We start from the raw sequence: 129,811 nt of genomic DNA, 5'->3' as shown, positions 1-129,811 counted from the left end.
GGAAAGGAAGTGTTTTTTTTTCTTTCCCTTCCCCAGCTGGCTGGAGATGGCCCCGAAGAAGGTAGGATGAGATGAGTGGGTGTGCCAATTCAATGTTCTATACTCATAAAATGTTCTGTTGTGTAATTTTTTTCCCTGAGTTTTGTCTAACTTACAGTTTTGCTGAGGAAGAGCTTAATTTCTGTGTGCTACTGAATCACGTGGTGTTGCATCTTGGGCCTGAATTAATAAAATGGCCTAATTTGTACTTTCCGTGCGTAAGAAAGAGAAAAATAAATTAGGAAATCTAGATGCAAAAATCTCAAGTGAGGTTATCTGTCCAGAGACTTATGTGTAACCAGGAAATTAAAAAGCATCTGAGAACTCTTCTGGACCTTGATTATTATTATTTTTTTTTTTTAATAGTTGCCGGCATGGTTATGGTCCTGACTAATCATATCACAAACCAAGTCTGGGCATAGTTCAGGAATTGTTGCAGGCCTGGGACCATTCCTAGTACATCACTTGAATGTGGCCATTCTCTTTTTGAGGATATTATAGATTCTTAATATTGACTGATATCTCCTACTAGTTCTTTCAGTGAGTCATATTTTGTTAGAACATTACACTTCAGTTCTTGGAAAGAAATTTAAATTATATTTTAATATCAGAAGTGGTGAAACATTCCCCACTTTCTGGACAATTTATTCCTCTAAATCATTTGGGCTTACAGTCTGTTTCGAAGTACATGACTCCAATTTCCAGTCACTGATTGTCATTTTAATTTTCTTTTCAGTACTTCTTCCTTCAGAAGACACTTAAACACTGTAATCAAACATGATTTTTCTAACAGATTGTGTTTTTCAGGTCTTTGTCCATAAGGCATTTTCTACAGCTCTGCAATAAATACTGCTGCTCTCCTCCATATGAATAGCCATTTTCAACATCCTTTTAAATAGTGATGGCTAATGAGGCTTTCATAGGATCAATGGTTTGGGTTGGAAGAGATTTTAAAAACCTCTGCCACAGGCACGGACACCTTCCACTAGCCCAGGTTGCTCAGAACTCCATCCAACATGGCCTTGAACACTTCTAGGGATGGGGCATCCACAGCTACCCTGGGCAACCTGTGCCAGCGCCTCACCACCCTCACAGTACAGAATTTCTATCTAATATCTGCTCTAACCCATGTAAAAAGTCCCTCCCCTCATGTAGGCCCCTTCATTGTACTGGAAGGCTGCCATAAGCTCTGCAGTTATGCAGATTTCTGGTGCTCTTCATTCTCGACTCTCTCTCCTTCCTACCATTTCTCTCTGCTTATTTTCCAAGCCTTGCTGAACCTCAGCATTGCACTCATTGGAGGCTTTGTTCAGCTACAGTTTCCTGCAGTTCCTCCCAGAGTCACCTCTGTCCAGTCTACAGCCTCCTGTGCTGCAGGCAGAGCCTCTGTTCCTTGTGAAACTGCACGTTCAGCTGCAGGTTGTTCGGATAGGTCCAGCTTATTCCAGAATGACTCAGACCACGCTGTATGAGTGCCTGTCCCTTCAAATAATTGTAACCAGGCAAAACTTTGTTGTCCACAGATCTTGTGAGAAGTGGTACTTACAGCCTTGAAACCATTTTTCTTTCTTCACTTAATAGTACCCACAAATACAATAAAAAAGTCAGACTAACAAGGCCTTGAAAAAAAATCTTTCTGTCACAGCAATTAATTGACCTTTCTTTACATTTTTAAACATTTATTTCATTTTTATTCTATGTTGGGTTGCTGTATCTTCATCCCTTTTCCATTTATTAAACATTTATTTGAATGCTGCCCATTCTTTTGTTAATACGGTTTGTTTCTTTAAAAAGCATTCTTAATAAAGTCATAAAATCACTGATTTGGAAAAGACCTCCAAGATCATCAAGTCCAGCCTTCATTCAGCATATATTTTAAGAGCTACTACAAATCAGATGCTTAATGATGGCATTCAAGCTTCAGCATTGTAATTTTTGGGGCAGATTTCTAGGGATATGGATGGTTTCTTAAGATAAAAAAAAAAAGCCTTAGTAAGGGAAAATCCTGAGCCGGTTTCACTGTGAACTATAAGGGGAAAATGTCAAAATTGAGCTATCTGGCAATGAAAATAGTATTTGAAAATGCAGACAGTATTGTGGAGAAATTTTTGCCCTTTATAAAGTATTCATCTAATTCTAAAAAGCATTACATTAGCAAGCAAAACCCCCATGATTTAATCTAAGAAACACTTGATGATTGTGATGATTTGGACTGTGATTATAAATCTAGAGTAAAGTAGAGGTTAAAATTTTTTTTCCTCATGTGTTCTGATGTACCAAACACAGAGCAGAGCCCTCCATGAAGTTCAAGATTCTCAAGTTTCCCCAGGCCAAAGATACATACATAGTTTATAGGGTCAAAATAAACAATTAGCACAACTTTTAAAACATGGCTAATGTGTTTCTATGTGTTATTAGCCCAGCTGGTCAATAATTTGCTGAGAAGCTTGCTAACCACCCAGAATGTGGTCTTAATGTTCTGCCCCTGACTATGGATAGTATACAACATTCAGTGCTAACTATTTACAAGAGACTTTACACTTTAGCTGTTAAATAGGCCCTCGAAATATTTGCTCGGAGTAATAAGTACTTTCCAGACTATGGTTTCCAGCATTTCTTGTTCAAAGTCTTGAATTCCGACATGAACTTCAAGTGCTAGAAGGCGTTCAGTTTTACTTTTCAGCCCTAAGTAACTGGGGCTATCTCCTAAGTTACAGAAATTTGCACTGGATAAGCTGCAAGAAAAACAGTCTTCAAGTACAGTCACATACTCAGGAAATAATTGCTGGTCTTTCTTCCTAGCTATGGAGCAGTAGCTGGGTTTTTCTTGTGCTTGGGCTTCTCAGCCTGAGGAACCCCAAGGATGATGCCAGAAACTAGAAAGTTATTCAGTGATGCATGGGACAGCCTCAGACGTGTTGCAGAGGGACAGGATGGTTTGTTTATCTACAGGGAATATCCCTGCCAGCAAAACTACTGCAATTTGCAGATGTTATACAACAGAGAGTTGGCACTTGCTGAAAGGACCACACTTTTCAGAACAGTGTGGTTTTTGGATCCATAGCTTTTTTGCAAGCCATAATGTCTTGACATCACAAAAACATTTCAATAAATTGGTGGTTTTAATTTTGTTTTCTTTCTGTTACTTCCCTTGAGAATATTAGAATTACCTGTGTGTTTTGCACTCTTTGCCACATCTAAAAGTGAAGATGAATGCTACATCTGCAGTGATCTTGAAAGAACAAAATTTGGACTTTGTGATTTTTTTTTCTATTTCATGGTGTCATCATGTGTGAGAAACCAAAGAAACAGTTTGAGCAAGCAGCCAGCACTTAATTATCTGCACACCCAACCTGAGCTGAATTAGGCAGAGGCAAATTAGAATGGGAGTTGCAACATTAGGTCATAATTTACCATACTGTAAATATTAGCACAGGTTAGTTTTGACCTTCCAGAAGTCTAATGTAAAACTCTGGGATGCTATTACTGACCTGCCCTGCCACTTCTATGACAAAAAAAAAATCTTGCAGGAGGAAGATTTGTAAAGAGGACAAACAACTTTGTTTTTTCTTCCCACCCCCAGAGTCAAAACTACTGTGTAGGGACACATGGAAATGTTGGCAAACCCAAGGAAAAGAGGAATCAGGACTGCTCAGAATTGACATACCTTCAGCAGTATTAATTCTCTTTTACACTCTATTGTTTTCCTCTGGGCATCAGGAGTCAGAGTCCTTTGTGGAGAGAGTCAGGCCAAGGCAGCACAGTCACTGTGGAAGCTTCTCCAAGGTGGCTGAGGAGAAGGCTTTGCCTGCAGACATGGGGGTTCAGAACGGAAGTCCTGAATATTGTATTACTGTGTTCCAGATACTGTCCCACTGCCTCTTCCTTTCCCTGATCCCACAGCATGGATGTGGAGAAGATGCTTCCCACTGGTAGACACAGTGGAACAGCGGAGCTGAAACCATTCTTTGTCCTCTTCAAGACATACAAATGGCTGCATCCCTGTGTTTACATGGCAGATATAAACTGCAATCCTCTATGGTTTGAATTTAAACCAAAATCATTACATTGTTTGATTTCAAGAGGTCGGGAAGCTCTCTAAAAATCCAAGCCCAGACCCCTAAAATCCGTAGTGATGTTTGAAAACCCCACATAGCTGGAATATGTTGCCCATAGTGTCACTGAGCAGCAATCTATAAGACATTATCCGCAGCCTAGCTCCAGAAAATAAATTCAGGTTAGATTGGAAGCCTAAATGCTTCCTTATAGGGATAACTCAGGAAGCTGCAGACATCAATTGAAACTACAGGAGTACAATAAGTATGTAATGGTGATCCCCCTCATTGTCAGCCTTGCCTATGCATGGGATGGGAAAGGAGACCCTTCATTAACCATATAGGAGGCTGGCTCTACAGCAGATCCATATCACGTCATGTCACATAGGATGCAATTTGTCAGTTCCTGTGCAGCGAATTACAATGATATCTGTTTAAAAACATGTTTGCAAGCAGTCAGCTGGCAAGTGCATTGTACACTGGCCCATCTGTTACCACAGTAATTGGGTCATCCACTTCAGAAGAAGCTGTTCTGCCTGTGCAGTGACAGAAGAAATGACCTCATATAAAGAAAGCCTGCACTGGACCAAGGAGGCTAACAATGGGATAGAGGAAAGAAAGTATTCCTATGGAACCAGTTGGGAACGGCAGAGCCTGTTAGGCACGTGTTCAACTGAGGCTCTGGAGCAGGTCTAATTGCACCTCAGAAATTATGCTGAAGGAAAGCACAGAAAAAGGTTCTGAGAGTTATCATTACCAAGGGGACTGCACCCTGCCAAAGAGAAGGTTGCCAGGACTAGCTGTCTTCTTGCCCAGCACCACAGATCACCAACTTCAGCACCCTTCCATTAATACCTGATGGTGTCCATATGTGAAAAAATGGTACTGGGAAGGTTCTGGAAGGTATTTTTAATTTGTGGGTTGGCATTCTTGTTTTGGAATTTCCTATTTAATAAGAGTTAATAACAGAGTAGGTTTCTGATTTAAAGATAATCAGGATTGTAGTTACAAATATTACAAAGTTATAACTTCTGTTTTACCTGTTCATGATAGGAGAATCAGTTCTTACTCTACATTAAATATTCACTTTTCACCTCTCTGTCTGTCTCTCATGGCAATTATCCATTAAAACAACTTCAATAGGACTATAATTCTTTTCTATCCCTAGCAATTTTCAAAGCTAGAGAATCTGCCTGTCTTAAAGTCAGGCTCTGGTCTGAACAAGAAATACTTGTTACAAAAAGCTTATTTTACTGCATCAGATGGATTTCTCCCCCCAATTTTTAACCCCTAAGCCTTTTAATTTTCTGACACAAGCTCCATTACCATGCGTGCAGAATGAGTTTCTGAGAGTTAAGATGTCTGTGATGCCTTGGCCACTTCCATAGTACAAAGTCGTGTAAAAGCTTTTTGTAGTGAAACTCCACTGTTTCACACTAATGCAAACATAGGGAAAATATGCAAAGAAAACAAAAATTAACCAAAACACATCTTCAAATGTAAGGGAAGCAACTTATGGCTTTAATTTTTGGTGCTTAATCTCTACATATAGTACATATTTTCCAAATGAAGTGCAAAAGCTGACTTAGTGTAAAGAAAGCTACAGAAGGAAGACAAAAGGAAAGATGAATCATTCTAAAATGAAGCTTGTTAAGAATTCATGATCATCAGGGTCACTTCTGGCCTTATAGCCAGTAAATCTCTACCAGCAATATGTGAGGAGTGAAGCTTTCAGCTACATTAGCCATTTCCATTGCTTAATTCTCACATTTTGAATCCCCCAAATCATTTAAGAGAGTCATCACTCGAACAAGACAACAGTTACCGAAAATCAATAATGTTTGACTTAACCTAGAATAGTGCACCACTGCTGATTAACCCATTTCTTAGATGAGTTGTAAGATATGCAGTGAAAAACATTCAACAATGACAAGCTCATCACATTTCTGCTAGCCTAGGTAAAAGGCTTCTTGCTAGTGGTAAGGGGAACTAAATAGTAGGACCAAGGCAGAGAGGGAAATATTCAGACATCTTTCCAATAGATGCAATCTTGTTATACATATAACATCAAGCCCCTCATTTGAAGGATCTTTGGGTACTCTTCTGTTGCACCATTCTGATGGCACTTGGAGGCCCAGTTTTCTATGCATCATCTTAGCCTGGTGGAAAATGCATGCTGTGCTATGAGATTGGTCTAGCTGGACCACTAATAAGGCTAAACTGTTATTTGGATGCTCAGTTTTATAGTAGGAGAGATGATTACTTTTTATTTTATTGTACTGCTAAGAAACCTGGAATTTGTTCACTTCATACTGTAGGCATGGTGCTCTCACTAAGCAACTGCTAAAGCAGACAGTAGCTGAGTTAATCTAAATTGTTCTCCTTAACTATGCGTCCTTTTGTAAATAGAAGTAGCCTCACACTTATGAGACAGCCAGAAGGTGTGCCAACATCCATGATAACTTTGTAAGATATCTGCTGGCAGATGTGATTGACATGAGACTTTGAATGTGAATGCCTCAGTTTCTTTTTCTTAAAAGTATCCACAATTCTTCTTTGATTATACTGGCTTGAGGCAGCAACAGGGCTGATCCATCCAGGAGAGTGTAGTAAGTGGCTGCCTTCAAAACCAACATCATCAATGTTTTACAGATCGATCAGCAGGGGTCCTGCCTTTGCCAGTGATGAAAACACACCTAAAGATCGCATTGTTAACTGGGTCATGTTCTTTCTGGTAGGAGTTTACTGGGTGTTGAATCCAGACCTTTTCCCCACACATAAATATTACACACATAATGATAATCCCAGCAGTAATATGTTTATTATGTTATTATCACTGTGCCAAGCAGCTGCATTCATGGAGGAAGACCCTGTTTTGCTGGATGTTACACAAGCTCAGAATAAAGCAGGCGGCTCTGGCTGAAGGGGCTAATGATCTAAGTAGGAGGCAGGACTCAAAGCTGGATATAGACCAGCTGGCATAGAAGGCCAAGGAAACAATAAGACTGCACTAATCAGTGAATATGCTGTGATCTCAGCATAACAAGTCTCTGTTGACAAGCTTTCAGTAGAAAAGCATTTCCCCCTCCCCCTTGAAACAATAAGAAAAAGAAAAGTTTTAAGAAGTAATTAAAAAGAGGACAGTATTTTAATCTTGCATGGTTATTGGGGTCAACTCCTAATTGTAAAACGGCAAGTTTAGAAGAAAACCCAGGAGTGCTCATTTGAAAATCTAACATAAGGGCTAACGCTTGTCTTAGGGTGGATGAATAGACAATGGGAACCTAGAAAAGGAATAATGGCATGAGAAAGAGCGAAACAGAATATGCAAAAATAAGAGTGACGCGTTCTAAGAAGTGAATTTGGAAAATACACTTTGCAGTAGCTTTCTGATAGGACAAGGTCTATCAGGCTGGAGGAAAAAAGTTTCAGTAATCACAAGAGACAGTGAGAGGGTGCATAAGATTTTAGGTGAGCAGGTGCTAACCAGATCTCTACAGGTATTCACTCAAGCAGGGTAATGAAGTACTAATTTAAAGAAGAAAAAGGAAAAAAAAAGTTAGAAAATCTTTACAACCCAGAATTTATTGTAATTGCAAGAATTACAGAATTTCTTATAATTAATATATATTGGTAATCTTAAATAACATTAGTCAGCTTCAAACCATGCTTATCCCTAATATTATCTTTTCCCTTTGGACATTATTTGGAAAAGTAGTGTCTATCCACAACTAGAACAATAATGCACACAATTAAACCTCTTTAACCATGTACTGATGGACAAAGTGTTCAGTTAGCACTAGAATTACTAGATATCTTATTCAAGGCTATACATGTTGCTGGGCACTGTTATACAATAACATTAGTGAACAATATCTAACAAAATTAGACCTTGACTTTCTTAATCTGCGCACCAGTACTGAATGATTCCTGCAACGTAATTGAATCTTTTCCATGAGACTTTTAACTACAGTTGAAAGGGCTTGTTTGATTATACCATTTTCTTTTCTCTTTCTATAAAACTGTAGTATTACACCTACAGCTTTAAAAACACTGAAATATTTTTTTCTGCTAACTAAGTCATGACCGGTTTCAACAGCTTTTTTTACCCACCAGATATAATTACTGCAAAAAGGATTTCTGGAAAAAAAATAATTTAAACTATTTATCGAACTATCTTTCTGTAAAAGTTAAATTTATTTTTCTCTGTGCTGTACGATTTCTCCTCTAGATGGTAGCAGAGAACAAAATCTAAGCGACTTTCACTGAAGACTGGGATGATATGAAATAAAAACCTGCTGCCAGTGAATTGTGATTTAAAGAAGATGAAAAGTCACTCTGCAGTAAATTATCTTCAGGTTCAATTTTCATTTGACATAGGTAAGAAGAGTTATGCTGGATACACCGATGGTTCCCAGTAAACTGGAGTTTTGAAGGAATTTTATTATCAAAAACCTTAATGCACTATGATTTACCTTTATACAAATGTTATACAAACCCTTCCTTAAAAATACAAACATCATTATTTTAATAGTCCTATATATCTTCTATTTTCTTTATAAAACCTTCTCTTGATTTCCTTAAAAGTAGTTGAACTGAAATCTCCTGCCGTGTCCAATAGTTACTGGATCCTGAAATATTTGCATGAACAGAGGTTCATGAAAACTTTTTTTCATACTAACTATGAGTAATTCATATTAAACTTCACTACTTACAGTTTCTCATTTTAGGCATCAAAAATTACCCTTCCAGGGTTTTAGTTTCAAGCTGTATTACACAGGCTTCTACATCTCAAAACATTCTGGAATGGAGGGTAGTAGAGCTCACAAAAAGATCCCATGTAAACCACCTTCTTTTCAATTCACTAGTAAAGGAAAAAAGAGTATCCTTCTATAGGTACATGTGCCTACCTTGTGACCACTGGTTTTATTAAAGTCAAGGCATCCCTCTGAGCAGCAGGGAAAGCAACCAGGCTGCAGAATTATCTCAAGCTGGGACACAGAAGGCCTCATGTTGATAGAATGAATCACAAACTAAAAAGTGTGTGTAAGCCTCTATTCACAGTCTTCTTTATTTGTCTTTAATTTCACATCAACAGATTCTGATTCTAATTCACTATTATTTGAAAATATTAAAAACCATCATCTCATGATCTCTGAAGGCTCCTTCAGCAGGCAAGAGTCCTTTTTGAGAAGGGCGAGTGCTCCTTTGCAGCAAGAGGAAGGGGCTGTGCTGGCCCTTTGCTCTGTGGTGGAGCCCAGTGGCTGTTGCCCAGGGCCCAGGCCAGGTGTGCTCCAGCTGCAGCATGGCACTCTTTGGGCAACCCCTGGCACCCCTCTGTGAGGGGGATGGCATGCTGCCCTGGCCCATCCATCTGCTGGGCATCCTGCAAGAAAGAGGGACCTGTGACAGATGACATCTTCCACAGAGCTGCCAGCAGAACAGCCCCTCATGAGCTGATGGAGATTGCTGAACACTGGCAAAGAAAAGCTGAGCTGCTGCAGGCTGACCTCTAGGTGAGCCCTCCTGACCTGATGCTGGAAGAACTCCTTTCTGGCCTGGAGTCTTCAAAGGCTCACTGGGAGCCATTGAAGGACTTCCTGCAGAGCATTCCTGGCAGAGATCTACAAGGCAGCCATGCAGAGGAGCAGCAAGCAGGCACAGCTGGAGGAACTGAAAGCATAAGCATGGATTGCAGCCTGCCAGATGAGCCGGCACTGGGAGGGGACCCTCACTTGCCTGCCATGTGACTACCTCCTTCAAAAGCTGGTGTTTCTGCTATCTCACCTTTGCTGGGGTGGACTTGTGTTTTGGGGGAAAATGCATGGTCAGCAAGCCTTCATCAGTATGGGCTTGGCTGGAATCAAGTGCTGGGCTTCCTGCCTCAAGCACAGGAGTCCTGATGGCTGGCTGAGAGCACCTGCACAGCTGTGCAGCACAGCTGCTGGCTGCCTGCGGCCCCAGGCCAGCTCTGGGATCGATTTGGTGAACCTTGTGTTGCTGTTCCCTCAGCGTGGCTGAGAAGCCACCAGCAGCCAACCTCTTCCTGAGGCAGCTGCTAGCTTTCTTTCAGCACATTGCACATTGGCCACAACACCTACAAAATCCCTCCAGAAAGACAGCTTTCCAAAGCAGAGTCTTCCACCACAGAAGGTGGTACAGCACCAAAGGTCTCTCCGCAGAGCTCTGTCTCACGAGAGCAGAGAAAATGCCAGCAGAATACAGTAGGCAAACCTTTTCTTGGCTGGAGAGTGACTGCAGGCTCCCTAACCCATGCAGCTGCCCAAGAAACCAAGGGTCACACTCGCAGGGAGTGAACACAATGTTCCCAAGGGAGGCCCTTGAAGAAAGGTCTGATGCAAACCAACCCAAGAGCTCTGCTCTGCAGAGCAGAGACAGGAATGGGACAGAAGCTCTTCCTGCTCCAGGCTGTCCCTTGCCACCTGCAGACTCCTGTTGCAGCAGCCCTCTTGTTAGAGGGTAGAAATGAATTGAGACACAGACTTCTTGTTTATCACAGCATGTAAAGGGTCCAGGTTTATTCTTCTTATGGCTTAGCCATCCTGACTCCAACTATTCACTGACTCTGGCTGCAGCAAGCTCCTGCTGTAGGTTTCCCTTGCAGCCTCTGACTGCTGGTTATTTCCTGCTAAACTATAACTGCAGGGGTTAGTTTGCAGCCTCCGAATGCAGGCTTTTACCTAGCTAGACTATGGCTGCAGGTTCCAACAACAGGCTCTAACTGCAGACCCAGACTGACCTCACAGCAGTAATTCTCCCTCCCCAAGATCCTTCTTCATGATTCTCCCATTCATAACTCTCCCCACCTCAGCTAACCCACTCCCTTTTATCACACTTATCTTTCTTGGCTATAGCTGTGACTCATCGGGGGTGAGGCAGTACTGGGTAATTAACACAGCTGTTACTTATCAGGGACGAGGTCACCTGTATTCCCTTCTCCCACAGATTCCAACACTTCTGTTTTAGGCACCCATTACTTTGTCTCCAACCAGCCCAGAGACCATGGTTAGGCTGTCTGGGATGTGAAGGAGACCCAGGGAGCCTATCAGAAGAAAGAAGGTAAAGGGGAGCAGATTTGCTTAAATCAACAGCTGACTGCTGTTGATCCTACCTTTCCCTATCTCATCCCACTGTGGGGTAGAGAGTTTTGTTGTCTCCTCACAGGAAAACAAAAGGCCAAGAAAAAAGAAGAGAAGTGAGTCCTGGGCAGAGGAGAAGGAACAGCATCCAGCAAGGAAAAAGAGAAGGAGGAGCCTGAAACTAAGCACAAAGGTTCAGAAGAGTTGAGTACCAGGCTCTGCTGCCCCTTTTTCCCAGCTCTCAACCCTGCTCTAAGTCAGTTCTGCTTGCTGGCAAGGGACAGGCAGGGATGGTGCTGCACAGGGTTTGGGAAGAACTCCATGGCAGCTCCCCAGGGGACTCCACTGAGTCCTGTGCCTTGGCACTGGGGCATTGCACATCTCTGCACGTGCATGGATTCCTAAGAACATTATTTCCTACGGGGATGAGGTGCCAGAGGCAGCCTGTCATCAATATCACCACTAGCTCTCTCTTCTGCGCTGTAAAAGATTCCTTGTCAACCATGTTTCCCAGAGAAAGGGGAACCAAGGCATGCCTACTCCTGCCTCTGGAAGTTTATCAGTGGTTTTTGGCTCTGTCATTGCCAGTACTGATCTCCTGTCCCCGGTTGAACCCCTGTGACCCCTGGGCTCCTGCACCTGATGTCTATCAAAATAAAAGGGGCTTTTCTCTCTCTCTGTTTCACTTTCTCTCTGTCTTATAATTTGTGCCTGTTGCCTCTGGTGCACTCAGTGGGCACTCTGGAGAAGAGCCTGGCTCCCTCATCTTCATTTCCTCACAGTACATTTAGAAAGAAGCATATATTTTAGTTTTTCGTTTATGTTTCTAGAGAGATGCATATTTATAACATATACACCCTGTCCCACGGTGACAGAGGAAAGGCTTTCCCTGGGGAAGAGCTGGCAGTGAGATGCTGAGAGGGAAGAAATCCTCACCATGACTTTGGTGGTAGGTGGAAAGTCCTGAATGAATTCTACACCTTCCAGAGCATAGCTCAGGTGGTTGTACCACAACTGCTTTAAAGACCTGGCTGGTGCTTTTTGCCACACCTGGAAGCCTGGAATGTAGCAGCAGCACCACTTTCCTGGAAAACACCAGTGTTGAGGCTGTAATTTGAGAATTCTTTAGAAGAATTTAGCCTCTGACAAACTTTTGCATAACTTCTTTTGTAGTATGGAGAAAGTAAATGGCTTGGAAAATTCTTCTACGGAGGGAAGTTGGTTTAGGAACTTTTCTTCACCTGCTGCACATCAGTGCTGGTACAGAAGCTGGGGTCCAGTTCATAAAAGTGAATGTCCATTCAAACTACTCTTGAAGACTTTTGTAAAGGAGTGGTTTATACATTGGAATTCATTGACACTAATCAGAGTTCACAGTATAAATAGTATGCATAAAACTTGTGCCTTTGAAAATCTGTTTACCATAGTCATGAAACTACATGTTCTTGAAATACAGAACTTTGAATTGTTTTACAGAGAATTAGTTTCCTTCTAGTTTATTCCAAAGAAGAGATTTTTGAAACCTTTTCAGAATTAAAGAGTAGAAGCTCTCAACTAATAAAACATTAATTTTTAATTAAATTTTGTTCCCACTGAGGACAAGGGAAAAGGAGGGATTCATTTCTAAAATTGTAAATATTAGTGCTAAGTATCATCACAGGTGTAGGTGACAGCAAGAAAAACAGGAACATTTAAAGGCATTCCTGGTAACCACAGAGGTTGTTGGGAGTCTGCCTATTGCTTCAAAAAAACCCTTTGTTTAAATCAGATGTTCCATGCACTGTAGTTAATACTAAAGACCTTTCAATGTTTTGGTATCACATGTAGTAGTAAAGACTTGTACTTTCTTGAGTTTTCCAAATCCTGTCCACTTCCTTATGACCCACGTAGTTCCCAGTTGGTTTTAGACCACTATTTCCATTTTCCTTCAAGGCTTCAAGAATTCTGAGCTTGGTTCAGCGAAGCACCAAAGTGCTCATGTGGCACAAGAAGAGAGGGCACCTTTTTCATGAGGTTATTACTAGATTTAGGTATATTTTCTTGTGTAATTATAGCAAATTTCAGCTACACCCAATAATATTTTCCCATCACTAACATTAGAAGAAGATTAAACTATTGATATGCAGATGATTTATGTGTGCAGTGTATGTGAACACGCAGCAAATGCCTTCAGTTTTAGCACTCACACACATCTATAAGTTGATGGATATGAACATGCACACACAGAATAATCTACAGAGAGCAGATGGCTCCACTGTCTATTGCCATGTCCACAGCACTTCTCTTGATTAAAACTTCGATTGAAGGCTGTCAGCCACCCAGAACAAAACATCCTTGAGTGCATCCCATGCAATCATTCTGATTGCAACTACTTAATAAATACACCCTTCATGGAGATACTTCATTTGGTATTTACATTTATTATCTAATGGTTGTTTTAATGTACATTTGGGGTAATCAATCAAAACACCCAAGCAACAATCCTCTCCCTATATTTTCAAATAATCAGAATACTCATACTATTCTATTCTGCACAAAGGTTTATTACACTGTATTTTATTTGAGACTGAGCAAGGGTTATATTTTCCTTATTTTCACCCATTTGTTTCTGCAAACTAAATTTATTTTGGCTCTGACATGTCAAGGCACCAAAGCATTGGTTAAAACTCAATGAAAACTGCAGTCCTATGGGATTTAAGGCAATGCTTTAATGCTTTGCTGATATTTGGAATCTCTGCAGGGAGACAAGTAGAAGTTTGGTAATTTTCCCAGGAATTGCCAGTGAACAGGTAAAACTCATGTCATTTTCTGAGTATTGCCTGAGCAGCACACACATACCAATAACCCAGGCCTAACCTGAATTGTGACATTAAAAAACTCCCTGAGAAAGTTTACTGTGCCATTAGTCTTACATTTGTAACTATGTATCAGCTAAATTGTCAACATATTTTCTTTCACAGTTGCTATAGGAAAACTACCAAATCTTTTTGGGATTTTTCCAAGTTTTAGTTATGGGAGAATCCTATCAGCTGCAAAATTGCCAGGTTTGTAAAGTCAGTCATCCAAAAATAGATTTACTATCAAACAGGCCTTGAAAAGAAAGAGAACACAGGAATATCTGTATGCTAGTTCCCTTTAATAGCAAATTACTTAAAAAATAAAACAAAAACAAGAAAATAAGTCTTAAAAGCTTACAGCTGCATATAAGTTTAATAACATTAGATAAGCTTAAAAATAATGTATTTATTAAGTAAAACTGAGTTAAACCATCAAACACAGCAAATTCAGACAGAAAAGCTATCAGCAAGACCGCCTGTTTCTTACCTGATTTATAATTTTAATTCAGAATTATTTGTTACTCATTAACAATTGGTTTCCCTAAAAAACGGAACCTGATATAAAATTCATGTTGTCAGTGTTGTAAGGTGAATGATAAAATGGTTATATCTCTATCCCCAAAAAGTCTGATTTGCTTTTCTGAAGAAGATATATCCTGTCTTTCTTATGAGGAAACAGGAGGAAACATTTTAAAAGTTAAGTAACACTCAGGGATTTCATATTTCCATGAAAGGAAATTATAATATTGGACTGTACTAGAATTTAGTGTAAGCTTTTAAATTACTCTTATTGATGTCTGAGTCTTTTAAGCATGGAAGACACACAGAAAACTATGATATAATGGGGAAACTATAGTCATTGTACAGAAGTTATGCATCACAAATCTATTAGTTTTCTAAACACTAAGAGTGATCCTGTCAAGAGTGTATATTTGTATTTCCAGATAGAAGAAGGGGTAAGGTTTCACACCCCAAGACATTAAATAATCACAAAGCCAGAGGAAATACTTCTCCCTGCTTTATTAGTTGCTTAAAAGGAAATAAATAAAGGATGAGAATAAATGTTGAATTGGAAGCTAATGCAAAGAAATCTGTATTGTTGAATGCCTTAAGTTTTTATAAAGGCTGATAAGAAGACCGAGTTAGCAAGGATATGAAGTAATTCAGTATATTCAGACCTTTGTTATTGAACTGCAATGGATTTAACAGTGTTGTGTGTGGTGCAGTTTAAAGAGTGCTAACATTTATTATTGGTAAATGTAAGCAGGAAAAAGCAAATGTGGTTATACATACACGTTAGGCTGCAAATTACCTACTGCCTCTGAGAAAATAGACTTTGAAGCCACTGGGGATGATATTAGAGATTCTTGGTAAAGGAATGAAGAACAACATATTTCATTGCCACAAAACTTCAGTCTCTTCCTTTCAAAGAAAACAGAAAAGGGTGAAAAGAAAGGACAAAGATACCAATAACTTCCATGTAATGAGAGATTAACTAGAGTCCTCAGTGAGGACAAGAGGCAACTCAGGGTATATGAAGTTCTGAAAAGCACGGGGGAGGTGATTAAGCAATGATTACTTGTTTATTTCTCAGAGCACAAGAACAAGACAGCCCTCAATGAAATTACAAGGCAGCTGCTTTAAAACAAACCAAGGGAAGTACTTTTTCATGCAGCACATAATTAAACAGCAGAACCCATGGGATACTGTGGAGGTCAAAAAGATGAGTTAATTCAAAATATATTAGAAATGTAAGATAGGCTTATGAGTGGCTATTAAACATCATATTCCAGATGAAATTTTCAGCTTGGAAGTCCTGATGGCTACGGTACAAGGTAAAAGGATTGCTCTCTTCCTTTGTAGCCAGCTTTGCTCTAGTTCCCTTTACTGGGCTTCTTGTGCCTAACCCACTACAGAGTTGCCATCTCATTCCTTCTTGAGCTCTTGTGCCTGACTTTCTCCATCTGTCTTTCCCTTCTTCCAGCTGTTTTCCGGATCAGCTGTTTTCACCACTGCACAAAGCCCAGATGACTGAGGCCTGAATACAGACAGACACGCAGTCCCTGTCCCTGGAGCTGTGTCATATCCCATCCTGCTCCTGTGGTGGCAGAAATAGGTGGAGGCCAGTCACATAGAGGAAATATGAAAGGGAGAAGAATGCTTATGGTCTTCAGAAATATTATGTGTTGATCCCCTGAGTATGTACAGGGATGATGTGTGGCTTTCCCCCCATAGGCAGTTGATGACTCTTGGGCAGTTTCACAAACACAGTGAAAGGCATTTCCTTGATTCCAAAAAAACTACCATGTCTAAACTTGAAGTCACCGTCCCAGAGGTACTAGATTTCCTCAGTGAATAAAGCTTTGATATTATCTGTAATGAGTGTGTCATAAATCACTTTTATTCTGTTCCCAAAGGCAGATCAATGTTTTTAGCCAAAGCTCCACAAGCAGCCTGCTTGTGGCAGACACAGCCCATGGAAAGTTCCATCCAGATAGTTTCAGGCTGGCAAATTTTAAACTGGAAAGAGCAACTTATAATGGAAAACGTTAAGAACTCTCATGCATGGCTATCCAGTTCTTACAAACCTCTTACTTTCTCCACTTAAAGTACATGTGTGCATGTATGTATGTGCATATTTTCACATACATTCAAACTGGTACCACTAAAATGAAACTAAGAGAATGTTGTTTCTGTAAATCTCCTTCCCCACTGAACAGCCTTTGCCTGGGTTTTCCAGCTCAACACTCCCTTGCTCAGCATAGCAGAGCATTTGAACATGGCACAATACCATTTTAAGCCAGTATTACAGTTTCAGCTACTACAGTTGGCAATTACTTGAAGAAAAGAAAACGACCGGCCTATTGAAGAGTGTGTAACCAAGCCCGCAAGGACCCTTTGGGATATTCCAGGTTGCGAGCATGCCAGCAGCTGTGAGCTGAACAGAAAGCTTGCAGCGCTGACCGAGCTCTCCTTGCAACACAATACCACATTGTCCGGGGCAAGCATAAGAACACTCCTTCAGATAAGATGAGCTTGGCAGAAGTACTTTTTTAATGCCCACATTTCACTTGCAGCATAAACTTATCACTTAAAGCTTACTACTAATTTTTCCTCCCCCCCCCCCACCCCCGGTGAAGGGTCTCTGTGTAAACAAATAAGTAAGTGAATGAATATTTCTTCCCGGGCTGTTTCGGCTGTGACGGCCCAGCTCTCCCGTGCTTGGGGCAGCTGCGAGTGGGCAGCTTGGCTCTGCGGGTGCCGGACAAGCGTGTCCTTTTGGAAGGAACCTGGCGCCGGGAGACTCCGCCGCGGCAGCGGCTGTCTGTCCGTGTGCACCCGGCCGAACTGAGCCCGCCGTGCTACCGCCCCAGGGCACCGCGCCCGCGGGCGGCGGCATACACGGCCCCGCGGACGGCGAGGGCTCCCCGCTCCCCGCCCCCGGAGCCCGTCCCGCCCCTCCCCGGCCGTCGGCGGCGGCCCCGCCCCACGGAGGGCCCCAGGGCGGGCGGTGCTGGGAGCGGAGCGGGCGCTGCTCGGCGCGGAGCGGGCGCGGCAGCGGCGGCGGGAGGGGCGCGCAGGTGGCGCCGGGGCCGTGCGGCGGCGGCGGGACGGGGGGATGCGGCATGGCCGAGCCGCCCGGAGCCCCGCACCGCACCACCGGCTCCACCCTGCTGCACCCGCTGAGCGCCCTGCTGGGCATCCCGCTGGACCAGGTGAGGCTGCGAGCCGCGGCGGGCCCGGGCGGCATCCTCAGCGCCGATCCCGGGCCGGCAGGCGCGGCGGGGCCGTCGCTGTCACGCCGTGTCTGCCCGAGGGCCTCGGCAGCAGCGCGGTGAGCCCGCGGTAGGAGCGGGTTTGGGCGGGGGTCGGGCTCCTGTCACCGGGAAAGCGTTTCGTTTTTCCCGGCAATGCCTGGCGCTTTTCCTGCTCTCGCAAGAAGTCGCTGCTGGATGCTGCTGGATGCTGTCAGTCACGGTGCTGTGCTGACTGCGGCAGAGTTTGGAATGCTTCAGGAGCTCGGCTGCTGGTCCACCTCTGGGAACGGCGTGGGGGGGATGCGGGGTGCCCTGTAGGGAATCCTTACCTTCAGGCACTGCTTTCAGGGCTGCAGGACTGCAGAAGCTCAGAAGTCACTTCCAGCCTAGTCCAAGTGCCTGATGGAGTTGCGAAGTGCATATATGGAGACAGGCAGAACACACAGACACACACTCAAGTGGTCTTCTGGGAGGGCAAGTTTGTGTTAAATCCTTAACAGCATAATAGATTTTTGGCTGTGGCGGTGTTTTCTAATTGTTTATAGTCTCTTAGTTAACTTTATCCCTAACAGGCAGAAAAACGTTGCTCTCCCCCACCCCCTGCCTTTTATTGACTCTCAAGCTTGCATGCACCTGCTGCCTTCCTGCATTCTTTCAGCGACAAGGAAGTTCAGTCTGGAAGTTTGTGCTGACCAGAAAAAGACTCCACCAAGCTACTAGGAGGTTGAGCTGTGCTCTAAGAAACCAGGGCAGCAGAGGTGTGCTTGGTAAAATATCAACAGGAGATTGAGATTTATTTGCTTTCTTCTGTTTGCAGAGTGAGTGGTGCTATGTGTCATTTTTTACTACTGTTTGTTTTTAAAGTTGAGTAAGGAATATGTCATTTTGTAGATTAAACTCCTTCATCTAACCATACCAGTTTTCCTTTTTTTTTTTGACAGAAAACAGGTTTTGATGCAAGAAGGGGGATATGTTGCTCAACACTAAAACAGTTGAACAATAAAGGCCTATAATTATCTGCGTGCTATTAGTTTAAGAGATGGCATGTGAATAGTGATAGCTTCTTTTTTGAGGTATTCCATGCCACGATTGATGAATACAGGAACACCAAAGAAACCAGGAGTAGCAAACATTTACTCTTCCAGCTTGTTTGTGGTGCCACAGTGTATGTACAGTGTTTGGCTGACTCAGTTCCCAAACAATGAAGTCTTGACAGACTGCCGTTTTTCTTTCTAAGCTTTCAAAATCTTGCCCTCCCATTCAACTGAGGTGATACAAAGATGTTGTTGTCGGTGGAGAAGATTCTTGTGCTCTTCTGGGCCTGAGGACGCCTCACTGCATCTGGTTTTGTGCTGTGTTTGTCCCTGGGCCCTTGTCTCATAGGTGCTGGTGGTGGGCACATCTGTGTTTGGTGATTTGTGTCTCAAGCCCACGGCAGTAAGCAGGGGCCACGTGCTCTGGGCTCAGCAGTGTGGCTGGGCTGTGCAAGTGTGTGTGCAGGCATAGGTGCTGTCCCTGTCCATGACCCTGCTGGCTCCAGTGGCACAGGGCAGTGATGGGCCAGGAGGAACCCCCCTTTGCTGGGGTTCATCACAGAACTGCAGCATAGCTGCAATGAAATAGATCTTTCCTCACCTGAAAATCCCCTTATTTAATTGTCCCTGTAAGATTATGCCATCAATATGTTTTAAAAATTTCCCCCACTCCTTTTGCCCCACTGCAGTATGCTGCACCATGCCAAGCATCAGGGACTTCTGCTGTCCTGGAATAGGATGTACCCAGACTGTGGGTATGTGTGGAAGCACTGTGTTCTCTCAAATCATGAGTCTCAACTCTGACCTGTAGTGCTAAGGCCCTCAGAAGCAAAATAAAAACTTTTTCGCACGGCTCTTCAAGTAGATGGGTCGCTTACCTTCCTCATGAGAATGAGACTGTTTTGCTGAAGTGGGGAGAAGTTCAGTCACTTGCTCCTCTGCACAGAATAGAGCTCTGTATATGAAAGACAACTTTGCCAGATTTGAACCATGTGGAGCTGAGGTTCATGTTTTTACATGAGCCCCTTACTGCAGTGCTGACAGGCTCTCTGGGCCTTCTGCTCAGTGCCCAGGCTGCAGCAGGGGAGGTATCTTTGGTTTGCCACTATGTGTCCACATCATTGTGCTCAGCCTGTTGGATGCTGACAGCCCCAATCTCCCTTTGGTCCATGCAGCTGGCAGTTCCCCATGGCTAGCCCTGAACCTTCCAAAATGCTGGGAAGTGCCTGGAGAGTGAGAGGCAAAGGTGGAGTTTAGACCCTCCAGATCACTGTGGTATGTGAAATCTGTATATGTCTGTGTTAAATGAACAGAGGAATTGTCTCTACTTTTAAAGAGATGGTTTTCCATGAGAACTGTGCTATGAGAGAGATTTCACTCTGTGTAAAAGAGCAGAAAAAAAATTGAGCTGAAGGTCTGAGAAATGAAGGTTGTAATTGTTACCCTTTCATGGCCAGGGCAGAAAAGCTGTGATAATGGCACTTGGAAAATGTTTTGTCATCTCAGAAGCAGCTGTTGTATCACTCACTATGGGAAGCATAGCTGACTATGAAAATGTTGTTTTTCACATTGGTGGTTTTCTGAAGTAAAAAATTGCAACTTGGGTTTAAAAGCAGCCCAGAATTACAGAGGATGGATGGAGTTCCTTTCTACACTGTGTACTTGGCAGACCGCTCACATTTTGTTTAGGAGTCAGTGCACTGCATGAGGACATAGAGGTGTTTTCAGCTTTAGATGCTAAAACAGTCCTGGTGTATCAGCATGTATTTGCATGTCTCTTCAATGGATGATTGATCTTTGAATTTAGCATTGAAATATTACTTTTTAAAGAAGAGCTATATGTGGTAACAAGATTAATGATCTTGAAAGATGATGAAAAGACTCTCTGTGTTCAATTAATTCTCATATCTCAGGAAAGCAGACTTTGAAGTTTAGCCGACTTGTGTTCTAAAAATATCTGTCTAGGTCAATGATATACCTTCAGCAGCATTTGCAAAAGAAATTTGGGGTGTTTTTTATTTCCATGTCGTGTATTCCCGAAATCATTGATGCTGGAACGTCATCCCTCCTGTTTGCTTATATAGTGACTTTTGGCAAAGTATACACTTTTTTGTTATATATGCCCAAAATAACCAATTTCGGGATATAGTCCTCAACCAAAAATCAGTGAGATATGCGAAGTTAAACAATGAACTCTTAATAGCGTAATTTATGTAAACAAAGTGTGTGCATATAAAAATACTGTGAAGAAATAAATATACTATTTCAAGCCATATTAAAAGTAATTTTAATGGCATTGTTTATTCATATGCAGTTTTACCATGCCTTCCTAAGCTCTAGGCATCTCTAGAAGTGATTCCTGCTCGGAGGGTTAAGACACATGATTAAAAAGTTTCACTTCTCAAGGTTATTTTGTAGTACCCTGGATAGCTTTCTAAAGCCAGGTTACCTATCGCTTTAGAAGTAGCAACCCTGGTGCTAATGGTCAACTGCTGTACTACAAACCTTACATTTTGACAGACCTTGTTACCCTGACCTATTGTCAGACAGCACCAAGGTTGTTAACTTTGAGGGAAATAAGTTCAGAGGAAATTCCCTCAAAAAAAGTATGAGCATCTTCTCATGTTTATATCAGAGGGCCTTTAATTTTGGTGTTTTAATTGATGAGGCCAGCCATGTTTCCCCGAAGAGGAAAAAAGAAGTTCACTTGAACTTAATTTTGTCTTTGTCTGCCGGTTGGAATGAAAATTTTTTCATTTTAATTATTTCATTGTAGGTCATCTGCATATTTATATTTTGGCAGCAGTTTAAATAAAAAAAAATAACTGTGGAGGGATTCTGGGACGTGCCTCTGAATCTTGGGATAGTTGGAGTATTAAAGATGTCTTTCTACCATTCCTTAAGTTTGAATAACTCTGTACAAAGCATGTTCATGAGCTGGTTTAAAAGGAGAAAGAAGAAAAAAGTATATGTATCTTTTTTAACTTTTGCAAAGATCAACGTGTATTCTGATCCCAAAATCAGGGATGGTTTTGTTAACTTTTTTTCCTTAACCTTTTTTCTTTCTGACTTCAGTTTTACTTCTCTGCTTTATGATTTAACTAGTCAGAAGGTCTGTTAGATCCAAGCCTCTTTGCATGACTTTTCTTATCCACTTTTTGGGCAGTGTAAAGTCAAATTAAAAAAAACCAGCTTTCTAGAAACTTAACAAACTTGAGTCTGTGAACTTTGAGGATCTTTTAATGGTTGTCAGTGGAGGCATTAGAAAAGGGAATGCTGGGGAAAGAAAGGTGATTTGTTACAGACCAAAGTGAGATAACTGAAGATGGAAGTTCATTAAAGATTCAAGTGGGGTTTGTATCAGGTTTTTAACTGTAAAAAGCTGCCCTGAAGCACCGGCAACAACTGCCGTGGTTGGTATGAACTATGCTACATTTCAATTTCCTAATGCTGTCATTTTACAATTGAAAATTCTACATTTCCATTTTGAATTGCAGCAGTATTTGTTACATTAAATGCCTCCCTGCTTAACACACTCAACTGCAAAAAAAAAAAAAAAAAAAGCCATGTAAATTTTAGTTCTTTGAGAAACAATAAATAAAATGAAATTTGAATTAAACACATTTATAGAGAAATATTACTTACATGGCCAAAAGCAACTAAAAGAAAGTTTGATATTTTCTGATTTTTGAGTACCTAGATTTTTTTAAGCTGTTTTTCTTTAAGGAAACCATTAGCTTTTTATTACAATGCCATGAAGGACAAGGCATGATGTAAAGAACAGAGGAAGAATCTTGCTGACCCTCGTTTGGGTCCCCAGTTACACAGGTGCTTGTGAACTGGGCAGTCCATAGTGCATTTACAGGAAATCCAGTCTCTGACTTGTTTCAGTCACTTGTTCAAGGCCTGGGATTCTGTATCCTCCTGGGACAGTGGTATGGTACTTTCTTCCAAAGATTTAGGCCGTCTCCAAAGCATTTTTTTCTGTTCAGGTCAGCTATCACTAACAGTTGCAATAAATACATGTTCTCCTCTGCTTTGGAAATGTGTGCTGCCTTTTCCAACGTGTTCTCACTGTGTTTGGCACTGTAGTCTGGTACCTTATGGCTGATGTCTTGATTCTACGAGTGTAAATATTTCCACATCCCTCATGCCTTGAAAACAAAGCCTGTCCTATTAAGTTTTTAATTTGGCAAGGAACAAAAGTGCAACTGGAATCAGCTGCTCACAATTTTCCCCCTTTTAAGCACTTTCCTTCTCATCTGTGTTAAACAAGATCTGGAAAAATAAACGTTGATGGGCTGCATAAAGTTCCCCAAAACCTTCTCTGCACATTAATCACGCCAGCACTGATTTAGTGGTGCTCTGCAGCTATTTTGAGAAAATCTAAAGCAGTGATGAAGACTCTTGGGCTCCAGCCTAGGGGTCTAGGCACTGAGCACAGAGCTGGCTCTGTGTTTTCGGGGGAGCCCCTGATGCTCAGGGATTTGCTGTGCATTTGCCAGCCTGGCACGGTATTTAATACTCTGGCTGCTCCTTGGCTCCCGTTACAGTTCACAAGGATGGGCAGCACTGGAGGCAGGCTTGCCAAACTGCAAAGTGGTGCTTCTAGGCCCTGGGTAGGGGAGGCTGCAGCACTGGGCCTGGCATGACTGCAGGAATCCAACCTTTTGTGCTTGTCCAAAATCAAGAAACCAGTAACATGAGTTTTAAAACTTGTCAGTGGGCCACATTTCACTTCGAGTGAAAAAAATCCCTCTTAGCGTGACTTAGTAGTTACAGATAACCTTGAGGGTACCAAACCTCATCTCCCGGATGCTCCTGGATAGTCTAGTGAGGATCATTAAGGAGATCTTCCAGAAACTCAGGCCTGCTCTTAAAAGTACAGCCTGATGCAAAAATTTCTACGGTTAGTTTACTAATAGTGGTGAGAATGTTTATGTTAATAGGTGGTTTGGGCCAGGAGTGTGCTTTGGGAAAGAATCCCTTGACTGTCCCCATTTGGCACCCTTTGGACACAAAGTGGCCCTGGAGCATCTACACGGGGTGCCCTTCTGAGAATGTGAAGCCAAAGGGTGCTCTCCAGGGACCTCCAGTGTTGGGGGGCACGCAGCTGAACTTGAATTCAGCCCCTCTGAACTGAAACCCTCCAGACAACGACGCACAGGAATGAGGCACCTCGCCCTCAGCTGCTTTGCTCTTCAGACCCATTTTTGCTCCAGCTCAGCCCTTGCTAAGATGGACATAGTGGAATTCTCTGACTTTCATCTGGAGGTTTCTTGGGAGTGCAGCACTGGTCAGGCTTGTTTGGTCACTTTTGAATAGGTGGAATCCAGCCCGGTCTGCACAGGGCTCAGCCGGGGCAGCCAGGCAGCCTGTGCCAGCAGAGAGAACGGCCATGGACACGAACAGCCACGGGAAACCCTTTGGGTGGTCCTTTCCCAGGACAAGATTGCATCAGTCCCCCTCCTTACGACCTTGATTGGAAATACTTCTTTTCACGAGTCCTTTTTTCCCCCAGCCGAAAGCATTTTTAAACAGCTTCTGCAAAATCACAGGTGAGCACAGATGCAAAAACAAAAGCACGCATTCCGACATAAATGGTTTTTTTAGTAGTTTTTTGGATGGGGACTATTTACAGTATGATGTATCCATAAGAGATTTGAGTAGAAATATTTTTTCTCTTGTGTTTCAAGCTTTCCTCATGATAAGAAAATTCCAGGCTTTTAAAAAAAAAAAAAATCTTAATAATGTGAGGAAAAAAACCCTTGTAAACATATTTTTGAATAAAATATGTTGAAACATTTACAAATTTCCAAAAAATTTGTTCTTAATCATTCCTCTAAGTGTTAGTAAAATACCGAAACGGAAGGCAATATTAAAAACTAAAATCCAAAGTATTATATAGACAGCTTTTCCAGCCAGGAATTATTTTTTCTTCTTTTTTTCTTCAACAGGAAGTAGTACTCATTGATCTGAAAACTTTTTAAGAAAGTTAATCAATCAGTCTGTAGCATGTAGAGTGCTGCCATGCTTTCTGGTCTGAGGCAAAACAAATACTAAATATCAGAACAGTTCTTCATTTCCCTCTTTCTGGTTGCTTTGGCCTTGTGAGATTTGAGCACCCTTAACATTTACCTAGTGAAAGACTGGCTAGATAATGGGAGTTTTGCCTGTCCCCTCATGTCACACCCTGCAGTGTAGTGGGTGGGAAGCTGTCTCAGAGCATGTGAGCTGCCTACCTACCTAGACTTAAGCAAAAAGCAAATAGACCTGATTGTGTGTATCGGGCAGCTATATCCCAGACAAAGACCTGGCAACCCTATGGAATAGCAAGTTTAAAATTTTTGATCAGTGAGAGATTATATTCCGTGGTCTTCAAGTTCAGTGAGTGTGTCAGTCTGGGGGCATCTAGGATGAAAAAGGGAGGCAAGAAAATTTTATGCAGAATACTAGAAAAGCTACAAAAACTAAATAACAATTTCAGGCCAAGAAACAGACTTTAAATGCTGACTGTCATGAGCTAGGTGAGTGTTTGCTGCTTCCATGGGCCCTGGTCTTGTGACAAAGCTCTAATTGGACATGAGCAATTTCTTCGTTTGTGGTTTCTTGTTCAAGTGCAATTTGCCCTGGTATGCAGATAGGTCAGGAATGGGGAATGCAAAATGACAAGGCAAAACCTAAAACAGTTGAGGACCCCCTGCTTTCAACATTTCTTGAATAACTCCTGTACTTGTTTTCATTGTCATGTTATTGGTTTTAAGTAAAACTTTTTCTTTTTAAAAGACCACTGAGTAGAAAAGTTTTAATTTTTAACTCTTCCATCTGGCTTAAATGACATTATAAATTGGTGAAAGTAGATTTTTTTTTCCTTTTACCACTGTGAGGTAGTGTTAAAGGGAGTAGAGTATTGACCATTTATCTCATGTGCACACACACGGAGGGCAGGTTCAAATCCCTGACTCCTATGGTTTGCTTTAAGTATTTATACCAGCAAATTCCACCTGATACATCAATAATTTATAATTACTCTGTTCACTCACAAGTGGAGTTTAAGTAGTCTGACATTTACACTTCTTATGTGTCAGGGTTTCTCAGGATATTTTGCCAACTGTGCTGTATTGAGGGTGAAAACGAAGTATAGACAAATGGAGACAGTGACTGAGAAGTTAATTTTTTAAAAATGAAATTCAGTTTTTGATGGAAGCATTAGGCATCCACGGTGAGTTGTAGGCACTGTTAGGACCCAGAGCTGTCCATGCCTTGGTGTGTATATTTGTGTTCATGCTAATTCTCTAGAGGCAAAAAAATGTGGTCTTTAGTTGCCACGGCAACAATAACACTGCACTCAGAGTATGGGTGGGTTTTCCCTACTTTGTACAAGCATGCTGGAAGTGTAGGCCTGTTGCTGTGAGACACTGTGAAATATGATAGACTCATGAGAGAGGAAACACTTGTTTGTTTTTGTTCGAAGAATATAATTTTAGTTTTGTATTACCTTTATTGCCACTTCTCTGATAGGGTGTTATTTCCCAGTTTGCAAACCTACCATCGCAGAGAGGAAAATGGGCTCAGCAGTTTGGAAGAAGAAAGTTTCAGAGGTGTTCTGCTGATGCTAATCGGTAAATAAAGCGAGGATTAGAACAAAGAATGGTCAGGGCAGAGTGATATAACTATATTTCTGTTCCATTGTGGTTGGTTTTGTCAATGAAAAGATGACTGTAGCTGTTCTTTGCCATAAACCAGAATGAAAATTTGAACTAGATAAAAGGGAAAAAAAAAACAGGGTAAGCTTATTTTCTTAAACCTGCTATAGCAAAGTGAAGGAACTGAGAGGTTTGCTTTAGAAATGTGACTTTTAAGAAGGATCATGGTGAAAGTGTATGTGAGCAGCATGAAAGAAATCAATCTAGGCCTTAGAGTGATAGAATGTGTTGGAAGATCATTTAGCTTCAACCCTTATGCCAGGGAACCTTCCCCTAGCCCATGTTGCTGAAAGCCCCAGGTGGCCTTGGACACCTCCAGGGATGGGGAGTTCACAACATTTCTGGTGAAGTGAAGAAGGGATTTATTCACTTCTGTCTCCCAGTGTTTCTTCACATTTAGAGAAACATGTGATAGGCTGCAGATTCAACAGTGGTTAAAATTAAGGTGTTTTTCATCTAGTCCAGACCTGGCTGTGAAACCCTTTCAACATGAGGCTCCTGAGGCCAAGAACTTGGCCAGAGCCAACTTGGATGTTTATATGAAAGACATGAGTTTCTAGGCTAAGCGTAGCTTGAAAGAAAAAGCTTTTGGAAGTACCTGTTCTTTTTCTGGCTCCTCTCAGGGCTTGTCCCCTCTGCAGGCACTGGTTTCTGTCAACCCTGCCCCTGGTGTTGCTGATGCCTTTAGGATCCTCAATCACTGCTGACAGTCCAAAGCATGGCTGCTTCCATTTTTTATGGGTGAGTGGCTCTGCTAGAGTCATCATCCCCTCCCAGACCTTGACTCCATGCTGGGTTTATTACTTGGGTTTCTTCAATTGATGATAATATAGCAGGAAGCACCAGGTCTCAGCAGGGAAAATCAACCAACACTCAGGAGAAGTCACTTCTCTGACATCCCACATCCAGGCAGCCCCAGCTGACCTTCTGTTTATTAGTTTATATAAGAAGTAACTGGCTCCTTATATGATTTGCAGTGTATTCCCCTGTTGTGTTATCCTCTTACTTTTCTGTTCTGATTTTTAACTGCTGGGGGATTTTTGTCCGTATGCTGAGCACTTCCCCTCTGTTCATTTCATGCTGCATATCTTTTATGCTGTATTTGATAGTTTTGTGATCTGCATATATTCTTTGAATAGATTATGCCAGCAGGTGTCTGGTGAACTCTGCCTTTGTCGTTTGATAGGATTCTGACTTCCTGATCTGTAGTCTGTTATCTATCAGTCATAGATTTTTATGTGCACCATTACCTTAGTTGCCTAGGTGTCTCAATTACACTTCCTGGTTTGTTTTATTTTTTTTTTTTGCCTAGATAGAGTTGAGTTAGGGTTTAAATGATTATCAGGAGAAAATAGATTCTGTATCTGCCTTCTTTCTTTCCTTTTCCTGTGGCACTTCAGTTTTTGAGCATAGTCACTAATAAGGATGATGTACCTGTCCAGTTTTAGAAGACCCTACATGGCAAGTGTGCCTGTTTTCTGTGTCTAGGATCCTGTTTTTGCAAATGCTTGGAGAATTTCTGTCTACAAGATGGTGCTTTCATTTATTTGCTGACAGGTGGAAGTAGTGGCTTGTGCCCTGGAAAAGCTTCAGGTGGTCTTTGGGGACCCAGGTCATTGGCCACCTCCAGCTCCCGAGTCTCCTCCCCCTTGCCCCATACAAACTCCGTGCTTGGGTGCCTCCCAGCATCAGAGAAACTGAAACACTCCCCAAATCTGAATCTGCACCGTAGTGCTACAGTAACAGTGGGAAAAACACCATGTGCGTTTTGAGATAGTGAAGTTTGCTCAAAATCAAACCTGGAATGCTTTCTCAAGGTGCCTCTGAGATATCCAGATGTTAGGGGTATAAAACATTGCAATAGGGAGGTGGAAATGCATTTTGTAAGGCAGCTGGGCAGATCATGCAATGTCCTAGATCTTTCAAAGCATGTTTTTTTAGGCTTTATGTGTAAAGCTCTTGCTTGAATGGGAAATTATAATTGTTTATGCAACTTAAAGGATTGTTGAATTTCTTTTCCCTGGCTATGTTCAAATTCTTAGGGTATTTTGAGAAGAGTTCACTTGGAGTTTTTGGAATTTTCTTGCTGTACTTCGTTTCTTGGATAAGTTGCCTGTCACTGCACAGTAGGAGCATGGCTGTAATAGTTTTAAAATACAAGAACATTCTTCTCTTTTTTCCCTAACTTTTGAAGAGGAAAAAGTGAGACTTATTCCTGTTGCCTAAGAAAAGAAAGTTAAGTTTCTGCTATTGCTGACTCATAGGCATGGCAAGAATACAAAAATACCATGATTAAGCAAACGTGAGTGAAGTTTTTCCTCCTCATATCACAGTTGTCTTTGGAAAATATCAGTGTTATAAACCAAAGTTCTGCTGTACTGCATGCAAATAGAACTGTAGAGCTCCAGTGGGGGCATGTGTAAAGAAGGCTTTAATGAGGCAAGGAAATGAAATCTTCTTTCCTCAAATATAGTATAGTGCAAATAAAATTAATTTATAGAAAAAGCCAAATCTCTCTTTTTTTTTTGTTTGCTTGCATTTCTTCATTCACCAACTGATGCTTGTTCATGCTGTGTGTTTTCCTGTTAGTTTTTGTTTTGATTTGGTTGCTAAGTATGAAAACTAGGAAATGTGGGCTTTTTTGGGTTTTGTTATTTGTTTGGTTAATTTGACAGGGCAACCCCTCAAATTCCTTCAGAGCATGACTTTTTTGAAAGGTACTGATGATTTCCAAATATGTTAGTTTAGTGGTGGTGAAGATGTTAGACTTGTGCCAAGTCCTGAGCACTTGTCATCTCCAAGTTACTTGTTTGCAATAGTCTGAAGCAGAGTGCCTAAAATTAGACATGCTCCAAAGTTCAGCTTTCAGAGATATTTGCTGTAGATCTAAGGTGCTTTTAAAAGGCATAACTAAACAGCTAACAGGGGTTATGTTCTTCTCTTTTTGCATGGTTCACGATCCAAAATAAATGATCATGAAGCAAGTATGCTGCAAATTCTGAGCAGAAATAAGGAAGGAGAAAAAAAGCCACAGCAGGATATTGTCACTGTACACATTTTGTTGCTGTCTTCTCTTCCTGCTACGGTTCTGAAGGGATTAAAAATAAGTCTGCAGCCCACATAAATTAAGGTTAGATAGGCATGTCATATATTGAAAGGCACAGAGCAATACTTTTACTTTTAAACTGTGGAACAATAGGAAGGACCAGTATTTTGTGATTGTGAAAGTGAGCATCTGGAGCTGGCAGTTAACAGAGGTTTGCTGTTTCTACATGGTCACTCTAATAGCGAATGAATTAAATGAAGATAATTGTGCTTGAATTGGAAAAAAAAAAAAGCAAGCAGCTCATACACAGCTCTTTGGAAGTAGGCTAAAAATGAAGAAAATAGCTATCTAGAAAATCTGCTGGCCAGCAGAATCAAGTGCCTTGGGGAAAATGTGTGAGTCAGCGAGCTTCTGGAAAATATAAAGTTTTCATTGTTTTTGAAAGAAAAAGAGGGAGTTTTACTCTCTCTTATGTTTGCAAATATAATTGTCTAAATATAAACTGATTTTCCCAATTAAATGGTTCTGACTAAGGTTTACTGCCAAAAAATGTGGTTGTGCATATATTTCCTACCCTTGTGCCATGCTTCTTTATTTCCCCATGTGAAAAACCTCAACTTTAGGGTAACAGTGCTCCCACACAATGGGTGTAGTCAAACACCCTCGATTTCCTGCTTCCCCAAGCAGGTGCTACAAACCTCACTTCCTCCTGTCCTTTTCCTTGCCTAAGCAGTTTTTCTGTCTCAGAAATACACAGGAACAGCACTTCCAGATGGAGTGAAGAACAAAACAAATGCTTTCGGACAAGCATAAAAACATAATATTGGGGTACATCAACATAGAAGGGTGAAGATCTACGTTGCTGTCTTATGCTCCAACCTAGCAAAATAAAGGGAGGCCATACCCTCTCGGGTAATGCCGTCAACAGAATTTGGTGAAAGAGGTGCAGAAAGTATTCCCAGCCACCTTTCACTGGCAGAAGTGGACACACAAAACTTTTGGGAAGCCAGCAGTAAGGGCCAGAGAAAATATGCCATGAATCTACAGAAATTTTTTTTTCTTTAGAATTAAGTGTTAAACCAAAAACTGAAGTGTGAGAATCTACAGGTCATTTTTGAAAACTTCATTTCTTACAATTAAATGAAGTCCAGTTTCACAATCCAGGGATTTCTTTTTGCTTCTGGTAAAGTTAGTGAGTGTAGTATAAATACTGTTTATAAGTCTGCACTGTACATTTCTGCATCTAAACTTACTTGTCTAGAGTACTTTTAGAGTAAAAGTACCTGTTTTAGAGTTATGCTTCAGGATTTGACGAATTGCAGCCTAGAATTGCCTTTTTCCCCATTGAAATGAAAAGAAATTTAGATGGACTAGCTCTGGCATCATGGTGAGTGTTAGGACAGATAAAATCTATTCTTTCTCTAGCAAAGTCCATGCATAAACTTTTAAAGCACATCCCAATATGCTAATTTTCACAGTGCCCTTGTTTTAAGTTACTATGAACATGACTGAGCATTTAAATACAGGATGTTCCAGATTTTCTCTGTTTAAGGGCCTAATAAAGTGTTACATAATACCGTTGTGGTGTCTGAAAAGTTTAGTCTTTGATCAAGCCACTAATTCCAAGGATAATGTGCTTAAATTTAGCACAGTGCTGACAGTTTCTACAGTGGGGGTAAAAAACAACTTTCTTTTGGCTTAGAATAACCTGTCAAGTTGGCACTTTTTTCCCCTTACTGATATTTGTTTCTTTCTGTTGTGTGCACTTACTGGATATCACTGGGATAATGAGAACAAAACTGCTCTGTTTGTATTGGTTTGCATTTTTAAAGACCACTGACATTTTTCTATAGAGAAGGAACTGAAAATAGAATTGCACACACATTGCAGCAGCAAGAATGGGGAAAGTTATTTTAGATGTGCCAGTTCCCATTCTAGTGACAGATTGCACTTTAAACCTATTGTTTTATTTTTAAATTGATGAATATGTGCAGGCTCAAGGCTTTCATCTGGCCTGAAAGTTAAGTGCGTTTCTGGATTGGGACTTTACCAACACTGCTATAAGGATCCTGCCATTCCTGCATTCAGGCAACTCCCATTGGTATTTGGGGAAGATAATTTACATTGAAGTCAGAGAAAGACTTGCTAGCAGGGTGGTTGGATAGACAAACATTTGTCTGTATTTCTTCTTTATGTTTTGAATAAATCAGCTGTGTACTTATCGGTTAGACAAACAAAGTGAAAAGGTGCCTGACTTACTGTGTTGTGTTCTAAGTTTTTAAAAATTAAACCTTTAAATATGGAGGGAGAAAAATCAGGTCTGTATTGATGCTATTCTTAGTGCTGCTACTTTGAAGTTATTTACTCAAAAATGCAGATGTAGACACTGGATTGTAATCTCAGGATCAGTTAGTGCTTGAGGCTGGTGAACTTGAGTTGGATCATGTCTAATGAGACCTGTCTTGGTCCTGCTTCCTTTTTGGTGCTGTGGTGTCCATCCATTGTCTGTGGTGGATGACGGGACACAGTGTTGTGAAGTGGGAGCTCAGCAGTGCTCTTGAGAGGTGGTGTGGAAATAACTGTTTGGGATTTGGGGTACTCATCACATCTGAAAAGACTAGCTGGGGTCAGTATCTGTTATCCAAGAATTCTTTCGTGAGAAAAAGGTAGGGAAGTGGTGTGTTTAATGATTATGGAAAAAAAGGATTCAAGCTCTAGATACTGAGCCCTGAGCCCTGCAGGTGGCTTAGAAAGAGATGGGGGAAGCAGTGCTGTGGTGTTCCCACCCTGGGAACTTCCTAGAGTTCTAGGGACTTTCAGAGAAGCCTTTGCAGGGACTCAAGTGTCTGCTTTGTCGTATTTTGCCCTCCTGGAGTTGTTGTCTTCCTTGTTTCTGTTAGTTTTCACTTAAGCATCTCTTTCCTAACTTTACGTATGCTTAAAGGGGGCCTTCTCTGACAGAAGAGCTGGAACGATGGAGTAATATGGTGATAAGGTCAGTCTGTTCCCTCCTGATCCGTATGAATCTATGCATAACCGAGGAGGGTACACGGTACAAGATGCCATCTTTCCTACCAGAAGTACTTGATCCAAGTGACTCTTGTGAGGAAGCAAAGCTGGTAGTTCTGGCATTGGGTTTTTTTGCTCATTAATTTTGTTGGGCCTTTTTTCTTGGTGTGTCAAACTTCTTTGGATAACACCACTTCACTCCTCTTTTCCTTTTTCTCATTAAAATACCCTCTATACTCTGACCTGCTGGCTGTAGTTCTGCTTTTAGACATATCTGACACATAATACTTACTGTGCAATACTCCACCTGCACAGAGGTATGTCAAATTATGCTTTGAAAGTATTTTTTTGAGTTAAAGGTACTGTAATTAGTGTGCTGCCTCACTGCTGAGCAGTCTGAAAAAAACGAGACAGATCTTCTAATAACCTAAGGGCATTCTGGTTTAAAAGAACCACCAGAATGACTAAAGGCTCCAGATTGTTTGATTTTGCTGCTGTTCCTATTACAGGTAAGAATTAGTGCTGGCTGTCTTAGATACAGGGGAATTTTGTCATTTGGCATCACTCGCTGAGAGAGCAGTAATTAATAAGGTACAGGTAGTGGCAGAACATTGCTGCACATAAATGATCATTGCTTAAACATCTGTTCAACATAGAGGGTCATTACAGCTCAATGTGAGAGCTGTTTACAGTGAGCTAAAGCTGGTTTTGGATCAGGTCCACATAATAAATTTATCAAAGGTAAGTGTATGGGAGTGTGACTTAGCATTATGATGTAGGTTTCACTTCTCAAGCTTACTTTTGACTTAAAAGTTTTTCTTTTAAAATTTTTGATGACTCAGGGTTTAATCTATAACTATACTTTGTGTCCTGCTAGTGATTATTCTGCTAGTGGTTTCATAGAGGTAATCCAGAAAGAACATCTGTTTCAAGTTTACAGTCTAAATCATGGAAGGATATTTGACCCTGTAAGTAGGGAAACAGAATTTACCCAGGAAAACAGCACAACAAGCCAAAATACTGTCAGTTTTGTATATTCTACTTCACCAACTCCATTTTCTGCATGCAACTGCACAAAAAATGCCAAGGCTATGACAACTTGCTGCTGCTTCTGAAGAGGACAATAATCTTAAATTAGTCATGCATATACGCTTTTCTCTCTCTGTCTCTCCCATGAGAGAAATTCTGTTTTCAAGCCTTTGTTTCTGTCCTCCCCAAATCTTCCATAGGACTCCTACGATACAAAGCCAGAGACGTAGGTTGTTTCTGTATATTACTGGAGATGTGACATGTCAGCAGTGGCATCAGTATTTCCCCAATGTAAATTAATTTGTCTCCCGTCTGATCTGTGCTGATGGCAGTCCGCAGTGCCTGGCCATGAACAGAAAATGCAGGATCCTGCAAAGTGACAGTCAGTTCTGCTTCCTTTACAAATGCCTGTTTGTGCTGGCGCTCAGTGCACTGAGTTCTGTGCGAAGTGATACCACTTTGGGCAGTAAGGGGAGCTGCATGGATGATGTAACACAAATCCTTTTCCTTCATGGAAGCCTAAGTTAGAATTCTAGCAGTGGGAAACTTGACATGGTCTCTATGATATTGCCCTCCTTTTTGGAGGTGCTTGTCCCCTCCCTGTGTAGAGCTAAGTGATCTCTGCAGAGAATATTTGTCCTTATAGTTCATAAAAATAGTCTGGAAGATCAAAATATTTTGAGAAATTTCAGCAAGTATCAGATATCTTTGAGATCTGATTAAAGACTATTCCATCTCTCATTCTTAACATGCCCCTTCTAAATATCACACTTTTGATGTTATGAAATGCTGTAATAACAGCAGGTCTGTTTTTCGACATCAAAGTAGAAATATCTCCAGCAAAATGAACTTAAACATGCTGTTTGCCAGGTGTCTTTGGTTATATGTGCAAAATAATCTTTTAAACATGGAAAACAAATTACTGCGTTTCTTTAGTTCTTGCTTTATTCTTTGTGAGAAAGGCATCACCCTGGAAGATGGGGCTGATCTCTGGCAGAGTGGAATGCTTTATTATGGCATCCCCTTTCCAAAATACTATTCAAGCGTTGTACTCCACAGACAGTGGTTTGAATTGAGGAGTTGCTATTGCTGTCGGTAGTTTCTGTTAGCAAGGTTCTTTATGCTTTTCTAAATACTGAAAACAGCTCTTTGGTAATCTCTAGTACGTCTGTGAATAGAGGAGAAAGTCTAATTTACCAAATAAAAACCTTGTAGCAGTCTCCTAAAGTAGTGCTCAGAAGCTCATTGGTACATGGCAACAAATACAGAGTATCTTGACCATGAGCTGTAACTTCATCTTCCTACTGAACCACCATGAGAGGCCTCTGTTCTTGTGTCCAGCAAATGAAATGCAGATTTTAACATTTATTCTCTCATTTGGCTGGAAAGTCCAAGGCCTGGAAAAATTGTAGAGGTATCTTCTGCCATATCTATAACCTGACTGCATCATCTGCTCAATACTGAAGTGGACATGGACCTGGATGCTGGCTGGGAATATTCTGACAGCCTGACTTTGCTCAAACACACTTGTACCTCTGTCTGTGAATGTGCAACATGCCTGGTTTTTGTCCAAAGACTGTGTGCTCTTGAGGACACACCAGCACCTTGTCATCCAACAAGGGGCAAGTTAGCAGTGTGACTGCTTGTACTGATTGTCAGAGTTACAGCATTAATAGGAATTTCACTTACAGAGGATGGTCTGGTTTGGGTAATGGACTTAATTGCCATTTGGAGTTTGGAAAGGACTGCATGGTCAATTTGTTATATTCTCCTAGATTTTTGGAAAGTGAGATCAGATTTTCTGCAAGCCTAAGGGAGGAAAAATGTAGTAGAGGAAAAACAAAGTATTTTTGTGGTCAAAACAGAATGCAGGATATTTCCTTCTGATACTTAACTGTAAGGAAAAGGTTAAAAGCTCTAAAATAAGAGGCTATGTGTTTGTACTTAACTGTCTCTTCCTCGAGTGTGATCTAGTAACCTTCAAATGTATATTGCCACTTTTTTAAACAGGGAGATTTGCAGATGCAAGTTTATGGGGTGAGCAGAAATGAAACTTCCTGAAGTAGGTTATCAGTAGCCTACCTTCAACTACAAGAAGTAGTGACCAAGACTCTCTGTAATGATTTGGTTTAAAGATATATAGTCAGGTTTTGTCTCCTCTCATATTTTCTGTTTTCTATCTCAAGAATTTCTAGCTAGGAAAAGCACTTTCTCTTTTCTCCTTTTAAGATTTTTGTGGGATTTTTTTCAGTGCACCAAGCAACACATTTACCTCTCTCTTTGGAAATCCTCTACGGCTCCATGACTTTCCTGTTACAGGGATTTGACAAGTTACTACTTTTGTTTGAGGTTTTTTATTCCTCCCCAGCCTTCACCATGGAGCCAATTTGCACTCAGAACAAAAAGTGATAATTGTTCCTATTCAGTGTTATTGACATCAGACTCATGTCCTCCAAAGGGTGAGATTTTTAGATGCTCCTATTTAACTCCAGGTATTTGGAACGTTTATTTTGTGATTTGCCAACTGGCATTTGCCCTTAGAAGTGCCCACTTGCAGATGGTTAATTGGATCAAATAAAATACTGAGTAAAAATTTTATGGATTTCCTCTGAGAGTGGTTAGGAAGTTGAAGAGATGAAGAGTTGAAGAGATGACTTTCCTATGTAAAAGGCCCTTCCTGTTAATGGAGATGACTGAAAATGTGGTTCCAAATCCCTAGGCATTAGTGTTTCCCCTTAGTACAGTACCAGTCCAATGTTTGCCAAGTTTCACCCTGTTAAAAATGGGAGAAGATGCAAAGGCTCAAGACAGATGGAACTGACCTTTTATGTACTTTGAGGTCTTGGATTATAAAATGGAATTGACCTTTTATGTACTTTGAGGGCTTGGATTATAGCATAATCCAATTGGGGGATCCTGAAACAACTGTGTTTGGCTATTCTTGCATCAACAAGATTGGTGGGCTGCTTTGACCTGATTGCTAACTTTGTGTAAAACTCAGATTTGCAATCTAAACATCACTGCTGAGTTATTGCTACTACAGAATTTGAAAGAATAAAGGGAGGAACTACAGTTCATTTTTTTCCTTTGTTGTTCATACCTGCTGTGGATCCATCCAGCCTTTTAAAGTTGAGACTAATAAAGAATTAAAGGATTCATTAAGCAGACAACAATAATGATCGACTCGGTTGCGCTGGAGCTGTTCCAGATTTTCTCTCTCTCCAAAAGTGTGGATATCTTGTTTCTGTATTGCAAGGCTGTCTCCAGCTGGCTGTGACTCAGATACAAATCTTCCAGATGTCGTTGCAGAATACTGTGATGAGACTGCCTTTCTGTCTTCCAGTGTTTAATCATGGAAAATGAAAGGAAGATACTGTCTTCTTTTGGCAGCATATCATGTGCGCTGATTCCTAATTTTATTACATCTTACTCTCTAGAGCATGGAAGAAAGTGACTGTAAAAGGCAAAGGTGTTTCCTTTCTGCTAGCAAAGTTGAAACCAGATGTGCAAAATTTTGGTGGCAACACCGAATAGATATGACTAGTTAAAAACAAAAGTCAAATTACTTGCAATGCTGAAAAAAGGTTAATTTGCATGTAAGTTTTATTTCTGTGTTATTTTTGTCTGGACACCATTTGTCAGTGTTCAGAAGCCCTGAATTTGCTGTTTATAAAATGTTTTTAGCAACAGTGGAAATAATCAAAAGGAATAGTATGAATCCTTTTCTCTTTGAAAAGGGAAAGGAAAGAAAGTGTAACTTAGTTCACTTGTGATGCAGCACATCTCTTAAATTCTTAGGGACCTGTTTACTTGGATGCCTTAAGTATGTAGAATGAAGAATAAAACTAATGTGAAATGGAATGCAGTAAAGTCACTGTCAGATGAACTGTCAACCTTTGTGTGTATGCATGTGAACACTGCATGTGTTTAAGATTTACGTAGAAATAACCAATCAGAGGTGGTTATATGAAAAGCTGTTGTGTCCCTCTATTCCTGTGTGTGGAACAGAGCAAATCTGTTCTATTGCAGATTATTGCTTGCTGAGTGCACTGGGTCTGTGATGTTTGGCTGCTCTGCAGGAACACCCCTTATAAACCAAAAACGGATTGAGACGTAAGGGTGATGTTTTGACCTGGTACAAGGCTTTGCACCGATCCTTGCAAAAAGGGCGCGGTCTTGGTTAATTGTCCTGGTTAATTTGCACAACAAAATGAAGTGGCATGGTTGGTAGCACAGGTAACACATGCTCAAAGGCATGTGAGGCTGCTGAGCCGTCCTTCGCTGGATGTTAGCTTGTTATGAAGTCGCTTCCGCTTTTTTGCCGCTCCGGCCACTGTCATTCCCTGCCTTAGCTGTTTAAATAGTGTTACAAGTGTGTCTGCTCTGGGATCGTGCACTTTCCTTTTGCTCTGTGTGTGAACCTCTGGGATCCCAGCATCCTTAACATCTCAAACTGGGCACACAAGAGCCGGATGAAAGTAAAAAGCCAATGCCTGCTTATCATGATGGCTTTTACTGGTGTGAAGCTTCCGTGAGTGGCGCTGCACAGAGGGGGCCATTGTCTTGCAAACAATGAGCCGCATCAGTTTCTGCGAGGCTTTGCCCTTTCCTTCTTTACTCCAGATCAGAGAAGGTCTGCATGCCACAGAGTTGAGCTGCACTGCATGTGCCAGTGTGACGCTAAGTTGGAGCAGGACTGGGTGGATTAAAGTTCACAGAATTGTCAGTGATGAGTTGGCACCCATCAGTCTTGGGAACTTGCTTAGAAAGGATGCAACCAGAACAGCCCTGTAGGGGCTTCAGCAGTTCCTGCTGCACCTCTGGCCGTGGAAGCATGGGAGCAAGGTGTTAGTGTTTTGAATGTAACTCTATGGTAACAGACAAGTTCAGGATTTCTACTACAAAATCTGGATTTTGTGAGACCAGTGCAATTTTGTTCTTTTGCTCTATAGATATCGCACTAAAAATGAGAATTACTCGTGTTGGTTATAATTCTGTGATACTATTTATTATAAATGCTGGTTGCTTGCATGAGCAAGAAATGAATTGCTGTTGTCTCTGGTCCAAAGAACTAAAATTCAGCATACCTAAGTATTTGAATTTTTGCATTATTCTATTGCATGACTGCCTGCATCACTGAAATAAAGCAACTGCACCAATGAAGCCAACAAATGTTTAATGAAAGTATTTGCATGAACAGGCTAACACCATTTTGGATGTAGTCCACCAGAATAAAGGCACTTTGGGGCTATAGTATCTTGTTAAACACACTGTAAATGTTTTTGACAAGAATCCTGTCAGAATCCAACCACCCCTGGACAGCCAGCATGTCAGAGCGTTTCCAAGTGAGATGTATTATCCTGTCCTGGACTGATAGCTCCAGATAATCCTCTAATCCAAGTGATTGCTTAAATATTGCAGCCTGTTTAGTTTTGCTTGGTCTGGGATGATTTGCTGCTGGAGAGCTCAGGGTGAATTAAAACAACAACAAAAAAATATTAAAAAGAAAAAAAAAAAAGGACTACAACACTGTGACTGAATAAATGAATTTACCTCCAGCTGTCTAGGGTCCAGGCTGTACTTAGGGATGTTGTATCCCAGTGGTGTATTTGGTCTGTTAGAGACAGCTCCTGAGCTCTGTTTTGACTTTGACTTTGATCTGTTTTTTATCTGACTTCTGGGATTTTTGCTTAGGCTGCCAAAGAGAAGGTGACTTGAAGAAGGCAGCGTGATGTCGGTTTTGCTCTGGAGGACACTGAAGCTTTTGCTTGTCCTTGTATCTGATGAGAGTAGCCTCTATTCCTGTACTGTTTGCCCTCTGCATGTCTTGTGCTCCCACTGCCATCACTACCTCCTTGCAGCAACGCCAGACTGATTTTCACATGCAGTAGCCAAAGAACACTTGAGAAGCATATTTCTTCAGGTGTCTGCTTGATGGTAGAGCACAGTTGTTTTCTTTGCACTCAAACCACAAAAAAATGGGGAGTTGGAAGGTCTGTGTGGAAGATGCTGTGGAGTGGAGGAATTCAGCTAAGGCGGCTGCCCTGTTCCCACTGCTAGTGAACAATGTCTCATCAGGACTGTTGATTTTGCCCTTGTGTTGGGGTGGGGGAAAGTCATATATTGGGGTGACATTTGAGTCCCAGACTGCTTCCTGGCCCCTACCTCTTGCCAAGAGGGCCGAAAAGAGGAATGATGCACTTGGGCCAGGCTGGCAGCAGAGCAGAGCCTTCCTCCAAGGCGAGTGAGAACCATCAAAGCCCCACCTGTACCCTGGGGTAGCTGGAGCCTGACCTTCCTTGTCTGCTTCTGGGTGGCTGTGTGCTTGTTTAATCCCTTCTCTCACTGGCTACATGAGAAAAGTTATGACATGAGTTCACGAGTGAGAACGCTGTGAAGCAGAAGATTAATAGCTCACGATTTCCCCCCCTTTTCCTACTTCTGCTCTTAATTGTTCTGAGAACAGAGAGAATCCTTCCCCTCTTCCTCCAAGAATCAAAACAGTTTTTTGTTTTGCTTGTCTTTTACAGATCAATTTTGTAGCCTGTCAACTGTTTGCACTTTTGGCTGCATTTTGGTTTCGTATTTACTTGAGTCCCAGTCATGCCAGCTCTGCTGTTCGCCATGCATTTGCCACCCTCTTTGGAATATACTTTGCTGTCTTCTGCTTTGGGTGGTAAGTATTTAGTCACCATTCAGACAAGGCTTGGTTGTTAAAAAATAATTTGAAACTTCGTATCAGCTTTTCTGGATTACATATTTTTAATCTGAAGGCTCTTAATGCTACCTTAAAAAAATATCCTAACCAACATAACCATTCCAAACCCTCAAAGTAAAATGACTCATGAAAGTATTTTTAAGTGAAGCATTTAATTTAATTTGTGATGTTTGTTCTGGAAGTTAAGGCCACACCAGTCTGCTGTGAAGATACCTCTTTTGGAAAAGATGTATCCAACTTGAGTGCACACTTTGAGCCAGGCTACTCTTACAGTTAAACATATGGATAATATCTTTTTAATAAGTATCATTCTGTGTTGGATAGTCAGATTATAAAGATCTGGTGTTGTAGTCCAGGTTTACTGGTACCCTGATATGACATCACATTGATGTCATTTGCACAGAAAAATATTCTCTTGCTCTGATCTGCCAGCACTTCTAGGTAACATAGAAAATATCTGAATACTCACTTTGTTGTCTTCAAGGTATTCCATTCATCTTTTTGTCCTGGTGATGATGAACTATGGCATTATGAATATGGCGAGTGTTCCCAACATCCACAGGTGAGCTGATGTGGCTGCAAGTCTGCAGCTGCCCCTCTGATAACTTCTCTGCTTTTGGGGAGAATCATGAGGAGTTTTTAGAGCCACCTTCTCCTCTTTCCTTCTTTTCTTTCCCAGTTACTTGCAGGAGCTTTGTTCATGGAGTTACAGATGCAGCTGTAATCTCAATTTGTGGTTTTTTTAGGTTGATGTATTGCATTTTCCTATGAAATTGCTGGCCTCAAAATTTGACTTTTGCAGGCATAATAATTTATGGAGAAACCTTTAGTTTCTTAAACATAATGAAGTCATGTTCTCCTTGGTCTTGTATTCTTCCAGATTGCATTTGATAATCCTTTTTAATGTGTTTTCCCCATTGCTGTTTGGCCTTTAGGTATTTTCCATTTATTCTTGAGTTAGGTCGTTCAAATAAGTTCACTGAGACAGCTTAGCTTAGTGATCCACAAAATGAGGTCTTGCTTTTGGTACTGAGCTGTGTGAAAAAGTAGAAAATACCAGAACCTTTATTGCTTGAAGTATAAGCTTATGGTTTGGGTGTGTGACAGGTGTTTTCTGTCTCTGCACTGTCTGGTTGTTTCTGTAGCTGCTGCTGAATGCTCAGAATCCACATAAATCTGGACTGGGGAACAGAATTCCTTTCTTCACTTGCCTTCAAGGCCAGGGCTGTCTGAGAATCTGATGCTCAGATAATCCTCTTGCCTTCATTTTTTTTTCCTGAAGAGACCCCTCTCTAATTTCTAAATGGAAACACTACTTATGATTTTTATAAGATTATTTAGAAGTGTGAACTGTAAAAAAAAAAAAAAATCCTGTTTACAGCAGTTACTAGCCTAATACACTGGCAAGACAGGGTATTAAGGAGGCATTTTTTCCACCCTCTGACAGAGTGCAAAGCACAGAAGGCAAGAGGTAATTAATAATGTCATTAAAAAAAAAAAGGTAATTGGACAGGGTTTGTTAAAGAAATGCCATCCAGATACCAAAATAAAAAGGTGTTAAAATAATTGTATTATGGTTTCCTTGTCATTGTCCCTGCCCGTCACTTGAGGGAAATGCAGGAGTTAGTGACTTTAGATCAGAGGAGCCAAGTCTACAAAGGAATTATCCAATAGTTTTTTACATCTTCCTAGACAAGTTGGGGTGGTGATACAGAAAAGGACACGACTTCAATGGAAAACCCCCTCACTCTTCCTCTTTAGCCAATTAGCCACAGGGGCTAATAGCAAAATAGCTTTATTGTGAAACACAAATCATTCCAGTTCATAAAATGTCACCCACTGCTGCAAGACAGTCATGTGTTGATTTGAGTTAATGTGAAATGGCAATCCAACGTGCTGAAAAACCTCAGGAGTTCTGAGGGAGGACAGGGTTAGGACTTTTCTATTGTATTCTACTAGCCATAGCAGTGTGACTCAGTGCATCCACATTGTTAATTTTGGCAAAATAACAATATATTCAAACCAGCTGAGAGTAAGCTTGAACAATGCCACTTTAAGGTGGCATACAGGGGAACAGATCCTTCAGAGTGGGGCTTCAAGACTTGGCTCTTTATTTCCCCAGAAAAACACAGTGGAAGAGAACAAATTAAATAAACTGCATAATTTAACATTCATACTCTTTTCCCTGGTAATTTTTTGCTAGTTTGCTTTCTGGTGAAGCTGCTAGCCTTCAAGGCCTATAAATGGACAAATTAATCCAGCATTAGAAATGCTGCCAGCTGCAGCAGCAGTTCAGTGTATCTCTACCTGCTTGGTCCCCGTTTCAATCTAAGTGCTCTACACCTCAGCATGGAGGCTTATTTTAGATCCTTCATCCTGTCTCTCGCTGTTACATGTCTGAGCTGGGTGACTTGCCTTTGGATGGATGCTTGCCATTCTCTGCTGATGAGAGGGGAATCCAAGGACCTTGCTGAGGCAGGACTGGATGCCTGACCCAGATGAAATATGATAAATTCTACTCTGAATCTCCTGAAGAATCTGTCATGTCCCTTCAGTCTGCCTTTCATCCAGCTGTTTGCTGTGGGCCACATGACCTGCAGGTTGCCTTGTGATCCATCACTGTCACTCACACTGCAGTTTATTAGCCTCCAGGGAGGAAAAACTCATTTTTTTTTAAACCAGCCATAATTTGACAAAGGCCTGGCTCTTTTTCAGTTGTCTGCTGACTGATCCTCTTGTCTGATTTCACCTTTAGTTCTCCCCTGTGGTGGATGCTCCGAGGGGGGAACCCTTCTTGGCAATGTGTGCTTATCAGCCTCCCGAGGCTCAGCACTACCAGGCATGCAGGGTGTGCCATCTCCTTCTGTAGTCTGATGGTCTTTGACTCTGTCCTTGTTTGGAAAGACGGGTGTCAGCTAAGGAAGGCAGGAGCCTTCCTTGAAATGGAGAATGTAAACCCTCTCCCTTTGAACTATTACAATTTTGAAATTAAGGGGCTCTCAGGCAAAGATATGGGAAGAGGAATAACAGTTCTTTACTAGGAAAATGAAAATAAAAATGTGGTAGTACAAAAAGAAGCAAACAAACAAAAAAGAAAACACTGACAAAGTCAGAATACAACCTGACATCCTGTTGGTCAGGGTGTTGGTAGCAGTTCAAGTGAGTCCTCTTGGAATGACAGATGTGGTTCTGTTGGAGCAGAGATGATCCTGAGGAAGGGTGTAGTTTTCCTCTGAAGGTCCAATGGTGATGTAGATGGGTCTGGTCTTCCTCTGGGAATCCAGTGGAAACAGGCTGCCTTGGTGTGCTGAGTCTCAGATTTTATCCAGGTAGGAATGCTTGGTTCCTCCCGCTAGGTGGAGCATCTCATAATGGGATGATGTAATTTTAGCAGTCCTGCAGTGAGCCTTAATGGCCCACTAACAGAAGATACCCCCTGGAGGGAGGATGGGTCCTGGAAGAGATAAAGAACACTGCCCCATCTGGTTTTAACAGCTGGTAATAGAATACATACTTCTGGTTGCATCTTGCATTGCAACCTAAAGACAGCCTCTTTTCCCCTACATGGATAACCTCTGCCATGGAGGACACCAGTAAACCTGGTCCTGGCCTGGCCATGTGGTGCTAGCCTTTCATTCTGGTGTCCCAGCTCTCCATTGCACTGTGTAATTTGCCTCATGTGTCAGTCTGTCTCCAAACATCCATCCGGCTTATTTCCTCCCCAGTATCCTCTTTCTTGCTCATGGAAATAGAGGAAGAAGTTACTTGTATGAAAGGCTGCATCTGCCCATGCAAACGCTGCAACATTTCCAGCCTTCAGACTGTTCAGTGTTAAGATAGAGTCATGCTACTGCCCTGCCCAACAGAAGTGTGCAATCATCTTGAAACACAGAGTGAATTTGTCACACCCTACCTAAGGAACACTTCTTCAGTCGCACACTGAAGTGATCTTATAGGTCCTTTCCAATCTATCTGATTCTATGATTTTTCTGGAAGATGGTGTGCTTCAGCTTGGAGAACTGAAAAGACTAGGCCATGTGCAATCATCTGCCTTTATATAAAATCGCAAGAGAAAGAATACCTTAAACTTGAAATATTTTAGTCTTTGCTAGATCTGAGGAAGAGTTGTAAATAAAGAACATTTACAGACAAATAATGTAGTGGATAACTGACATACAGTATCATCTGGTTTCAAATGATTTCATTTGGAAATGATTTCAAGTGGAAATCATCTGGTTTCAAATACTTAAGTTGGACAGAAATTTCAAAATAATATGTGAAGATGGGAGCTTTGAAAATTGAATTGTGAAACTTGAATTGATCCTATTTCTTCTTTCATTTCTTCCCCATCCCCATAATGAGGAGACACCTCTGTAAGGTTTCAGCTGGGTACACAAAACCATTAGTCCCCTTGGAGAATTTCTTCTAGGTCTTGTAGCATAGCTTCAGACTTTTTAACAATCTGATTCGAAAAAAATCTAAACAAGCCCAACCCAATTTGAGTGATTCTAGTTCTTGTTGGTACTTGTGTTGGTAACTATGTGTTCTCTGTGTTATGTTTTTAGGTACTCCTTTGTTGTAGCTATGGGATACCTCACATTGTGCCACATAAGCCGAATATACATATTTCATTATGGTATTCTCACTACAGATTTTTCCGGGTGAGTGAGTCTGCAAACTGGTTCCTGTATCAATCAGTATTAGTTGATTTCAGTAAGTTGTAAGAATAATTTTTATGTTATCTGTGGAGCACCTGCAATTTTGTTTCCCTTAACCTTTTTCTGAGGCTTTTGTTGTGATCTTTAGGGTTTTGTTTGGGTTTGTTTTTTGTTTGGGTGGGAATTTTTTTTGGTTGGTTGGTTTTTGGTTTTGTTTTTTAAAAAAGGAATAAGCACTATATGACTTTTGCACTGACTCATTATTCCTACTGTTTTCTCGCCAGAAGCTGTGTAGTTGGGAAGGCAGAGCTTAGTTAGCTAGCTAGGTTTCCCTGCAGAGCAGCCTGCGAGGATAAGTTGGGCAGTCTCTCCCTGGAGCTGTAGGAGTGACTCAGGTGGCTGGTGCTCTGCTCCCTGGTGGTCTGCCCTGAGAGGTGGGATGAGCTGCTCTCCTTCCAGCTTCCTGGGCATAGCTGTCAGCTCTGTGTCTCCTTTTCCCCATTCTGATTTATCTTGAAGCTCCAGCTGGGAAGGTGTTTCCCAGCCCAGGCACTCCAGGGTGTGAGGGCAGGACTTGGGCAGGTCTGAATTGCTGGAGGAGCTGGGTGAGTAACTCAGGCAGAGACACAAGAGATCAGCTTGGGTTGTCAGCACTGGTTCTCTTGTGGGGCCATCTTAAATAGCACAACTTTTTGTATGCTGAGATATCTGTGAAACGGTTTTCATACATGCTGTAGTCTCTAATTTCACTCAGAGACACAGCAGAGCATGCTTTGCAAAGATAGAGACAGCTAACTCTATGTGCTCTGTTTGAGAGAATAAGGTATGCTTTTGCATGGTTTAAAACCAGTGTGCTAATCTGTATTCCACTTGTTTAATTGAATGTCTGAAGACAGATTAATTAGTAACATACCACAATAGATTTCTGTAAACTCACAGTAAGTTTTACATGACTCTTCCAAGTCTCCTTCATCTTGCAGGCACAGAGTAGGAGAATGGAAGTTTTTGCTGTCTTTGTGCATGTGTCTCTCTCTTTGAGGTGGTGGGTTTCAGCATTTAATTAAACCTCAGGTGGTGGAGGGGAAGTTTCTCTCGAACTCATGAGGTTTTTTTATTAAGGAAGATGCAGTAATGGGAACTTACATGTTTAAAGAAATTTAGTTCTGTAATTTTTTCTGCAGTTCTTTTAATACACAAAAGCATGTCCTCAAAGAGCATGACATACCAAGGAGCCTATGAATGGGATTAGAATGCCATAGCTCAGTGTGTGTAAGAGACAGAGAGAGAAATGTGAGAGATCATGCTTTTCTGAATACTGTGTTCAGAAATGCACTGTGAGGCATATTAGCTCTCTCCCTCTGAATACATTTAATAAAGATCCAGATGAGACTGGGGTTGAAAGAAGAGGAATGGTGGTTGTTTGTTTTAGACTAGGTAGTGTTCTCTGCTCCCTTGATGAAAAAGTAACTACTCTTATTTAATGATGAGCTTGAGGATAGTAATGGTTGTGAAAAAAAAATGCTTGAACTTACTCTGTTTTGACTTGGTGCTTCAAGATATGTACCAATTCCTAAACTTCAGTCAAAAATAGAGCTACCAAGTAGTAAACAAGTGAAAAATATACTATGGATATGAACTGCACCTTCATGGTATATTTTAAAAGCTAAGAATAAATGAAAATACTGTAGTGGTATCAATAAAAACTTGCAATCCAAAGTGTTGAAACCCAGATCACCTTCATAAATTTGTTTTAAACCCTGCTTTTTTCAGCTGTAAATATGTGCCCATTGAAGCTTTTTGCACATACCTGAACAGATGTGATGGCCCAGAGAGACAAAATGTTCTCCCAGGGCACAGTTTTACCATGTATGAGCAGCAAAACTGAACCTCCTCTTGTTAATTCTCCCATATTTGATGATTCCTCATCTGTTGCATGTGGTAATAGGGAACCAATAGGACAGGGCCTGGCTGGGAGGATGGCATTCAAGTTCTTCCTCAGGGTTTCAGAAATAAGTGAGACAGAACCGTGGAGCTGTGCCCATCTCCCTCCAGCCTCCCACCGTTTTGGGTGAGTGTGGCTGGGAAAATCTACTGAGAAGGCAAGACACTGGATTCAGGGGAGTCTTTAAGATACAACAAAAAACCCCGTCATCTGCTGACTTGTGTTTGAGGTTTCAGTATCCCATAAGTCTGGTGATATCTGGTTGCAAGGAGGAGGTTTTAATCCACATCAAATAGGCACATAACCAGTTCCATTGCCATCAGCTTTCCAATGTTAGTTCCCTGAAGTGACGAGCCAGATGATCATTGAGTGTTTCCCATCAGCAGTGCTGAAAGCCAGCATCCCTCATCTGCTCTCTTGATTTGCCTTGTGCACTTGGCAACTTGCACACATAACCCTTTTCAAGTGTGCTTGCAAATACATTTTTGGGGTGTTTTTTAGTAATAGTTGGTGGTGCTATTTGTTTGGAGCCCTCCCATTTTGGGAACAGAGCTTGTAAAATGCAGATAGAGATGGAGAGAATGAGGTAGCTTTTGAGTCATATCTTAAGCAAACTGGAAAATGAAAGATCAAGCTGTAGCACATCACTTCCAGGTTATGAAATAAGAAATAAGGGACTTCTTACCTGCTGGTGACTAGTTAATTCTTAACTCGTGCAAGGGGAAGGTTTGGTCACTGAGTCCCACAGTCAGAACTATAGCCAAGCTGCTTGCAGCTATTTCTTGATTTGAGAGTTTTTCATGTATTGCATAGTACTTAAGGAAAAACTCATTTAATCTGGCAGTTTAAACTACTGCCAGATTTTAAGAAAAATAATTTCCATCTTATTGCACTTCAATTTTAATCAGTTTTAAAAAGGATGTATATATTTTATCAAATTTCTTTCAGTTATATTATTTCTCAATTAAGTGGTGATATAATTTAGGAATTTTCTCTTTACTACTTCCTCAAAAATCCTATTTGTTTTTGAATGCTAATTGTACAGTAACTGAATCCTGTGCTTCCTCCTTAATGCAAATCAGTCTTAGAGAAAAGCATGTGTGTTTTATTTTGCTTGGTTTTCCATGACATTTGTACGCTGTACCTGGAAAAACTGAATCCTAACTCTCTTATTTCTTCTTTATGCTAAGAGGATTTTGCTGGTAAGTTGCCTGCCTATACAACTTCATAAAAACAGTAATAATATCATACAGTTTGTGTTTTTTCCCTTTGTATCACAGGCTCAGATGGAGTATAGCAATATGATAGCTTTAAGGAAAATTATTTAAAATAAGGACTCTTGATTCTGATTTTTGGAAAGTAGTAATTGATAGGTTTTAGTCTAGCAAGCTTCATGACCAAATGCCAGTTGCATATGATCATCCAGATAAAATTCAGACGGTACGGAACTTGCGTCTGTTTCAATCCTTTCCTTGACTGGGGCTATAGCGAGTTTCCTCTTTGAATTCTTGCAGTGTCTGAGCAAAATTTCTTAATATTGCAGGTTATTCAGTGAAATGTCAGAGAATGATTGTGCATGTGGGAGTTTCTTTCATATGAGTAGTGGCTGAGAGAGCTGGGGTTCTTAAGCCTGGAGAACAGGAGGGGCCTTATCACTCTTTACAACTGCTTGAAAGGAGGTTGTAGCAAGGCTGGGGTGAGTCTCTTCTCCCATAGGACAAGTGACAGGACAAGAGGAAATGGCCTCAGGTTATGCCAGGAGAGGTTTGGATTGGATTTCAGGAAAAGTTTCTTCATGGAAAGTGTTTCCAAGCATTGGAACAGGCTGCCCAGGGAAGGAGTGGAGTCACTATCCCTGGCAGTGTTCAAAAAAGATACAGTTATGGCACTTGGGGACATGGTTTAGTGGTGAAGATGGCAGTTCTGGGTTGACAGTTGGACTCAGTGATCCTAGAGGTCTTTTCTAGTCTTAATGATTCTATGATTCTTGCTGCCATTCCTTACAAAAGACAAACTCAGTTTGTGAAGATCACCACACACTCTAGCACAGTTTTCAATCTTTTGTTGGTCTTAGAGAGACCATAGCTGAGACCATCTGGGAGACTTGAGCAATTTTCCTCCCTACATGTGTCAAATCTGTAGCTCTTACACAAGTGCTTTTGTGGACATCACTCTCCAGACACCACCTTTGTGTTCGCCCTATCCCAAATGCGGAGCAGCAGCAGCATTCTCAGCAAACCCTCTAGAAAGGGATGATCATTGAGAGAGCCCTCTCAAAAAGCCATATATATAAGCAGATGCTTCAGTAACAAGTGTCACCCCAGGCAGTGAATTTTTGCTGGATGATTAGTGCTTTGTTGCTGTTTTCTTCCTCTCTCAGTGGGTTTTAGCTTCAACTACAAGAGGAAAGAAGAAAAGTACAGCAGCCATTTTTCACAAAGGAAATAAATTTCCCGATGAAAGCAAAGATGGATGTACTCTGTTACCATGTTAAAACACAGAGCAGAAATATTGTCTGGTTCTGCAAGTTCAGTTGGTTATTTTTATTTTCTTGTCTTCTAAATGTGTGACACGCAGTACATTGCTGCAGTGTCAGTTCCAGCAGGGCTGGGTAGCCCTGGTGTGCAGCTGGTCCCCAGAGGCAGTGCAGCAGTGCAGGTGCAGTGTGAGTAAGGGGCAGGTCAATCTGTTTTCCATGTCTGTTTGCTGCTTTGCTGCTCGGCTGGATGCTTGTCTACTGGAAACAGCCCTGAGACCACTTACCATTGGATACACAGGAGCCCTGCAAGAGCTGCAGTGTGGGAACTAGGCAGAATTCAAGCAGGCAACCACTACTAGAGAGCTCCACGCATCTACTACATCCTTGGACACTTCTCCAGAAGTAAACACTCTTTTATGTGAAATGCTTCTACCATGAAGATTTAAGAAATACTGCTTGGGAGCTTTCACACACACACACACACACATACACACACACAAACACACAAACGCACACAAAAAAAGGGCAACACATCACATGAAGGAAATTATAAGTTGCTTTGGAGGTGGCAAGTGTGTTTAGTGAAGTGTTTTTCTTCTCATGTACTTCAGTACTTCTTCCTTTTACTGTTGTAAGCAAAAGTATGAGCTCACTGCCAGCTTGGCCATCCCCTTGTCAGCAATGGTTACTGTCACAGCAGGGTGTGACTGTGTAAACTTCTTGTCATGGCTTCAGCGCTGCAGAGGTAACCCTGAAATAAATGTTCGCTGTTTTGGAGTCTTGTCTGCTATGAGCCTTTTGACTCCACCTCCTCTCTTAGTGAAATCAGGTCAGTGGAAACTATTTCTAGCAAGCGTGTGCCAGACTTCTCTGCAGGATTACCTAAGGTCAAGCAGACTGTGCTTGGAAAACGTCTTTTCTCTCGTAAGCATTGAAGCTTGCTCAGTGCAGAAGCCAGCCTGTGATGCGGTGAGGACCCCCACAGCAGTCTACAAACAAAACATCTTTACTTCCACTGGCTTATGCTTCTGGCAAATTTATTGCTTTGGGGCAAGCTGTACTTAAAAATTATATTAACTGATATGTTTTCATTTGGAAGGTTTATTTAGGGGAGTAAACCCCTCTATTGTGCATTCTCTGTAAACAGTTGCATCTTAGTCTTGTGTTATTTTCAAGGCATCTAATGTGAGGTAAACAAAAACCTAAAGTTGTTTTTACTTTATGTTAGATGCGTTGAAAATTAAAATTGTTCCTAGGTCTATTTCTTGATTTTTATTTTTTTTTTTAATTAAAAGTTGGCCACTACGGTTTGTGTGTAGGAGGTACTGCGCAACTACAATGTGAGGTTGCACTTATAGCCAATATATAAAATGTGGGAAGGGAAATCACACCACACATAAATCAGATCCTGTGTTTCTGTGGTAGTTTGTAACTGTAGTTCTTGATAGGACAGGTGGAGAGGGTGTGGAATCACCACTCAGCATGTGGCTGCAATGCAATTGGTAGGTGTTCAAATGTGATGGATTGCAAGTTGTTTAGGCTTCTAAATGTGTTTTATTTCAAATGCTTCCTTTCTAGGCATAAGTCTTTGTGCTTCATCTGTAAGTGCAAGTGTAGTGGGTAGATGTTCTTTTTAAATTCAACCTAATTGCTCCCCTCCAAAAACCTGTGCTTCACAAAATTTGGGAGTAAGAAAAAGGAGTGGGAGTTTTATAGTTTTGTTAACTTCCCTTCTTATTTTTAGCACTATTGACTTTTTCCAGTAGACTCTAAGGGTTAAAATAGTATCATGTTGGAAACCATTGACTATATGTGATATGGTGCTGCATTTAATGTATTAACTTACTCGATGTTTTATTGCTGTTTAATGGCTGCCTGAAAGGCTGAATATAAATAGCAATTCAATACTCTTGTATTTCAAAGTTTTAATAATCAAAACTCATGTTTAGGAATTTGTGATTCTTCCCTCCCTGCTCCCTGCCCTTAAGGGAGTGTTCCAGTAATGTCATTACTTTGTTTTCCTGCAGCAAAGACATGGTCCCCCTGAGATCAAGTTAGTGGGGAATGGTGGGCAGGAGGAGAGCAGGGAGGAAGATGCTTCTTATACACCTGAAGCATTGCTTACCCTTTGTGTGAAATGTTGAATGATACCTGACACTGATCTCATGAAAGATTTAGTGTGTCTCCCACTGCCACTCTACAGCAAGTTTCCACCTTCCTAAGTAGGGTAGAGAAGAGATCCCAGAATCATTTAGATTGAAAAAGACCTCTGAGATCATCAAGTCCAACTTATGACTGATCACTACCATGTGAACTAGACCATGGCACTGAGTGCCGCATCCAGTTGTTCCTTAAACACCTTCAGGGATAGTAACTCCACCACTTCCCTGGGAAGTCCTTTCCAATGTTGAATCATTCTTTCTGTGAAAATTTTCCTTGGATGTCTAACCTACACCTCCCCTGGTACAACTCAAGTGAAGAGACCGACTCACACCTGGCTATACCCTCAGTCAGTTGTAGAGAGCGATAAGGTCCTCCCTGTGAGCCTCTTTTCTCCAGGCTGAACAATCCCAGCTGCCTCAGTCACTCAACATTGGACTTGTGCTTAAGACCCTTCCCCAGCTCCATTGCCCTTCTCTGGACATGCTGCAGCCCCTCAATGTCCTCTGAATTGAACTGAATGGAGGGTTGGAGGTGTGGCCTCACTGGTGCCAAGTACAGAGGAGCAATCACTGCCCTGGTCCTGCTGGCCAATGCTATTGCTGACTCAGGCCAGGATGCCATTGGCCTTCTTGGCCACCTGGGCACACGCTGGCTCTTGTTCAGCTAGCTGTTGACCAGCACCCCCCAGGTCCTTTTCTGCTAGGCCACCTTCCAGCCACTCTGGAAAATATGTATGATATGAAATATGATGATGTCACAAGGGAGAACAGGAGGTATCTAATGAACTTTGTGGCTCTCCTTCCCACTTGCCTTGACAGACACGTCACTTTTGTTCTCCTTTGTCTCCTCTGGAGCTGGGATTTGAGGGAGAAAGGTTGTCCATCTTTTTTGATTAAAGTGCAGTAAAGGCTGACTTGTTCTGTTGGCTGACAGTGTGCCATCAATGAGGCAATGAATTCCTAATATAGATGAGGAGAACCTCTCTCCTCTGTGTTTATATGTAGTATGACTTCAGTGCAGGCTTTACTCCTGCTGCCCTCAGATTGTTTGCATTTTGGTTCTCTCTGGTTTACCACAGGGGCCTTGTCTAAGACAAGTGTCTAAATTTAGACACTCGAAGTCATACAGTTTTGGCTCAGAGCCTGAGGTCTAAAGTTACCCACTTCAATATTGGCGTGAAGTGCTTGCCATAAGAAACATATGCAACAAATTGAAGCAATTTGAAACAAGTGTTAATGTTCCCCCATAAAGCTAAAAAGGTCAAACACTATCAAAATAAAAATTTGTGTTTATTGCAGTGAAACTGCTTGGTTAAGTGACAGCCTCTGTCTCTCCTAAGGATTAAAAAAATCTGCCTTTTCATATGCTTAAAGGATTAGGATTTATGTATCTTTGAAAGCAAAGCTAAATTTTGTGTGGGAAAATCTACTTTGAGAAACAGGATGTTGAAGATAATAGTAAAAACAGCTTATAAATCACTTTTCTTGAAAGATTACTTGGAATAAAGTTTAGAATTACTGTTGGACAATATTGCTGGAAAGTGAAAAGTCATTGTTGAATTTGTCCTTTCCTTAGCTACTATCAGTGGTCTAGATGACCCAAGAAGAGCTGCTGTACAAACTTCTCTGTTACAGTTGTATTCAAGTTCTGTGCATATTTAAGCCTATTCTGAATTTTTTGTACAAACCTTTTTTATTGGCATTTCAAGTAGGGACTTCTGAAATTATAAAAGCAGTTTTTGATCAAGTAATTGGCTGATGCTGCATGTTCTGGTTTTGGGTAGAAAATGCCAATTACCCACTCAGAATTACTTGGGGACTCTTGAATAAGATCAACCATATTAAGTGTTAAAAAAAAGAGACCACTTAGAATGAAATAATGTCTTTTGGCAGTATTTGTGTGTTTACCATGCTTAGCCTATGAATTATCTGTTTGATTTACATTAGTGGGATAATCAGGTTGTAAACAGTTTATCTTAGCCTTTGGGTTTACATTTGATTGTAACCAGTAGGTCGATTTAGTTAAGGATGATCCAGAATCTCTTGAAAATCTCTGTAGAACATAAGCATTTGGCTGTTATTTTAGACAAGAGACATCACTGAATGTAAGTTCCACCTTCTTTTCTTTACCTTGAGAAATCTGTGGGACAAACACAATGCTTGAACTAAAAAAAAAAAAAACCCCACCTTTTTCTTTAATTGTGTTCCAGAAAATATATTACAATAGTTAAAATAAACAGCTGTAATGTTTGGCGTAGTCATCTATGTCTCTTTAAAAAGTTCCATACACTGGTCAAACTATGTAAATAGTTAAACAAGTGTGTACAAACTCGAGTTTTCATTTCCAGGTTGAAGACATTATTTGTGTTCAAACAGAAACCTCCATCTGGTTAATGTTGTTAATTTATTCTCAAATGGAGAAACAACCTATTGTATTAATCAGTGAAGACAGGTCTCTTTGGTGGGACTGGTTTTGCATACAGTCATCACAACTAATGCTTTTAAAATAGTGGTGTATCCTCATCACCCATTCCCATCTCATTGCTGTTGTGGTTGTGAGAGATCTGGGCATCCTGTGCTGGTGTCCCCAGTGGCAGAGAGATAGGGACAAGCAGTGTGAGCAGGTGCTTTGCCTGCCACGGATCCTTCCAGTTTGCAGATGTTTAGCGCCAGGTTTTGTGTTTAGGGCGCCACAGCCAATGGAGGAAGTAGTCAGTTGTCCCCATGGTTTTCCCCCCATCTTTCCTCTTACCTTCCTCTAAATGCTCTTGGCTGTGTCCTTTATCCTCGTGGGAACCAGCTCCTGATGCCACCAAGCTGAGTTCAGTGTTTTTCCCCATTCCTTAGCTGCTGCAGGTCACATTTGCCTACATTGCCAAGAAGCTCTTTAAAGGTGGATATGGGAAGTATGAGTGGCCCTACTGGGAATAGTGGCTATTTCTATGCTGCGTGTTTATTTGGCACCAAAGCTGCTGGGTGGCTGCAAGCCTGGCTCAGGTACAACCAGCTCCTGTTTCCAGGGGCTCCAGATCCCACATGCCCATACACTCCCAGATGGATGGCATATCTTGTACAGGCTGTTCACAAGGCAGCTGCGTGGCCAAGAAGCAAGTGGGAAACTGCTGTGCTGACAGCTATTCTGGTATTTGCACACAGTCCTAATTGATAGAGCTATTCATGTGGGGAAATAAGCATCTGTATCTGCAGAGTCAACATTTTTTTAGGGCACTGAGGAGACAGACAATAGGAGAGTAACAGTAAGAAGAGCCAGAGCTGGGTTACAGCATCACTGCTGTATTCTAGTGTTGCATTGTATGGGGCTTCAGTTTGGTCTTTGCCTGAAAGGAAGCTCAGTGGGCTGCAGAAGCTGGTATTTCCTGGTGGTGTGATTTCTTCTGAACTACTTTTTGCACTGCTGCACGATAGGGAGACATAAAATAAGGCTTTGTGTTCACTTAGCAATTAAAAATTCCAGTGCAAGTTACTGTGGGGTTGTTTTGAACCCAGGCAATTGTCTTATGCCTGAGTGCCTCCTTCAGCTTTAATTGGATGTTTTCCACTTGTTGCTAATACAGTTATGCCTTTTAAAGGCATAAAGACATTCAGTGAGAAAGTTGGGAATAATTTGTATTACAAGACATGTAACTGTTGTTTCCGTCTTTGTTATAGTCCGCTGATGATAATTACACAGAAGATCACAACACTTGCATGCCAGCTACATGATGGTAAGAAAAGCAATCTCTTCCCATGTCCTGAAGACAGCCTTTTTATTCCAGTGCATTCTGTGGTTGATTTATGGAGTGCATGAATGTAGTTCAGTGAGTTGTTCCAAATGAGGAGGAAAAACGCCTTGTGGAAGAAAATGTAAAACTTGAAGTTTTGATCAGTTTTTAGGATCAAACTGTCTTTGCAGTATCAGAGACAACTCTTTTCCCCTTTGAGTATTCTACTTCCTTGGGGTCCAATTTGGATTTTAGCTAGTACCAGTATCTCCTGTTTAGATGCTACAGTGTATCTCTATTAAGTTCTCTGAAGCTGTTACTGATTCTCAGAAGTCAAGAGTTGTGTTTGATGCATAGCTTCAGTCATTAATGTTAATTTAGCAAAAAAAAAATATGCTAGCACTGATAGATTCAGTGATAATATACTGCATGAGTTGTGAGAGATAGAATTCAGTAGAATTCAGTAGCTTTTCCCCAGTTGCAAGCAAAATAACATTGTCTTCAGTCTTGTGCTGTGCTGTGACAAAGAGCACTATTATTTCCCAGTAGAACGCCTGTGTCTAGTACAGTGCAAAAACTAAAAATGTCCGTAGCATTATTGCTTGTGCCTACTGATGTTGCAGTGCGAATTTCTGATGTTCTGAAGCCCACTGCCTTACAAGCTGTGGGTGACTGAGTAAGTGCCTTGCTATAGAGTTGTTGTGAGCAAGGATTTAGGTGACGGCCATGTGGGGGTCCGGCATCGTTTGCAAGCCAGGTTTGCACAAGTGAATCTAATGCTTTTAGCTGGCTATAATAGGTACAGCTGGAAGCTTGGCTAATTGACCATGTTTCTGGCATTCGTGTTGCTGAGGCCTCTCTGCTTCTATAAGTTGAGTCAGCACAAATATTGCTGCAATTTCACAGCAATGTGCAGATGAGGTACACACCTAGAGTGTTGAAGGTAAATGAACAGACAGAAAGGAAAAAGACAACAGCAGAGGCAGGAGTGTTTTAAACAGACCAGAAATCCTACAGATTAATGATGATGGAAAAGACTCATTACATTGCAAACATTCATATATGGAGCAGTTGATCAAATGAAGGCAGCTTGGAGTTCAGGCATCAGTGACAAATTTCTATTTGTAAAAATTTAACACAGCTGTCCATAAATGGAAACAGACAAACAAAATACCCAGTCCTTTAAGTAATTAAGTGCTAATTATTTCTCTGAAATTCAGGCCCTCCCAGTATTTACAAACTGAAACAGTGGAGAGAGAATGGAAATGACCAGCTTATCAGCAGTCATTGTGGGATGTGGGTCCTGTGTGTGTATTGGTAACTATGACCAACGTGTTTAGAACAGTTTAGAACAGTGTCAGTTGGTGCCAAGCCCCTGATCTTTCAGGGCTGTGCATATGGAGCTGTGCACATGCTCCACATCAATTGCTGTGGCTCATCCCATGCAGTTCTGCTGAAGCCAGTGGGATTCCCTGTAGTATGTGCAGCTAAAGCTTTAGGGTGGAGGTTTTGAGGTATGTTCTATAAGCAGCATCTGTTTACCACTGACTGTGACACAAGATTTTTCCATTGTTTTCCTGGGGACATTGAGTGTGTGCACTACCTCCGGCCCCAAAGGTCTTGTGCGCACAACAGTAGGTCACCCTTCCAGTCTGTACCGTGTACAGTTCCAGATTATTACTGATGTGTATGTTTAGGCTTGCTCCAGCAGCAGACAGCTGGGCTGCTCGTTCACACCAGTGGAGCTTCTGTTTCCTGAGCGCCTGTTTCCCTTCCCCTGCCCACTCCTCCTGCTGTGAAATGCTCCATTTCTCACCAAGGAGCCAGCGGGAGGCTTGTGTTTAAATGAGCCAGCAGCTTTTGGCAACAGAGGTTTTTCCAGCCCGGGACAGTTTGTCGAGGCTGTTGGGGATCACCGCCAGTTGGTGGCATTGGCACTTCCACTGTGTGTGTGGGAATGCTATGGCTGCTCTTCCTGACAGTGTAGCCAGGGTGAGAAAGGGGGAATGAGGTAAGGAACTGGGTAAAGAGGTAGAGTAGGACTTTACATAGTAATTAGGGATTGAGATGTATTAAAACCACCTGTGACAAAGAAATTTTGAAATTATGGCTTTAGAAATTTATTTGTGGGGTGCAAGCATAAAGCTTTTACTGTTTGTCTTTTGGAAAGATCTAATGTGACTTTTCTTTCCAGGAATAGGGCGACAAGCTGAGGAACTCACTGCTGAGCAAAATCGGCTTGCTGTAAAGTAAGGATGTAATTCTCTGAAAGATTTGTGTATAATTTCTTCCAGAGAAGTTGAGTGTTTAGGTTGTTTGTTATTTGATCTTTTGTTTTATTTTGATTTGCTTTTTTTTTCCATTGCAATGTTAGGGTCAACATAGCCCAGCCATGACAATGTTTCCTGCTACTTTCCAGTCCATGAGATGCCAAAAGTCCTACATACTTTTTCTATTTGCTTGAGCAGTTTTGGTTTTGTAATGCTGCTGTCATTGGCCTCCTTACACAAACATACCTTCTCCCTTATATTCCTTATTTCTTCAGTTCAGGACTTCTGCCTTTATCACCCTGTGCTGGTCAGCAAAGCACTGAAGTACTTGGCAATGTCTCATTGACTTAAATATATACTCCACGTGCAAGAGAACAAGTCTTTGCTGAATTAACTCTTTTAAATTCAGGCTAGGACTATACTATACAGACTTGTTGGCTTCTTCATCTGATTTGTGATGTGCTATTTTTCCAAGTAAATACTCCTCCCCTGTCAACAATCCACTGCATAATAAAAATCCATTTTGGTTTGAGTCTGACACTTCAAGTGCTGCTTTTCTTTGCCATAATTTTTGAATGCTGGATTTTATTATTTTTGGTCTCCTTCCATAATGTTAATACTCCTAGTTCTTCACAATATGTAACTAGTCTTCTCATTTTTTCGTATAGAGAGAGAACATCTCTTTGAGCTCCCTTTTTTTTTTCTAGCTTGTCTCTCAATACAAGTGCAACATGGCAGAACTAGTGTTACAGAATTAGTCTTAGAGCCATAACTACTTTTCACCATAATATGTTTGTTTAAGGCCAGGGAAATTCTTTCCTTCATTTCCAAGGCAGAAGATTCAACCATCAGAAAATCTGCCTATGAACTTCAGAAAGTAGGGGAGTCGTTTCTTGAAGAGCAAAAATCTTGCAGGTAGCCTTGTATAACTTTGCTGTGACCCCATAGGGTCTATTTTTAAAGCTCACAGCATAATTTTTAAGTGCACTTGGCCCTTAATTCTAGTCAAATTCTCACCAAACAGGCTTGGGTTTTTTCTTGTACAGTAGATGAGTTCATAATAGAAAAGAAGATGCCAATAGCTTAAGTGTCAGTGGCAGACAAGTCATAACTGAAGAGTTTTAAATCCCCTTTGGTAATACAGCCTTTTGTCTTCCCTCCTGTTCTTGGTCTGTTTTTCTTTCTCACTCATCCTCTGTACATTCCTTCGTGCATTGCTCATGTCTCCCCACCCAACCATGTGCAGAATCCAAGTTGAAACTAATGACTTTATTTTTAATCTTACTGTTGAGCTAGGAAGCCCACATCATGGACCTGATTTTGCAGGACAGAAAAATGGCCCTTACCCCAAATTGTTTGCTGCATCTTTCTGTGAAATGCTTTCACCAGAGAACATACCATTCAGGCACTAACTTCTGCAATAACCAGTAGGGTGAATGCAGAAAATCCTTGCTAATCTAACTGTTTATTCAAACTAATTCCACTTCAGAATAGAAGTAGGCAACAGAAAATGTTTAACTGTTGCTTAGTTTTTCTGTTAGAAATTTGTTTTAGTCTTAAAGAATTTTAAGTGTGTTCTCACAGTGCATGTCCATCTGTGTCTTGAGCAGGAGAGTCCTCAAGCACTGTGCCCAAGTTTGTGTTCTCATCTGAGGGCTCCATGTTTACTTGTATGGTGACTATTAGGACATTGGTGGAGAGCACTCACTCTAAAGCAGTGCCGAACACAGCGCACAATTTGGGTGTTGGCATTTTCTGCCACATAAAAATCCTGAGCCTAACAATTTACAAATAACACTACTGCTGAGAGGCCTTTGCATCTTTCTTTTTCCATCCTACTGATCTGTAGCAAGGACAGTGGATCTTCTTCATTTTACATCAAATGTAATTGTTACAGCCCCAGAAGGAACTGGTGGGATATGCACATGCAAAATGGAAAAAAAATTTAATATGATAGACTTTCTTTGATTTTCATCTTCAACCGTCTTTCAATTCATGTGGGTTTTTTTTCTCCCTGTGTTCCTCCTCCCGTTCATGGTGCAATACAGGCAATTACTTCCTTTATTTGAACAGTAGGAGGGAGTGCTTCTTCATTCTCTTCCTGTATGTCTCACGTGATGCTTTCCATTTTTTGAAAGCCTGGACTGAAGGGTGGGTGAGAGCTCCTCCCAGGACTGGGAGTCCTGGTTTTAGAGACTCCCTGCCCTGTGGTTTGTATAACAAGGCAGTATGGTCCCTGACATCCTGAACAGATGTCCAAAACCAATAATCAGCTTCTCACTCCTGGTACTGCTGACCTGTCCAAAATGGACAAATTTATTACTGTTTTTAGCTAAAAAGTTTCTAAGATTGCAACTTTTCAAATCATTAGCATTAGTTCACCTGTAGTTTAAGCACTTCTATGTTACCTTTTCTCTGACTGCCATCTACCAGACATTACCAGAATATGATGGGCTGTGTTTCATCTTCCCCAGAACAGACCTAGAGAGCTTTCAGCTAGGGGGAAATGGGTAAGAGAGAGGCAGCTGGGGGGAAATGGGTAAGAGAGAGGTGAGGACTGAGGCAGACAGTGCAACAAAAAACACTGGTGAAATCCTTTGCTGTGTTTTATCTTGTTTTGGTTATTTTTGTTTGTTCTGTTGTGTGTGGCTGATTTTTCACAGGTCAAGACCTTCTTTACTGGAGTATTTAAGTTATCTCCTCAATTTTATGAGCATCATAGCAGGGCCTTGCAGCAATTACAAGGATTATATCGCCTTCATTGAAGGGAGGCATGTGCACATGAAACTGTTAGAAGTGAACTGGAAGCAGAAGGGTTATGACAGACTTCCTGATCCTTCTCCAACTGTAAGTTTTAAAATAACAGAAGTTGATTGCAGGGGGCAGGAAAGTACAGCTTTGTACATGATTCTTATAATTAAAAGCTAAGAAAGAAAACCAGTTTGGGGTTATCTTGCCAGTAAAGGTTACAGGGAGTTTTTTCTGTGAGAGGCTGCTGTTTTTATCACAAGGTCAGGGGTGAAGGGGCTAGTGGTTTTGGCATGCAAAATGGGTCAGTTGTTAATGGGTGTCCTTTGTGCAGTGACCGGAATAGGCTGCAGGTTCTGACAATGACAAGTGGCAGCTCAGCTCCAGACAGAAGAGGAAATGTCAGAAAAAACCAAAAAAGTCAAATCTCCCCCATAGTGCAGGAGATGTTAGAAGTACATGAATCACGGCTGATCAGAATCTGTGACCTGTCCAGGTGATTTGCAAGAGTATCTCACACACTTTAGGATGACTCAAGAGGAAATCTTTTCACATAGTTTAAACGCTAATTTTGTTTTGTATTTTTTTAATATTACTTAAAACCTCCCTATAAAATAGCCTTTTTAAAAGCAGGATAGGGTGACATGAGGTCCAGATTTCTCTCTCTTATCTTAAGGTGACACTAAATGTGTAGCTTTGTGAATGTGTGCAGAATGTCTCTGAAGTTGAGAATGTGCTTTTGTATAATGATTCCTGTTGCACACAGTTGTCTTCCTAGTGACTCTAGTGGTGTTATTTCTGATTTATGTTAGTCTGACTGAGGTCAGAATAAGGCCTATATTGTGGAGGATGCAAGTCAGAAGAGAGTATTAATATCTGCATAAAAAACCACATTATTCCAGAATTTGGAGAATACATAAAAAGATATCAAAAATCAAAAGGGTCAAAAATACATGGTTGTTTTAATAGTTTGTTGCATATTTTTTTTTTTAATCTTTTGAGAGCATGAGTCAATTTTCACATGGGATCCAAGTGCTAGATCAGGTTTTAACTACAACTGGATCAAGAAGGGTTTACTCATGGTGTGTATTTGCCAACAAGCTTTGAACTACTGCTGTGATTGTCAATAATGGTGTGAAGGAAGCTAGGGAGCAGGAATAGAAAATGTTGTGACAGAGCACATACCCTGTATTGTGGGTACAAGTGTGCTGCAATAACATGATGCTTTTTGGACAAGTGGCTTTTAGCATGACTTCTGGGAGGTAGCTGGGTAGTAAGACCTACTGTTGTACTCAAGATCAGTGGTTCTGGCTTCCAGGAGGATCCAGCCTTAGTCCTCCTGGAGACTAGGAGGACAGGAGAGGACAGTACACTTAGAGAAGATTTCTGCTTTCCACTGTAGGGCTTGGTTTATTTGTTTCCTTTTCCATTTTAGAATCCCTGCACTCTGATGTGGAGTCTGTCATGAAGTTCATCACTGATTTTGACTTGTGATTGTCCTACCTATCTATAGGTAGTTCAGTAAACCAAATTAAACTAGAGCTGTGACTCTGGCCTTTTCTTGGTCTTCTCTTCGAAATTAATTAGTATCAACTTTGTCCTTAGTAACTTTAATGGTTCTTGAAGCCCATTGTTTTTGTATACCATAAGCACTGCCTTGTTCTTCCCCTTCAGCAAGTGTTTCTAATGAATGTTTCATTGTTTGTGCTTTTTAGGGAGCAGTGATGTACAAGCTGTGTATCACACTAGTATCTCTCATTTTATTCTTGACGCTTACCAAGAACTTCCCTATGGCATATATTATTGATAACGAATTTCTTGATAAAACTCCCTTCTTGTCAAGACTTGGTTACCTGTATGTTGTAACACAGGCAGCAAAACCAAAGTATTATTTTGCATGGACATTGGGTAAGTCTGGCTACATTATATACTTTTGTGTGGTGGCACATAAATTCCTAAATTGGGGAGGAGGTCTGAAACCTGAGATGGGGGGAAATAAAATTGTCCCTAAACCTGTAGTTCACATGGGAGATGTGTTCCTTTAGGCAGGGGACCCTGTGCTTGTTGGGGGGCTGATGGTAGGCCTTGCCTCTAAAGCACTGTGGGGTCCTGTATACAGCTTGGCTTTGAGCAGTCCAGAGAAGGGATTGGAGAACTGTGGGGAGCAAAGGAAGTGTTGGGAAGGACCAAAATCTCTGCAAGGAAAAGGGGAGAGGAGAAGTAAGGGCTCACTAAAGAGGGAAGCAGATTTTTTCAGGAGCCAGCTAGACTGGTGGTCAAAATAATCTTTGTCCCTTTTACCTTCTTTTACAAGTCACATTTCACTATCTGTGTGTGAGGAGTCAAATCCTTTAGGCCAGGCTGAAAATATCTTGGATTATTTTGCTGGTATTACAAGACATTGTGTGTAGGGGAGATCCTGGAAGTCCAGGAAGCGATGCATATACCTTTGAAGCTGAACAGGGTGTCACTGAGATGGGATGGAAATAGCCAGGGAGATTCATTGCAAGGCTGCGATTAAACTTCTGGGAATAAAACTGTCAGATTCAGGGAAGGCAGCCAGGACTGGCATGTGTGGGATGGGAAAGGCTTTGAGATAAAGAATGCCTTGCTCATAAACTTACTTTTGTGGGATCCAGTGTTAAATTGTTGCCTCCATTTTTTTTCTGGCATTATAATTATCTGGAAGTCCGTTATTAAAGTGATAAACTGAACTTGCATTTCTGACAAGACCAAGCTGTAGAGGCTGTAGAAATGTCTTCCAAATGAGGCAGTTCACGAAAAGTATGCATTGCATAGTGGAGGGTGAGGCCTTCGCTATTCACATCCCAAATCCAGGCAGCAGAACAGCAGGCACTTTATCCTTTTTTTATCCTTTCCCAGTTTTGCCCCCGGTGGCATGGCCCAGGGCATTACAAAAGCCCTTGCTGAAACGGGCCGATAAATGCTTCCTGCCCTCAGGACGGGACAGGCACGCCATTGTGTGGGAGCTGCGCCGCCGGATTCCTCCAGATCCTTGGAAAAAAAAAATTCGGCTTCTCGCTGCATTAGCGATAGTCCTGGGAACACGCCGGCAAACCTGACTCCGAGCTGTCAGTGAAACCACTTCGGGTCCGAGTGCCTCCATCCAAAGAGCTGTGAAAGCCACACACAGCCCGAGCTGCTCGAGTCCGCAGGGAGACGAGGCTCGGCGGAGCTCGTGGAGATTGGGGTTTTGTGAGCAGCTTGGGGGTGCACAGCTGTGATCTTTCTGGGCTTCACACCCTGCCCTGCAGACAGCAGCCTGGTCTGCTATTTAATTATTGCTCATCCCGTGATTCCTGGTTTCTTGGTGTCGGCACAGAAACACTAATTATTTGGTCGCTGCTACCCTTGGAGCAAGGAGGAGCAAATCCAGGAGTCCACTGATCTCTGAGGCTGGGCAGGATCCTGTTGGCCAGCTTCAGGCAGGGTTGTTGTTTATTGTTTCAGGGTTTTTTTAAACAGGGAGAAAATTTTAAAAAATGGAGAGCTTTCTTTCCATCAGTAAAATCTATCTCCTTTAGGAAAGTGGAAAACAAACCAGAAAGTTTCAGGTTGCTTGTTTATTTATTTATTGTTAGTCTTGTTGCGTATAATTAGGTTCCCTCCCTAGTTTTGTGCGCTAGGGCTTCTCCATGAGCTTGTGCCGGTACTCACAGCATTTACAAAGTAAAATCAGTTTTCAGTCTTGGGGAAGAAATGCTGACCTTTTTAAAAAAGAGTAACCAGGCTTGTATTTTGTAAATGACCTAGAAGGAAAAGCCTTACCTGTATTTATGCTTCCCTTTTTCTTCCAATGATCCTCAGTGTTGGCTGCAACTAGTGATCCAGAGACAATAATGAATTATCCCTTCTGTTTCCTTAGCTCTCCAAGTACGTATTTCTAGCAGGGGCACATTGAAATCAGAGTCTTGAGACCCAGTGATGAGGTCTATGATGACTCCCATGCATTCTGAGAGGGGAGATAGTTGACAAGAGTGCATCAGTGTGCAATGCCTACTGTTATCCAAGCTTTTTAGTTGCTTTAAAGTAGCTAAGTATGTAACTGAAGTTACTCAATATTTGGTTCATAGAGGTTTTCAGGCACTTAAGTGAGACACTCAGCAACAGGATTAGGAAAAGGCTTTGTCTGCAGAATTCTGAATGACAGTCTTAATTAATACAGCCATGTTGGAACTCTTAATAGAAATAATAAGCATGTCTTTGAGATATTATTATTTTTTTTTTAATTCTGGAAAAACCTGTGACATTCAGGTGCCCTTTTGAGAAAAATGCTTATTCATTTTATGGCAATATCTGTCTCAGATGAATAATAAAGGCCAAATCATAATAAAAGTGATTTATATTCTTTGTTATTTTACTATTTTATTTCTTCTGCACAAGGAGTAGCTAGTCTTTCCTCTTTAAAATGACTCTTGTGTAGCCTCATAGTAACGCCCTTTTGCAAAGAAGAAGCTTCTTCTAGAAAGAGAGGTTGCTAAATCCTACAAAGCTGGCTTGAATGTTTGTTTAGTGCCATATTATAAGAAAACACGTCTCTTCCAGCAGTCTGATTTTGACCTGTTTTGCTTTGACATTGCAGCAGATGCAGTCAACAATGCAGCTGGTTATGGATTCAGTGGAGTTGATGAGAGAGGCACTTTCCGCTGGGACCTGTTGTCCAATTTGAATATCTGGAACATTGAGGTGAGATAAAGGAGTGGCTGCATTGGCATAATTATACAGAAATGAGGATGATAATGGGTAAAGGCTTTACTGAAAGGAAAGTAAATGTATGCTACCAGGCTGCTCCTCTTTAGCATTGAGAGGTTTTGTATTTTATCTCTTGGACAGATAAAATGCATCTGTCTCACAGGCTTCCTCACCCTCTGTATTCAGGTTGTATTTCTAAATAGTTTAGTGAGGGCTAATAAATAATTATATCAGATATTTAATAAATGAGCAGTTAATTACTGTAGATTGTGGCTGAGCTCAGTGGGTCAGTAAATTGTTCACAGCTATGATTCTTCACCATCTGTGGTGTGTTCTGTTTATTTACTTTTAACAATCTTTCACTTTTGTAGCCCGATTGAGATGACTGGTAGTGAAAGAGGCTGCCACAAGTGGCACAAACATGTGCAAGGGGCTGAACTGCCTCTGGTACATGGAGAAAAGCAAGGGTAGGAGTCATAACAGGTACAAACCAAGCAACCTGAGCGGGAGCTGACAGGGGCACACAGAGCTTAGATGGATGCTGATCTTGAACACCATGCAGCGAGCCACAGTGTTTCTCAAAACATCTGTCACTGCTTCCTTGTGACTGCTGCATACTTTTAAGATCCATTAGCCTTTTGAAAACTATTCATGTTTGTGTCTCTAATGCAAAAGATGGCCCATGTAATTGTTTGCCCTGAAGAATTTTGTGAGTGCCAGTGAGATGTGGAAATATTTCTGTGTCTGAGACTGCTTTCCAAAGGCTTCTTTTTAGAAATAGGAGGAGCCTCCCTCTGTAATTCTCTAGTTGTGATTTTAAAAGTAATCACAGATAAAAATAAGTTTACTGCTTTATTGCCGAACAATCTGTAACTAAGTGAATGTGCTGTAATAGCTTTTCTCAAAAATGAAGGAGCCCCTGTAATTCTTCATTGAAGATGCCAAAATTGGAAGGCTCATTATACATTCCCTGTTTTTCAACATCTTTCTTTTTCCTTTTTAACCATGATTAATCCTCAGTGTACTTCTTGATGAGTACAGGATACACAGTCCAGAAATGCTTTACACTTCTTGACAGCAGCACCCTAGATACCACTCTGAGATCTGGAATCTATATCTGATTCAGTTTTTGGGGCAGGAAATGATTCTTACTTTGGTGGGCTGGGACAACTTCTGTTTGAAGGAGGAAAGTAAAATGCAGCCCGTACTCTTCAATCAAGCCAAATGAAGGAAACAGGAGCCTTTGCTCCTCTCTATCCACTGAACTGACGGCCTCTCAAAACTTGCTTCCTCTACTTGTCACATGGGCAACAGAGATCAGAAATTGTTTCCGAGAGCATGAAATAGGGTACTGTCTGATTTGATCATGTGTGCAATGAGAAAAAGAGAGGCTACAGAGACTATGGCTTTGGGTAAGCCTCGAACCATCACTCTGTGTGCCAACAGCAACGCTGGGAGTTGAAGTGTGATTGTACAGTGTATACAGATACAGTCTATATATTCAGCAGGTATAGCCACCTGCATGCGTAAAATTACCTCAGAGTTGGGAACTTGAGTGCTAAATGTGACTATCTGATCTGCAGAAAAGATAAGCACATGGAAGGAGTTGTGTGGGCCTTAAAACATGACAGGGGCTAAGCGCACATGGGGGACTTAAAAGCCTTGGCAGTGTGCTTGTTTTGACAGCCAGCAACTACTTCCTCTCTTGGTAATGTAACAGGGGAACTTAAAGGAGGCCAAAAGAGAGTGACAATATTAGTTGGAAGAGAAGCTGTGTTTTTCTTGGCTCCTCTTGGTGCAGTAATGCAATTAAAATGTAGTGGTGCTGCATTGGGAATTGCTAATCATTTTAACTCTTTAAATGCAGACAATGAAATGCTAGCTTTAAGGATCTTGCATGGAAGTGCAAAGATAGCTGCACATTCCCCTCGGAAGCCTTTGCCCTTAATCCATTTTTTCAGTGTGCCCTTACCTTCAGCTGATACAGCAAAATATTGCAGTGTCACTGAATCATTTACCCACTTGGCCAGGGTGTCCTTGGAGGCTTCTGCCAGCAGATGAGGGACCAAGGTGGAGTTGGGAGGTGAAGTTGCTCAGAAGTAGGGGAACAGATTCTGAACAATGGAGTCTAGCAATCTCCCCTAAATCTGGGTAAGCTCAGAGGAGGAGGTATGGGTGGTTCTCTCAGGATACTGGAGTCCACTCTGGTTTCTCAAACTTAGCAGTGGGCTGAGAACTGACTTCTAAATTTAGTCCTAACTTTTTTTTGCCCATGTCTTCTCCCTTCCTTCTCCAAATAGTGATAGTAGTAGTAGTAAAAATAATTGTCTTTTTTTTAATAACACTTTTTTTTTTTTGTAGTACTGTAGGGAAGTCCAGATTGCATGATGGGTGGCAAGATATCTCTTCCAGAAATAAAGCTGTTTATGAACTGAAAGGAAGGCCAAGCATATAAAACAAGAAAGCTTCTCAGATTCCCCGTTATTTGAAAAGTAACCAAACACCGTATTTAATTATATGAAACAAAATGAGATTTTAGAGTAAGTGCCAAGTGTTAGCAGTGAGCCATCAGCCTAGTTAATGTCCCTCCCAAGTCATATTAGTGTAATGATGGATTGTGGCACAGTCTTCATAAAAGTTAGCTGCTAGAATTAATATTTTCCATGTACCTCCTCACTAATTTAAATTGCAAGTATTACTTTACAGGCTTCATTGCTAACATTTCATGTGAACTTCTTTCTTAGACTGCAACAAGTTTTAAAATGTACATTGAAAACTGGAATATTCAGACAGCTGCCTGGCTGAAACGGTAAGAGTAATGAGACAGTTACATGCTTGTGAGATCCAAAAGCTCTCCATGGCCTGTAAAAACTGTGACTGGTGACTCTGATAAATGTACAGCTTCTTGTTCTTCCTTTGTTTCCTGTGTCTTTAATAGTTGGTGCAATACAAGGGTGTTTGGTGCTGTAAAGTTTTATTGCTGCAAGTGTAAAATGCTCCTATTTTATATATGAGCAGCAAAGTCATAAATGAACTGTTCAAAACTTCCACAATAGAAAGCAATAGCATTTTGTCTCTTCCCTCCATTATCTTTCCTGTACTGTTTTGCTTTGCTGTGTTATGTTTCCCATGCAGAGGTGAGTCTTATTGTGTCACTGGGATCCAGAAATTCAGTGAGAAGTAAGGTCAAAATCTTCAGAGCCCCAGTGTAGTCTGGTTTGGGACCCTAAGATGCTTGCCAAGGAGTCCTTGTTTAGGATATGGGGAAGATACTTACAGCAATGAGATGATCTGATTTTAACCTGTGGCTGTTAAGGCACATATTATAAATACTAGAATAAGTCCCAATTCTGTAGATTGAACTGTGTCTCATTACTCATTTCACTTTCTGGTGTGATTAAAGCTAAGCATACAGTCAACATAGTGTCTGAAATGCAGGCACAGATTTATTTTAGTTATTGTAACGATACTGAGGGTAAATCTATGCATCTTAAAAGTCAATGCCTATTTCTTTTCATTATTCAAATGATTCCTGGTAGAGAAATGCATTATCTTGACTCTTTTTCTGTGGAACAGAGCGTTTGATTTAAACTTCAGATAGCCAAATAGACTGGGTGTTGTTTTCTGAAACTGTTATCCTTGCATCTTGGGAGTAAGATTTTTGCTGCTAAAGTTAGCTGGAATCCCCTGTTTTGCAATAGTTTACGACACTCCCTGTTGTTCCCAGCATCTGCCAGATATCTGTGCCTAAAAATACCTCTCTTCAGTAGAGTGAAGGGTGGGGTCACATCTCTTTGTCTTTCAACTTGCTCTTGATCTGTCATCGGAGTTTGGAAGGGTAACGTATGATTCCAGATAGAGATGTAAAGGTGAACAAAGTCTTGCCTGCCTTTTATTCCATTATTGATTTAAATGCTTTGAGCACCAGAAATATTTGTACAGGCACTCTTTGGAAACTCATTTGCATATAAGCATGCTTCCTTATTCCATCTAAACCTCCATTTAAATGAAGGGAGAGTGCCTCATGCATGCCCGAGTCTGTGACTGAACCACAATAAGACTGCTAAGAAAACAGAGGAAGACCTTAGAAAAAGAAGATTTCAAGTGCAGTGGCCATTGTTCAACCTCTTCTGTTTTGTTTTCATTTTTGCAGTGTCTGCTATGACAGAGCTCCCTGGTACCCTACAGCTTTAACATTTATCCTGTCGGCCCTGTGGCATGGTATCTATCCTGGATATTATTTTACGTTTCTTACTGGAATCCTTATCACACTCGCAGCCAGAGCAGTATGTACCTTTCATTGTTCTCTTCTAAGCCCATGCTAGACACTAGCCAGCTGTCAGCTGCACCCTCACATGGTCCAGCAGCTTGTCCCTGCTGTGAGCCCTCTTTCATGCCTTTGCGGGCTTGATGTTCGCTGAAACTCTGTTCTGCATTGATGCTTGTTGCAAAGTATCCATCAGTTATAACCAGCACCAATTCTGGACGTGATGCAATGCTGTCCCTGGCTGCCAGAGGAAATGTTGCTTGAGGATGTACAGTGAGGGGTGCCGCCAGCTATGTCCATGCAGTCAAATTAGCTGGGGATTCAAGGTCATGTTGCCTGTATGCTGGCTTGTAATTAATTCTGGGCCCAGTCTTGCAAAAGAAGCTGCCATGGGTTGAGCATTAGCCCAAACTTGAACAATTTCTGTGGATGCAATTGATGCAGTAAAATGGTCTCTGTGTTTTGGGGCCTAATATTGTGTAAAGTCACTGAAGACAGAACAGGATTCATGTTTCACTGTTGTTAAAGTTATCACTGCTGATCTTTCAGGCTGAACCAGCCACTTGTGCAGGGCTGGGAAGCACCACTGTTGTTTTTTGGAGTTGGACTATGGATAAATAACCAGGTTGATCTGAAAGGAGAATTAAACTAGTGACCAGTGTTAACCACTGTTGCTAGAGCAGGTTGCTGAACATGTGCTTTGCCTCCCATTTATGAAGATTTCACTGATGTGAAACTAACTTAAAATCTCTAGGGAGTGACGCACACTTGTAGGCAAAAGCCCTTACTTGTTCATTTAAAGTAACTTTGATTTACTGTTGATAACCAGTAAGAAATGAAAACCAGGAGGGAGAACAGCTTCCCTCCCAAAAAATATTTTTCCAGACACCCAGATTAAGAGTCTACACCTGTGGTTATAACAGAGTAAGCTGGGAATCACTTCTCTGTTTGCCATTGGTTGACTGTGAGATCTTGAGTATGCTAGTCTGTGCATGTCTGTATTTCTGCTCCCAGTGCTTTGTAACTGGTGTATAAACCTTCCTGTGATACTAATGCTGATGGTAAGCAGAGAGCCATGCACTTCTGTGTGCCCGTGTGACTTTGCCTAAGAAAGGCAATTTTCTTTTCCCTGACCTGCAGATAAGAAACAACTGCAGACATTACTTCCTCTCGTCAGTGCCTCTTAAGATAGCCTACGACATTGTTACCTGGGCAGTCACTCAACTGGCTGTGTGCTACACTGTCGCACCATTCGTTATGCTGGCTGTGGAGCCCACCATAAAGTTTTACAAGTAAGTCCTCTCCCCTTGACTTTATTCTCCAGGGTGGCACAGACTTTTGTTAAATAACCCAGACCATACTGAAAGTCAGTTAGCATTCCATCAAATTTGAAAGGAGCTCAGACAGGATGCTTGCTGAAGTATAAGAGGTGACTTTCACACTCCTGTAATGTAATGAGATTATAAAAATGCCAAGGCAGGGCACTTCCTTCTCATTCTGTGCCCTTACGTGACATTTCATATGCTCGGTTTCCATTTGCAAAACAGTTGGGTCTCAACCATTAGCAGTAGCCAAGGCTGAAGAGGTTAAGAATAATGTGAGTGGGCAGTAGGAAGGAGGTGCTGAGCAAAGACCAGGTCTCCTGCTGCTGAATGCCACTAAGGGGAGATGCGATGGATCAGCAGGAGATATGGAGGGCTGCTGGCAGAGCATGGCTCCTTGAAATGAGTATGCTTTTTGTTACGAAAGTATGCTTCTTTTCTTACAGAGTGAGTACTTCTTCGGGTTCCTTAAAAATAGGAAAACAATGGTTTGCAGAGTACATTGAATGTGCTCTAATAAAACCAAGTTTAAATAGAGAAATTGAGAAAATAATTGGAAAAGGGAGACGGGACTACATGGCTTTACTCTTCTTTCATTTTACTGTCAAAACAGAGTAACAGCTTTTGGTTCAGAACAAAAACAATTCCCTCCTCCAAACTAAAAGACACGAAACTGGTATCAAGATAGCTGCTGTCTATTTGCCGGAGGTTGAATTTCAACATTTTCTATTCCTGTTTCTTGAAACATTTGATTTCAACACAGGAAATTTACCATGGAATAAAAATTACTCCAAATTTTTCTTAGTTTCGTTTCTTAATAATTTTGCCCTGGTGACTTCTGCCCTGGTTAACTTACAGTAACATTTGAACTTAGAGAATCGTAAGCAAGGAAATGTTATGCTTTTGGACTAGGGAATGAATTTTTGGAGCACTTCACACCACAAGCAACAGTCTTAAGCACCTGACAAGGATATTAAGAACTATGGATAAATGAAACCACAGAAATGTGCATTGCTATGTTTAACAGCTGGACCATATTGGTCCCAAACATCATCTTCCACAATCTGCCAGAGCCTCATCTATTTGGTTTGAGTATTTTTTATTTCTCCTCGACATTGTGTATACTGAATTATTTGAAATAAAAATATTTTATGTTTAGAAACATACCAAATACAGATATGTCTGAGCAGTTACCTTCGAAAATGTAAGCCTTCTGTAAATGTCATTACCTGACCTTCTCCAGTTAAAAGCTGAATTTTTTGATTAATTTCAGATCTCAGCACTTTGATTGAATTTTTTTCTTTCTGTCACTTTTTAAAATTGTTTTGAAGCATGAATGATATTTCTTCAGAACGTGGCCATGTTAATACTAACATTAAAAGAGAGATGGTCTGAATAAGCCTGGGGCTGAATCACACGGATTTATCTGAGCTGTCAGACTTTGGATTTTAGTGTTTGCTGATGGTTTCCTTGCCACATTATCATCCCAGCAGCATTTTCATCCATGCCAGCAGATACCATATTCCACGACTGTGTGAAATCCATAAAAAAGGGTATATTTTTGTGCTTTCTAGGTCAGGTTCATACATTCTGCATTCATCCCTTAGCACCAAATTCTGCATATTGGGGTTGTAGAATTCATGTTATTCACAACAAAAGTATAATATTCTTTCTGCTTTTGTTCTCAGGTCTGTGTATTTTCACATGCACATTCTAAGCATCCTGGTGTTGCTCCTGTTACCAATCAGACCTCAAACCCACTCTGTAAGAAGGGCTCAGAATCAGGCCATGCTGAACTCTATTAAAAGCAAAGACAAATGATGCCTCCAAAGAAAACTGCCAGCATTGGGAAATCAAACTGTTGTATTGTAAACAAAAAAATAAGAAGAAAAACGGGTTGCAGGAGGATCGAAGTACAAGACAAGTAGCATTTCTGTTGGCTATCTTAAAATCTTACTGGAGAGGGCAGAGAAGAGCCTGAATGACTGTATTTCAAATTATTCCTGTTAATGGAGATATTACAGGCAACGTTTACAGGCTCATGGGGCATTTAATTTTTATAATAAATATTTTTATGAAGTGTTTTTATATATTTAAACTTTTTCACAGAGAGGCATTTTTTCTCTTTTACAGAAATATTCAACTATTAATCAACAAATAATCTTGTGGTTAGAGAGAGGGACAGAAAGCAGCTAGTAAAGAGTTAGACCAGCTGCCTGATAGCCTGGTGCTGTAGGCAGCTCTCATCTGGGAAACTTTTCATCCCTTGGTTGTGGAGAGAGATGATGCAAATAGAAGACTACAGGCGTTCTGAGGGGTTGCTCAAGGTGCTGGCACTGACCTGTGCCCCATCAGAGGGAAGGGGGAGCGGGGCTTTCCCCAGCAAACCCTGGAGTAGAGACTGCAGCCTGAGCTGGGCAGCACAGGTTCTTCACATCCTTCAGTGTGACACCTGCTGGTGATGAGGGCAAGACAAGTCCTTTGGGGATTGGTGTCTGGGAGCACTGATAACTGGCTAAGCCAAAACTTAAAGCCAGGTAAAAGAAAAGCAAAAGGCAGAAGGGGGAACTCAAACCTGGACTAAAAGAGGGGACAACCAGCCCGTGGTCTGTAGAGTTGTGCTTCTCTAATGACACAGCTGGTGCTCATTGCTACATCAGCCTTACTTTGTAGTCGTAGTGATGCAGCACTTCTTTTTTGGTGTCAAAATGAGTGAGGAGTCATTAAGGGTTAGTGTTTTAAAACTTGCAGTTATGGGTTAAATCTGAAAAAGCTTTGTAGTGGATCAAACTATGCTGTTCTACTCAAAAACCAGTTTTGTTCTACTCAAAAGCATCCCATCTTATGAAGGGGTTACATTCCAGCAGATAACACTAATAGGAAACCTGAACAGTAATTATCACAGTCATAATAAATCATTCTCTACAAAATATTGTGATGTGATATGATCACCACAAGAGTCAAGACTGAGTCCTTGTGTGATCTTGACATCTGACTTAACTGTTGATGCAAGTTTCCCTGCTTGTAAAGTCCTTGACTTACAGGGATGTTTTGAGGCTTGATTCCTAAGCGCTTGTTGTGCATTGAGATAACCTGCTGCAAAATGCTGTGTTGGGTTGTTTTTGGTTTCGTTTTTTTTTTTTTTTTTTTCCCCTAAATTCACTTAACCCAGTAAAATAGACTGGTACCACACATCAAAACCAACTGAAACATTTTTTTAAAATGTTTTCCAGGAATATTTTTATCGGGATTTTGTAGAAGCAGTTCCCTTGTTAAAGTATTGGCATTACTTTATTGACATTTAACTAATGTGTGATTGCGGAAAGAATCTGCTGTCTACTGCATTCTCATTTTTGTGTCAGATTAAAATTTTGCAGTCTCTTAATGTTTTGAGAAGAAACAAATCAGTGAAACCAACACAAGATCCAAAAAAAGTGATTTTTTTTTCACTGATGGGATTTTTTTTTGTCCACATTATGATTTAAAGCATAGCTCATGGAAGAGTTTATTTGCTAATTTATTTTAAAGGGCAAGGTGGGATTAAAAGATTGATCTGAATAAACAATTTGCTTTGTGTCACCGCCTGGCATTATTGATCACTAATATCTAATGTGAAAATGGGTGAGTGGGTGAGTGAAATCACGCTTGTGAGAGAAGATGTTCAGGTCTGCTGGATTTTCCACAGCAGCTGAGCTTTCCATCCTGCTTCTGCTGAAAGAGAGACAAGGTGACCCCTGTCTGTTTTTGTGGGAGCTTTGCCCTTAACTTGCCCAGTCTTTTTTTCTCCTTGTGCGTGTGTTCTCCTTGTGGCACGAGCCTCAGTTGCGTCTTCGGCATCTAATGTTTCCCTTAAGGTCTGATTGTGTTTCCTCTTGGAGGGAATCAGGGCACATCCCCAGAAAGGGATGGGGAGTTGGGTGCTGCTGGCCCTGGAATCCTGTGGGCTGAAGCCGGTCTGCAATTGCCTTCCAGAAATGAAAGAATCAGCATGAGCTCTGGCAGAGCCAGCAAGATTCACATCAACTCTGGGCTTTGGCAAGGCTGCGGAAGGCAAATGTTCCCAGCGGGTTGGCCTTAGCACCTGCTTTGGAAAATAAGTGCTCTCAAAGGGGCTTGTGGGTCTGTACCTGCTGCTGTGTGCCCTGAGATCTGCCTGCACAGCTTGTGCTCTGTTCTGCAGTTCTTCCTGAGCTGTGTACGTTCAAGAGAGGCCAGGTATGATCAGTGGGATTTCACTCCTGGTGTTCCCCCAGGTGAAACTTGCTTATATGTAATGCCATTAACTTATGCTGTAGTTTTGAATCCTATAATGTGATGAATTAGTCTGGACTAGTGAGCAAACTGTTACTCTCCTGTCACGTTGCCTTCTCAGCCTGAACCTCTCCCTGAAAACAGGCACCCTGGGGATCAAAGAGAACCAGTCATATGGATTTAATGTGCTGTGTTACATGAGCCAAAATTGAAACTGGCTTTTTGAAACATGGCATTTGCAGGGAAATTTGGTGGTTGAATTAGTCTTAAAGCTTGGTGGAAAAGAAAAAAATTACCTAAAATTTTTGCTGTGCTATGTTACTGTGGACTAGGCAGCATACCTAGCCAAATGTGGCACTCCTGCAAAGCTAACACAGAGTGAATATAAATAGCTGTAAAATATTCCTTTGAAAAAAAAAAAAAAGGCCGTTAGCTTTGAGGTTACCTTGATCAATCTGTTGTACTGAGCATTCCTCTCCTTCCTCTCAGGGGGATGATATTTTGTTTTATAGAAAGACTATCAACTATTCGAAGGAGACTTGTGCTAGTAATGTGCATCTACATACTTGAGTATGTAACTCAAAGAGTCAAAGTATAGATTCAGGTTAAAAAAGGATGATGTCAGGAACTTGAATTCTGGTAATTCTAATTCTAGTGTAATTTGAGAGTACCCTTTAGTGATTAAAATACGTGATGGTGATTACCAACATGTTATTAGTTTCTAATCCCTCTCTGGGTTCTTAGTGCTGCAAAAAACTCAAGAGCATCTAGAGAGACTCTGAACAGAGAAACAATCCTGATGGCTTGTAAGAAGGAAATACAGGACTATCACACAGAAATGAGAAAGGGAGATTGTACTGGATGGACACAGGTTGATTTAAAATATCAGAATACCAAAAAGACACCACTGCCATTACCCCCTTGAACTGGAGGCATAGTCTAACAGCTGTTTTTCAGCGTATTTTGATTTTTCTAAACTAGAAGTTTAGATGCACTTGGAAGAGAAAACTGAATGAAGAGTAAAACTTCTTTTCAACTTAACTATGGGTCTGGTATTTAAAGAAGTAACAGCTCAGCAGTTTCTTCAGTGAACTGAATGCACAATTTATGTTTTTACTGCCCTCTAAGCTGTTCCCCACCCTAAGTACATTACTGCATGTCCCCTTGGAGCTTGCCAAGCAATGGAGGCAGCACAGAAGTGGGATACAAGGTGGGCAGATATTTTTTCTCCCTGTTTGGCTGCTGTGTTTTGTGTGCATACGTTGCACATATCTAGGATTTTTGTATCACTTAAAATGAAGTAGGTGGGTGGGAAAGCTGTAGATTTTTACTCTATTGGTAGGTGTTTGCATAAAGCTGCACTTACCTCTCTACACATGCAAAAGCAGGCTCAGCAAAACTGATGTAGGGTCTTTCGTAGAAATACTGGTTGAAATCCCGACACCCAAGGAAGTTTAGGGGCAAAATTCCTATCAGTGAGGTTAGCGGCTTGCGTTTAAACCCTTTGTCTTCCTATCCCTGGACTGAGGACTACAGAAGAATTATCTACTGGCTGCAGAAGTAAATAAAAACTTGTCTTTAACATTTAAGGGTAGAATCCCCACCTGCAGAGGACAGAGGAAGAGCATGTGTGTCTCCTCATCCTTGCCCAAGACGAAGTGACATGCACGGTTGCATATGGAAATATCAGCTACCCTTTGAGGTATTGTTCTCTTTCCTTGTGTCACTGAACGGATGCAGTTCAACTCTCAGGGGCTAGAGGCATTCCACAGCCATACAGAGTGGGAAGCCTTGCCTGACATCTCAGCAGGAGCGCGAATGCACAGTGTGCGCTTTAAAAACCTCTCCTTTTGTGCGCCGTCAGCCTGCTGCTCCCTTTCTTCCCGGAGATGACAGTAATGATATGCATGAAGGGTTTGGGTTTGTGCTGGTGAGACGTGAAGTGGCAGCGCGTTTACTCAGATACATTTACGAGTGGTGCCCTCTGTGGGTGAACACTCGAGAGAAGATTCTCCTCCTTTGCCTTTTGCAAAGACGAAAGGTTTTGCAGCAGCTCAGACACCCAAACTGCCAGGTGGGTTTCTAATCTGTGGTAACACAGGTGTGCTGCGCAGGAGAATGGGAGAAATTGAAGACCGTATATAAATTGGGGGAAAATCCTATTATTACAGGAGGAAATGCTGCTTTGTCCATAGGAGAAATGGTGTTTGTATGCCGTAAGAACTTGTGGTATGCTTTCATTCTTCTGAATCAAGTATGGTCTTTAGAAGGGGTGCACAGGATGGGGAAATATCAGGTCTGAGAAGAGCCCTGGGAGTGCCCTTGGGACCAAATTTATTGTCCATCCATAGAACAGCTCTGAAAATGAGACCCCAGGCGTGCCTGAAGTCTGTTCTACTGGAGCATGGCTCCCTATACACACAGATGAGGGGCTGTGCAGTTGACCTCAGAAGTCCTGGCATCAGTGGCAGGCAGCTGATTCAGGAGCATGCCATGCTCACAGTCAGTTTTCCTGATCCTTCTGTCAGATGATGTGTAGGAAAATACTGTGCCCACCAGAACCTGAAAAAGAGTGTGGCCATCGAGGCCAAACCAGTCATGGTGGGACAGGATGAAAAGAAATGCTGCCACAGCCCAGAAATGCTATGCAACCCTTGCCTTGTCCAGGGATGGAAACCCCTTTTCATCAGAAATATCTTCAGACAGTGAGACTCTCACTGCTCTGAAACAAATGGGTTTCTCTTTGTTCATTTTTATTCCTTCCTTGATGGCTTCTGTATTACTGCACTTTAGTTTTTCTGCTTTAATTTTTAATTTGTGTTTGAGAAAGATGGCATTTTGTGGCCATTTCATATCTGTTCAGGCTGATACACTACTAAGGGCAACCTTAAAAGAAGTAACATGAGTATTGGAAGAGATAATGTGAACACATTCCAATTGATTTACCTGTTTGTTACTCTGATGTGTTTTTTCTTTTTTTCCCCAAGTACCCTTAAATGACACTTTCCAGTGTGGAGCAGATGCTGCAGTTTCCCTTGGAGGTGTCTTGGGAACGAGCTTGGACAAAAAACTTCAATTTCTGACACCCAGAGGCCCCCTGGCTGGCCTAGTGAGTGGCTGCCCAGGAGACTTTGGGGTAGTGGGGGTGCCATGTACTTCCTTCTTATCTCCACTTTGGGAACATGTGTGTGAACCACAGCATGTGTGAGAGAGAATTCTTGCAACTGCAGCCTTCAGCGTGTAAACCAGGGTGCAGGGCCCCTCAGGTGTGTGAAAAAAGGGGCAATCCTCAAACAAATAATTGCATAGGTGGGAACTGGAGGCACAGAGAGGTTGTAACAATTGACTGTGAGCAGGCAGCTCATTCCACAAGAAGGAGCAAAAGGCAAGTTTTCACAGTGCCAGCCTATGGCTTGTGTCTGCTGCCAGGGAAGGTGGCAAAGTTTGTCTGCTGTTTTGGAGGGCTCCATGTTGGACCCACCACCCACAGGGATGGACACAACCCCCATGCTTGAATGATTGTCTGCCACAGCCTAGCTGAAGGACCTGGGTGGCACTGAGGGAAGGACTGCAGCCCCATGAGCTGCCCTGCTTTTAGGGTGTGTGTCTGTGCCTGTTTGCCAGTCCTGGACATTTCAGGTTCTGGCCTGGACTCTCCCATGTTCCTCTCACTCCAGTGAAATCAAGACATGTTCTTGAAATATGAAATGTCATCAAGAATCTTTAGTGTCTTTATATTTGCCTTCTGATCTTTGTGCCTTTGAAGCCTGCACATCCAAGCTGTTCCCAGCTGCCAAGGCCAGAGCGGCATTTGGAAAGCACAGCTGTCAATAAAACCATTTCCACGCTGCGCCCAGGCCCCCGGTGTGTTTTGCAAATGATGTAAAGCCACGATGATGGGCACAGGAGCTCTCCTCTCTCCTTCCTGCCCAGAGTTTCAGCTGGCAGGAGTGGCAGTGGCAGAAGTACCCAGAGGATGGGAAATGGCATTATTGGCGGATTTCAGAGAGCTGGCTTCTGTGGAGCAGGTTTGTTTGCAGCCAGCGTGTGGTCCCGGCGGCACGATATGGGCCTTCCTCAATTAGACTTCTTGACTGATGGCCAGTTTAATGAGCCCATGTACAGAGGGTCATTCAACATGGCAATTATACCTATAAATCTATTTGCAGCAGGGCTCGAATAACCTTTTGCGCACAGTTCTCCATAAAATGACTGTCTGATTAATTAACATTAATTTATCCACTGTGTGTAACCAGATGCAGTCTGTATGAAAGCCTCTGCTCTGATGTGCAGGGTGCCGTGTGAACTGGGAGGATTTGGGGATGGGAATGGCTCTGATGTTGTTTAAAGTCTCTCTTTTAGATTTTTTTTTCCCTCCTTCTTTCTTCCTCTCTCCCTCTCTCTCTGGTCCCAGTTGATTAACATTCCAGGGCAGCATCATATAACAGGGGGCAAAATTCAATTAATTGAATATGAAATATTTATAACCCTACTCTATGTGTCTATCAGAGAAGGGTCCTTAATAGATCTTCTCATTAGCATGGACTGGTGACTCACTTCTCTGCTTTCACAGTCATTTGGAATTAAAATCCAATTAATCTAATGTCCCTGTGAATATTATTAAACTATTTGAAAAACTGCATAGAAGAGATATGAGGCAGAGGGTGAGGGGCTAAGAGAAGAAGAGGGAGTATGTCTTGAGCTCATGAAGATTCATTTATTTTCTGTTAAATACATAGTCTGGAAAGACTAATTCCCTGTTTTCTGGAAAGTGGATAGCTAATTCTTAATATCAAAAGCCTGAGAACAGAAAAATATCTCGCTTTCTACAAGCAGAACTGTGTCGTCTTTGAACAGGCAAAAATATATCCTTATATCCTCCTGCCTTTCAGGTTGCTCCATTTCTTGGGTACCTGAAGCTGTGGGCAGATTTACACAAGGTATTTAGACACCACGAGATAATTTTGGGGCTTCTGCCCAGCTCATCATCAGTGCTCAGCTGCGGGGCTGGCTCTGTGGCCAGAGACCCCAGTTGCCTGCCCTGAGGACTGGGAGGGCACTGTGTGTCCTTCTTGACCCTTGGAGAGGATTTTCCTTCCTATGGGATAGGGATTGTGAGGAGAGGCAGGGTGACACCATTCCATCATGGAGTGAAAACAGTCAGGGCACGTAGACCCCTGGGCTGTGAGGCACTCCTGGACTGCCTCGTACAGATGTAGCCTAGAGGACTATTTAATTGTTAAATCTCTCTCTCTCTCTTCAGTGGATAGGGCACTGACCTGAAACTCAGTGAGGAGGGATGTTAACTGTGAATTTCACATGCAAACCTTGAGCAGGAGGCAAGTTTCTAAATTGAATATTCCCCTAATGGGAATTACTTGAGGACAAAACCCTTTAATGGCTCAAAGGAATTCAGAGACTGCTGCAAGAAAGTGCAAGTCAGGAGATAAATATTTTTGAACTGAAAGAATATTCTGGATAACCACATTAAAAATGTTCCTCCTATATTTTAAAAGAAATGAAATAAAGGATCTAGCCACAAAATTTGTTCTTTTTTTTTTTTTTTTTTTTTTTTTTTTTTTTTTTTTTTGTTTGTTTGTTTGCTTTTGGTTTAGGGGAAAGTGGCCTATTCCTTTGAACATTACCCCTTTCTTTTTTTTCCCCCTCTGTTAGAAGCTTAGTCCAAACATTATCACAGAACACATATACAAATTAGGATGCAACTACTATACATCTGAATGTCTCTATAAAGCCTTATAAAGCAGAATGTAGAGAGACCAAACATACTTCCCCTGTCATGGAGATAAAAATCATGCAAATGTCATCTGCTCTGGACTTGATGTAGCGAATAAATAATTGGTGAATATATGTGGTTTTATTTACTGAGGGAAAGTTATACCTAATGTGCCCCTTTGCCCATTGTTGTAAACCTACAGGTCACCTAAGTATGTTTAAATTTCTTAATGTTCTAGTAGTGAAAATCTCATAAGCAATTTGATTTGCTGCTCATCTGCACTGAGGACCTGAAGACAGACCTAGCAGAAACATATTCCCATCCACAGTAAACCTGAGCAAGACACCTCTTTATTCAAGACACAGTTTTTCAGAGAGCAGAAACCAAGAACTGAAATCCTAACCCTCTTCATTTAGGAGAAACCACAGCACCTGAAGTGTGGTGGTACCTCAAAGGACAAACCCCAAATGCCCTGGGAGTGGACTGTTGGTCTGCTGAAAGCTGGTGCTATGGCCAAAAGCTGCTGGTTGGCCTTCGTGGCACTACATACCTGTTTTGTATGCCTGTCTTTCAATCCTTATTCATTTATTGCTGCTGACTTGCTATGATGGATACAGAGAAGTGACTGAACCTGAACTACACGCTTAAAATGTTATTATCTAAGGCTCTAATTTGGTTTGCTTTTGATAGTAGAAGAGATTGATTATGGCAAAACTCTGGAGCACAATCAAATTAAGAGAAGGAACAAGTTTTTCTTTTCTGTAACTCTGCTTTTTCTGCAGCTGGTGAGTGGAGGTTGCCCACAGTTTATTCTTATTGCCTCTTCCATCCTAGCCAGAGATAAATGTGGTAGCTCTTAGTGATTTCCCTCTCCCTTTGTCTGTTGTTTATGGTCTCTGTCCTAGCTTAGGCTCCAAGCCCCAGTGGTCAGGGACAAATGGTGTTGATTGCCCCTTTCCCTGGGAGCTGTGCGGCAGGAAAATAAAGAGAAAGGCAACATAAAGTGCACTTGTTCTGTGCTGTGAAGATTGCACTCCTGCTTTGTGCTGGTATAAAATGACTGCTGCTGATGAAGGGCAGTGGAAAAATCAAATCTCTGGGTCTTTTTTCTCAATCTTTTGTGGCTCCCCTGCCCACTTCAGGCGCTGTATTAATCATTATAATTTCTTCCACATTGCCACTTTGTCTGTGAGCTTCCTTTGAGCAGTGTTTCCTGTTTTGTGCTCTCTTCCAGCAGGCTCCAGCTTTTCTGGAAGTGGCTGCCTGAGCTCTTTCCCAGAGCGAGGGTATGCCAGCCAGTGTATCAATCCACTTTTGTTTTCATTATGCCAGCTTCCTGCAAAGTTTTCAAATTAATTTTACTGCCTTCCTCAATTTTAAGGCCTATAAAAAGAACTTGGTTCTGCTTACCTTGGTGAGCTGGGACCTGTTCAGGAATCTGGAGGATGCTTTTGCCTTGGTGCTGGGGGTAACTGTTTCCCCTGCCTGCATTCAGTGGGTTCCTGGCACTATCAGTCTGAAAACATCCGGACTCTTCCTCAGTTTCCATCCTGGGTCAGAGGATGGAGCTTTGCCTCGGATGTCACAGCCCTGTCCCACGCTGAGCTGGGTCAGGCAATCCCAGCAGAGCAGTCCCGAGCCTCACACCCATGTCTCCATGCTCAACAGGCTCATTCCAAAAAAGCCCAGCTGAAGCTGGTGGGTAGAGGTGAGGCTGAGGTGACAAGTGATTTGATTTTCCTATGAAAAGTTAAAAAAAAAAATAAAAAAAGCTTAGGTCTGTGTCTGGACTGCAAGTCAAAAGGGTGCAGTTCATGGTGGACTTATTTACTTACATTAGCTTTAAACGATGTTGCTCTGTGGCAGCAGGGACCTTGGCATGGGCTCAGAGTTGGCAGAGGTGAGGGGGATGAGGACACCCTTGTACCTGTGACAGCTGCATGTGTTGCACAGGAAGCCAGGGGTCTGTGACTTGTGGATGCGTGTGGGTCTGTGGACAGCATTCAAGACCTCCATGAGGAAAAGCCAAACCTGATGCTAGCCTTACATTTGTGATTTAGACATCTTCACCACCAGTGAAAAAATGTTGAGTGGCCTACAGATCAGAGAAAAACCCCTCACCCTGGGGCAGGATGTCTGATTGCACTGGATAACCCTCATTCTGCTTTTCTCTTAACTCTCTGCAGTCTTTGGAACAGCTCCCCTTTCTGATGAAAGAAAGGATGTGTATGTGGTAAAACAGTCTGGAAAATGTTTGGTTTGCATGCAAGAGGTTGTTAAGTCTGTGATTCCCTCTCCCTTTCTAAGACCTGTCTCTAAGATTTAGGGGGTTAAAGCAGACTGCAGAGAAATAGCCATCCTGTGCCCCTGGAGTCACTGGAGAGTGGTTGAGAGCTGCAATATTTCACAATGGAGCCAAACAAGATTAAGCCACTTTGCACCAGAGGGAGGTCACAGAAGTAGCATAACTGAGGCTGGGGAACCTCTGGAGGTCAGGTTGTCCAGGCCCCCTTGCTTCTGCGTGGGGCTGACACAGGGACAAGGGTGGGGGGAAAGGACAAAGTGTTGATGAATGTGTCCCACAGAGTTTTTTCTGTGTCTAGTTGTCTCTTGTTTCCACCAGTAAGAGATCCTGCCACTGAAGTCAGCAGAGGGGTGCTGCCAGAGTGTTGTGTGAAAGAGACCAGAAGAGAGACTAATGCCTTTCCCCTACTCTCAAGAACCTTTTGGGTGTTTTAAATAACAGGAAGGGAAGAAACTTCTAAAACACTTTCTATTCACAACAAAGAAAACAAAAACATTGCCAGTTTTTCACTTGGCTGAGGCCTCATGGTCTCATCCCAGACATTACCTGTTTTTCCCAGTCAGATGGTGAAAGGAGCTTCTCTGCCCCCCTGGTGCTCCAGATAAGGCTGAGGCCTGGGCAGCGGAGAGACAGCCGACTTATTCTGCTTTTTTCCTTCCCAACATCAGGCTGCAAATGGAAATACCTTTTTAGCCCTGGTATTATTGGCTATGTGGATGGCACCTTTAGTGTGTGCTGTTCAGTGCTGTAATAGCTGCACCTGTGTACAGCCGGTGCGCTGGCGCTGTGACAGCTGCGGGCCCTAATTGCAAAACATTATTTTCTGTTTCCTGTTGTTGCTGCCATGAAGGTCCATTTATAATGACTGCAGACCTCTCTTTCTGCAGGATTCCCTGTTAGACCAATTCCTCTATGCTGGAGATCTTCTAAGAGCACTGTCTCACAGGGGCTTGTGCCTGGCAGCCTCCACGTGTGTGTCTGGAGCAGACAGGATGCTTGTGTGGCAGCTGGTGCTGTGTGGTCAGCTGAGGGGCCAGGCTGAGCCCCTCATCACCACCACTCTGGGCAGTGGGCTTTTATGTGGGTTAGCACAGAGGCTCTGAGATGATTAGTTCATTTGTTCCTGGAATATTCTGCCCCTGGGTGCCTGTGTTGCTGTGAATCAATTTAGTACTTTCGGGCCCGGATTAATGCAAGTGCCGATGGAGCATGCACAGGAGGAAGGAGGGGGGGTGGAGTGGGGGAAGCAGGGGGATACCCGGGACACAGCTAGCAACTCTTAAAAATGAAAAATACGGAGATGGAGTGTTTTAAGAACAAAATTTATTCATTTGCTTTTCAGTCCTCTCAGCTATCATGCTAAATTCAGTTCACTAAGAGGCAATGAGCTAGTCAGTGTTTCAGGTTGTGCCTTATAAATCAAGGCTCTAGTAAGGAATTTGAAATGTATATTGAGGCTGGCTGTTCTCTTACCTCCTGCTGTAATGAATTCATGTCTGCAGACAACAGACACAATTATTATGGAAATTGCACACACACACACACACACACACACACACACACAAACACTCAGAGGAAAATGAGTTTTTTTCAGAGCTCTTGCTTTAGTGCTCCTAGTCCAGGCCTCCTGTGCCTGACTGGGCTGTCACAGCTGGTGGCAGGATTTTGCCCACCTTTTTAGGCAGCCGCTGGAGGACATCACCCACGGCCTGCCTGGAGCAGCAGGCTGTGCTTCCAGGGGTTCCACTCCTCCCAGCCCACTGCCCTAAGACAGAGGCACCAAAGCTGTTGGTACGTATTTAGGCTGAAAAATGGCTCAGCAGTTCAGTAGGAAATGGGAGAAATGACCATGCATCCATCCGTGGGTCACTGTGAGGAAGCTGACTGCAGTTAAATTAATAAACCCAAATCCTGCTAGGTATTCAGGTGTGGTATTGTGGTGAAGGGAATCAAACAGTGAGTGACTAGGGCTGATGCGATGAAAAGTTGACCCTCCTGGACTCCATTTTGAAAGAACAACTTTGAAGGCTGGAAAGGGACTTTTTACAAAAGCACGGAGTGATAGGACAAGGGGAAATGGCTTTAAAGTCGGTCTAGATCAGCTGTCACGAAGCAATTCTTGACTGCGAGGGTGGCGATGCACAGGCCCAGAGAAGAGCCCAGAGAAGCTGCGGATGCCCATCCCTGGCAGTGTCCAAGGCCAGGTGGGATGCGCGGGGCAGGGCCCGCAGTGCCCGCAGTGGCCGGCAGGGGGCAGTGCTACCCAAGAATTCGGCAGCCGATGCTGAACGCCCAAACCCAGCGGTTTCTGGGCTCAGGCGGCTGCAAAACCTCAGCAAAACGAGGGCAGAGCGCTGGTATCCTTTCCCCTTTCTGCCCTGCTTTTTTTTTTTTTTTTTTTTTTTTTTTTTTTCCCCCCACAGGGAAACGTAGAAGTTTTTAGCTCTCCCCTGTGTTTAAAATAAACCCCGAAGGTTTCCCCTCTGTGCCTAAAAGCGATCACACCTTCAGCTCACTAGCTCGTTAGGGATGACAAGGTATTCTCAGTATTGCCAACCACTAATGCTGGAATATTTTGTGTCTGTGAAATGGCTAAAATCCTGCAGCTTGCACATAAATGGATTTAGTTCTCCTTCACCTGAGGCAAATGCATTTCTTTCTCCTTCAGCCCCAAAGACAATTTATGCAGCTTTTTGTAAAACCTCAGGTTGAGTTTTGTATGGTTTTCCTTCCTTTTGTCTGTGTTCTTTTTCGTATTTTATTTCAAAGAATTACAGAATTTTTAGGGTTGGAAGGGACCTTAAAGATCATCTTGTTCCAGCCCTTATGCTGTGGACAGGGACACCTTCCACCAGACCAGGTTGCTCAGAGCCCCATTCAACCTGGCCTTGAACACTTCCAGGGATGGGGCGTCCACCTGCTCCTGTACCTCACCATGACCTGAGTAAAGAATTTCTTCCCAACATCTAACCTAAATCTCTCCTATTTAATTTAAACTGTTCTCCCTTTTCCTATCACCACTTGCCTTTTATTTCCACATCATAATGGACTCTTCCTCACTTACTTTGTGTCTGTGCCCCAAAGATTAAGGCAAGGGCAGGAGTACAGTGGAGGCATTTCAATAATGCAGGGAAAAAAATAAGCCTTGCAAGAAAAATTGTCCAGATAATGATATATCTGAGTGCTGCAAACAAATCCTCCTTGAATGTCACATCTCCATGAGAGTTGCTGTAGTAGAAGCTAGAAAACATCCAAGTATCGAAGGAATTTTTTTTAGGGTAGTTTACATGGGAATTTCCTCAATTCAAACTTCTTTTGCACTGCATGCATACATGTAGGCTGTTCTGGAAGTGCAAGTGAGGTACAGAAGGGGCTGGATGGTGGCATGGTGTGATGGGTGCTTTGTAATGTTGTGTGTGTTCCACAGCTGCCTGTATTTCTGACCTGAAAACGCAAGCAAGGAGCATTTGCAAATGTTTGCTTTTCTTTCAGATCCTTTGAAAATGGCACCCAAAGTCCATTCTAGCCATTTTCCTGAGGAGGCCAAACATCTGTGAGGGATGAGGCTGAGGGCTCATGGCCAGCTAACCTCTATGTAGTGCATTGCTTTCCCACCTCCATATGAATTCAGTGAGTGTGGCAGCAGCAGGGTGGGGAGTCCCAGGAAGGAAAGGAAAACCCTCTGTACACAGAGCCAGCACAGCAGAAGGGGCAGCTTCCCTCATATGCACTGTTCCCCTCTGGAAGAACCTCACACTTTGCATGCAGGATTTTCATTTGGTCCATCCCTTGGGGTGCTTGGACAGAGCTTTGAGCATGCCAGAGTTGGTGTTAGCTGAAGTTACCTGTCTCAGACACGAGACCAAGGCCATGAATTGCTTCTAAAGAGGCTGTTGAGTTACGATATACTGATTGTAAGTAGCTTGCCAGGCTGAAACTTTAACAGTGCACGGAGACAATGAATGGTAGGTTCCCACACAGCCTTGTTCATCTCTATGCCCCTTGGGTTTTTCCTGGCTTGCCTGCTCTGGAAGGAATCATTTTACAAAACAACAGGACAATGCTGATAAATCTTTCCTGTGGTGGGGAACAGCTTCATCTGGATTTCAAAAACCATACTGAGCCTTTGAATGTTTTAATCTTGCTGTTCACCTTTTTCTGTGTGCTAAGTAATTCAGTGAGGGGGACGCAGAAAGAGAAAATCCTATATCCCTATTTTTTAAAAAAAAATGATTCCTAATTAAGAAATTAATTTTAAGGCAGAGCAAAGCAATGGGTGTAGGCTGGCTCTGCCAGTGAGTTGTGTGACTGCAGCTTTTTTGTGCCTTTATTTCAGGGAGGAAATCCTAAAAGATGGATGAGGTGTACAGAGTTTGATCGTGATACAGCAGTTCTTACCTCCACTTCTCTGGCTAAAACCAGATGAGGGCTGCATGGATGGCTGTTACCATCTGTCAGTTGTGAAATGATTTGATGGTTTCGAGTTGTGTTTCTATGGGAAGAGTTTCTATTTAACAAGAAAACATCAGTAAAACAGGCACTTTTGCTAATCGTTAGAGGGGCCAGAGACTGAATAAATGATGGAAACTGCATTTCTTTCTCATCTTGCTCTTGTCAACACTGTGTGAAAAATAGAGCAGGCCTCAACTCAGGAAAACAGCTTCCTTAAATTTTGAACTTTCAAAGTTATTTTCATTGTGCAGGGACCAGAAAGAACATTTTTTTAAATTTCTTGTGAAATAGCCCATAGTATCCCTTAATGAAATTTGTTAGCAGGATAACTCTTGGGATATTTAATTTACTGAAAGCAGTCATTTTTTTCAGACAGCAAAACCACTCAGCAGTATCTTCAGTGCTAATTTTGTTAAAACGATGGCAAATTTTTGCCAAAAGGAGGGAAAATCCTGAAAAAATGTCTTTTTTTTTTTCAACTAAAATGTACTGTATGAAATTCTCCATTGTTCCTGGGTGAAAAATGTGTCCTAGCCATTATTCATTGATCATTCAAAGCCAGGTTTGGGGATTTTTTAATCTGTAATAATTAGTAGCAACACTGGAAATCAGATATTTTGTTGAGGTTCATTTGAACTCCCTGCAGTTGCCTGTCTTTGAATATTTTTTCAGATTTTAAAGAAGTTACACCCTTTTTTTCTCTCATTTTTTTTTTCTTTTTTCATTAGATTCATGCCAGCAGACTTGAGAGAGGACTAGGATCCAGTTGTGAGCAGTGTTGCACAAGAGTGTAGCAAGAGCCAGTTGCTGCCCCAAAGAGTTTTATAAACAGTGCGTTGAAGGCAGATGACATTTGGGAGTGGAGGCAGGCAAATGGAGACAGAGGAACTTGTCCAAGGTCGAGGCTGGGATGCAATCCAGATTTCCAGTGTCCTTGTCCAGGGCCTGAGTCATGACTGGCTCAGGCTCTGGACAAGGACAAGGCTTTTCCACCCTGACCCCTTTTTGCAGTTGGGTGCACTTTTCCACCAGCCTTCTCTCTTGTCTGGCAACACCTTTTGGGGAGCCACATCCTTCATGGTCAGACCTGAGAGGAGAGGTCAGATGCCAGTAGAGATGGCTCAGCCGAGCCCTGAGCTCTGAGCCCATGGCCAGCAGTTGCTGGAGCCATGTCCTTCAAGGAGGTAGAGGAGAATCCCACAGCAGGTGGTTATGTAATGGCTCACCCCTGGGAAATTTTCCTTTGAACTGCTGTCAATTAAAGGATGACTTATGGCCTCGAGCACTAGTTGATTTTTTTTCTTAATATTTACTATTTAAATTCTAGATGTTCTTGTTACCCAGACTTGTTTGTGCTTGGTCTGCCTAATTTAAGCTAAACCAGCTCCTCAGGGCAGAGTTCTGGTCTTCTTATATTTGTTAATTGCCATGTCCCCCCTAAGATCATGCAGATTGTAATAAATAAAATAACAATGCTGGGTCCTTCTGGTTTTAGCCAGCCATTCCCAGAGCCGATCTTTCCTGCTCTTTTTGGTGCTGGTTAGGCATATTCCTTGTGTTGAAATCATCTTTGTTCCAGATTTTAAAACAAAAGAAAATTGTATTTAAATGAACAAAATCACATCCAAGGAGATGAGGACCATATTTAGGATGTCTGTATCTTTGTTTCTGTGACCTTTTTGGTTTGGGCACCTGGTTCACCAAAAATTCCCCAGCAGTAAATTTCAGTATCAAGAGTGAGACCTTCAGGCAGGATAGATCCGGCTGCTTCCCTGAAGGAGAGGGGAATTGAGGGCATGGCACCTTTGAAGCTGCTCCAGGGGCACCTGCCAGACAAGACTCATTTTGGTATGGCTTGTGGGGTGAAATGAGTTCCTTAGGAAAGAGCTCCAGGGAAGCCACAGCCATCCTTTTGCCTGCTCCTGGCACAGCAGCCAGACTGGCTGAAACCAGTGCGTGGTGGGAGAGGTGGATAACTCAGCTCCTTCCTAGCTGAGGCAAAGATATAGCTCTTACAGGGTCTTCTCAAAGATGTAGTTTTGGATGATTTGGATACAACTTACCCTGGAGCTTCATGTGCTGAGGAGGTGTGTGTGCTGAAAGGGAAGTCAGCTGCCACTGCTTTGGAAAAGGAAGGGATGCAACCTCACCTATGACACTTGTGGACCTGATGCAAGGTGTATTTAGCTTGTAGAGGGTTTGGCACCTTTATCATAACCCTTTGGATCATATACCTCCACCACAATATTGTGAATGGCTTCTCCCTGGAATATAACAAAGAAAAAAGGTTTTTCAGGGCAAAATGAGTTTGTTTGATGTAGTAGCTTGAGTTTACATTTCACTGTGATGCCTTGGGAAGAAAGGCATCTGAAAGAGAGACTGGAAAGAGGTAGAGAATAAAGTAGGTATTTATTGAAAGGCCTTTAGGATACACCTTAGACAAGAGCCTGACCAGGGCTATACCCAAGGTGGACTAAGAATGGTCACGAAATGGCTAACCAGTCACAAGATCTTACATTTTTATAAGTTTTGGTCCATTTGCTTATTGGGGTTTAATTGTCCAATTACAGCTTCATGTTGTGAGGTCTCATCCTTCTTGTTTCTCCCTTCAGTCCACTGTTGTTTATGCCTTTGGGCCTGAAAGTTGTACTCGTTGTCCTTGGTCTTCAGCTGGAAAAGGATTTGTTTTGTCTACCTACTCTGCGAAGAGAGCTTACTAGCACTTAATATGAGGATCAGAACTACACCCCTAGGCAGCACGGAACCTGAAAAACATGAAAGCTAAAACTTAAGGCATCAGCTGTGCTTGTCTAAATGTTGCTAACCCACCTGTGAAGCAATCGAGGAAACTACATTGCAGCTACACAAATGTAGTGATGTAAAAAACCAAAGCTGCCACCCAACTCCAACCCTCCATGGTCCAGCCTGAGAAAAATGAAGACATACAAAATCTCATGTGAATTTTGGTCCAACCCCTGTCTCCAGGTGTGGCTTAGAGTGAAGATGACTCATTTGCTGTGACATGGTGGTGAAAATGAGCATCTGGATTGGTTTTCTAGCATGCAAAGAGCCACTTCACTGTGCATGCTGCTGTCCTGCACACTGAAGTGGGATTGTTTTAACAAATGGATTGCTAGAGCTCTTATCCATCTTCCTGCACCCTCTTCCCTCTCCTACAGCTGCACAGACCAAGCTGGGAGGGTCAGGGAGAGGACCTCTTACGCCAATGCATGCTAGCCTGCATCCTCAGAGAGAAGCAAGCATGCTGCCTGCCTGCTTGGGAGCAGTGCTCAGATGCAAGCCTCCACTACAGATGGCTGAGACTGAGTTTTCAGTTCACTGGGTCTGTTATTTCTACCCTGTTTGAACCAGAAATATGTTTGTTTAAATATTTTCTCTGAAATTTCACTTTTGGAAATTTGCCTTGTAGCATTTCAGAAGTAGATCACTTGGTCATTTATTTAATGTGGAAGCTAATTATTACAATTTTATGGTGTTCCTTGATGTCAGTTATCAGAACTATCCTGATAAGAAATACAAATAGTACAACCCCCAAAATAAACCACCTTAAAACATTTTGACATTAGATTCTCGAATATAATTTCAAAACTCAAAAATCTGACCTCAAAATGCCAATGTGTTTTGGATTGAAAGCACCTAACTCATTTTTATTTCATTCCAGTATCTTTTTAATGAGACTTTTATCGAGATCATTGCTAAAGAGATTAAATAGGGTAAGGCTTCAATTTTGCATTAGAATTTCACTCTTAAATTCTGTTGCCACTACCCTGCACCTGCAGCAAAGACATTTATGTAAGGTAAATATTTCCATTGATTCTGGATGAGATGCTTTTACCTGGGTCTTAGAGAAATGTTAAGTGAAACATCCTGTTAAGAGTTTGATTTAATGCCACAGTGAATTTATCTTAATGTATCTTTATTTTCTCAGACCTATCTGGGCTCCAGCTCTTTTCATTAGGGGTAAATACTCAGAAACTAAGTCACTGCCTACTTGCATGTCATACCTGATTGAGCCAAGCCAAGAGGGATTTATCATGTCAATATTAAACACGATATGAAATATTAACATGTAAATATGGTGATGGAGAATACCAAGAGAAAGCTTCTGCCGTATTTCTGTGTAGCTTTCATTGCTCCTTCTGAGAGGAGAGAGCTGAAGGAGAGATCAGAAGAAGACAAGATTAGGAGATAGGGCAGCAAGGTTCTGGGTTGAACATTGGATGTGGCAAATCTTGGGGTCATTTCAATTTCTGATGGTGGTGAGTTCCACACCACATAAATCACGGGTGCACGGGAGAGCAGGCACACTCTGTTGTCAGGAGGAGATGGATGGCTGGTTGGAGAGGTGGGCTCCCAGGTCAGCCTGGGAGCCGCAGCAGGGGGCTGAAACCTCTCTCTGGCTGCATCAAGGAGTCTGCATCCTACTAGCAGGCTGGGGGCAGAGGTTGGTTCCCAGGGTTCTGCTTTGCTGAGCAGATGTGCTGCTCTGCCTCGCACCACTGCATAGCCGTTTGGTATTGGGGTTGGTTGTTTTTTTTTTTTTTTTTTTTTTTTTTTTTTTTTTTTTTTAAAAAAAAAAACAGCAGGAAGCATCAAAACGGTGCCCACCTCACTCACCCTGGGGACAAACACCAATCATGGGCAGGTGAAAAGCACTTTGGTTTGTACCTGCTGTTTCTTATCTCACAGTGCCCAACCCAGTCCCCAGGGCACCAGGACTGACCCCAACAGCTGAGTGGGCATTGCCAGGCAGAGGAAGACAGCTGAAACCAAAGAAGCCTCTCCCACAGGTGGCTGATATTACCAGTGTCCTATCAGGACACACATGGAAACAACACAAAGCTACTCACAACCCATCCCTCCAGAGAGCCAGCACTCCTCCTGCCAGCCCACCAGCCAGGCATCCAGAAGCCCTTCTCCTGAGTGAACCAAGAGCTGGGGTTAAACCACAAGATGGCTGAGGCTTGCAGATGGCCTGCACAGTTCACAGAGAGTGCTACTCTTGGCCCTTAGCATGAGGCTCCTCATCATAGGACAGCAGCAGGGTGGCAGGACTGTACTTCATCTCATCCTTGGCTGTCCCCTCCTGTCTCTGCACTCCCTGCCCTGTGCTGAACAAGATAGCAGAGTGAAGATAATGATCCTCATTTGTATCAGTTAAGGTCTCAGCCCACTCTGGAATTTACTTCATTAGGACTGTAGGCTGAATTTATTTTCATTTCTCCTACTCTAATGCCTTGCTGCAGTGTAACTGAAGCATCTCTTTTTAGTGTAGTAAAGTACCAGACTTGTCTCTTCTAATTTCTTTTAACCTTCTTCAGGTTTCTCTTCTGCCACTTCCCACTTCTCTTTCTCTATCTTCTTTTTGTGAGCTATTTACCCACTTCTTTGTTCATCCAGCCTCTGATGCCGGCATCATCTGGATTCATCTTCTGGATTCATCTTCTGCTAGCAATGGAAAGGCAGCAGGCAAGGATGCCTGGCACACTTGGTACTCACTTAGGCTGTGGGTCAGACCCCAATTTTACTGCGGGGACAGGTACGTATCCCTTTTCCCCCAGCTACAGTGGATCAGAAGATAGACTTCAGGTAAGAGGCTGAGGGAATGCAGAAAGCTCCCAGGAGTAAAAGAGCAGGAGAGAAAAGAGTTAAAATTTAAGAAACAGGGAAACAGGTGGGACACTGAGAGTGGAGGTCAGGGCCCATTGCACAGAAGAGTACCTGTGCATGGTGCAATACAGCTGTGCATATCCTACCCTGATGTGGTCAAAAAACATTCTTCCTGTCCAGCCCTGCTCTCCCTCCAGCCAGGGGCTGGGACGGGACTGGTCTTTGAGAAGCTGCCCAGTCTGCAAGGAGGCTGGGTCCTCCCATTGCCCCTTACTTCCATCTGTGCCTTTGAAGGAGGAAAAGCAAGACAAAGGAAACTTTTGAAGTGGCCTTCTATGGGTCGCCGCCTCTGAGCACTTTGGCCCGGTGCTCCCTCTGCTGGGAAAAGTAAAGAGGTGAAAATCGACACAGAATAGGCAGAATTGACCTGGAAAGTGCTGACATGATATTACACTTTCCATTCTGTCACAGGCCTGTGTAGCTGTCGTTGCAGCCACTGACTGCCTGTGGACACGCACAGAAATTTGTTTGTTGTTCCCATAGGTTTTTCTGTCAGTCTATGCTTTAAAAGAGATGTACGGTCTTCTTTCATGACAGTCTGGCTTTACTATAGCTGGTCTGGTCCCCATGTTTTACCCTAACATGGGACTCTTTCCAAATCTTCACCCTAAACTTGGTGTGCTGGGGGCTGGTGGCTCAGCACACCCATCACTTCTTGCTCTCCCACCTGGTGTAAGACCCTTAGAAGCTCCCTAGGGGCAAAGAAGTCTTTCATTGTGGGTTACCTTTTCAAGTCGCACCGGTACTGCATTATAACACTAGAAATACCTGTTTTTAACAAGGGAAATGTCAAGGTTTTGGTGTGTGTGCTTGTGTGTTGCAAAAGCCTGCATCTGCATGTGTGCTGTCAATGGACAAGGAGAAAGTGTGCGCCAAGCCCTACATTTGTTTTGGAGGTGGTGGCAGCACGTTTGCTTCTATAGAAAGCTTTACAGACTTTTTTTTTCCCCATCAATGGGCTGTCCCTAACTGCATTTATTCATTCCATTGAAACAAATGAGTCTGTGACTGGATTTGGCTGCACGGCCTTCAAGGGAATTTATTCTGTATCTTTCGTGTTAGTGATATCTGTGAAAAACAGGAAACTGTTTTCCCATCTCATTCACATAATAGATAAGATGAGAAATTAGCTGCTGGATGAGCATCCCGGGGGCTGTTCGTTTTGTCACAATAACTAAGACTCTGCTGCCTCCTGTTCACACACACGTGCACCAACACACACACACACACACACATATGCACACTCCCACTCCCACTGTCTCTCTGTCAGGGTCATTTTCTCACTTGAGAGTGGCTCTGCCTCATTGTGACAAACCTCCTGATTTGGAGAGATTTCTGTCCTTCAATTTCTCTTCTCTCTTGCTTCCTCCCAGAACTGCTGTGTGTGGAGTGCCTGGCCTCCTGACAGCTGCTGTGTGCACCCCTGAAGGAGGAAGGTTTGGGTGAGGAGAGGATTTTCACCAGCACAACATGGTACATAACCCCTCCCGCAGGCTACTCTTTCTCCTTCCACTTCCAGGGCCAGGGATCAGACAGGAGGCCCCATGTGCTACTGTGGTGAGCCCCCAGAGAGTAACCCCCTTGGATGATTTCCACAGCCTGACAGCAATGATTTTTCCTCAGCCCCATGAGTACCATGCTGTCCTTTTGCACTTCTTCCTCTGCAGATGGTGACCAGTGCCATGTCCAGGTACCAAGTAACCCACTGCTGACAAGCAGCACCTACTTTCTTTTGAAATTTCCTTTTCCCACCACCACACTTTTCCACCACCTCACATTTTGCCCTCTTTCAGACAGTAAAATGAAGTAAAAAATGGGCAGAATTTATCATGTCCAAGAGATACAGTTAGTCCTTAGGATGAAACAAAAGTATTCCCAGGAGGATGCTGGAGAAGGAAAGGGTGCTTTGTCCTCCCTGCATTTGTCTTCCTGCAGACCTGGGTTGGGGGAAAGCTCACAGTCTTGGAGCAAATTTGAAAAAAGAAAAGTGTAGTCAAAGGAGAGGTTGGGGGTTTTTTATTTTGTTTTGTTTAATGTTTAGAAAACTAAAGAAAAGGAAATCAATTATGAGGCCTACCTGAATTTTATTTCCTCACCAAAAACCAAATTACTCAGCAAACTTATCGCTTGCTATTGCAGGCCTTGGTATTAAAGAAAACAATCAGGCCAGCAGGATTAATCTCTGACAGCTGCCTTATCTTTAACTTGCACCTTTGTTATTTTCTGATGAGCTTCTCTTTTTTTGCTGCCACGTTGTACCATACCTCACTGGTTCCTTTCATTTTATCATCAGGCAGGAGCGGAGGACCTTTCAGTTTATTAAAAAACCTTTATTTGTGAAGAACAAAGAGAGGGGAAAAAAGGCAAACAATGAGGTCAGACAATCTCCTCCTTGCCAGGAGTCACTCACCTGTTATTTAGAGTGTTATCAGTTAGAGGAGACTTGCATCATTGAAAACCAGTCCATGACAGCACACTCTGTAAATGCGCACACACACATGTACGTGCACACACACAAAAGACCCTCATGATTGACTCATACCAACCTCCAGACAAAGTCCTCTCTTGCCAAGGCTATAATATTTCCAGGAGGGGAAGTCCATTCTTGCTCTGGCTCAGGGGTGGCAGTCAGGGTTTTGGTGCAGGAGTATGGCTTTGGCAAGTCTAGCTGTACCAGGCTACCCGCTCCTCAAGCAGTGTCCTCTGCCCCCCAGGAAAGCCTTCTGCCCTAACCTGCTTTGTGCCCTCCTGACACACAGTGGGACTTTGAGATTTTCAAACAGCCTTCCCTTCTGCAGTGCCTCTCCAGTGCTGCTTTCCTAAAGAGGGTGATTCAGGTAGCTCCCAAAATGGCTTTGTCAGGTAGGTGTCATTTCTCAGCTGCAGTCCTCAGTGTTGTGAAGATACCTATCCCCTCAGTGCAGGAAATGCCTCCTGGCTTTGTCCTGATGGTGGGTACCTCTGTGGAAGTTTTCACAGAAGCCTGTATGGGCAAGATGTACTCTGATTGCCAAATGTAGAGCTGGTTTCCTGTTCTTGATGTAACAAGTTCAGCCTACAGTGGTTTTTTGTTTCCTTTCATCCCATTAAGTTCCAGACTTGTAGGATATGATCTCATGATTGAGTGAATTTGAGTTAGTGACATCACACTGGTTCCCTAGGATGGAAAGCTGCACATATAAACAAACCCAGACTTCTCTTCCTGGAATTTGAAGAGCAAACCAACTTTGAAGCTAACTTTAAGGAGGAACCTGTTGAAGATGTTGAGACTATTGGTGACTAACTTGTGACATTTGGCAATGGAGTTAGTGCAACAGAGACATTTCTCAGCATTCAAAGGGAGCTAACAAGAAAATCAAAGAACAAACCCCAACCAACCCCAAAATAATAATAATAAAATGGTGTTACTCAACTCCCACAAGAAATAAAAAGGCTTGGAACACAAAATGTGGACCCTTGGATACATACCTTTATCCCACTCTGTTGGTGTGGTTACAGACATAGTCATGCACATGATGATAGAAGACATGATGATCCAACAGAATTAATGCTTTACTGGCAGAAGTTTAAATTGGTCTCCTTGTAAATCACGCTGCCAAGAGTGGTGCATGGCATTCTTGTCCTTTGCCTCTCCTCTGAACCAGAGGGGGAAGCAGATGGGATAAACCTGTTTCTCCCAGAACTATGCCAATCCTCATCACAGGAAAAAAGACCGAACCTTCTGCTGCCTGTTTGAGGCAGCTTTCAGTCTTCTTTATACCACTGGAGACTCCCTTAACAAAGCTTTTCTAAAGTAAAGAAAGCACAGCTCCAAAGAGCTGACATATCCTGCTCTTATGCTTTGAGGGCCTGGGTTTCTCTCCTTTCCTGGGTCTTGGAGTGATTTCTGAAGTGTAGTTTGTCAGTGGTTTTGTCCTGTAAACTCTAGGCAAGAAGCTCTGCCACACATGGCTACAGAAATCAAAACACTACAACTTTCATTGCATACCCAAGAGCAATCATGAATTGTAGCTGGTTTATTAAATGAAAATATACACAGACTTCTAGCTAAAAAGGATACAAGTGTCCATAAAATGATTAGATGTGTTTCCAAACTGTGGACTTGCACAAATAAATGCTTTGAGATATCACAAGCTATTTACCTGTGTGTGTCTGTGTACAGGTATGTACATGTGCCTTTCAACAGAATCAGCTCTATAATCTGGATGTTTTCAGAAATCTGCCTCTCTTCTTTCTAGGAGTTTTCATTTTTGCTCTGGAAGCATTATTTAGTTTGACTCCTCAGTTCAAATCTGTGATTTTCGAACCCAGCTGAAAAGAACCTGAGAAAACAAGCAACGATGGTTACACAAAGGGGGGACTAAAATCTGAAGAAAAGGAAAAATAGGACAGTTCTTTGACAAAGGAAACTTTGGGATCTCTTTTGTTGTGTTCTGTTTTTGCACCCCAGGCTATGTTGGTTCTTGTTACCCTTCCCTTCCCTTCCCTTCCCTTCCCTTCCCTTCCCTTCCCTTCCCTTCCCTTCCCTTCCCTTCCCTTCCCTTCCCTTCCCTTCCCTTCCCTTCCCTTCCCTTCCCTTCCCTTCCCTTCCCTTCCCTTCCCTTCCCTTCCCTTCCCTTCCCTTCCCTTCCCTTCCCTTCCCTTCCCTTCCCTTCCCTTCCCTTCCCTTCCCGTCCCATCCCGTCCTGTCCCGTCCCATCCCGTCCTGTCCCGTCCCTTCTTTTTCCTTTTTTTCTTTATTTTCTTTATTTTCTTCTTCCTTCTTCTCAGTGTCTCTTGGTCAGTGTCTCTGTTCTTTCCTCTCTAGACCAATGGCAGTCACATATTGCAGTGAGCTCTCAATATGAGAATGAAGGACACAAGACCTCAAGAATCCCCTTGCAAGGAACTTATCAGAGGCATCCCATAGCTTAAGCTAAGGGGAGGTAACCTGTTTAACTCCCTTTTGTTTGGGCATACCTACTCAGTCCTTTCTGGAAATACAGTGTTCTTGTCTTTCCTTCCCTGGCTCTCCAGTAAACAGCACTGGCCTGAACAATTGCAATTATTTATATGATTTCATTTGTGCTGTGCACGATCTTAGATTTCGTTAGCTGCAGTTAAAATAAAAACAAATCAAACCTCATATTCCCTACTGAATTATACTGCCATGACAACAATGAAAGTAAAAGTGCCCTCATCAAAACCTTCCCTTCCCAGCCCAGTCCAATATTTTAAACTTAAGCTTAACAAAAGAGACAAGTTTTGTAATGTGCCCTGAAGGTCTGCCACACAAGAAAGCAAATTCAAGAGTGTGGGCCTCCTTCTGCTGACAAAAAATAAAAAAACCAAAGCCATTTCCAAATATGCTGTTCCAAGGACTTCCAGTTCAAAGGCACCAACTTATCTCCATGGTGGGCCTAGTGTTTGTAGGCAGAGGTAGTTTCTGTGGGACGAGCAGGTTCAAATCACAAGGAGATTTAGAAACTAAGGCCTGAATTGCACCTGGAAATGAACTGAAAATTGGCGCAGCCTGTGTGCCATCTGCGCTCTATGGTTTGTGTCTGAAATGTGGATATGTAAGCAGGCAGCTGCATACTGCAATTAGCTGAAGTTTCTGAGTGGTCCTCAGACGTAGAGCTGAGCAGACCACATGGCAGTGATCCAGTCTGGAGATGAGAAAAGCACAGACAATGGCGACACAGTCCAACAGGACAAGAGGTTGAAATCTCCTCACCAAGCAGATAGGAGAAGAGGAAATAAACACTCATAGCTCCTGCTGCCACTGGAACATTCAAAAGCATCTGGAAATCCAGGAGGCCTTCTCCAGCCGGGCAACAAAGGGCAAGGCTTTGCTCCATCCAGATGGCGAGCATCACTTTTGCCATCTCCCCCAATTATTTCCTGCCACCATTATCATTTTGATTTCATGTGCAGTCAGCTCTTGTCTTCCAAAACCTGGATTTAGATTGAGCCTGAGAAAGCCAAATGTCTGCAAAACCTGAAGTCCCATGAAATAGGAGTCACAGTTGCTGAACAACATGAGCATTTTCATGGCATTGTTTTCCAGCACTGCGATGGTCTTTTTGTGAGCACCACAAGCCACCACAAGCCATCTGTGAATAAAGCAATGAAATAACCCTCTAATAACATCAATGTGTTTTTTTAAATTCACATGGCAGAACCTCTTGACCATAGACTAGGTGGGTGCAGACTATAAATACTGTGAAGTTTCCTGTTTGGGAATGCTCTGTCTAGAGTTTGTCTCAAAGGTGGTAGTCTCCTTGCTGCAGTGAACAAAACTTACTTGAGGCCTGCTGGGGCTGTCACACCCAGGATTCACTTTTAGCCAAAGGTATAGGAGTCAGGAAGACTGCAGCAACTTTTCCAAAGGAATTTTTGGGAGCAAAGTAGCAGCTCAAAGGAGGAAGTTGAGGTTGGAGCTTTACTGTTGTCCAAGAATAGCACTGAGAGGCCAAGTATACTGTATAGTGAGAGACTGATATATGGAAGGGATGCCAAATGGATGGATTACATTACAAGGTGACAACTGTATTATCAGGAACCTGGTGCATTCAATCTGCCCTGCCTTGCTCAGATTTTAGGCTATTGTAACTCTTTTAAGTAACTTCTCCCTGCTGTGGCATCCCGGAGCAGTGCATTTCCCTGGAGCTGTGTTATGGTGCAGCCCGTGTTGCTTCTCGATGGACAGAGAGCAATTGTGCTGCTGGGGTGAATAAATAAAATCCCTGCACTACAGAGTTTTGACAACTGTGCAATCTGATGGAAGCCACTCATTGCTAAAAGGAGTTTCATCAATAAAACACCGAACACACGGAAGCTCAGACAAACACTGGGAGCAAACTCCAGTTTTTGGAGGATGATTGTGTGTAATGAGCAGTAATATAGAAACACACCTTTTTATATCACCTAGATGTTAAAGGTTTGGTGTAAAGTTAGATTTGCTCACTGTGTTAACTGAAATGGAGAGAATACTCCTTTGTGTTCAGCAAGCACTGAATACCCAGCCCACTGTGGGATGCCCTGCTTGACTTTCCTCTGACACACCCAACATCCTGAGGACTGGCAGCTAATTTCAAATTGGATGGCTTTGATTGTTACTGGTGTGTAAGATAGGATGGCAGCACAGGCTGAGGCTGTTGCTGACAGTTAAAATAATGATCTTTTTTACTAGTGAACTGTGCACATCTTGAGTCACTGAGAGAAAATGGCTTGCAGAGAGATCCAGAAGGCTGCTTGTGTACTCCCTTTTATAATACAGTGGCAGGGGAGACTCACACTTGAGATTTCTGCTCACTTGATACCAGTTTCAATTTTGTCCAGCTTTGACTTTGTTCCTTGTACAAACTGCATCTTAGTTCAGACTTGCTAGTTTATATTCACGTCTGGGAGAATACTGATGTAATTTGTCAGTGTAGTTTTCTGCATAACATATTTGGTAGTCTTGATTTTAAAATTTTCTTTTTGAGCTCTGCAACCTTCTGAAACTTTGGGAGCATGCTGTGTACCAGGCTACCCACCTACCCAGATATCCACGCTTTCTATGCCTTGTTGTATGGACCATGCCAGTCAGTCTTGAGGGATCTCTCCCACCTACTTGTCTTCCCATGCTGCATTGAAATCAGTTACATATCTTAGTTTTCAAGGCCTGATTCCCCTGTTAGAACATCACTGGTTCACCACCGTCTCCTGTGTACTCATGAAATATCTGCTTCCACCTCCAGTCAGGCAATTTTCTGGTGTCTATTACTCATTTGTTAAATTTTCAAACAAGGGCCTCTGTGTTTTCTCCTCTGTTGCATTGTCAAAGCTTAAACAAGTGTCTCTCTGTTTTCTTTCCTGCTGCATTTTGAGCTCAAGATGCATCCCCTGCAGCCAAATCCAAACTTGCCTTATAATTGCTTGCTGTTCAACCCACCTTCAAACTGCCCTTTATAATGGTATCTTTAAAGACTGAACAACTGCTTGTGGGTGTGCTGGAGTGACTGCCTGCCCAGCTGAGTATTATTTTCCTGTTATTCCCTCATATTTCCTTCCTGTCTGCATTTGTCTGACATCTTCTTTCTCCCATTAAGACTCATTTCTTTGTATTTTAGACCATCTTCTTGTGTTGTGCTTATAGAGCACATGCCACAGTGGGAGCCTTCCCTGTGACTAGGGATCTTGGACTTGGTGATGGTTCACATCAGGTGGAGATGTGCTGCTGGGAGAGAGGAGGATCCCCGTGTTGCAGCTGCTAGCCCTTGTTAGTGTGGGACACACGTTCTTCAATCCCCTGGCATGGCTGTGCAGCCTCCTGGCATCCTCTGTGGAGCCCAGCCCTGGGAACCTGGGACACGAGGGAGAGGGAGAGGGAGAGGGAGAGGGAGAGGGAGAGGGAGAGGGGGGGAAGAGAAGAGAAGAGAAGAGAAGAGAAGAGAAGAGAAGAGAAGAGAAGAGAAGAGAAGAGAAGAGAAGAGAAGAGAAGAGAAGAGAAGAGAAGAGAAGAGAAGAGAAGAGAAGAGAAGAGAAGAGAAGAGAAGAGGCATTGTTTAGAGCTATTGGCCAAGCACATTGAAAAAACATGACTGTATTTTTTCCACCTCAGTGGAATAGAGAAATTCCTTGAAAGTATTTTAAAGATAAGTACTAGTTAAGTAGCTCCCAAATAATCATATTTTTATTTGAGCTTTGTATTTCTCTTAAGTTAAATCCATTAGTAGATTAGGTTTTGCCAGCTCCGTTCATGGCTATTTGATCCTTGAATCCTTTCAAGAAAATCAATGTGTGGCTTTCCAGCTAATTAGCATAGCGTTTATAAAATGTATAAGGCGGCCGGAGCTGCCGAAACCCCACACTTCGTCTTACAAGGTCTGCGGGGAAGGTCAGCGGGTCCCGGGGCGGCCGGGCCGGGCGGGCGGGCTGCGGCATCCCTGGCGGGCGGGGGGCTCGGGGGGAGCGGCGGGGGCCGGGCGGAGAGGCACGGCCGCCCCTCCCCGATTTTCCGCCCCCCTCCCGCTTTCTTCTGCAAATCAAAGCCGCCATCTGCTATGACAAGTGTTCCCATTCACCTTTTCCCTCTTATCTGCTCCCTCGCAGGGAAGTGCTCCGGAGGCTGACAGCCTCGTCTCCCTGCTGAGGCTGCATTTCTGCAGCCACCGGCCCCCGCCCCTCTCCGGCTGCGCTCCCTCACCGCGGGGACAAGGGACAGAGCCGGGGCTGTGTGGCCAAGGAGGGGCTGTGGAGGTGCTTCCTTATGCCCGACGTACCCCGCCGTTCTCCAGCATCCCTCAGCATCCCTCAGCAGTGGTCTGCTTTTCATTGTATTTATTACTCCCGTTCCTGAAGCAGATGTTGGGAGGGGGGGCACAGTGAATGTACGGGCAGACCCCTTTTCTCGTTTCCCCATCGTCTTCTTTCCCTCAAACTTGAGCTGCTCACTGGTATTTTTCGTGTGCTGAAAGGAAATAATTTGGGTGACTGAGAATCTTAAGGTAAAATGTGTAACAGGCCCCGATAAATCATGGCAGTAATGGCACAGCAGCAGATCCCAGAAATGCTGGGGGTAAATATTCTTTTTATTTTCCACCCAGTCAGCTCATGCTGACACGTCTGTGGTTGCATAGGTGTCAACAGAGAGAGAATTATTTCCCTGCATGAAGGAAACCTGAGAAGGACAAAAAAAAAAAAAAAAAAAAAAAAAAAAAAAAAAAAAAAAAAAAAAAAAAAAAAATGGAGGAAAGGATAAGAAGCTTCTGTGAGTACTATTTTTCCCCCTGCTGCAAGGAGAAAAAAAACCCTTTTTGTTTTGTTCTCTTGTCTGGATGTGACATTTTACACTGCTCCCTTCTGTTCTTGTCCAATTCCAAAGGCTATGGCTATCTCACACGAGTATTCCTGCGGCAGGCTGTTAGCCCACTGAGGGCTGCCAGTGTGGGCTGGCAGCAGCAACTCCGTCCTCAGGGCTTCACCCTTGCAGTCCCACAGCTTTCTCAGGAGGATATTGAGTGGTTTTTCAGGGCTAATGCTGATTGCTTGAGAGGTATTGATGCTGCATTGTAGAGTAAATTCCATGCTCTCAGCTTTTCACAGCCTTTGGTCCAAACCCCGCTGTCCTGGAGTCTCCCTGGAGAGCTGCACAACAAGACCTTTCCTTTCATTTGCACCTTTGGAGGGTGAATGAACTTCTCAAGTTCGGTAGGGGTTAAGAACAAAATAAATGTCATTAGAGCCACTGATAACTGATAGAATGACATCACTAGATGTTACTGGAAAAAAACTGAGAGTGGGTGGTAAGCCAGCCTCTACCACTACTAAACATGGCTTGAGACTGACTCCAGGTTTTGTAGCCTTTTGACCCTCATAGGTGCTTCATCCATGGGAATGTGCTGCTTAATGCTCTTCTCTCGTGAGCTGTTACTGAAAGTTTTCATTAACCAACTAACAATATTTGAGCTAATACAAAAACCCTTAGGTTTCAGAGCTTCTGAGGACTGTGAGGAGCTTTGGAGTTATTTGATAAAGTCAGACAGGTTGATAGGTCAAACCCAATAATAATTAGTGACAAAAGGTGAAGGACACCCACGGAAATAGTTGGAATAAATCACAGAAGATAGTGGAGTATCCAAAAAAAAAAAAAAACCCCACAAACAACAAACCACAGAAATAATGTGTTAGAGTCTGTGGAACTTAAGAAAACAACCTCTCTTGTGTAAATTGCTCTTCAGCCAATAGAAGGAAAGTTAGTCTGTCTTACAAAATTTTTCAGTTTGTCAGAAAATAAAGAAATTTTATAAAAAGTTTGATAAACAAGATGAAAGTATTTGCTGAATGAAAGGCGCTAGAAGTTGTCTATAGAAGCTGTGAGAGACATGGAAAGATGACCTCAGAGAGAGAAGGGTAAATGCCTGAAATCTGGAGTAGGCCAGAGATTTGTGAGGTGCTCACAAAGGTGTGTGACCCTGAGGATGTCTAAAGAGGAATGAGAGCTGCTCTCTGCCCAGTGGCATCAACCCTAACACTCCGTGTCATAGCTCAGATGCCCACTGCCCAACTTCAGAAGATATTTTCAAAGTTGGTAAGCTATTTCATAACTCCTTACTACCAATAGATTTGCCTTGTCATTGGGGCTGCACATTCTGGTTGCTTGTGGAGGCCTTGCACTTGTTTCCACTGTTAACCTGTAATGGGATATAATTACATGTCTCTGTGCCAGATCTGTAAGGGCTCTCAGTGGAGAAATTCTTTTTAAAAGGTTCCTTGTATTCTGTCATGTAAATGTCCTTGAAAATTGTCCCAAGGACTTCTGTCCATATCCTTGGTGCTTTCTCCCAGTGCACTGTATTCATGTGGGCACCGCTGCGTGTCCTTGTTTGAATGGGTCAGGGAGTTTCTATGGGAGGACACTGGTCTGGATCCAAGATGTGATTTTAAATAAAAGAACCTCTCCACAATAAAATAAAATAAAATAAAATAAAATAAAATAAAATAAAATAAAATAAAATAAAATAAAATAAAATAAAATAAAATAAAATAAAATAAAATTTGTTTGGCTAGTACAGTGTTAAAGTGCTGAGCAGTACATTTTCTGAGGATGAAACATATTGACAAAGATTCCCTGTCTCACTAGATGGGATTATGATAAAGTACTGTGGCTTCATCACTATTACTGCCGTGCTGGGTTTTTGCTTGTTGGTTTTGTTTAGTTTAACATTTATAATGTTGCTAAAAAGCAATTCTCTGCTTGTTCCTGATTCAGCTGTTCTCCTTGTGTGTGGTGGATGAAAGAAAAGTAATAGGATGCAGGATGGGGATAGGGTGAGCTCCGGCTGGCAAGGATGGGACAGAGGGCAAAGAATATCTCTGCCGTTGTGTTGTGAAGTGTGTCCGTGTCCTGCAGTGCTTTGGGGATATAATCAATGATTCAGAGCTTTGGCTTTTGTTTTTTCCCATGTGACAGATGCAGACTCCTTTTCAGCTTGGCTTGCTCTTGCACCCACAGCAGCAATGCCTCAGTCATGGCTCAGGTTGTCTGGCACATCAGGAGTGATGAGGTGACATGGGAAGGTCTGACCCAGCCCTATGGTTAGAGCAGAGGGAGCTGCTAGATGTGTGCAAGGATGGAAGACGTTTATGTCAGCCTTCAGGAAGCTTCTCTACCTTGAACTGACTGGCAAAGGTTAGACTAAACGTTCTCTGCTGATTAATGAAGCCTCTGTGGATGGGGTCCAAGCCAAACCTGTGAACAATCTCTATCTCTGAATTTTAGTTTGTTACAGCATTTACGTTAAGTTGTAGATACTGTGCTCGTAAAACATTAATCTAATACTCTGAATTAGGAAGCTCTTGCAGTTAAATTAATGTCTTTTTACAATTGAGTCTTATTTTACGCCTTATGTTCAACTTCCTGAAAGAAACTCCCTTCAACCTACAATTTGCTTATCTGCTTTTAACAAATCTGGTAGAACTGTTAGATGGAAAGTATGAGGTAGATTAGTGAAGGTATTTCACAGGCTTGGGCATGTAAAATGAGCTGCAGTATTTATTTTGCAATAGCTTCCTCCATTTTTAAACCATGTCTCGAAGTTGTCGTGTTTTGGAAGCATGAGCTGTAAGAGGGATGCAGATTGTAGAGGATACATGCTGTATACTTTGAATTTAAATCAGTTAGACATGCAGTAGCTCACCTCGTGATTTTAGGGGGAAGTCAGTTCAAGGCTGGAAGATGAATTTGGCACATATTTACAAAGGCAAAACTACAGGACCCACCAGCCAAGCATTTTATTAGAAAGACAAGTTAAATTCTGCAAGGACATCCTAAAATAAGGTAGCCCTGAAGTCTAGAAACATGCATAATCCTAATACTGAATGTAGTGCGGTTAACATATTTAAAAAATTAAATACCTTTGCGTGATGAAAACCCCTAAAGTATGTAGAGTTTTTAATTTCACCAAAGGGTTATTCTAATGAACTGTGAGAGTGAAGTTTGAATATTACAGTGTTTGTCAACAAATATGGTTTCAGCCTGTTTTGTTTATCAGCTAATTATTTAATTCAGATTGCCAGTAAGGTAGAATTATGAGACAGCAAGTGCAGTACACTTTCATTTTTCAGTGATTTTCTATGAGTCCCTTTAAATCCTCAGCTTGAGCACCTCAAAATACCTCAAAAATTTCAAAAAAGCTGTTTTTTATATTTACTAACTGTAGGAGAAAAAAAAATAACATAGCTTGGCAGGTTAGTTTTGTAATGATATATATTCTTAATATCCAGATAAACTTCTAATCCTACTGAATTCTTTTTTTGCCTTTGGTCATATCAGTTGACATTTAGATCCTGAAGTAACTTGCATTTAGTACAGAAATAAATAAACCCTTTTATCAGTTTTCAATTGAATGCTTTTCATTTTTTAATCTCTTGTTCTTTCATTATGAGAAACAGTAGATAACTCAAAAGTAGATTTTTTTACTGTCACATAAAAAAGTGCATTTTTGTTACTTGTCTAAACTAGAAGTCCTGTTCTTTTCAATCTCTCTTCCTATGGACATTTTCCTCGTATCTCTAATAATATGGCACTGAATTACACAATGATGAACTGAAGCAGGCTGTTTCCTGTTGTGCAAAGAGCTTTGATGAGTGGGTCTGCCAATACCATTGACTATTAATCGTCAGTTTGTGGGATTCGGGGTTAATGGATGGTGTAGGAAGTCTTCCTGGTAGGAAAAGGCCAGGAGGGATTTGCCAATCTAATTTTGGAGCGGATGGTAAGTGGCACAGTTGAAGGGGCGATGTTCCAAATTCTTTCAAAGAAGTAATTGTTGAACACTTTCTTAATAAACCATCTCTTGTTTCTGATAAACTCACCAGTGTTTGTTCTGCCTCTCCTTTTCCTGACTGGAGGATCAGGCTAAGCAGAACCAGCATCATCTGAGCCTTTTTCCTCTCTTAACCTGAGTGGCTGTTGCATGTTGTGAGAGCCCTGGAGGAGTGGTGCCAGCCAGGCTGTTTGAAAATGCTGCACAGGGTCACGTTGGTTGTGCTGCAACCCTAGGGTCTGGGGCAGCTGGACACACCAAGTTTGTCCATTGTGGAAGGGCACATGCTTTCCAAGAGAGCAGAAACCTGGTGACCATGGTGTTAGCACAAACTCCATGGTGGGATACAGTTGTCCTAAGCCATTCCCTGGGATCAATTACACCTTTTGTGGGCCTTGCTTCTGTTTCCACTCCTGTCATTTTCTGGACCACGTCAGCCTCAAGCCAGCTCCTACCTGAGGAACTACCAGGTGTTTCCTTCAGCACCACCTCCACCTTTCTCCCTCAGCCTATGATGGTGGCCCAGTGTTCCTACAGCCCCCTTCCCTTTTCTAGGCACTTTCCTCACAGCAGTTTCCTTTCTACATCACTCACAGTTCCGTCTGGTATCTTTTTCTCCACTGAGTCCCAGAGCAGGTCATTATCTTGGATTGTAACAGGAGCATTCACATATGCAGAACTAGTGCAGTGTAAATAGTCTGGGAGTTGCTTCTCAGGAGTGTTTAGATGTTATCTGGGCATTGTGGAGGATCAATAACCTTGGTTGTTGCTTTGGCTCTTCAAAAACCTACCTTCATGAAATTCTGTGTCCAAATTATGAATACTCACTTCTTCCAAAATTCTTCCTTCCCCTGAAGTAGGTGAGAAAATAATTCCTGTGGCTGTTCACTATTTACAGAAATGTCAGAAGTAGTCTTGACTAAAATATGAACATTAGCAGAGACAGTTCTACAGTGGATATTTGATTGATACGGACATTTGATTTAACTTCCAAACACCTTGGTTTTCATGCATAACCGCAGATCTGGGAATGTTTAATTTGTATGTATGGATGCTTGGGAAATGAGGAGTTTCCTCTGTGGTAAACTGATTTCAGGCTGAGTGTGGTTGGTGATTTGTGTCATAAAAACAATAAAATTTCATTATCCAGATACCAATTCTCAAACTTTGATCTGACATGAGTAAAATAGTGATACTGAATTGATTTAACATCATGGCTTCTGCCTCCTATATTGTACATGTGAAGAAATGTCCATAGGGTATTTTTTCCTATGGACATAAATGAATTTGTGGTATCTATATTTCACTCCGGGTTTATTGCCTTAAATACAGCGCACAGAGAAGCATAAAGGCCAGTGAAGAAACATAAAAATGTCGTTATCAACCCCTGTATGACCCTGCTAAAAGTAGCTACAGGAGTGGCACTTCAATGCGTCCTCTCAGGATTCACAGTTCTGAGAAAATATTCTTATAAGGATCACTAGAAAGAGGAGTTACTCTATAGAAAATAAGTGTGTGTCTGTGTGTGTGATAGAGGCAGCCAGGGCAAGTTTTTTTTTTTAAATTAGTATTTTAAGTTTTCCACGATTTGCGGCAAATCAAAACGCATTATTTTGTGAATAATATGCAGAGAGATAGTATTATAAATGCATACTACATTTCTGTATCTGCATTCCCAGGGAAAGAAAATTTTATTCAATCCCATAATTTTTGTCATCCAACTGTTGCAAAAAAACCTCACTTCTCTTGCATCTGTCACTATAGTGAATATGAATATACATTCAAGCAGCAATGTCTTCTTGGTAGAGTGCAGAGAGGTTCCTGCTCTTCCCCAGACTGTGGCAAGGATAGGTGTTTGATGAAATGGGGGGAAAAAGTCCTCTTTTGCTTTAGAATCTTTCCATTTTAATTTTACTGGGAACTCCTTTAATGTTTTGTTTTCTGTTAGTTTTACTTCTTCTTTTACATCAACTTCTTTTTCCAGTAAAGAATAAAACAGAGCTGTGGGGTAAAGCAAAAGAAAGCAGGGAAAGAAGCCAGATTTACTCATCCCTAATTTTGACATAAAGCTTCAGAGAAAAGAGTGAATGAGTGAAAAAGTTTGTCCCAGAGCTGTCAAAGGAAAACATTACTGGAAGCTGTTACAATTTTTGAGGAATTTGAATCATCACCACTTGCAAGGGAGCAATCAGCTGCATTTGCTTAGCTCTGCAGTGAACTGAGGTTTCTTTTTCCTGACTGCTGATGCTGAATTACTGCCACTGTTTGACTACTTTCTGAAATACTCCATTCCTAAGGCACAACATTTCTTGGTATCCAAAATGTAGTCATGATTTCTGTAGATTAGATTTATTGAAATACCCTGGTGGAACTCATTGCTGTGGTACAGAGGTCTCATCTAATCCCTGCTTTTAACATGCACATTCCTAAATTGAGAACCCCATTGTTCTGCCTCAAGCCATTAAGGACACAGATTAAACTATCCAAAGCACTTAATGGAGAGTGGCCCTAAAAACATGTATACATGTGTTTGTGCTTGGGAAGCATCTGTATTTTGTGCCACCCAAATCTTTATTTTTTTAAAGGGGTGAGAATCGTTATTTCTGAAAACAAAGCATGAGGGGGATGCGAGGTGGCACTGCCTACTGAGATCTTTGCAAAAGTCCATGACCCAGAAATTTCAGCGTCCTCTCTGTCGCCAATGCATGGACTGCTGCAGGCAGATGTGTATGTATGGAAGGGAATTTAAAATGTTTGGTTATATATGTTTAAGTGTATATATAGGTGATTTTCTAGGTAGGACACATTTGTTTTTCACAGCTGAAATCTATTAGAATGCAATGTGCCCTTTGCTGGACACAATGGGGAATATTAAACAGAATCAAATTTTAAAGTGCTGCAACTGCTTAATGTGCAAAACCAGCAGATAAACTTTTTTTAATGCTTTCCCTTGTCCTGTGACATTTAAAATATCCTGCTCACAGCCATCCTTACCTTGCCTAATTCTGGTGTTATATCTGACATGAAACACTTCCATCCTGAGGTGGGTCCTTGGCAGTCTTTAATATGACAAAATGATTTGGGCTTCCTGTCATTCAGCTTAAATCACTTTTCTACCCATGCATAAAAAAAGCTCCAGCGCAATCCTTGATGGCCTCAAGAAAAGCATGTCTGGTCCCAGCCTAACCCTCAGCTGCATGGCACTGCATTGTCATCATAATTGGATGTGATAGATTTTCACTCTGCTTTACTAAAATTTTGTTTGTAATTGAGAAAATGTGCCACTTGCAGTTGAAAATAAATTAGCCCAGAGCAACAGCAGCTTGACTGTTTTTTAAAACTCTGTGTGTGGGCTTTTTAAATACATACACACACACACATGTACATACATACATATATATATATATAAATATATGTGTACATATATAAATACAAATACAAATACAAATAAAATAGAACAGGTCAAGTGTGTATCTAGGATTAGAAAAATATCCCTTTCATTGTTAAATGGCGTCCTGAACTCCATTTTCTCAATGTGTGTTGTACATTTTCCCCCTCAGAGAGGGTGAAAACATAAAAGCAATACAGCAGACTGCAGCGTGGGGGAGGGTTTCTTTCCTTCCTCGCACTTTCTACTTTTGTCAAGCCACCTGAGAAGTTGATATGAGAAGGGCATTTTAGAATAAAGACATTACTCTGACAGCAAATACAAATGAAATAAAATTGGCCTAAGGCTTTGATGCCAGAACCTGAATGGAGAGCTGAGAGTTAGCAATGCACTAGTTTAATACACCAGAGAAATAGAGCTAGAATAATTTGCAATGCGGGATGATGAAAGAAGAAAATATAACAAACCCAGAGATTAAAATTGAGTTTCCAGCCTGTGTAAATTCACATTTTGCACTCAAGTTGACCCATAAACATTGGAAGAGAAGCAAATATGCAGTTTTCTCTTCTTTTGGAACTAAGCTGTTTGACGTCTGGAGGTGGCATGTCAGGATCTCAACCTTGACACTCCAGAGGGAAGGATCTGAAAGTCTCACAGTTTTGGATGAAGTCTTCTTCATGGACATCTCCTGATTATAGAAATAGCCACTTCCAGCCACATTAAGCCATTGCTTTGGTCACTGAGCAGACAAATGGGCTTTGTGGTGGAAGAAAAGGAATCCCTGAGAGAAAGAAGGCACTCATAGGACACCTTGTGCATGTGATTGATGCTCCTTTTCCCTGTACATATGTACACACCTCCTTAGCTCTCTCATGATCCAGTTACTTTCCTTAATGTAAAAACTCTTAAGTTAAGGATTTTTTTGGGGTTTCATGCTTGTACAGCCTTTATAGCCAGAAGTGAACCTAAGTGTTGTCACAATGCAAAAAAAAAAAAAAAAAAAAAAAAAAAAAAAAAAAAAAAAAAAGAAAAAAAAGATAGCCAAGGGCTTAAAGACTGAATTGTTTCACATTAACATAGAGGTCTGTTTATTTTCAGAAGACCTCGTTTATTGGTCTCTAATGTTTCTCAGGTTTGTATGACCCAAATCTGAATTGTTTGACTTTTTTTGCAAAAGGCATTTTGGCAAGTACTGAATTCATTTTTGGTATTAAGTCAGCTGTAGAGAAAAATAAATAAATTGCTGAAGTATCAGAGCCAATTATGGGCACTGGTTCATGTGCTGGATTCTGCATTTCTCTTTTAGATATTTAAATGATTTCAATGCACAGGCCCAGTCATTCCAAGTCTTTGGATGTATTTAAAGCAATTGAAAATCCCTTTTCAACACAAAAGTCAAATAATCTTATAGCCTCTTTTAACAAATACTGATGGTTACCTAAAGATTGTGTCAGGATGTAAGTTTTAACACAAAATATGATTTTCTGGTAAAGGAATGTTTAAGTTACACAGGAAAAGTGACATAAAGTACAAGTAATAACAACAATTATTCTTTTTAAAAAAAACCCCGCAAACCATGGTTCAAGGACTACATTATCCTCATATCCTGGTATAAGTCACTTCACTTTGTTCAGATGTAGAGCTTCACTGAAACAGAGAGTGATTTGCAGCAAATAAATGTAAGTCATACAGAATTATACAGGTTTTTCCTAAAGGGAGAGTTTGCTGTCATAAAAACTACCTGAAGGAAGGAAACTAACAATTCAAATAAACTAGTCATTAATTTACATCTAACTCATAAATCTGAATCCTCCGAGCCATTGATTTTGGGTGGGAAGGGCAAGAGTACTGCTTTTGTCTGATTGTCTGTGGAGTAAGAAGATAGTGCCGCTATCTCTTTCATCAGGAATTTATGTACATTAGAAAAGCAATAACTTTTTCACAAGTATACCAACTATCACAAGTAAACAGCTTCTTCAAGCTTGATGGCAAAACCTCCAGCATTTCAAAGCAGCAGTGCACTTGTTTATTATCATATAGAGTTTAACCTCTAAAAACCTAAGTTTTCACACTATCTGATTTCCTGCTTTTCATGCAGATATAAAAAAATATAGTCTAGAGTGTAAAGGAAGGCGAAGCTTGTAGGCAAGAACTGGCCAGCTGGTGATGGAGGTTATTAACTGAGGACAAAGCAGACATTTACAACAGTGTCACAGAAAAGGGAGAATTAAACAGAGATCTTTAGTAATGTTTTTCTCCTTCAGAAATATCACTTTGTCTACAGCCATTCAAACACTTGGGGAAAAAAAAGAAAAAAAAGTAATATGAATGTTTAGGCTTCCCCTAGGCATTTTCCATGCTCTAGATATCCTGACTGTAGCACAGTATCCTAGCTCATCACTGAACCACGTCTCAAATATGCCCTTCCCCTCACTGGCTGGAGGGACTAATTTGTGAAGAGAGATTAAAAGAATTAAATATAGATAGCTTCGCTAAGTGAGGACTACAGTGGGACAAAAGAATAGCCTACAAATACATGGAGGGGGTTAATTCCTGGGGGAGGTGAATTATTTAGGACAATAGGAGGGGGTTTAACTAAGAGAAATGGGATGAAATTAAGAATAGGAAAAATTAGGCTGAATATATAAAAGAATCCTTCTTGACAGCTAGATCAATTTGGCCATGGACGACTGTCCCTTGGGAAGTGATGAAAGACCCATCGTTTGGTACATTTAGAGGCAGGCTTTGACAAAACATCATTTAATGCACTATGGAAAACCACTTGCAGTGAAATATGTGAGAGGAGTTGATAGGTGTTTTTGGTCTCCTCAGTCTTTCCGTAAAAAATTTAATCAAACCAACCCTCCAACTCAGCATACCAGCTTTGTCATGCCCACACTTGGACCACATAGATCCACATCGGTGCACGGGAGCCACACCACCCCCATCCCCTTGCCCAGATGGAGCCTGGTAAATCATGCAAGCTCTTCTCTTGGCCTGCGTTTGTTTGGCAGGTCAAGATGCAAACGGTGGCCACCCCCATCACAGGGATCCTTCTGTACTCTCAGATGCCAAGTTATCCTTTCCCTCCCCTTTATTCTGCACCACCCCATGGAGGTGCTGCGGCAATTTCTTCATGTTTAAAATCCTCCAACACAGAGGGCTTCATTTTGGGAGCCCCCCGAAACCGCAAGTGTTTGAAACACTTCCCTCACTTTCCAGTGTGTTCCAGCAAGATAATGCTTGTAGCCACCATCAGTGAGAGCACTAAGCACCACAGCATAAGAATTATGTTACCTTTGAGTTTTGTTAGATTTAAAAAAAGGTGGTGATGGCTTCATCTTACATCTAGGAGGAAGAAATTGGTTTCTGTAGCTACCTGCAAGATTCTCTACCCAGTCCAGCACCTAGGCATACGAAGGGCATGCAGTACAGTAATGTTTTTACATAAGTTTATTGTAATTAAAACTGCATTAAATAGGGACTCGGAGTCTATAACTTTTAAAAAAGTGGTGCAGAGAACTGAATTCTACATGGCTTTGGTCTTCATTCAGGCCCTCAAACCAGGAATAACATGTCATGACAGAAAGGTGTGGCTTTCCAGATGCATCTGACTTCCATCATAATGAGGAACTCCATTTTGATACCCTAAAATCCTTAAACCTTCTTAGTTGAGACACAGAATGTTTCCATATTATGTGGAATGTTTCCATATTATTCCCTACAAATCTCTCTTATCTAAAGTCTCTCTATGACCCCGTCAACTCCTGATGACTGTGCCACCACCCTGAGGGATAAATACCCCAGGGAAAGGCAGCTTTGAGAAGGAGCGGTCTCACACAAAATGAATTCAGAAACTCTAGTTTGTCATTTTGCCCTTCTTTTGCAGGGAAAAAATACCCACCATCAACAAAAAAACCCACGCTAGTGATTTCTTTTGACTTAAACTGGGCATTCAAAAAGCTGTTTTTATTAATGAATCATATTAAGCCATCAGTGAAAGGCTCCCTGACTCTGTTTAAATAACAGGCTATGATTCCTCCCTCCCGCACCCCCCTTCCCTTTGGCTCCACTGCTATTAATTGAGGAGTTTCTTTGTTTCTTTTCTAATGAAGCTAACAGAACACATCTGTCAGGTGCTTGTATTCTTCACCCGTCTATAGTATGTAATAGCCCAGCTGGAGGCTATAATGCTACACAATACCCCTGGCCGTTACAGCAACTATTTATTCCTGGGCTTTTCCTCAGATAGGGATTTGAAAAAAGTCTGAAATTTGGGCCTAATTGCTATTTACACAGCGATAGACACCTGTTCTAGCTGAGACACTGGCTCATGAATCCCACACCTGAGACCTTAGGGAAAGGGAAGGGGAAAATTTCAAGCAGCTGCCAGTCCAGTTCAGAAACAGAGAGCTTTTCTACGAGATATGTACATACAGTACATAAATCCATGCCTGAGTATTGCCATAGCTACTGTTTCACAGCCAAATGTTCATTTAAAGGCTTAACATATGCTGGTTGTGTGGACACATGTACACAACCAGGAGGAAAGGGTTTTCTGCCTTTGCTTCTACGTTTTTATTGGAATCTCCCAAATTCTTGGTGCCAGGATTTATTTCTCCAAAGATCTGTGGCTGCAGGTTGCTGCCAGTCACCGAACTTCCACTCTTGCCTCATGTTGTGCAGCACAATCGCTCCATTTTCCCCTTGTTTATGCAAAGGATCCTGCTCTTCTTCTTTGTTTCTGTTCAGGGGAGATTTTCTTGCCCCTGCGCTCCTCAGGAGCAGTAGTCCACGGTCGAGACTTTGTTCTCATAAGGCTGCTAACAGTGAAGGGGGAGTGCAAAACCATACATGAATCGAAGTTAGCAGCATCTCCAATGCAGTTAACGGTGAAAATTGATTAAAATGCAACTAGACCACAAAGCTCCCCGTTTATTACCTCAGATGTGTGTCAAAGACACAGAGCTGAAAAAAACGTTTCTTTCCTCTTCTCTCCTATTCTGGTCATTGTCATTCCTCCCCCACTATATATTTCTGCCATTCTTCCCCCACTTTATGTCTCTGTTTAGTGCCAAACAGCCCCGTTCATTAGGTGTGGGACAGAAATAAAATGTTATTGCCCTGCTGCCTTATCAGATGACAATGTCCTCTGCTGCTGCCAGGGAGAGGAGCTGGGGTGCCTACTTTTTACAGAACTTTTCCCTCCAGTCAGGGGGCCCTCTGAGATTTTCAGTCAAGACCCCGTTTTTGCAAAAAGACCCTTAATTCAGGCTGTTTCTTCAATCTAGCAATGCCCTGTCATCCCAAGGCCACCTTCATAACACTTCTGTTTGGGGGGAGGGAGGAGAGAAGTAGGAGAAGGGGTTGAATAATTAACTGGAAAAATTGGTTCTTGTGTCATGCAAAAGACTTCTGAGAGCTGCTGAACATCAAATGAAAGAAGGGAAGGTGAGGAATAGGAAGGTTAATAAATGGATTTAAAAAAAAAAAGTGAGAAAAGCTCACACGACAGATGAAATAAGAGTACTGAGCCAAGCGGAATGTTCTAGAGGCTTTCAAAAACATGTATATCAGAAACAGAAAGATGAGTCAAGGAGCCAGCAGTGCTTTTAAGATGGGGTGGGGCACCTAGATTGGTGAGAGATGAAGGGGATACTGCTAATATTAATTGTTTGCTGCAGGGCTCACAAAAGCAGTTCAGTAGCTGAGGACAAAAACAGAAATTCATTTCCCAGAGGAGAAAGAAAGAAGTAGTGAGTGATCCCAGGGTCATTCCAGGACAGGTGATAATGAAATTAGAGTTAATGAAGATGAAGAAGACACCAAAGCCAGATGAGCCTCCATCCCAAGATTATGAAGCTGATGCTAATAATAAATGCTCCCTGCACACGTAGAGGAACCTTAAAGGTAGATGGAAACCATGTCTGCATCTGATTTAACAGGAACTCTGAGATAATAATAGACATTAACCTTCTTCTTCTAAAGACTGAAGTTTTAGTAACTGCTGAGTACCTATGAGCACAGAATCATTCTGATAATGTTGTTAATGAACCTTCTCTGTCTATGGAATAGATTCCAGATTAAAGGGTAATACAGGATGGATCAGATATAATTTCCTTGCTATTTGGCCCTCTATGGCACTGGGACAACTTTCTGATGAAACCAAATCCTTGATCTATGGTAGAAGTAAAACCATACATACACATGTGTAGGTATTTACATTCCTCACTGACGAAGCTGCACGTAATTGTGAATATAAACCAGAGGAAACAAGATAAAAGGAAACAAAAATGTCTCTTTCAGAGACACTAAAGTGACGAGACTATAAAGTGACGAGGAGACAGCTCTGATTCACTATTGGCTTGTTCCAGGGTGATTTAGGGGGATTTTGTCTCCCGCCGTAGCATGACCAGTAGGTAAGGATGCAGTGAGTGAATCTTCACTGTGGTGGCACTGATTTTGACTGCCTAATACAATTTTTTATTTAACAAAGGGGCAGCTTTGGGGATGGTGCTGTCTGTTCTTCTGCTTGTGTAGTCCCATGTGTGTGTGTGGTTACTTAACATCCACAAAGAGAAGACCTTGGGTCTGTGATCCTTGCTACACAACACTCCTGCTGATTCACATTCCATGTCTAGCAGAGCACACAGCTTTTCATCATTTTTAAGTGCTACGACAGGATGTTAGTACCCTACCAGTCTCATCCTTGTTTAACCAGCATGATGTTTTTAATGCTTTGTTCTGGACTTGTGGTTTTGTGCTCAGGATCAGACTCACCCACTCCTTCTCTCTATTTATGCCTGTATACAGTTTATTTCACCTGGTTTCATATCTGAACTCTCTCTTAAAATTTTATTCTTAACACCATTGTATGTGTTGCAGATCAAATCATTTTCCTTTCCATTTCTGTTGCTACAGATGTCTTCACCTGAGCTACAACAAGCTGGTCATCAGGGCAATCCCTTGAAACACCTTTCTATTGTGAAGGATTTGTAGGGGAGTGCTTTGGTTGTTTTTTTTTTGTGTGTGTGTGTGGTTTTTTTAATTTTTCTTTTTTTTTTTTTTGTAATTAAGTGAAATGCTTTTCTGTTGAGAATGAAAACATTATGCTTTTGAGTAGATGGTAGTTATCCTTTCAATAACCATTTTTTTGTATGATACTTCTTCAAAACTTTTTTTGTTGCCTGGGTAAATAATGCCCAGTGGTCTTCCTCTCACTGATTCTTCTGAGGGTGTTACTTCTGAGTGATTTCTCTCAGGTTTGTTGGCCACAATGTTCTTCATTAAGGATATGCCTATACTGTTGGTTGGAGAAAACCCCATTGAATATTGTGTTACTACAGCTCTGTGTAGTTGATAACTTCCTTGATGTGGAATTCAGATTTACAGCTGTGGAAGGCTTTTTTCCAATCACTAGTTGCACATCTGAGTTTAGCAGTCTCTGATGTTCACCTTGCTTTCCTCTGTTATTTCTGTAACCAAAATGACTATATCCAGGAAAACATAGTTGTCAGGATGCCATTTCTGGCTCTGTTAAATTTGTCTTATGCAAAGCTCAGGGTGAGTAGCACTGGCCTCCATAAATGTAAAGAACTTTTTAGGCAAGCAGTGGATGTTTGCAGTCTGTGTGATGCCATCATTGCTTTGGTTTGGCTCATTATTAATGGGTTGAAGTTCTAGATATAAGGGAAAGAGCTTTAGGCGTTAAGAAGAAGTTAGAAGAAGGCGTTAGAAGTTAAGAAGTTAAAATTCTTAAGAAAGAATTTTAAAAGTTAATTGTTTATGAAAGTTCTTAGTTTCTATTTTTCAGCAGTCAGAATAATCAGCAACAGTGTTTTGTTCCCAGCTCTGGCTGGTTCTCAGATTTATGTCTATACTTGGTTAAATCGGAATGGCAGGTTACTTTCTACCTTTCCACCATATTCTTTTTAATGACAAAGTGTAAAAGGATTCAGTTGGTCATTCCGAGGTTTTAAAGTTAACAGAAATGCTTTGCAAGACGTAATCATGATTTTAAACTCAGCCAATTCTGATTGTTATTGCAATATTATCTTGCTACCATTGTTGAAAAATATTTAATCTTTGAGAAATCCTGCTTTTTTTTTTGGCAGCACTACACCCAAGATCAGGCACAGTTGGTTTTGGAGAGGGAGAATTTAATACTGTATTCTTTGATCTTTCACTGTGAAATATTTTCTAGACCAACAAATGTTTGTTACAATCTGAAATACAGACTATACATACACGTCATACAATATACATCATACATATACAATACATACACATCCGATAGCATACACACGTGGCGTAAACCAAAAGCACATACATCCAAGAACCACGTCTCCTGAAATCAGTGAGACTCTTCCCAGATAAAGGCATTGCACAAGGTATGCAAAGGTCACAGATTTCAGGACTTTTAAACCCAGATCTAGAAATCAAATATAAAATAGGTGGGTAGAGGGTGCTGAGGTCTTCTTTGGCCTATGAACTTTTTGGAGCCAGGGCCTCACCACAGTCCATGTTTGCACACTGCCTTGCACAACAGGATTTTTTTTTCTGGCTGACTCTTAGACCCAGAAGTAGTGAAAAAGATTAACACTGACAACATGTTTTAGTGGTGCTCTTGGGGTCAGTCCTTCCCATGTGTGAATGTCTGGCCACACAGACCGTCTCCTTCTTACCAGGAACTGCAAAACCTTCTTGTGGCCAAGACAGTAATTTCTTATAGACAAAATTAATGTTGTGAGAGTATTTACTGTACTTTAAGCTGCCTTTTAATCCTAGCAGGTGGAAACAAGAAAGAGGTTTAGCAGTATGTGAACCATCTGTTCTCAGTGGACTACGAAAAGGCTGGAGCAACTGAGCTGAGCTATTAGAGACACTTCCACATGTTGTCCCACAGCATCCATTTGACCAATTATGTGGAATAATAGTGGAATCCAGATGTGATCCAGCTACATCTGAGTTCTAAGGGTAAGAAACTTGCCTATACATGACAGAGATATTACACAGTGGCTTGGCACAGTCCAGCAGTTTATTTTGAATCCAGTGTTTAACCTCTTTTTCCCCCAAGGTACAAATGTCAATATTGGATTTTCTCTGGTTGAATGAATGTGTCACAGAGCAGATTAACCACTGGCAGTGAAAAAGGACTTCCACTTGCCAAAACTAAATTTTTCATAAATGGATCAAAACAGTCTGAGGTACAGAAAGGAAGCAAGACAGGAAATCTTGCCAAATTTAGTCATGATGGTTCATTAAACTGAACTTAAGACCTCGGTGTATGTACTTATTAATCTAGAAGCTCCTGCTTTCAGCTGGCAGGACGGAGAGGCTTGTGTGTACCCACATATCTGCATTTGAAAGTACATGTACACCTGGGGATGAGGTGGCAGGGCAGTAGCTAATCAGACAGATGAAGCTAATACTCATCACAGCAGAGCTCCTCAAGAGCTCACTACTCTCTTGGCTATCTCCATTTTCACAGCATAGACTGAATTTCCCCTCTCACTCTCTGGGTAATATTGCTGTTCCAACACTTCATGTTGTGTTTTGCTAATTGCAGAGCAGTGTTCAAAGCATGTGGGCTGGGGAAGGACCTGGTCCTTGTGAGCCAGGCTGGGTGGAACATTTGCTGCTGAGGGAGCACAGGCTGCCTCTCCATGCTGAGTACAGCTGCTGACACTCTTGGATGTCTGAGTGCCTGAAAAAATATGTCTCTTTCCCCCCTCCCTAAACCTGAATGGCATCTGTTATTCCAGCATAAGGAATTTCTTGTTTTGTTTACATGATAACATAGGTTGTGTGGTGTAGTCCACACGTTGGAAAGAAGTGATGACATCCAGAGGGACAGGCTTGACAGGTTAGCCTGTGTGAACTTCATGATATTCAAAAAAGTCAAGTTCAAGGTCCTACACTTGGATTGGTTAAACTCCAAGCACAAATACAGGCTGAGGGATGAATGGATTGAGAGCAGCCCTGTGGAGACGGACTTGGGGGTGTTTGTGGACGAAAAGCTGGACATGAGTTAGCAATAAGCACTTGCAGCCCAGAAAGCCAACTTCATTGTGTGGCCAGCAAGATGAGGGAGTGAATTCCCTCCCTTTACTCTGCTCTCTTGAGACCCCACTCTGGGGTCTCACCATAAGAGGAACATGGACCTGCTGAAGCCAGTCCAGAAGAGGGCCACGATGATCAGAATTCTGGAGGATCTCCCACAAAGGCCAGCTGAGAGAAATGGGGCTGTTCTACCTGGAGAAGGCTCCTGGAAGACCTTACAGCACCTTCAGTACCTGAAGGGCCTGCAGAAGAGTGGGAGAGCAGTTTTCACAAGGGCATGCAGTGACAGGACAAGGGGAAATGTCTTCAAACTGACAGAGGGTGGGTTTAGATTAGATAATAGGGAAAAATTCTTTATTGTGACGGTTTCGAGGCACTGGAACAGGTTGCCCAAAGCTGTGGATACCCCATCCCTGGAAGTGTTCAAGGCTAGACTGGATGAAGCTTTGAACAACCAGGTCTAGTGGATGGCAACCCTGGCCATGGCAAAGAGGTTGAAACTAGAAGGCCTTCCAACCCAAACTATTCCTTGTATCCGTGGCTTGTTGTTTAAGTTAGCTGAGCTCACCTTGGATCCAGTTCTTGCTGGAAAACTTAATTGACCTCATTATTTATTATTCTTTCAATTTTTCTGCTCCCTGCAAAGCTCAATGGCAATAACTTTATATGTTCTTCTGGTTCACTGGTTCTTTTTATTTTTTTTTCCCTTGGTATCGTTTCAGAGGCCTTTATCAGTTTTCCACTTCTGTGGTTTTAAGTTTTACATGTTTATTGCCTTGTTAATTATCATAAAAAGGGTAGGAGAGGAAAGAAAGGGAAGAAAAATAGGATACATGCTTCTGTTATTAATATATAATGGATGTAGTAACGTCCCAATTGTTCACTACCAGGTACTAGCATCCACAACAGTGAATTGCAATGCAATGTGTTGTTGAAGTGTGGAGACTGCAAGGATCAAATCACCTATCTATTCTCTGTTCCCTTTGACTTTACATGACTGTTCACTGGCAGATAATTGCAAACTCAGGCATCTAGTAGGCTGTGGAAAAGGGTAAACCAAAGAGCTGTGAGTCTGTTTTTTCTGGGCTGCTGGAGTACACAGGTAAGGTCAGAAGTGGTGTTGCTGGGTGTTAAAAGACATTAAAACTTAATAAATTTTAAAATTAGCAGTTCTACGTAATTCAAACTAGAAGAGTTTTTAAAGCTGGCTGAGCCTTTCCTATTTCTGAAAAGTGGGGAACCTTCTGTAAAGTGGGAGAAGGTCAGTATGGAAAGGGAATCCTTACTCCATCCAGGCGATTGAAATGACTTGTAACTTGAAGACGATCCTGGATCAATAACATCAGGGTTGTTACTGGCATCAATACGTACTTAAATGAGTATGAAAACTACGTAATGGATGATTTTTATGTTTTTTGAAGACAAACTCAGTACCTTTCAGTGGCAAGATTTCAATGCAATGGCTAAAAGTACCTGTAGTGTCTTGGTGAGCAACTGTAAAGTGCTTTACCTCATGCCAGATCCAATTTGTTTGGTTCAGGACTGCACAGAAGCCCAAGGTGATTAATCTGGATAGGCAGTGGAGTGGGCCATGTGGAACTTGCACCAAATCTTCCTGCATCCAGACCATGTCTTGGGTAAAATTGTCTTGTCTTAAGTGAAAAACACATGTTGATTCAAAATCAGTGGGTAAGAATGAAATTGATTAAGTTTTTCTTTTTAAATAACCTAAAAGCATCTGTATTACTACTCTGAGTTAGGTGGAGTGAAATATTAGTATACATAATAGTTTCTAATAACATTTTTATGACAGTCAGAGTCAAACAGCCTGACAGATCCAATAATTTCATGTACAATCAGTATCTAGTTGATCCTAAAATGATCTAGGGAGGATATCCCTGCCACTGAAGATGCAGAAGATCGTTAACAGCAGCAGTCTGATCCAGGTAGTCTGCAGCTAGGTCAAAAGTTGTGAGTAGCCTAGAACTCTTCCTTTGGATCCTGAGAAGTGCAGGGGGAAATGTTGGAGCAATGCCCTTTCCATTTAGGTTTACTTTTTATCAGTTCCATATCTATGTCAGGCTGACAGCAAGCAGACAGCTGTGTCACTAACAGATTGTCTGGATAGTGTCTGTTCCTCAGGAGCACTGATTTATGAGGCTTTACCAAAGTACTGAATATAGCATAGGCAGGAAGTACCACTCTGAAAGGTAGAAGTGCTGTATTTGTTAGGGAATGCAAATGAAACTGTTAATATAAAGAAGAGGAGGATATGGCCAAGAGTTAGGAGCTGCTCCAGGAGCAGGTGAGTGAAGACAGGGAAGTCATCTCATGCAAGACAAGAGGAAACTCAAAGCAAGAAACTCTGGAATAAACAAAGGATTCCAGCCCTGGAAGAGCAGCCAAGTTGACTGCCTCCACTGGATGTGTCTTGTCCAAACAGCTGGTGTGATATTGCAGGATATGACATGTTCTCAGGTGCCCACACCTTGGGGGAGAACTTGAGCAAAGGGCACTGTAGCCCTGTGCAGACTCAAACACTAGGTTTCCTCCTCCCAGGAGTGCAGGAGGAGAGCATCTTTGTTAGAGCAGAGTGAAATGAGATCCAGCCCTCTCTGCTATTTTCTAAATTAGCTGATGTTTGATCTTGAGATACAGTATGACATTCCGTTCTTGTGTGTTTGCTTGCAGGTTTGCAATTGAATGTTTGACCTTGAATGAACAATACATGGAGGGAGATCTTCTGCCTCCAGTTTTCATCCATCATGTTGCTTTGCAATAAACGTGTCTGGTGTAATCTGATGCTGAAAACTGAGGTATGGTTTGTAGGGAGGAATAAAAGGCAGCTCTAATGCCTGTCACCCAGAAGGAACTGTAAAGGTCTCAAAAGTGGGGATGTGCTCTCTGCCAGCCTGCCTGCCAAGCCAAAACACAGCCAGGGAGCTGCTCCTTGCAGATGTCTTTGACCTCCTGCATGGTTCTTGCACAAAGGGTCTGGTCCAGGTCCTACGAGCTTTGAGCACTGTTCCTCAGAAGAGCTGCAATGCTCAGGGATTTGCTGTGCTTGGTCTGCAAGGAGAGGCCTTCCCTCTCCCAGTGCCATCGGCACTGTTTTTCCATCACCACGCCATTTGCATGTGAAAAAATTTATACTGATAACTTAAAAAGTCAACACCAATGACTGGAGTCAGAGCAATAAAAGTGAAGTGCATGGCTGCTGCCAGGCTTCTTTCTTGCTCCTTGGTGTTCTGGCTCCAGCATTCAAGCAATAGATTTAAATATAAAACAGATCATTAACGGCTGGCTCAACATCTGCTAATATTATTTTCCTTGCATTGTCTGTGCGTCTTTGTTTATCTCAGTGTGCTACTTTGTTTTTCCCCTCTTATAATAAGGATCATTCCTTTATTTTAAAGCGCCGCATCAATTTTCAATTGCTTGGGCTCTCGGAGCCTCCCACGCTTTGCCCACATGCTTGCACCGCACGAAGAGGTGGAGAAACAAAGCAAATGCGAAGCGTGGGATGATTGTTGCTTCAAAAAACAGTAATTAAGAATCTGTTAGAAAAATAACAACTGAGTTTAATAAGAGCTTAACTTAGCTGCGTGAGCTGGACAGAGAGGGACTCCTGGGCTGTCTCACAGAAACCAAGCAGCTTGACTCCTCTGGAGTCTTTCAAGTGACATTGAAGTGGATTCATGGAACTCCAGCAAGAGGCATTGTTCTTGTTTCTATTGGAGAGATGACTTGTCTTTTTATTTAAAAAGAAATTATAATAACCAGCACTGTGACAAAAAGTCAAATTAAAAAAGTGAAAACTTTAATATAAAATCTACCCTGATACTAAGATAATTGATTCATATCCACAAAGTCCTGGCCAATCCTCAATTAAGTCCCAAAGCCCCTTGTTGTTATCCATATCTTTTTACCTCCCTACCAAGGTGCAGATGATGCAATATGCAAAATCAACAGCTGTTCACTTATTCATAAAGTACTTAAGCTGAGTGTATTGAGGATGGAGTGTACTTTTTAACCTTGAAACTCATCTATATTTCTTCTCTCCCAACTTTATACCTCTTAAAGTTCATAACATTTATCCTGATGAAAAAGAGCTAAAGAGAGAAATTAGATCTGTAAATACCTACTAAATGTAACTTTCTGGGAAGCAGATGGACCTATAATTTGTTGTCATATGACTACTGCTGTCTTCTGCTTAGAGCTGTTCAAGAGGACCTCGCTTCTTACTTGCCAGAGGCAAGTAAAGGAGGCTTTCAAGTGGTCTTTCCTTTTTTTTTCTCATAGGCAGAATTAAAATTCCCTTTCCTCTTCCTAGACATCCATAGGCTTTTACTACCTCAAGAGATCTTTCACTGCATGAGAGGGTTTCTGGTTGTCCAGGGGAGTCCTCGATCCTGAAAGAACACAGAATCTCTACCACTTTTAAGATGTTTTTAGTTCAGTAAATTCAAACTCAGTACTTTATTGCTGGTCCCAGGGCCAGGGAGCACTGCATTGCCCTTTGTGCCCCTCACCTGGGCCTGAGACAGCAGTCTTGAGCTGCTGGCATGCTTAATCCCCCCTATCTTGGAGACAAGTACCAGAAGATGACTGTAAAGAATGGCCAAATTCCCCTTCTGTCCCATCTGTGTCTTCAAATGTCTCCTGTGCCTGTTTTAATCTTCGCTGCTTGCTGGGATTTTGCTGGGACTGGTAGCAATTACTGTGCATCTGCCTTAGGAGAAGGCTCCCACCAGTGTAATAAAGACATGGACTGTTTAGTGTTATTCAGAGAACTCTGGACAGTCCTTCTCTATGGCAACACAGTGCCTTTGCTTTTTTAGGGCCCTTAAATTGTGAGAGGTGACAGTACTACATTAATGGTAACTCCATAAGTAAGAAATGAAACTGCTCTGCCTTGTCATGACTAGTTCCTTTCTGCTACATCTGTCATGCTGAAATTTTATTTGGGAATGTCACCTTTCCAAGAGGTTTGATCAATATAATGTTGCTGCAAGTGTTATGATGGCTGGTAGCAAGTTTAAGGCAGAGAGAAGTGCAAGTTATATTATCCAGTGTCTCAGGATGGCTGGGCTGGAGGAGGAATGGATTACTTGCAAAATCCATCACTGGAGTAACAAAATTTGGAGTTGTTTTTGGTGTTCACCCACACTGTGATTTAAGGAGGTCTTGTAAGACCCTCCTTGCTGGTAACTTAAATATGACCTTGTTACAGTGAAATGTTAGGATAGATAGTAACTGCAGTTGTTCAGTAATGATAGCTCAGTAGTCCGAAAATTTCCTTTGGGTGTCTCACACTAAAACACTTCAAAAGCTGAGGCATGTCATTCTCAGTATTAAGCAATAATTTGAAATACTGCAGATCCAGATGCTGACTTCCCACTGAATTCGTTGTAAATCACATGCATTTGTACTGTCTAAGTCTGGGCAAACAGCTCTCACCCGAGGAAACAAGTTATGCTCAAATCTGCATAAACAAACCCACACACCAAGATTATTTCATGAGGCAAAAGTTCTCTCCTAAACGCAGGTGCAGAGATCAGACAGTGAGTTCCCTACACAGAGACCAAAAAGCTGTGCTTCACTGTTGTGGAAAGCCAGAATGTCTTCACTACAGTCCTTCAGCCATCATCCATCTGGTTGGTGTTCCACTGTATGCATTCATACTAAAAGTGGTTTTGGGTCAGGGTTCACAGTCTTTTCACCAGCAACTTGCAAAGTGCCTGGCATGCATTTGGAAAATGGATGGAAGTGGAGGATAAAGTTCATCGTTCCCATGAAGGGAGTGTTGGAGGAGGATCATCATAAATCAGGTGGATCTCAAGCTGTTGTAGCCCATCAACAGCCTGAGCAGACTCCATGAAATAGCCTAAACTAAGGTTTCCCATCTGCTCCAGGCCTGGAAGCTGCTTCACTGCATGACAAAACTGAGGACATGACACCATTTTGCTTCTCTGCTTCTACAGTGATTCTCTCATGTTTTAAATAAACTTTTGACTTCTGTCCAAATGCAGTATCTGGGAGGAAAAGGAAAACTCAAACTGCTTGCAAACACATGAAATAGGTGATAAATAGATGCAGTCTGCATGATATAATATGGTAACTGAGCTTGCATAAATCATAACTTTTCAGTTTTTCATTAAACTAGTGGGACTGAGTTTTAGCATACTTTTTTAAAAAAGACTAATAGTAATTTAGCTATGATGAGGAATAGATCACCCACAACAAATTTGTTCTGGTTCACCACAGTCCAACTTCTTATGTGTCTTTTGCTGATAATTTTTCAGAATCCAACCTGAAATACTACCTGAACATCTGAAAAAAGCATCTGTTTCCAAAACATGTGAAAGGCTTCAGCATGCAAATAATTGAGAGGTACCAGACAAAGAGTTTCAAAGGTCCTAATTCTTCCCACTGCTTTGAACTGAGGTTGTATGTCTCAGATTGCTGTCATATGTGGATCTTGCTGAGAGAGATCCCATAAAGCAGGTACCTGTTGCTCAAGTTCTCACAGTTTTTCATGAAAGCGCCCTTTGTCATTGTAGAAAAGAATTTTAGAGAAAATTATTGATTTATGAGAAGAAAACTTCTTTACTGTAGCTACCAGCCATGTAGATGGAGAAAGTTAAGCAAAAAAACCCATGGAGGTTTCCTGAAAATTTGAGCCTTTTATATCCACACATTTTTGCAGGGAGGCAGACACTTGCTCTGAGCTCTGACTGTTCTCATACAGAGTTTTTCTCATCTGGGCAGATTCTCTGAGGTTTGGCACTGTTTTGGTGTAGCCACATGTTTCCTGGTTGGCTTGGAATGCGGTCAAATCAAGCTTGAGTCTGCCTGCAAAATGCTGTGTAGACACAGCTTTTGATGTGTTCCTGAGCCAGATGTAGCACTTTCCAGCATAAGGAATGTGGAATAGCAAGTTTTATGACATCTGGTGGTACAAATGCTACCCCAGATTGAACACTGATTCCTATCCAAAATTACAGTCTCATTTTGTGAGCTGCACCTATGTAGGGTCTGTATCTCCAATGCTTGAGTGTTTTCCTCACAGTTTGTGTTTGCCTATTCAAAATATATTGTGTGCCTTGTGAGGATATGCATGAAAACAGTTGATTTGCAGGTTGAAATGAACTGCTCCTAATATCTGGAAATAATGAGAAAAATGAAGAATCATAGAGAAGCTGATATTCTTATGTTAAATATCCTGTAAACAAAACAAAGAAGTAGCAGCGTATGTAATAGGGCTGTTTATTGTCCCCAAGTTATGAAATGTTTTCTTGACTGAGCAATGTCTCTGCCAAATGTCTCATGAAGAGCTTTGTTGTGACATAAGTTGAAGTCAAGGAAAATCCATATTGTAACAGGCATTTTGATCTGTCATGGACTGTGTCTGCAGAGTGACTGGACTGTGTTCTCTGCAGTGAAGTACACATGTCAACGCCCACAAGTTAATGCAGACTAGGGAAGAAGCAAGATAATTAAAAAAAGCTGCGAAAATTTTGGGAAAGAAGCTGAGCGGGGAGAATCTGTACGTGGTATCTCTAGGACTTGTGGGCGCTCAGCAGCTCCAAAAAAACCAGACCGCTGGTGGTGTTTCTTAATATATTGACTTAGTTACTGAGCTGGAGGCAGAAAAACAGAAGTTCTGGGGGGACCTGGCAGTCTGTGCTTGTTTGTCCTCCTTGAATGTGTGGCAGGAGATATGTAAGCACATGCTCATCGTACTGTAAGAGAGCTTGGAGGGATAAACAGAAGCATGAAGAGGTTGCTGAAACCTCCCATGTAATTTTTCTCTTCTCAAACCATTGTGCATCAGTTAATTTACTTCGAGCAGGATGTGGTGTAGTATGGTATGAATCTGACATGAAAAGCACATGAAGCCAGTCAGAAAGAGTTAGTTCTGCTATATTGTATGTTCCTGGAAAGCCGTGATCATCCTGATACAGAAGTGCCACTGCAGACACTGTTGGGATAGGTACCCAGGAAAATCCTGGGAATAGACCAGATGTAGTCTCTTATCCTAAAAGTGCTGTGTCATGTGAGCTCCAATACCTCTCATCTTGCTGATTAAGTGTGAGAGAACAAAGAGTACCCCATCACCCCTCCCAAACTCAACAGCTGCTACTTGGAAGAGGCTTTTTTTCCCCCATAATTGGTATTAGATGATGATGATGCCACAGGCTTTGAAATATTGGAAGCCAGCACTGATCACGCTTACAGATAGATGAACAATGCAGTGCAATGTAAACTAGGCAAACAAATCCATCTGGGTTGCCAGAGAAGGCAGAGAAAAGCTCTAATCTTCTAGAAGCAGCTGTTGGCCAAGCTGACATTGAAAGGCATTATTTTTAAAATGAAAGCTTCTGTGCGGGTGATGAAAGCTGCTGCATTTCTTGCTTTGGACTGGAAGTGCTTGTTGGTAGCCCAGACAGAGATCAAAATTATTGAAGGCTGGAGAGCAAGAGTGATAAGCAGGACCTTCTTCAGTAAGTAATGGATTCCTGTCCACTCTGGGACATGATGGGTTTTGCCAGGAATGTCTGCTTACTGGGGCAGGGTGAGAGCAGTGCTGAGCCAGGGAAGGACAGCTGATGGTGCACCTGAGCTGGCTGAGAGGCTGTGGTGTGTATCCTGCCTCGATGCTCATCAGACTGAAAAAGGCAAGAGGCTGGTGTCCCCACCTGATTCCTCCTGGAGAAGCCCCAAATGGAGAAATCCCATGGGGGAGTTTAGAGCCAGACTTATTAGCCTTTTACGAGTCCTAGGGTGGACCTTGTCAGGATGGTTAGGTGAGCATAACCTTCCTCAGGTAGCTACAGCCTGTGGCAGAAAACAAGTAATGTCATGAGTCTGGATGTGCCATTCATGTGAACCAAGCTACATCAGTCAAAGCAGCTTTATTTCAGGACAAGTGAGTCAAACATATGGGTTTTGCCAATATAATCTTATAAAGGTAGAGGAAAAAGCCCCCAAAGCCTGAAATTATATGTTTGTACTGGCAAGTGTCTTTAGAAAACTAAACTTAATACCCGAAAAAAAATTCAGCGTGAAAAAAAATTCAGCGTTAAAAAAAAGTGAAAAAGATAGAATAATTTCATTTATGAGGACAACATTGTTAGCATCAATAAATTGTGGGTTTTCATCCAGGGTGAGAGGATACAGTTCAAATGTGGAGGAGCAAAGGAGATCTCCTGTTCATATAGTGCTCTCAGGAGGTTGGTGGTAGCTCACCAATGGCAGCAGCAGCAGCAGCGGGTGAAATAGTTGTAATTTGTATTGGTTTTAACAGTCTGTGATGCCTGAGGGATGCTACAAAGATGTGTATTTTTCTTTTGTGCACTGTGACTGACAGTGAAATAAAAGCCACCCCTACCAGGATAAGTAGCATCATTATCCATGCTGCAGACAGGGACACTGCACCACAGAGGGATATTTTCAGAGCTGTGGAGTCATGGCAGGGCTGTCAGGTGTTGGTAGGGGCCAGGACCCAGGGCTCCTTC

The 129,811-nt window shown here is 41.9% G+C and overlaps 1 protein-coding gene and 2 long non-coding RNA genes across 4 annotated transcripts; all 3 read left to right on the top strand.

The window, feature by feature from the left end:
• The first annotated feature begins 10,755 nt into the window (after positions 1–10,755).
• LOC136295194 (uncharacterized) lies at positions 10,756–13,751 on the top strand. Of its 2 annotated transcripts, none has more exons than XR_010722781.1 (3): positions 10,756–11,174; positions 11,280–12,143; positions 13,127–13,751. It is a non-coding gene; the product is annotated as an uncharacterized lncRNA (long non-coding RNA). The 2 variants fall into 2 exon arrangements; XR_010722673.1 differs by having other exon boundaries at positions 12,368–13,751.
• A 3,906-nt stretch (positions 13,752–17,657) lies between these two features.
• MBOAT1 (membrane bound O-acyltransferase domain containing 1) lies at positions 17,658–74,193 on the top strand. The gene is made up of 13 exons (XM_066189260.1): positions 17,658–17,747; positions 40,144–40,289; positions 40,816–40,893; positions 44,897–44,992; positions 55,242–55,297; positions 57,489–57,543; positions 60,228–60,411; positions 62,028–62,220; positions 64,916–65,019; positions 67,770–67,834; positions 69,179–69,311; positions 70,433–70,584; positions 72,303–74,193. Exons 1-13 carry the CDS (start codon positions 17,658–17,660, stop codon positions 72,433–72,435), a joined length of 1,485 nt encoding a protein of 494 aa, XP_066045357.1. The 3' UTR covers positions 72,436–74,193.
• Positions 74,194–116,560: 42,367 nt separating this feature from the next.
• On the top strand, positions 116,561–121,970 carry LOC136294746 (uncharacterized). The gene is made up of 3 exons (XR_010722577.1): positions 116,561–116,647; positions 119,016–119,204; positions 121,831–121,970. It is a non-coding gene; the product is annotated as an uncharacterized lncRNA (long non-coding RNA).
• The last annotated feature ends 7,841 nt before the right edge of the window (positions 121,971–129,811 follow it).

The sequence above is a fragment of the Chamaea fasciata genome, unplaced genomic scaffold (genome assembly GCF_029207755.1).
Source record: "Chamaea fasciata isolate MVZ Bird 193981 ecotype frontalis unplaced genomic scaffold, bChaFas1.0.hap1 SCAF_1, whole genome shotgun sequence".
In the NCBI taxonomy this organism is placed as follows: Eukaryota; Metazoa; Chordata; class Aves; order Passeriformes; family Sylviidae; genus Chamaea; species Chamaea fasciata.
The sequence above is the reverse complement of the archived record's forward strand: the minus strand, read 5'-3'. Positions and strand labels throughout refer to the sequence as shown.

What these genes read in the sequence shown, in the direction of transcription:
- MBOAT1 (XM_066189260.1), top strand. Translation starts at nt 17,658, where the DNA reads ATGGCCGAGCCGCCCGGAGCCCCGCACCGCACCACCGGCTCCACCCTG. An exon ending in TGGGCATCCCGCTGGACCAG is followed by an intron (nt 17,748 to 40,143) that starts GTGAGGCTGCGA and finishes TGTCTTTTACAG; the next exon opens with ATCAATTTTGTAGCCTGTCA. An exon ending in TGAATATCTGGAACATTGAG is followed by an intron (nt 65,020 to 67,769) that starts GTGAGATAAAGG and finishes CTTCTTTCTTAG; the next exon opens with ACTGCAACAAGTTTTAAAAT.